The sequence below is a fragment of the Schistocerca americana genome, chromosome 8, assembly GCF_021461395.2.
Source record: "Schistocerca americana isolate TAMUIC-IGC-003095 chromosome 8, iqSchAmer2.1, whole genome shotgun sequence".
NCBI classification, from domain to species: domain Eukaryota; kingdom Metazoa; phylum Arthropoda; class Insecta; order Orthoptera; family Acrididae; genus Schistocerca; species Schistocerca americana.
In genome coordinates, this window is record NC_060126.1 from 72,379,864 (window position 1) to 72,519,327 (window position 139,464).

At 57.4% G+C, this 139,464-nt stretch overlaps 1 protein-coding gene across 1 annotated transcript; it reads left to right on the forward strand.

Moving 5' to 3' along the window:
* The first annotated feature begins 30,730 nt into the window (after positions 1–30,730).
* On the forward strand, positions 30,731–121,358 carry LOC124545536 (titin-like). The gene is made up of 3 exons (XM_047124484.1): positions 30,731–31,737; positions 87,212–88,220; positions 121,353–121,358. Exons 1-3 carry the CDS (start codon positions 30,731–30,733, stop codon positions 121,356–121,358), a joined length of 2,022 nt encoding a protein of 673 aa, XP_046980440.1.
* The last annotated feature ends 18,106 nt before the right edge of the window (positions 121,359–139,464 follow it).

The window sequence follows — 139,464 nt, forward strand, 5'->3', positions numbered from 1 at the left end:
TGCGTGCAGGGGAGCACGCGGCGCTGCGATTGCCTGGCCTCCTTTAGGCCTTCTTCTCGGTCTTCTTTGGCAGCAGGACGGCCTGGATGTTGGGCAGGACACCACCCTGTGCGATGGTGACGCCCGACAGGAGCTTGTTGAGCTCCTCGTCGTTGCGGATGGCAAGCTGCAGGTGGCGCGGGATGATGCGCGTCTTCTTGTTGTCGCGGGCCGCGTTTCCGGCCAGCTCGAGCACCTCAGCCGCGAGGTACTCCATGACGGCGGCGAGGTAGACGGGCGCCCCGGCGCCGACGCGCTCTGCGTAGTTTCCCTTGCGCAGGAGGCGGTGGATTCTGCCGACCGGGAACTGGAGCCCAGCCCTGCTTGAGCGGGACTTTGACTTGCCCTTGACTTTGCCTCCCTTTCCGCGTCCGGACATGGCGATGGGCTAGCGACGGTGCACACGAAACGGAAACGAAAACGACCGGTGCGAGCGGCAGCGAGTCGAGCAGCGGAGTGCGTGCCGGCGCAGCCGGGGTGGGGGTGCTTTATGGGCTCGGGTGCGGCGGCCGGTTGCGCGCGCGCCCCATTGGTCGGCGGCCGCAACAGGGCGAGCTGGTAAAGGTGCGGCGGCGGCTGGCGGCGGGTGCCACTGTGTGGGGAGACGCTGACTAGAGCGGAGCGCTTGCTACTGGTGTTGCTGCTGCCGTACGTTGGTTCGAGATGCCGCCCAAGACTAGCGGGAAGGCCGCCAAGAAGGCTGGCAAGGCGCAGAAGAACATTTCGAAGGGCGACAAGAAGAAGAAGCGCAAGAGGAAGGAGAGCTATGCCATCTACATCTACAAGGTGCTGAAGCAGGTGCACCCTGACACGGGCATCTCGTCGAAGGCGATGAGCATCATGAACAGCTTCGTGAACGACATTTTCGAGCGCATTGCGGCCGAGGCTTCTCGCCTGGCGCACTACAACAAGCGCTCGACCATCACGTCCCGCGAGATCCAGACCGCTGTGCGGCTGTTGCTGCCTGGCGAGCTGGCCAAGCACGCCGTGAGCGAGGGCACGAAGGCGGTGACCAAGTACACGAGCTCCAAGTAAGGAGGTGGCTCTGGAATGGAAGGAAGGATGGAGAAGGCTCCTCCGTTGCGAGAGCGGCAAAACGGCCCTTTTCAGGGCCACCAACTTGCCTTTTGCGGGAAGGGCGGAATTGTTGTTGTTGTTTGTGTGGACGGCTGTGATGTATGTGTGCATTTTGATTGTGGGTGGGGGGGCGCGTCAAAGCGTGTTGCGCGGGGTACGGCCACGAGGTTGGTCGCCGTGGCGTGGAATGGTGGCACGCCTCGTTGGCGTGGTTTTTGACCCATTGGTGTTGTTGGTGTGTGTGTGTGTGTGTGTGTGTGTGTTACCCGTCTGCGAGGGGGGACAGTGTGATCGGCGACTTTTGTGTCACCGTAACGACGGCCGTTTGCGGGTTTGTTTTTTTGCACATCATACATGGCGAGGGTGAAATGTGAAATGTTTTTGTTTGGTTTTTTTTGCCGCCCACTATTCCCTTTGCTGTACGCCGAGTTTGACAATGGTGCGACGTAACTGCAGCGTGGAGGTGTGTGAGTGACGTTGAAATGAACGTGCCATTAAGACGCATTGTTTTGTTGTTGTATTGTACTGTACGTGTACGGCGACACGCACGATGATGTACCATTCGACTCTGATGTTTGATAGCCGTGTCTGACTGATTGCGTACGACGCACGCACACCGATGTCGTCATTCAAGATGCACGCTAGACGACGACGGCGGCGGCGGCGGTCGTTTGTTTGGCGAATGTCTGTACACGTGTTTGTCTGTGTCCATCCGGTATGTATTTGTTTGTTTGAAAGTGTTTTGTGTGTCGGTGACGTGGTCCGATCCGTCGCCCCCTGAGTAACTGTCGATCGGCGCGATAGACCGGCGTCACGCAACTGAACCGAAGTCTTGGGCACACCCGTCATACTGTTGTACACCGTCGCGCTGAGAACGGTAACGAAAGGTTGACTTTGATCGGTCGAATGTCTGGGCAGAACGTGAGGAATGAGGCAAGAGTGCAAGGAGGGGGGGCAAAAGAGAGAGGAAGGGAAAAAGGGGAGGAAACGCATTCGTAGAGCAACGGAACGTTCCCGTGTCGGAGGCGTATTGGAGCCGCACTGAAATGCGTTTAACGGCGGCGCGGCTGCAAGTGTCTGCCGTGGTGAACGTTACCTTTGACGGCTGCATTGGGCTTTGCCTTTGCTTTTGCTTTCGCTTTCGCGTTCGCTTTCCCGGATGTACGTAACGTTTGTTGATATGGTTCTGAGGAAGAGTGTATGACAGTGCCGTGCCGTCCATGTTCGTGTGCCCTCCCATTGTGTGTATGCTATTGTCTGTGTACTTGAATGATGTATGTAGGTGTTAGTGGACATGTTTTACCAGTGGGGGGAAATGGATCGTCGATAGTTGCCGTCACTCTGTCACGGTCGAGATGACGCACCCTCCGTACAGAAAGGTGTCGGGAAAGTGTGTGTGTGCGTCCGTGAATTGGCAGTGTTTGGAGGTGGGCGTGCCCTGCATGTGGCCCGGAAAAGGCTGTTCGTTAGGCGGTAGTGTTGTGTGGACAGGGGAGGGGCATGCGTAACGCTGCTGGCATGGCATTTCGGGAGATGGGAGGGGGCAAACGAGGAAACGAGGAGCGGCGGCCAAAGACGGGACGGGGAGGGGCGCGGTGTGGGTGGCTTGCGCCTGTGCTCGGCGTTGTGGTTTGTGCAAAAGAGGAGGAGAAAAACAATGTGAGTTGCCAGGGAGGGGAGCGGTGTTGTGTTGTGGTTGTCGTGGTGTAGCCGCAGACGCGGCTGTCAGTGAACGTGGCGAGACGGACGGATGCGCGGAGGGGCGGGGGCGGCGCATTTCGCCGGTGCCGTGCCGTGCCGTGCCATGCCTGAAAGCCGCGTGGTCGCTGTGTTGTTGGTGGCGTGGGGGCGAGGAGAGTACCGTACGGGTGTGCTTGTGCGCCGGAAATGGCACACTGCGCCCGCCCGTCTTGGAGGCTGATGGCTGTGGTGTGGAAATGGGGCGCGGTGATGTTGAAGAACAGAAAAGAAACCAAGAAAACGGAAGGCGTGATGCGGCGGTGGTGGTGAGAGCGGGAAAAACAAAACAAAAAAAAAAAAAAACAACAAGAAACAAAAAAGAAAACAAAAAGTCTATCAATATTAAAATGTAAATGGAAATGGAAATGGACCCAGGTATAACCTCCCTGCACAAATAGCAGAGAGTCCGATGATAATAAAAATGTGCCAGAATGTTAACGTCCCTACAAAACAAACCCAACGATAATATTAATGAAAGAGTGAACCGTATGTAACATTGCAACAGACATAATGAAACCTGATAAATTGTATAAGGGCAGCAGCGTTGACCTTTGGCCCTGTATTCAGAATAAAAAGAGCCAAAGATCGTTACCCCAATGAAAAAGACACTGAAACACGTATGTAACATAGTAGCGATGGCGAGACATTGTAGCATCTGTGACCAGAGAGTTTGCGCTGGACTGCGCGAGTGTTGCGAGCGGTTCTCAGTCAGTCAGTCTGTCAGTAGTCGTTGCGAGTCCGTAGCTCTGTGTAGTTGAGGGCTGTACTCTGTCAGTAGTCGTCGCGTGCAGTACGCTAATAGTCGTCATGCAGAGCGGTCGGTCAGTAGTAGCAGCCGAGTGCGGTTGTGTGATGTAGGCGGTCGGCAACACTGGTCAAGATGGTGAATAAGGTATACTGTTAATTAATATAATCATTAGATAATGAAAAATTGTAATTATTCTCCAACAAGTTCCCCAATAATAATCTTTATTTCAAAAGCATTTTTCAAACATTTAATTTTTTATTGAACTAAAGAGTTCGTTGCACTTCACATTTCATTCCACGTCTTTGAAGAAAAATGTCACTAAAATCACAAAAAAAGAGAATATTATTATTTGCAATGCAGTTCCTCCAAGCGCTGCGCAACAACCAGAGCAGAAATGTGACATCCATTTATTCGGAGGTAAGACTTTAATTCTGATTGTTTTGCACAGGGCCAAAGACCGATATTTCGGTTTAATTGAAGTTTCTTGTCACTGAACGGACTTTTGTAAATGTTGTGTGAAGACTTTATATTTGAGTCAGATTGCGAATTTCACATTTTTGTTGCCATTTTCAATACCTCTCATTGTGGGCGAGGTTACAATTAGCGCAATGTCCATTAGCATCCGTAAATAACATTGTCCATTATTTTAAATTTTGCTGGGAGGTTACAACACACACACAAAAAAAAAACAAAAAAATTGCATTTATATCCGCTCCTCAATTGTAGATACCCCTTACACAGCTGTGTGCAATGAATGAGTGCTGGCTGGTAATTAATTGCACTCCTTGGAGGGAAATGCCATAGGAAGTAGTCTTTAAAAAGTGAATGTTTTTCGTTAAGAGACAAAAGTTACTTTAGAAAAAAAGTAATAGTGGGGCTTTTGTTGTTGAACAAAAGAAGTACAATGAACATACGTTATCAGATTTGCGCAATGCAGCGTCACACCACCTTTTTGATTATAACACAATATACTATACATCGTCCCGAACCGTGACCAGAGTCGCGAGACGAGCAGAGCACGCCGCCGACGCCCGCTCAGTACAACCGTCCACCCGCTACTACTGTCGACCGACTACTACCTCTCCCGACTCGCGCTACAATATATATAACAACTGTTCCTGGCGACCCGGTGCGTGCCACTACTGTCGTCTGGCGCGGTCCAAGCGCCGACTAGCAGCGATAAAGAACTCTCTGGTCAGACAGAGATGCTGTCATGCCTCGCCATCGCTCTGGTAATGAATACATACGTGTTGCAGCGTGCGTACCACCGGAACACGCAGTGGCGGAGCCAAAGACTGTGTTGTCGAGGTCGAGTGCGAGTGGGAAGAGAGGCAGCGTCGGCACGGAGATGCAAGCGAGCGCGAGACGCACGGGGGCTGCGGCGTGGCGCGTTTGCGGTCGGCGCCTTTGGTGGCAACGGCCGGGACAAGCAGCGGTGTATGGTGTGGTGCGGGGCGGACAGGGGCGGCGGTGGATGGGGAGGAGGCGGCGCGACGACGGCATGGGGGCGAAAACGGGACGGGGGACGGCGGATGTTGAGAGGCGTCACGCGCGGACAGGACACAGACACAGAGACACACAGATTGGAAAGGGAGGGTGCGCGGTAGTAGTTGGGAATGTGCGTACCGTGCGGGATGGGAGTGGGCGAGGAACACGGTCGTGGCCCCTGTTTTGGGTGCGTGTGATGACGTCGGTGTGTTGTGGGAAGGGAAGGTGCTGTGGCGGCGGCGCGTAATGGGCGTAGGCCGAAAAGAGAAAGGAACGTGGGCAGTGTGTTGGCAAGCGTCGGTTCGACTGCGACGTTGATGGGCAGGGCAGGGCAAGGTTAATGGTGGTAGGAGTAGGCGTGTGGGCGCAAAAAATCTGCCGCTGCAGGCGGTGCCGTAACCGCCATGGCGGGAAGGAGAGAGGGCCAAAGAAAGAAAGAAAGAAAGAAAGAAAGAAGAAAACAAAAAAAAAAAAAAAAAAAAAAAGGAGGGGGGGGGGGCGAAAGTGGAGAGGCGGTGGTGTGAGAAGGGCGGGGGCGGAAGGAAGGCAGGAAGGACAAGAGGCGAGGCGACGGCTTGCTTTGTGTATCGGTCGGTCTCTGGCTATGCTTCGTTTTCTGCAGCAGGGTCGGTGCGCGGCGTGGCTCGCGGCAGTGGGAACGCCTGGTGGCTGGACGGCCAGCAATGCGGTTGGATGGGCGGCCACAGCACCGCACCTGTGCCCGAGGAGGAGACGCTGGCGGCGGGCCCTGAGGTGAGGCCGGCTCGGCTGGGGCTGTGGATGTGTAGGTGTGCGCCGCTGCTGCAACAACGAGTAAAACGCGAGAAGGAGGGATGGCGGTAGAGAGAAAAAAAAAAAAAAAAAAAGGTCGTGTTGTGTTGATGCGCAGGCAGACGCGTACAGAGGGACGAGCCCGGTCTGCAGCAGGGTGTGGCCGTGCCGAGTGCAGAGCAGCGGCGGCTCGGTTCGGTTCGGCCCGGCCCGGCCCGGCGGGCCGCGCTGTTGTCGCGGACGTGAGCGCCCCCTGGCGGGTGGCCGGAGGCGGCGCGGCGTGTTGGACGTGTGGCTGGTGGCAGTGCACAATTTGCGAGTGGCTGGCGGTGTGGTGTGGCGGTTGGCGCGTCGGGCGGCGGAGAGGTATGTGTTGCGGGCGCCCTTTGCTGCGCTGCGTCGTTGCGTGTGCCGTACAGGGCGGGCGCTTGTCGACTGTGTGGGCGGTGTGGCGAATTGGCGTGAAACGGCTGCCGAGAGGTGTGTGGTAGCGAGCCGGTCGGTGGTGTCAGTGCGAAGGGGAATGTGCGTGCGTTTGGCGGTTTCGGTGTGCTTTTTGCGGCGTGAGAGTGGGAATTAGTGGGGCCGGCTGTTGTGTTGGTTCCTTGTGTCTTGTGTCGCGTAGCTTGATGGCAACGTGGAAGGACGCCGGTTTCGTTTCGAGCCTTGCGTGTGGTTGTCGACGTTGACTGGTTGGCGTGTGCCGATGCACGTGCATGTGTGGGTCGCGAGTGCGTTTTTGGCTGGCTGTGTGTGTGTGTGTGTTTTGGGGGGGAAGGGGGAGGCGGTGGTGAAAGTGCAGTCGTTGCCACGGGCGTCGTCGGGTGGGGCTGGGGCTGTGCGTCGTGGCGGAAAGGTGGTAGGTTGCGGGAAGCGAGCCCGTCGTTGACGGTGTCGCGTGAGTTGTGAATCGAGTGGGGCGCGGGGCGCGGGACAGGAGCAGCGTGCCGCTGCGTCGTGGTCGTCAGCAGAGGCTGTGCGTGTGCTTGTCCTTTTTGTGGGCGGTTCGTGCGAGGCGTTTTTGTTTTGTGTTGCCCTAGTTGTTAGTTTATTTTGTTTGTGTTTGTTATTTTGAGACGACGACTGGTTGGTGGCGTGCGCGCGAAGTGGCGGTGTGCGCTTCCCGTGTCGTTTGTGTTGTTTGGTTTTTTTGTTTTTGTGTGTTTTTTTTTTTTTTTTTTTTTTTTGCACTGGGCCCCGGTGGGTGGGTGCGTGTGTGTCGATTGCCGGCTGGCGAAAGGTGCGCCATCGGCGGGGTGGGTCGCCGGCACAAGTAGAGGCGGCGGCGTTGTTGCTGTTGCTGTTGTTGTGTGGTGTTTGTTTTGTTCGGCTGTGTCGGCGAGCTGTGTTGCGGTGCGTGTGAATGGTGGTGCAAAAGTGCTGGCGTTGGGGCTGCGACTGCGACGGCGGCGAGCCGCGGGCGCGCCATTGATAGTGATGTTGTGAACAGCGGCTGTGTACGGTAGTGGTGTTGTTGTAGCACGACGTGCATCCGGGCCGGCGCGGAAAGCGCAGTTGCGGGCGGTTGCCCTTCGGTGCCAGCCATGTCGCGTGAGCGGCGGGTTGCTCTGGTGTCGACACGTGGTGCTCTGGGTTGTTGTGTGGTGCCCTTTGGCCGGTGGGGGTGGTTCGCGTGTGTCTCGTTCGCGCTCGGTGTCTGGTCGTGGTCGTGCTGCTCCCCCGTCTGTCGGCGGTTTCCGACGTCGTCTGTACGTTTTTGTTCGTTTGCGGCGTGCCTGCCGACGTCGTCCCGTCGCGACCTTTCAACCGAAAGTGTGGCGCCCGAAGGTGAACGAACGTAACCCTGACCTCGGCGCTTTACGCTGAGCCGAGCGAACCGAACCGAACCGAACCTAACCTGTGGTGTGGCGAGGTGAGCTCAGCCTGTGAGCCCCTAACGTCTACGTAAGGTAAGCTGTCCGGCTCACGCCTCACGTTTGAACGCTTTTTTAACCTACGTTTGACGCTTCTTAACCTAGCACTGACCCCTTAACCTAACGTGTAACCTAACCTAACCTAACCTAACCTAACCTAACCTAACCTAACCTAACCTAACCTAACCTAACCTAACCCAACCTAACCTAACCTCTGACGCCTGACGTGTTTGAATGCTTAACCTAAGTTTGACGCTTAACCTAACCCAAGTCCCCTTAACCTAACCCACGTCCACCTAACCTAACCTAACGTAGACGTGTAAACGTAATGTGTAACGCGTAACGTGTAAGGTCGGCTGTCGTGTGTGCTTGACGGCAGATTGGGTTGGTCTGTAGATTCGGATTGCGGTTTGCCTCGGTCGAGGGGTTGGGTCGGAAGCGGCGAGGGGCGGCGGCGCCTGTTGCGCAGGCGGCGTCCGTTTGCGGCGGGCAATTGTTGAGAAACGGCTGTGAATGTTGGCGGGCGAGAGGAGGAGGACGGCGCGCGATGTGGCCCGACGGCTGCGGGCCGATCGGGAAACGGCGGGAGGGCGACGGAAGGCGATGGGGCGGCGGAGGCGCGTTTGCACGGCCGTCATCGCCGCACGCCTCGGCTTGTGTGGCTGTGGCGCCGGCCGCGCTGGCCGGGCTGCCGCGGCGACGGTGTGGGAGTTTTGCCGAAGGTTTGGCCATTGTGGCGGGTCGTCGGCTGGGGCTGTGGGGGCGGCATTTGGGCGGGGGCGGCGATTCTCGGCGGGCCGACCCAGGCTGTAGCGCGCGGTAGCTGCAGTTTGGCCGTGGTTTGCGGCGCTGCCGTGGCGACTGGTTGGCGACTGTGGTGTGGCTGTGTGTAGCCCCATCCTCGGTGGTTTGAAAGGCGCGGGCGGTTGTGGCGCAGGTTTGGGGCTGCTCCGCACAGGCTGTCGGACGTTGGGCGGTAGCAAGCGCGGGAGGCGCGGCGCGGCGGCGCGCAGAGTGGCGGCCGCTCTCTCGGCCGTCCGCGCCCGCCCGCGACACTGGCTTAGCCTTGTGATTCTCTGCTCTGCTGCTGTGCTGTGCTTGCGTGCCTGCCGTCCCGCTCGCTCTCGCTGTGTGTTACGCGCGTCGTCGAAATGGCAGATCAGGCGGCTACGAACGAGACTGCTGCGGCACCCGCCGCCACCGGCACTACGAAGAAGGCCAAGTCTGCGTCGTCTGCGAAGAAGCCGCGCGCCAAGCCTGCGCACCCGCGCACCTCTGAGATGGTGACGGCCGCCATCAAGAGTCTGAAGGAGCGCGGCGGGTCGTCGCTGCAGGCGATCAAGAAGTACATAGCCGCGCACTACAAGCTGGACGCGGAGAAGCTGGCGCCGTTTATCAAGAAGTACCTCAAGTCGGCCGTCGTGGCGGGCGAGCTGGTGCAGACGAAGGGGAAGGGCGCGTCCGGCTCGTTCAAGCTTGCCGGCGCCGGCGGCGGGGGGGCGGCCGAGGGCGGCAAGGCTCGTGCCGGCGGTGCCAAGAAGAAGCGCGCCGCTCCGGCCAGCAAGGAGAAGAAGGGCGCCCGTGCGGCCGGCGCAAAGAAGGCTGGTGGCGTGAAGGCGGCGACCGGTCGGAAGGCGGGCGCCGCCAAGAAGGCGTCTGCGGCGTCGGCCGCTCCCGCGGGTGCGAAGAAGGCGGCTGCGGCCAAGCCGGCCAAGGCCAAGTCGCCGTCGAAGGCGAAGAAGGCCGCCAAGGTTCCGACGAAGAAGCCGAAGGCGCCGCGCCCGAAGAAGGCGACGACGCCGTCTAAGGCGAAGGCTTCGCCCAAGAAGAAGAAGTAGAGTAGAGGAGAAAGAGATGGGAAAGGAAGGGTTTGGCGCTTGACTCCGTCGTCCCCACCCCCCGTCGTCGTCTAGTGGCGCGCAAGAGACGCGCGGCCCAAAACGGCCCTTCTCAGGGCCATCAAAGCACGTCGGGGAAGGTTTTGATTGTCGTGTTGCGTTTGGTGTGGGTGTCTGTCTGGCGTTTCTGTATGCCCGTGGGGATGCTGTTTGCGTGCCGTGGTGGTTGGATTGCGGGGGTCGGTGGCGGGTGTGGGCGGCGGTAGCGGTAAGCGGTGTTGTTGTTGTTGTTGTTGTCGTGGTTGATTGTCGCCGTGTTTGTGGCGGCGGCCGACGGTTGGTTTTCTGTCACGTTGTTTTGTTTGAATACGTTGGTTGGCTTGCCTGCGTTCGTTCTTCTCGGATGTCTGTCTTGTCGAGTCGTGTCTGGTCTTTGTTTTGTTTTGTTCCTTTGTGTGTGTGTGTGTGTGTGTGTGTGTGTGTGTGTTATGTTTTGCAACGGGGGGCACGTTGAGATGCGGAAGGAGTCGGCGGGGATTTCGGTGGCGTGTAGAGCGAGCGAGCGCGCCTGCCTGGCCGTTGGCCGTCGGAGTGGAGTGCGGGTTGTTTTGTTTTCGAAACGAAAGCGGCGGCCGGCCAGCCACCCGTGCGGTGTGACGTCGGCCGTTGGGTATTGTGCGCTTTGAGCGCCGGGGAGGGATGATGTGTGATTGTTGCGCGCTGCTAGCAGGCAGGCAGAGTGAGCGGGTGTGGCGGACGGACGGGAAGTGGTGGTTTTTGTTTTTGGGTTGCGGGGCGAGAGGCAGGCGACCGACAAAGTTTGCTCGCGACGGAGAGATGTTAGTGGCCCTGAAAAGGGCCGTTTTTGTTTGTGCGGTGCGGTGCCGCGGCGCGGTTTAGGCGCGCTCGCCGCGGATGCGGCGCGCGAGCTGGATGTCCTTGGGCATGATGGTGACGCGCTTGGCGTGGATTGCGCACAGGTTGGTGTCTTCGAAGAGGCCGACGAGGTAGGCCTCGCTGGCCTCCTGCAGGGCCATGACTGCGGAGCTCTGGAAGCGCAGGTCGGTCTTGAAGTCCTGGGCGATCTCGCGCACTAGGCGCTGGAATGGCAGCTTGCGGATGAGCAGCTCTGTGCTCTTCTGGTAGCGCCTGATTTCTCGCAGGGCGACGGTGCCCGGCCTGTAGCGGTGGGGCTTCTTGACGCCTCCGGTGGCGGGCGCGCTCTTCCTCGCCGCCTTGGTGGCGAGCTGTTTGCGCGGCGCCTTTCCGCCGGTGGACTTGCGGGCCGTTTGCTTTGTGCGGGCCATGGCGGTAGCGGTAGCGGTAGCGGAGCGGCGTGCGTGGAGGTTAGGTGCGGCGCGGCGTCCGGTGCTGCCTTGACAACGGGCCCGCGCGCCTCCGTGCTGCGCTTATATGCCCTCGGTTGCGCGTGGTGGGGGGAGGGCGGGCCAGAGTCTATATAGGGGGGCGGCGGGCGCGCTGGGCGCCTCGCAGCATGGGAAAGAAGGGTGCGCAGAGGAAACCTGCCGCTACGAAGGGTCCTTCGGTTGTGCGACTCTCTGAGTCTGCCGACCGTGCAAGGAACTCCTGTGAAGACGAGTCGCGGCCTGTCCCCCCTTTGTACGTCAAGTGCAAAGGCGGGTGGACAGCGCTGTTCGACACCATGACGAAATGCGCTCGGAACGAGGTGGTCTACGAGTCTGTTGATACAGACTCGCTGATCTGCGTTCGAGCCGCAAACGTGGCCGACCACAGGGCGATCAAGGTCGCAGTGGCCGACCACATCGTCGACGCGCCGCCGGCGCGTGAGAAGGCACCTTCCGTAGGAAGGATGAAGACGACTAAGGCACTCCTCAGGGGGTTGCCTTGGTGCTGTGACGAGGCAGCGGTCCGGGAAGGGCTGCTGCGAGCCGGGTTTGGTAATGCAGCCGCAAGGTTGCACAACCGGACCAACAGGAAGAGGGCGCCGCTCTATGCCGTGACCGTGCAAACGGTCGACGGCGGGAGCGACATCTTCGACTTGCGGAAGTTGCTGGGCTTCCCGGTTACGACGGAAGCTCTCCCGACCGCCATGGATCCTCAGCCCCAGTGCTTCAGGTGCCAGGGCGAGGGCCATGTTGCGAAGTATTGCCGCAACGCGGCGCGGTGCGTCAAGTGCTCAGGTGAGCACGACAGCCGCGCCTGCGACCGCGGCAGCAACGCTCTGCCGACTTGTGTCCGGTGTGGCGGCCCGCACGTCGCCAGCTGGCGCGGTTGCGCGGCTTTCTCTAGCCGCAGCCGTGCCGGGGGCGGCGAAGCGGCCGCGGCCGCACCGACGCAGCAGCAGAAGAGAAGACGACGTCGGAAACGGCGTAGGGCGGAGAACAGCCCGGTGCAGCTGAGGGATGGCGCAGCAGCAGATCCACCTGCCAGGGGCGGGGACGGCCGCTCGGAAACGGGCCGCCAGGACGCAGCTCGCCCTCCCGCGAAGAGATGTGACCTCGAGCTCGGCATCGCCGTGAAGGAGGCCACAGCAGCGCTCAAAGCCGTAATGGCGGTGGAGAGGGCTGCCTTCGCAGCCGCCGTGGCTGCAGAGAAGGAAGAGGCCTTGAGGCAACTGCGTGCAGTCTTCGCCCAAGGCCTCAGTGCAGTCGTACCTGCGAACACTCCTGCGACCTCGCAGAAGGACGTTCGCGCGCCTGTCCCAGCGGTTGCCCCAGCAGCTCCGCAGGTGAAAGGTGCAAAGAAGAAAACCGCCAGGGCAGTCTTCATCGCGCAAGCGTCGCCGCGCTGCCGCGCCGAACTTTTGTGTTACAGGGAGTAAGCCACTGCGGCCGGCCCAGGAGACAACGAGGGAGCCCAGCCGCGGCACCGGACTGACCCAGCGAACGACCACGCAGTACATAGGTAACGTTGCACGATACCTCACGCTAACCCCCCTCACCTTGCATGCTCTGTCGCAGCTAGCAAACCGCTACTGCTCTTACTTCCCGTCCTACTGTCGCAGAGGTTTTTTTCCCTTGGCGCTGGCCTTGGCACTTTTTTTCCTCTGCTCTTACAACCGCTACCCTTCGATCGCTTTCGACCACTACTATCTCCTGATGGACCATGTTAATGAGTAGCCTTACCCAGACGCATGGATAACATCACAGCCTGCATCCTGTGACGCCTTGATTCAAAACTAACATGCATACGGAGGTGACAGTAGAACTTTTGTGTTGGTCACCACGTTGGTGCGGGCGTGGAGGGGCCCCATCCTAATTTTAAAGCGCTGGGCGCAGACCGTAGCCGACTCGCCAGCCGCTGCAGCTGCTGTTTGTGCACGTTTTGCTTTGCCCGAGGAAGGAAGGATGACAGGCCGCGGCAAGGGAGGAAAGGGGCTCGGCAAGGGTGGCGCCAAGCGGCACCGCAAGGTGTTGCGCGACAACATCCAGGGCATCACGAAGCCCGCCATCCGCCGCCTGGCTCGCAGGGGCGGCGTGAAGCGCATCTCTGGTCTGATCTACGAGGAGACCCGCGGGGTGCTGAAGGTGTTCCTGGAGAACGTGATCCGCGACGCGGTGACGTACACTGAGCACGCCAAGCGCAAGACTGTGACGGCCATGGACGTGGTGTACGCCCTGAAGAGGCAGGGGCGCACCCTGTACGGTTTCGGCGGTTAGGCTGCGTCGCAGCGGGCGCTGGCCTTCCCGCGGCCGTGCTTGTGGGTGGGAGAGACTAGAAAACGGCCCTTTTCAGGGCCACCACACTGTTCGGAAGTTGAAAAGTGCGAAAGAGTCTGTGTTGTTGCTGCGTGTGTGCGCTGTGTTGTTTGTTTGTTTGTTTCTTTCTTTCTTTCCGTTTGAGCGACGTGATGTGACTGGGAGGGGAGAAGGAAAGGAAACGTGTCATGTGGCTGGCTGTGTGTGGAGCTGCTTCGTTTGTGTGTTTGTTATTGTGTGTCTTTGTATCGATCGCGACGGAGATGGCGGGCTGTGTGTTGTTGTGCGAGAGGCGGTGATTATTTGCTTGCGTGGTTTGTCTCTGTGTGTTTGTTTGCGGCGGCGTTGGGGTTTCCGAGGCAAGGCGTGTGGGCATAGGCGGCCGGATCAGCTGTTTCGTTCGTGTCGACGGCCGTTGCGCGCGGGAGTGGAGGGCGGTGTGTCGACACGCCTCCCTTTAACAATGGTCATTATTGCTGCCGTTGTCGGTTTGGAAGGCGACTGCGACCGTGCAAAATGTGTGTGTGTGTGTGTGTGTTGGGCCACACGGGCTGTGTGGACGACAAGATGGCGGACGTGCGCCGGCGGCGGCTGTGCTGTGACAGTGCAAAGTTAAAACAAAACAAGGTGCGGCGAGGACGACTGAAATTTTGCTTTGGACGTAGGTGTGTGTGGTGGCCCTGAAAAGGGCCGATTGTTGTGGGCCGAGCCGGCAAAGCGCGTTGCGTGCAGGGGAGCACGCGGCGCTGCGATTGCCTGGCCTCCTTTAGGCCTTCTTCTCGGTCTTCTTTGGCAGCAGGACGGCCTGGATGTTGGGCAGGACACCACCCTGTGCGATGGTGACGCCCGACAGGAGCTTGTTGAGCTCCTCGTCGTTGCGGATGGCAAGCTGCAGGTGGCGCGGGATGATGCGCGTCTTCTTGTTGTCGCGGGCCGCGTTTCCGGCCAGCTCGAGCACCTCAGCCGCGAGGTACTCCATGACGGCGGCGAGGTAGACGGGCGCCCCGGCGCCGACGCGCTCTGCGTAGTTTCCCTTGCGCAGGAGGCGGTGGATTCTGCCGACCGGGAACTGGAGCCCAGCCCTGCTTGAGCGGGACTTTGACTTGCCCTTGACTTTGCCTCCCTTTCCGCGTCCGGACATGGCGATGGGCTAGCGACGGTGCACACGAAACGGAAACGAAAACGACCGGTGCGAGCGGCAGCGAGTCGAGCAGCGGAGTGCGTGCCGGCGCAGCCGCCGCTCGCACATTTTGTACCCTGACTTTGAGGGTGACTAGAGGTGAAGTTTTTGTCCTCGGACATTTACTTCAATTGGGAAATGTGTGGTTGTATTGTTGTGTCTTTACTTTTGTGGTATGTCTTGTATGGTTATGTGCATGTTTGTTACTTTAACTTGTGCTGCCTGATCTGTGGCGATTTGTGGGTGATGATGATGAAGGTGAATTGATGGGGGTGAGAGAGGGTGATGTGATGGAGGGCGATTGTGTGTTCAGTCAAAGAATATTGACCTGGGTGTTTTATGGCGCTTGATGGTGGGGTCGTATTGACCCAGTGAGTTAATGAGGGGGTTTGTTGACCTGCTAGCTGTTTCGTAGAATGCTTTAGCTAGGTCAACAAAACGTTGTTGAAGTCGTACTACATCCGCAGACGCGTGAAGGTCGTCTGTGGGGAATCGGGAGGGGAGGTGTAAGGCACGTTTGAGGGCCCTATTTTGTACCCTTTGGAGTTTGAGTACGTGCGTCTTGGCCGCATAGCCCCATACTGGGCACGCGTATTCCATTATGGGGCGTATGAGGGTGCAGTAGATGCGTACTCCTAGGTCTGCTGTGAGCCCACTACCAGTATTAAGGACCGGGTATAGTACGCTCAAGCGAGCGCTGGCTCGGCGGCGCAGGTCGTCGATGTGCGCCTGCCATGTCAGCCTCTTATCTAGGGTCACCCCTAGATACTTTGCGGTGTTTCGCCAAGGCAGTTCTTGGCCGTTTAATCTTAGATTTAAGGGTGGTCGCCTGCGTGGTCCTCGCGGTCCTAATCGGCGCGTAATCACAATTGCCTGGGTTTTCCCGCTGTTAATTGTGATTCGCCACCTTTTGGACCATTCCTCTGTGGCGTTGAGAACTCTTTGGAGGCGTCTTGTGACCAGATCCCTGTTTGGGTTGCGGGTGAAAAATGCTGTATCATCTGCATATTGTGCAGTGTGCACCAGGGGTGAGGTGGGTGTGTCTGCCGTGTACAGGCTGTACAGGACAGGCCCTAGCACCGATCCCTGGGGCACCCCTGCACGTATGCGTCTTTTTGTTGACAGGGAGTTGTCAACCCTGACGGATAATGTCCTATTCGAGAGATAGCTTTTCAGTAGCTTTACTATCGTCCCGGGGAAGCCTTGTGTGTATAGTTTGTACAATAACCCATTGTGCCATACGGAATCGAAGGCCTTGGCTACATCAAGTAGCACTATCCCACAGTAGCTTCTGCGGTTGAAGGCCTCGGTGGCTGCTTCAACAACTCTCATGATCTGTTGGGGGGCGGAGTGTTTCTGCCTGAATCCAAACTGGAAATCAGGCAGAACTTGCTCTCTGGAGATGTGTTGCTCAATAGGTGTGATTAGGAGGCGCTCGTAGATTTTACTGAGAGTGGGCAGAAGACTAATCGGTCTGTAGTGCTGTGGGAATAATGGGTCCTTACCGGGTTTAGCTATCGCGACCACCTCCGCGTGTTTCCAGCACGCTGGAAACTCGCGGGATCGAGTAATCTCGTTGAAGACGTTCGCGATGTGTGTGATTGCCAGTGGCGGGAGGTTCTTAACTAACTGGTTTGTGAGCCGGTCGTGGCCTGGGGCCTTTTTGTTGGGCAGGGACCTAATGACTTTTGCCACGTCTTCTGGGGCGAAAAGTGGAGTGTGTTCATTCTCGTCGTCTTCAGCTGCAAGGAATACTGCAAGCTGCTGACGGACTATGATCTCGTGGTCCTCGTCCTGCGCCTCTGCTGGTTGAAACTGTTGTTCGAACGAGTCGGCGAGCGCGTTGGCCTTGTCGACAGGGCTGAAGACAAGGCTTCCACGCTCGCCGTGCAGAGGTGGCATACGCGCGCGTGTACGTGTGAATTGCTTGGTAGCTTGCCATAGGCTGTTGTCGTCTACTTTGAGGGCTGATAGGCGGGCAGACCATTGCTGGTTGCGGTGCTCATTGAGTGCTACTTTCAACTCTCTCTGTAGACGGTTGAGCAGCCTCCTAGTTGCCGGATTTCTTGTTATTTTCCATTCTTTTGCGACCCTGTTTTTGTGCCTAATTTGCGCAAGCAGGTGCTCCGGGAGTTGTATTTGAGGAGGAGGGCCTTCTCGTTGCCGGGGTGTGGCCTCCTCAGCAGCCTGCAGGATCGTGTTGGTGAGGTCTTTAAGCGCCTGTTCTGCAGTATCTGCAGTTGGAGGCGGGGCGCGAGCTATTTCAGAAGCGACATTTACCTGAAAGTGCTCCCAGTTCGTGTGCTTATACGACACCTGGTGTTGTGGGAGAGCTACCCTTTCTCCCACGTCGACCTCGATTATAACTGGGTTGTGATCGGAGGACATTCTATTTATTGTTCTCGCAGTCACAAAGCCTGTTATTCTCCTTGTGAGAGCTATGTCGAGGACGTCTGGCCGGCCTCCGTTTTTAGGGAAGTGTGTCGGCTCTTCTGGGCCCCAGACGTCGAACTGGTGGTCTCGCGAGAGTCGTTGCAGCTGACGACCGGCTCTGGTCGTGACTCTAGAATGCCAGTCTGCATGTTTTGCATTGAGGTCTCCTCCTATTAGGAGCTTGCCTCTGATTTGTGCAAGTGCGGGAATGTCGTCCTCATCTAAAGTTGGGGTCGGTTGGCGGTAAGCTGCAACGACTGTGAGGGGGCCTGTAACTGTGGCTATTTCCACAGCTACCGTTTCTAACGAGCGGGTAGCTGGGGGGAATATCTGGTGGTGGGGGATCCCTCTCTTTACGTATATGGCCACCCCGCCTCCTGCGGTTGGCCTGTCACGTCTGTAACTGTTATAGTTTGGGACTGCCGCTTTTACTCCCGGTTTTAGGTGTGTTTCGGACATCATGCAAACGTCGATGTTAAGCTCCTTCATGAGCTCTCGGAACTCCATGACTTGGTTGAAGATGCCGTCTGCGTTAAAGACGCACATTTTCAGACCTTGAATATGGGGGCGTCTATCCATGTTTGGCTGTTGTTGTTACTTGGGAAGTCGCTGAGGGATGCGACTGCTTAACTGCTGCTTGTAGGGCGGCGAGGATCTGCGCATTTTGCTGCTGAATTTCCCGCATCATCTGTGCGAGAAGATTCAGAGTTTGGGACATGACTCCCAGCACAGGATCGTCTGTGGCAGGCGAGGGGGCAGCTTCGCTCAGACTTTGGGTGACAGGATGTCTGCCATCGGTCTGACAGCCCGCGCCCTCCACCCGCCGCAAACTGGTCTTTGGGGCAGGGGTTAGGACTTCCCTAGGGCATTCTCCGTCGTTAGGGATCTGGTCAGGGGGAGGAGTGTCCTGGGTTGTTTCCGGGGAGCGACGGCCGCAAGATTCCGGTCCCACCGCGGCCGCCAGAGGGGCACTACTGCGCGCCTCAGTGTCGGCCGCGATGTTTGCGAACGTCGCGGCGGCCGTCACCTCCCGGGATTTGCTTCTGTAGGCCGGCCTATCTCGTCTTGTGATTTCAGGTCGGTTTGGGGGTTTAGCTTGTGGTTTGTTTGGAGGTGCATTCGTGCCACGGTAGCGTTGGGCGTAGTTCTTATGAACCCTGCATCCCAGGTAGCTGGCGGTGTGCCCTTCGCCGCATAGCGCACACTTTATTCTAGGGTCGTCTATTTTTATTTGACAGGTCCTGGAGTCATGTCCCTCCGCACACTTCCTGCAACGTACAGGCATGTCGCAGTGTGAGGCCACATGTCCCAGTCCCTGACACCTAAAACATTGTTGTGACCGATTTTTCTTTTTCAGTAGCTCGGTCGTTACAGGTATTTGCAGGACACTCCTCATAGGCTTTTTGTTTATCGGTGTGTCTGGCATTACGGCGAGGTATAGGGGCCACTTGGTGTTAGAACCAGGTGGTTTCATTTGTGTGACCGTCTTAACATCGAAATTTTGACGGATCAGGTCTTCTTTTATTGCTGTGGGCGACAGTTTGCGCGGTAGGTCGCGTATTACTATATTTAAGTTCCTGATCCGTTCAGTCGGGAAAGTATAGTGCGGTATTTTCTTATCACTCAGGAGTTGTTTTACCGCCATGTATTCGTCCATGGAGTGGAGGGTGAGCTTTATTTTGTCGCCCCCTGCCGGTTTGGCTTTGAATCTATCACCTACTGAGCTCTTCACTAGATCATAAAGCTCTTTGTAGTCCCTATCAAGTTCAGCGACGATTGGGGGGAGGTATGCTCGTTTCTGCGAGCCCACTGGTTGTTGGGGTGGCGCATCAATGGTCGCGGGTTCGTCGTCTATGGCGGAAAAACGGTTAGATGTTGGTGCCGCCTCCGTGGCCGGCGGGGGTGTGGGTTGGCGGATGGTTTTTCTGGCTAGTTGAAAGCCGTCACCTTCGCCGCTAGTAGCGGTTTCCCTGATCTCGTTTTCCTGCTCCTCCTGCCTGGACTCATCGATAACCAGAGGGTTATCTGATTCGGAATCGTGTTCCTTTTGTTTGTTCTCAGCTTCCGGAGATTGGCTGGAAGCTTTGAGTCGCTTTACGAGGTTTTTACGCCTGCCTCGGTTCTTTTTCTGGGTCCTGGAAAGTTTAACTTTAGGGGAAGGTGGGAGGGTGGATTTGAGGTTGGGGGTGGTTTTCCGGGTTGGTTTGGGTTGGGCTTTGGAGGAGGGTTTCGGAAGAATTTTTACTGGGAGACGATTCCCTTTTTCACGCCTGCGGGAAGCAAGATAAGGGAGGAGGTTGTTCTGTGCGTTTTCTAGTAGTAATCTGTCAACATCTGAATTGGGGGAATTAGTGGCGCTGCTCATACTGACAATGAAGGACGTAGTGCTGGTTTGTTGTTTGACGGCGTTAGGCGCCCTATTGATCTCGTTGGGGGCGGAAGTGGAAGCAAAGTCGAGGGCTGCCTTGGGTATGCCAGACGCCGCCTTCGTTGCCGACACCGTTAGGTTTCCGGCGGCTGTGCTTGGCCCTAACAAACTGGCAGGCGCGGGACACTGGCCAGTGACCAGGCCCTGACCTGCAGAGTCCCTAACACTCGGGGGAGCAGAGCATGGCTCTGCGGCAGCAGAAGTACCCGAACCGCCCGGAAAAGCGGCCCGCGACATCGAGGAGACGACATCGACGCCGCCAGCAGCGAGCTGCTGGGACCCCGAATCGTCACCGCAGATTGAAACCGCACACGACAATTTGCTCATCGTGCAGCCTGACCGTGCTGCGCTTCGACGTGTGCACCCGTCAACGCTTTAATAAAAGCGAAGCCGAAGAAGCACCTGGATTGTCACCCGTGCAAGCGGGGGCCTATGGCTTTGCGTAACAGACGCACGGAGACTAGCTCAACGTTCGACTGCCGCTCGGCGAGTGCCGGCGCAGCCGGGGGTGGGGGTGCTTTATGGGCTCGGGTGCGGCGGCCGGTTGCGCGCGCGCCCCATTGGTCGGCGGCCGCAACAGGGCGAGCTGGTAAAGGTGCGGCGGCGGCTGGCGGCGGGTGCCACTGTGTGGGGAGACGCTGACTAGAGCGGAGCGCTTGCTACTGGTGTTGCTGCTGCCGTACGTTGGTTCGAGATGCCGCCCAAGACTAGCGGGAAGGCCGCCAAGAAGGCTGGCAAGGCGCAGAAGAACATTTCGAAGGGCGACAAGAAGAAGAAGCGCAAGAGGAAGGAGAGCTATGCCATCTACATCTACAAGGTGCTGAAGCAGGTGCACCCTGACACGGGCATCTCGTCGAAGGCGATGAGCATCATGAACAGCTTCGTGAACGACATTTTCGAGCGCATTGCGGCCGAGGCTTCTCGCCTGGCGCACTACAACAAGCGCTCGACCATCACGTCCCGCGAGATCCAGACCGCTGTGCGGCTGTTGCTGCCTGGCGAGCTGGCCAAGCACGCCGTGAGCGAGGGCACGAAGGCGGTGACCAAGTACACGAGCTCCAAGTAAGGAGGTGGCTCTGGAATGGAAGGAAGGATGGAGAAGGCTCCTCCGTTGCGAGAGCGGCAAAACGGCCCTTTTCAGGGCCACCAACTTGCCTTTTGCGGGAAGGGCGGAATTGTTGTTGTTGTTTGTGTGGACGGCTGTGATGTATGTGTGCATTTTGATTGTGGGTGGGGGGGCGCGTCAAAGCGTGTTGCGCGGGGTACGGCCACGAGGTTGGTCGCCGTGGCGTGGAATGGTGGCACGCCTCGTTGGCGTGGTTTTTGACCCATTGGTGTTGTTGGTGTGTGTGTGTGTGTGTGTGTGTGTGTGTGTTACCCGTCTGCGAGGGGGGACAGTGTGATCGGCGACTTTTGTGTCACCGTAACGACGGCCGTTTGCGGGTTTGTTTTTTTGCACATCATACATGGCGAGGGTGAAATGTGAAATGTTTTTGTTTGGTTTTTTTTGCCGCCCACTATTCCCTTTGCTGTACGCCGAGTTTGACAATGGTGCGACGTAACTGCAGCGTGGAGGTGTGTGAGTGACGTTGAAATGAACGTGCCATTAAGACGCATTGTTTTGTTGTTGTATTGTACTGTACGTGTACGGCGACACGCACGATGATGTACCATTCGACTCTGATGTTTGATAGCCGTGTCTGACTGATTGCGTACGACGCACGCACACCGATGTCGTCATTCAAGATGCACGCTAGACGACGACGGCGGCGGCGGCGGTCGTTTGTTTGGCGAATGTCTGTACACGTGTTTGTCTGTGTCCATCCGGTATGTATTTGTTTGTTTGAAAGTGTTTTGTGTGTCGGTGACGTGGTCCGATCCGTCGCCCCCTGAGTAACTGTCGATCGGCGCGATAGACCGGCGTCACGCAACTGAACCGAAGTCTTGGGCACACCCGTCATACTGTTGTACACCGTCGCGCTGAGAACGGTAACGAAAGGTTGACTTTGATCGGTCGAATGTCTGGGCAGAACGTGAGGAATGAGGCAAGAGTGCAAGGAGGGGGGGCAAAAGAGAGAGGAAGGGAAAAAGGGGAGGAAACGCATTCGTAGAGCAACGGAACGTTCCCGTGTCGGAGGCGTATTGGAGCCGCACTGAAATGCGTTTAACGGCGGCGCGGCTGCAAGTGTCTGCCGTGGTGAACGTTACCTTTGACGGCTGCATTGGGCTTTGCCTTTGCTTTTGCTTTCGCTTTCGCGTTCGCTTTCGCTTTCCCGGATGTACGTAACGTTTGTTGATATGGTTCTGAGGAAGAGTGTATGACAGTGCCGTGCCGTCCATGTTCGTGTGCCCTCCCATTGTGTGTATGCTATTGTCTGTGTACTTGAATGATGTATGTAGGTGTTAGTGGACATGTTTTACCAGTGGGGGGAAATGGATCGTCGATAGTTGCCGTCACTCTGTCACGGTCGAGATGACGCACCCTCCGTACAGAAAGGTGTCGGGAAAGTGTGTGTGTGCGTCCGTGAATTGGCAGTGTTTGGAGGTGGGCGTGCCCTGCATGTGGCCCGGAAAAGGCTGTTCGTTAGGCGGTAGTGTTGTGTGGACAGGGGAGGGGCATGCGTAACGCTGCTGGCATGGCATTTCGGGAGATGGGAGGGGGCAAACGAGGAAACGAGGAGCGGCGGCCAAAGACGGGACGGGGAGGGGCGCGGTGTGGGTGGCTTGCGCCTGTGCTCGGCGTTGTGGTTTGTGCAAAAGAGGAGGAGAAAAACAATGTGAGTTGCCAGGGAGGGGAGCGGTGTTGTGTTGTGGTTGTCGTGGTGTAGCCGCAGACGCGGCTGTCAGTGAACGTGGCGAGACGGACGGATGCGCGGAGGGGCGGGGGCGGCGCATTTCGCCGGTGCCGTGCCGTGCCGTGCCATGCCTGAAAGCCGCGTGGTCGCTGTGTTGTTGGTGGCGTGGGGGCGAGGAGAGTACCGTACGGGTGTGCTTGTGCGCCGGAAATGGCACACTGCGCCCGCCCGTCTTGGAGGCTGATGGCTGTGGTGTGGAAATGGGGCGCGGTGATGTTGAAGAACAGAAAAGAAACCAAGAAAACGGAAGGCGTGATGCGGCGGTGGTGGTGAGAGCGGGAAAAACAAAACAAAAAAAAAAAAAAACAACAAGAAACAAAAAAGAAAACAAAAGGTCTATCAATATTAAAATGTAAATGGAAATGGAAATGGACCCAGGTATAACCTCCCTGCACAAATAGCAGAGAGTCCGATGATAATAAAAATGTGCCAGAATGTTAACGTCCCTACAAAACAAACCCAACGATAATATTAATGAAAGAGTGAACCGTATGTAACATTGCAACAGACATAATGAAACCTGATAAATTGTATAAGGGCAGCAGCGTTGACCTTTGGCCCTGTATTCAGAATAAAAAGAGCCAAAGATCGTTACCCCAATGAAAAAGACACTGAAACACGTATGTAACATAGTAGCGATGGCGAGACATTGTAGCATCTGTGACCAGAGAGTTTGCGCTGGACTGCGCGAGTGTTGCGAGCGGTTCTCAGTCAGTCAGTCTGTCAGTAGTCGTTGCGAGTCCGTAGCTCTGTGTAGTTGAGGGCTGTACTCTGTCAGTAGTCGTCGCGTGCAGTACGCTAATAGTCGTCATGCAGAGCGGTCGGTCAGTAGTAGCAGCCGAGTGCGGTTGTGTGATGTAGGCGGTCGGCAACACTGGTCAAGATGGTGAATAAGGTATACTGTTAATTAATATAATCATTAGATAATGAAAAATTGTAATTATTCTCCAACAAGTTCCCCAATAATAATCTTTATTTCAAAAGCATTTTTCAAACATTTAATTTTTTATTGAACTAAAGAGTTCGTTGCACTTCACATTTCATTCCACGTCTTTGAAGAAAAATCTCACTAAAATCACAAAAAAAGAGAATATTATTATTTGCAATGCAGTTCCTCCAAGCGCTGCGCAACAACCAGAGCAGAAATGTGACATCCATTTATTCGGAGGTAAGACTTTAATTCTGATTGTTTTGCACAGGGCCAAAGACCGATATTTCGGTTTAATTGAAGTTTCTTGTCACTGAACGGACTTTTGTAAATGTTGTGTGAAGACTTTATATTTGAGTCAGATTGCGAATTTCACATTTTTGTTGCCATTTTCAATACCTCTCATTGTGGGCGAGGTTACAATTAGCGCAATGTCCATTAGCATCCGTAAATAACATTGTCCATTATTTTAAATTTTGCTGGGAGGTTACAACACACACACAAAAAAAAAACAAAAAAATTGCATTTATATCCGCTCCTCAATTGTAGATACCCCTTACACAGCTGTGTGCAATGAATGAGTGCTGGCTGGTAATTAATTGCACTCCTTGGAGGGAAATGCCATAGGAAGTAGTCTTTAAAAAGTGAATGTTTTTCGTTAAGAGACAAAAGTTACTTTAGAAAAAAAGTAATAGTGGGGCTTTTGTTGTTGAACAAAAGAAGTACAATGAACATACGTTATCAGATTTGCGCAATGCAGCGTCACACCACCTTTTTGATTATAACACAATATACTATACATCGTCCCGAACCGTGACCAGAGTCGCGAGACGAGCAGAGCACGCCGCCGACGCCCGCTCAGTACAACCGTCCACCCGCTACTACTGTCGACCGACTACTACCTCTCCCGACTCGCGCTACAATATATATAACAACTGTTCCTGGCGACCCGGTGCGTGCCACTACTGTCGTCTGGCGCGGTCCAAGCGCCGACTAGCAGCGATAAAGAACTCTCTGGTCAGACAGAGATGCTGTCATGCCTCGCCATCGCTCTGGTAATGAATACATACGTGTTGCAGCGTGCGTACCACCGGAACACGCAGTGGCGGAGCCAAAGACTGTGTTGTCGAGGTCGAGTGCGAGTGGGAAGAGAGGCAGCGTCGGCACGGAGATGCAAGCGAGCGCGAGACGCACGGGGGCTGCGGCGTGGCGCGTTTGCGGTCGGCGCCTTTGGTGGCAACGGCCGGGACAAGCAGCGGTGTATGGTGTGGTGCGGGGCGGACAGGGGCGGCGGTGGACGGGGAGGAGGCGGCGCGACGACGGCATGGGGGCGAAAACGGGACGGGGGACGGCGGATGTTGAGAGGCGTCACGCGCGGACAGGACACAGACACAGAGACACACAGATTGGAAAGGGAGGGTGCGCGGTAGTAGTTGGGAATGTGCGTACCGTGCGGGATGGGAGTGGGCGAGGAACACGGTCGTGGCCCCTGTTTTGGGTGCGTGTGATGACGTCGGTGTGTTGTGGGAAGGGAAGGTGCTGTGGCGGCGGCGCGTAATGGGCGTAGGCCGAAAAGAGAAAGGAACGTGGGCAGTGTGTTGGCAAGCGTCGGTTCGACTGCGACGTTGATGGGCAGGGCAGGGCAAGGTTAATGGTGGTAGGAGTAGGCGTGTGGGCGCAAAAAATCTGCCGCTGCAGGCGGTGCCGTAACCGCCATGGCGGGAAGGAGAGAGGGCCAAAGAAAGAAAGAAAGAAAGAAAGAAAGAAGAAAACAAAAAAAAAAAAAGGAGGGGGGGGGGGCGAAAGTGGAGAGGCGGTGGTGTGAGAAGGGCGGGGGCGGAAGGAAGGCAGGAAGGACAAGAGGCGAGGCGACGGCTTGCTTTGTGTATCGGTCGGTCTCTGGCTATGCTTCGTTTTCTGCAGCAGGGTCGGTGCGCGGCGTGGCTCGCGGCAGTGGGAACGCCTGGTGGCTGGACGGCCAGCAATGCGGTTGGATGGGCGGCCACAGCACCGCACCTGTGCCCGAGGAGGAGACGCTGGCGGCGGGCCCTGAGGTGAGGCCGGCTCGGCTGGGGCTGTGGATGTGTAGGTGTGCGCCGCTGCTGCAACAACGAGTAAAACGCGAGAAGGAGGGATGGCGGTAGAGAGAAAAAAAAAAAAAAAAAAGGTCGTGTTGTGTTGATGCGCAGGCAGACGCGTACAGAGGGACGAGCCCGGTCTGCAGCAGGGTGTGGCCGTGCCGAGTGCAGAGCAGCGGCGGCTCGGTTCGGTTCGGCCCGGCCCGGCCCGGCGGGCCGCGCTGTTGTCGCGGACGTGAGCGCCCCCTGGCGGGTGGCCGGAGGCGGCGCGGCGTGTTGGACGTGTGGCTGGTGGCAGTGCACAATTTGCGAGTGGCTGGCGGTGTGGTGTGGCGGTTGGCGCGTCGGGCGGCGGAGAGGTATGTGTTGCGGGCGCCCTTTGCTGCGCTGCGTCGTTGCGTGTGCCGTACAGGGCGGGCGCTTGTCGACTGTGTGGGCGGTGTGGCGAATTGGCGTGAAACGGCTTCCGAGAGGTGTGTGGTAGCGAGCCGGTCGGTGGTGTCAGTGCGAAGGGGAATGTGCGTGCGTTTGGCGGTTTCGGTGTGCTTTTTGCGGCGTGAGAGTGGGAATTAGTGGGGCTGGCTGTTGTGTTGGTTCCTTGTGTCTTGTGTCGCGTAGCTTGATGGCAACGTGGAAGGACGCCGGTTTCGTTTCGAGCCTTGCGTGTGGTTGTCGACGTTGACTGGTTGGCGTGTGCCGATGCACGTGCATGTGTGGGTCGCGAGTGCGTTTTTGGCTGGCTGTGTGTGTGTGTGTGTTTTGGGGGGGAAGGGGGAGGCGGTGGTGAAAGTGCAGTCGTTGCCACGGGCGTCGTCGGGTGGGGCTGGGGCTGTGCGTCGTGGCGGAAAGGTGGTAGGTTGCGGGAAGCGAGCCCGTCGTTGACGGTGTCGCGTGAGTTGTGAATCGAGTGGGGCGCGGGGCGCGGGACAGGAGCAGCGTGCCGCTGCGTCGTGGTCGTCAGCAGAGGCTGTGCGTGTGCTTGTCCTTTTTGTGGGCGGTTCGTGCGAGGCGTTTTTGTTTTGTGTTGCCCTAGTTGTTAGTTTATTTTGTTTGTGTTTGTTATTTTGAGACGACGACTGGTTGGTGGCGTGCGCGCGAAGTGGCGGTGTGCGCTTCCCGTGTCGTTTGTGTTGTTTGGTTTTTTTGTTTTTGTGTGTTTTTTTTTTTTTTTTTTTTTGCACTGGGCCCCGGTGGGTGGGTGCGTGTGTGTCGATTGCCGGCTGGCGAAAGGTGCGCCATCGGCGGGGTGGGTCGCCGGCACAAGTAGAGGCGGCGGCGTTGTTGCTGTTGCTGTTGTTGTGTGGTGTTTGTTTTGTTCGGCTGTGTCGGCGAGCTGTGTTGCGGTGCGTGTGAATGGTGGTGCAAAAGTGCTGGCGTTGGGGCTGCGACTGCGACGGCGGCGAGCCGCGGGCGCGCCATTGATAGTGATGTTGTGAACAGCGGCTGTGTACGGTAGTGGTGTTGTTGTAGCACGACGTGCATCCGGGCCGGCGCGGAAAGCGCAGTTGCGGGCGGTTGCCCTTCGGTGCCAGCCATGTCGCGTGAGCGGCGGGTTGCTCTGGTGTCGACACGTGGTGCTCTGGGTTGTTGTGTGGTGCCCTTTGGCCGGTGGGGGTGGTTCGCGTGTGTCTCGTTCGCGCTCGGTGTCTGGTCGTGGTCGTGCTGCTCCCCCGTCTGTCGGCGGTTTCCGACGTCGTCTGTACGTTTTTGTTCGTTTGCGGCGTGCCTGCCGACGTCGTCCCGTCGCGACCTTTCAACCGAAAGTGTGGCGCCCGAAGGTGAACGAACGTAACCCTGACCTCGGCGCTTTACGCTGAGCCGAGCGAACCGAACCGAACCGAACCTAACCTGTGGTGTGGCGAGGTGAGCTCAGCCTGTGAGCCCCTAACGTCTACGTAAGGTAAGCTGTCCGGCTCACGCCTCACGTTTGAACGCTTTTTTAACCTACGTTTGACGCTTCTTAACCTAGCACTGACCCCTTAACCTAACGTGTAACCTAACCTAACCTAACCTAACCTAACCTAACCTAACCTAACCTAACCTAACCTAACCTAACCCAACCTAACCTAACCTCTGACGCCTGACGTGTTTGAATGCTTAACCTAAGTTTGACGCTTAACCTAACCCAAGTCCCCTTAACCTAACCCACGTCCACCTAACCTAACCTAACGTAGACGTGTAAACGTAATGTGTAACGCGTAACGTGTAAGGTCGGCTGTCGTGTGTGCTTGACGGCAGATTGGGTTGGTCTGTAGATTCGGATTGCGGTTTGCCTCGGTCGAGGGGTTGGGTCGGAAGCGGCGAGGGGCGGCGGCGCCTGTTGCGCAGGCGGCGTCCTTTTGCGGCGGGCAATTGTTGAGAAACGGCTGTGAATGTTGGCGGGCGAGAGGAGGAGGACGGCGCGCGATGTGGCCCGACGGCTGCGGGCCGATCGGGAAACGGCGGGAGGGCGACGGAAGGCGATGGGGCGGCGGAGGCGCGTTTGCACGGCCGTCATCGCCGCACGCCTCGGCTTGTGTGGCTGTGGCGCCGGCCGCGCTGGCCGGGCTGCCGCGGCGACGGTGTGGGAGTTTTGCCGAAGGTTTGGCCATTGTGGCGGGTCGTCGGCTGGGGCTGTGGGGGCGGCATTTGGGCGGGGGCGGCGATTCTCGGCGGGCCGACCCAGGCTGTAGCGCGCGGTAGCTGCAGTTTGGCCGTGGTTTGCGGCGCTGCCGTGGCGACTGGTTGGCGACTGTGGTGTGGCTGTGTGTAGCCCCATCCTCGGTGGTTTGAAAGGCGCGGGCGGTTGTGGCGCAGGTTTGGGGCTGCTCCGCACAGGCTGTCGGACGTTGGGCGGTAGCAAGCGCGGGAGGCGCGGCGCGGCGGCGCGCAGAGTGGCGGCCGCTCTCTCGGCCGTCCGCGCCCGCCCGCGACACTGGCTGGGCCTTGTGATTCTCTGCTCTGCTGCTGTGCTGTGCTTGCGTGCCTGCCGTCCCGCTCGCTCTCGCTGTGTGTTACGCGCGTCGTCGAAATGGCAGATCAGGCGGCTACGAACGAGACTGCTGCGGCACCCGCCGCCACCGGCACTACGAAGAAGGCCAAGTCTGCGTCGTCTGCGAAGAAGCCGCGCGCCAAGCCTGCGCACCCGCGCACCTCTGAGATGGTGACGGCCGCCATCAAGAGTCTGAAGGAGCGCGGCGGGTCGTCGCTGCAGGCGATCAAGAAGTACATAGCCGCGCACTACAAGCTGGACGCGGAGAAGCTGGCGCCGTTTATCAAGAAGTACCTCAAGTCGGCCGTCGTGGCGGGCGAGCTGGTGCAGACGAAGGGGAAGGGCGCGTCCGGCTCGTTCAAGCTTGCCGGCGCCGGCGGCGGGGGGGCGGCCGAGGGCGGCAAGGCTCGTGCCGGCGGTGCCAAGAAGAAGCGCGCCGCTCCGGCCAGCAAGGAGAAGAAGGGCGCCCGTGCGGCCGGCGCAAAGAAGGCTGGTGGCGTGAAGGCGGCGACCGGTCGGAAGGCGGGCGCCGCCAAGAAGGCGTCTGCGGCGTCGGCCGCTCCCGCGGGTGCGAAGAAGGCGGCTGCGGCCAAGCCGGCCAAGGCCAAGTCGCCGTCGAAGGCGAAGAAGGCCGCCAAGGTTCCGACGAAGAAGCCGAAGGCGCCGCGCCCGAAGAAGGCGACGACGCCGTCTAAGGCGAAGGCTTCGCCCAAGAAGAAGAAGTAGAGTAGAGGAGAAAGAGATGGGAAAGGAAGGGTTTGGCGCTTGACTCCGTCGTCCCCACCCCCCGTCGTCGTCTAGTGGCGCGCAAGAGACGCGCGGCCCAAAACGGCCCTTCTCAGGGCCATCAAAGCACGTCGGGGAAGGTTTTGATTGTCGTGTTGCGTTTGGTGTGGGTGTCTGTCTGGCGTTTCTGTATGCCCGTGGGGATGCTGTTTGCGTGCCGTGGTGGTTGGATTGCGGGGGTCGGTGGCGGGTGTGGGCGGCGGTAGCGGTAAGCGGTGTTGTTGTTGTTGTTGTTGTCGTGGTTGATTGTCGCCGTGTTTGTGGCGGCGGCCGACGGTTGGTTTTCTGTCACGTTGTTTTGTTTGAATACGTTGGTTGGCTTGCCTGCGTTCGTTCTTCTCGGATGTCTGTCTTGTCGAGTCGTGTCTGGTCTTTGTTTTGTTTTGTTCCTTTGTGTGTGTGTGTGTGTGTGTGTGTGTGTGTGTTATGTTTTGCAACGGGGGGCACGTTGAGATGCGGAAGGAGTCGGCGGGGATTTCGGTGGCGTGTAGAGCGAGCGAGCGCGCCTGCCTGGCCGTTGGCCGTCGGAGTGGAGTGCGGGTTGTTTTGTTTTCGAAACGAAAGCGGCGGCCGGCCAGCCACCCGTGCGGTGTGACGTCGGCCGTTGGGTATTGTGCGCTTTGAGCGCCGGGGAGGGATGATGTGTGATTGTTGCGCGCTGCTAGCAGGCAGGCAGAGTGAGCGGGTGTGGCGGACGGACGGGAAGTGGTGGTTTTTGTTTTTGGGTTGCGGGGCGAGAGGCAGGCGACCGACAAAGTTTGCTCGCGACGGAGAGATGTTAGTGGCCCTGAAAAGGGCCGTTTTTGTTTGTGCGGTGCGGTGCCGCGGCGCGGTTTAGGCGCGCTCGCCGCGGATGCGGCGCGCGAGCTGGATGTCCTTGGGCATGATGGTGACGCGCTTGGCGTGGATTGCGCACAGGTTGGTGTCTTCGAAGAGGCCGACGAGGTAGGCCTCGCTGGCCTCCTGCAGGGCCATGACTGCGGAGCTCTGGAAGCGCAGGTCGGTCTTGAAGTCCTGGGCGATCTCGCGCACTAGGCGCTGGAATGGCAGCTTGCGGATGAGCAGCTCTGTGCTCTTCTGGTAGCGCCTGATTTCTCGCAGGGCGACGGTGCCCGGCCTGTAGCGGTGGGGCTTCTTGACGCCTCCGGTGGCGGGCGCGCTCTTCCTCGCCGCCTTGGTGGCGAGCTGTTTGCGCGGCGCCTTTCCGCCGGTGGACTTGCGGGCCGTTTGCTTTGTGCGGGCCATGGCGGTAGCGGTAGCGGTAGCGGAGCGGCGTGCGTGGAGGTTAGGTGCGGCGCGGCGTCCGGTGCTGCCTTGACAACGGGCCCGCGCGCCTCCGTGCTGCGCTTATATGCCCTCGGTTGCGCGTGGTGGGGGGAGGGCGGGCCAGAGTCTATATAGGGGGGCGGCGGGCGCGCTGGGCGCAGAAGACAGAGAAGAGAGAGTGGAGACCGCGCTGAGCCGCCGTAGCGAGAGGACGCTCTGGCTCACCGCAGCTGCTATTGTCTCGCTCGCGCTATTGTTCTCGCGCGTCTTTGTCTGCGCGCCTTTGTTAAGGTGCGTTGGTCAACGGCGTCCGCGTGGCAAAAGCAAAAGCTTGTCTCTCCTGCTGACTACTCGCGCGCGGTTTGGTTAGCGGCAAAATTGTCGTGTTATCTGCTACTGGCTGTGGCACAAATCGATTCAGGAATCGATTTGCGTCACGCCTAGGGAACGTTAGGGCACGCTGTGATCCAGGACCCCCTTCACGTGGGACCAGTCCGCGATCACTAGAGTTAGATATCTACATCTTTTCTTTCTCAATTACAGGTGCCCCATGGACCCAAATAATAGCTGCCTAACCGCCATAGAGGATGTTGTCACGACAGACCGCACTCTGTCGGCGGCAACATCCGCCACACCACCCGCCCACAGCGATACCGCGTCCACGGTCGGCGCTTCTTGCGCCCCCTCAGGCTACCGCCCCATCTCTGCCGTTGAGCTGTATGTGATTATGAATCGCATAGCAAAGCCAGAAACACCCGCAGAAAAAGAGGCCGCGGAAAGGGCGTACGCACATTTCGTGCGCCACGACTTAGCCGTTGCCCGGGCACAACAGCTGCAAACAGAGTCTTCCTTTCCGCTGAGTGAACTGCCGCGCTCGGCCATAGAAGAGGTGATTGTTCCGCCGGGAGCCCTGCTGGGTGTAGCAACTCAAGATGTTGCTGCTCTGGCGGAGGCGGCCCCGAATGGTGTTGCGTCACCAGTCTTGGCTACTCAAGAAGCCAGTGCGCTGCTGATCGCCCCAACGGACAATTCCAGTGAAGAAGCCGCTAGCGCGCCAGTCCTCGCCGCGCAGAGACTGACTGACAGCGACCACCCCAACCCAACACGGCACCCAACAACGCCAGTTCTACTAGAAATTCCTGAAGCCAACCTGGGGACACTTCTATCGGCAGAAATGCCGATGGATGTGCAACAGGCATCACGGAAACGACCAGCCACCTCTGACTCTGAGGAACAAACCGCAGTAACCGCGCCTGAAGGGCGCCAAACAAAAAAGAAGGCTGCTGCTGCAGACGCCCCCACAGCGCCCCCTGCAGCCGAGGAAGACGGTTTTACCGTACCAAACCGGCGGCACACTGCCAAGCCCAAAAGGCTGGAGAAGGTGCTCGCCCCACCGCCAGCCACATCAAATCGGTTCGCAGAGGCAACCGAAGTTGTCATGGAAGCGGAACCCGCCGCCCCAGCACGTAAACACACACGCCCCCCTCCAGTAGTCGTGACGTGGGACGACGAGTTCATGGACCTCCGCCGCATGATTAAAGAAGTGGTGGAAGTAAAGTCATTCAAAGTCCAAGCGAATAACGTCTACAAGATCCTCCCAACATCCATAGACGAGCACAAAAAGCTCATGGATCTCGTTAGGGATCAGGGACTCCATTGCTATACCCACAACACCGAGTCCCTGAAGCTACTAAAGGTGGTTATACGCCACCTGCCAATCAAGATGGACCCTGCCCACCTTAAACAAGAACTCGCGGAGTCGGGTTTTTCCGCGCGCACGGTAGAATTAATGACATCGCCGCGTACGCACAAAAAGATGCCGTTGTTCCTTGTCGTCCTAGTGGACAACGAGGACAACAGGAAAATCTTCCAACTCGACAAAATTGCGGACATCGACGTCTCAGTCGAACTACTCAAGGCCAAAGGCAAGAGGCTTCAGTGTTACTCTTGCCAAGGCTTAGACCATGTTGCACACAACTGCACCATGCCCGCGCGTTGCGTAAAGTGTGCAGGTGCACACCAAAGCCGTGATTGCGTAAAAAAGCGCGACGAACAGCCCAAATGCTGCAACTGCAGTGAGCCGCATGTTGCCAGCTACAGGGGCTGTAACGCATTCAAATCCCGCAAGCGTGGCAAGGCCGCCAAAAAAGTGCAGCCAGGAGTCAGTTTTGCGTCCGTTGCCGGGAGACGGGCTGCTGAACAGCAGGCCCCGCCTCGCGGTGAACGCCGCCTACCCGCCCGCAACCTGCAACCACCTACCAACACACAGCCGGAACCCAGTGCTGCTGGGCTACTCCCACCGCCCCCCCCGACCCGCGCCGAAAATGGACAGGCTGCCCCTGCTGCGCAGACACCCATCGCAAAACAGTGCCAGCCTAGTACAGCCCCAGCGCCACCCGCCCCCGCGGCCTCGAGCGCTATCACAGATGATCTGCAGACGCTACTGCAAACATTAAACAGAATCATGACGCAACTACCCAGTCTAGTCTCCGCAGCTGCGACGGCCCTCCAGGCCATCGCCCAGCCCCCCAGTCATGGATAACGACCATACCCATGGCCTGACTATTTGCGTTTTTAACGCAAACAGTCTTATACCGCAGCAGGGTGAATTTAGGGAATTTCTATACAGCGAGGCAGTAGACATCTGCCTCGTCTGCGAAACATTCCTAAAACCCGGTGTGCATGTCAGGGTCGCAAACTACAGCTGCTACCGCACTGACCGGCCGACCCACGGCGGCGGAACGGCGGCGTATGTTAGGTCGTCCTTGCGGCACTACCCGGTGCAGCTGCCACGACTCGAGCACATTGAAGCCACCGGCGTGACCGTCAACACGTCTGTCGGCAAGATCACCTTCGTGGCGGCATACCGGCCGCCGCGGGGTGTTCTGCAAGAGGCCGATTTTGACACCCTACTGGACATGGAGGGGAGGCTGTTCATCGGGGGGGACTTTAACGCAAAGTCCGCCCACTGGAACTCCCGCCTCACAAATGTCAGCGGGCGCCGACTTGAACGCGCCGCCCTCAGACACGGCGCCATCATTCTAGGGCCCTACGACCCAACCCACATCCCAGTGCGCGGACAACCAGACGTTCTCGACGTTGCTATACTGAGGGGGGTCGATCGGTTTACGACTGCCGAGACGAGGACGGCTCTGTCATCAGATCACTTGCCGGTGATCTTTGACATAGACATCGTCGGCGCGGCGGTGCGGGCCGGTCGTCCATCCTTCAAAAATATCAACGTCGAGCACTTCCAAACCGAGGTACGGGAGTACCTCACAGATGCCCCTGATCCGGAGGAGGTGGGGGCGGAAGCCGCCATCACCTCCCTAAATCAGGCGCTCCTGCGAGCTGCAGAGACTGCCACACCTGGTCGCACACGTCAGCCGCAAGACAGGTCGCGACGCCTCCCGCAAGCAATACGGGAACTTATAGTGGCGAAGAACCATCTTTTCCGTGAGTGGCAAATAACGCGACAGCCGGAAACGAAACGCCGCGTAAACCGCATGCGTCGTGCCATCACTGCGGCCGTCCGCGAACACCGCAACCAAGCATGGGCCGACCTTGTCGAGTCCCTCGACCCAGATGACGGCAGTGCATGGCGAGTCGTGAGAGGTTTTCTGCGTCGCAGGCAGCGCATTCCTCCCCTGAAACTCGGTCAGGACCACTACTGCGAGCCGGACGCCAAGGCAAGTGTCCTAGCGGACACCTTTGAGGCAAACTTCCGACCCGTGGTAGAAGACATCGACGTGGCCCACGTCCGTCTAGTGGAAGAACGTCTCCCAGTCTTCCTCGACGCACGAGAGGAGGGTGACAGCATAGACCCCATCACCGCCGAAGAAGTCGCATTGCAACTCCGATCGCTCAACGCCCGGAGGGCAGGTGGCATCGACGGCATCCCGAACTCACTCCTTAGGAATCTTCCTCAGGAGTACGAGCAATACCTGGCCACAGTCTTTAACGAAATCCTGGCCTCGGGTGTCTACCCCTCGGTGTGGAAACATGCCGAGGTGGTGGCCATCCCGAAGCAGGACAAGGACCCCCGGTCGCCATCCAGCTACAGACCCATCAGCCTCCTCCCATGTCTCTCGAAGGTTTTCGAGAGACTTTACGTGCGGCGACTTCTGCAACACGTGGACCAGGAAGACATACTGCCAGACGAACAGTTTGGTTTTCGTGGAGGTCACTCCACGACCCACCAGCTGCTCCGCCTCGTGGAACCAGCTATGAGGGCGCTGGAGACGAGGGAATACCTTGGGGCGGTATTCCTGGACGTCTCACGCGCCTTCGACTCCGTGTGGCATGACGGCCTCGTCTACAAGTTGTTTGTACTCGGGGTACCGACGTCGCACGGAGTGCTTCTCAGGTCCTACTTATCTGGCAGGACATTCCACGTCCGGGCAGAACAGGGAAGGTCCACAAACAGACCCATACGTGCCGGCGTACCGCAGGGATCGGTACTAGGCCCCATACTCTACTCGCTCTTCACCGCCGACGCTCCGCGAGTGAACGGAGTAGAGTTGGCCCTTTATGCGGACGACACTGCTCTGTTCACCCGGAGCATGAACGCGCATACCATGGGGCGTCGCCTCCAGCAAGGATGTGAAGCGCTTGGTGCTTGGGCCACCATGTGGCGCCTTAAATTTAACGCTGGCAAGAGCCAGGCGGTGGCGTTCACGAAGCGCAGAGTGCCGCCAAACCTAGAAGCCCTACACATCGCGGGAGGCCCCATCCCGTGGTCAAAAACAGCTACCTACCTCGGAGTGAGACTAGACCAGCGGCTCACCTGGGCCCCACACATCCAGTGGATCCGAAACAAGGCGATAGGGCGGCTTCGTGCACTCTATCCCTTGTTAAACCCGGAGTCCACATTGCCCTCCCGTCACGGCATCACGCTGTATCTGACACTGGTACGTCCAGTGCTAGAGTACGCGGCCGTGGTGTGGGGCAATGCCGCCGACTCCTCGATACGATCGCTACAATGCGTGCAAAACAAGGCGCTGAAGCTTGCGCTGGGCCTTCCCAGGTTCTACCCAACCACCTTTCTCCATGAAGACACGGGCATCCTGACGTTGCGGGACCGATTCCGAGTCCTAGCACGCCAGTTTTACCAAAAAGCGGGTCAATCCCGCAATCGGCTCATTCGGGGCTTGGGCCAGCAGCAACACCATCGACCAACTACCCGTTGGCCGGACCTGTTGCGGGAATAACCCTTCCCCCAACAACACCAGGACCCACGAGACAAACACCGAGAGGACCCCAACAACAGTTAGGAAGTCTTTTCAAAAACATCTCTTTCAGGTACTGCAGGAACAGCACACAAGTGCTTACCCTGCACACACACGTGCCTCAGGTAGGCACATGAGTAACGGAGTCGGAGTCGGAGTCGCTGGGCGCAGACCGTAGCCGACTCGCCAGCCGCTGCAGCTGCTGTTTGTGCACGTTTTGCTTTGCCCGAGGAAGGAAGGATGACAGGCCGCGGCAAGGGAGGAAAGGGGCTCGGCAAGGGTGGCGCCAAGCGGCACCGCAAGGTGTTGCGCGACAACATCCAGGGCATCACGAAGCCCGCCATCCGCCGCCTGGCTCGCAGGGGCGGCGTGAAGCGCATCTCTGGTCTGATCTACGAGGAGACCCGCGGGGTGCTGAAGGTGTTCCTGGAGAACGTGATCCGCGACGCGGTGACGTACACTGAGCACGCCAAGCGCAAGACTGTGACGGCCATGGACGTGGTGTACGCCACGGTTTCGGCGGTTAGGCTGCGTCGCAGCGGGCGCTGGCCTTCCCGCGGCCGTGCTTGTGGGTGGGAGAGACTAGAAAACGGCCCTTTTCAGGGCCACCACACTGTTCGGAAGTTGAAAAGTGCGAAAGAGTCTGTGTTGTTGCTGCGTGTGTGCGCTGTGTTGTTTGTTTGTTTGTTTCTTTCTTTCTTTCCGTTTGAGCGACGTGATGTGACTGGGAGGGGAGAAGGAAAGGAAACGTGTCATGTGGCTGGCTGTGTGTGGAGCTGCTTCGTTTGTGTGTTTGTTATTGTGTGTCTTTGTATCGATCGCGACGGAGATGGCGGGCTGTGTGTTGTTGTGCGAGAGGCGGTGATTATTTGCTTGCGTGGTTTGTCTCTGTGTGTTTGTTTGCGGCGGCGTTGGGGTTTCCGAGGCAAGGCGTGTGGGCATAGGCGGCCGGATCAGCTGTTTCGTTCGTGTCGACGGCCGTTGCGCGCGGGAGTGGAGGGCGGTGTGTCGACACGCCTCCCTTTAACAATGGTCATTATTGCTGCCGTTGTCGGTTTGGAAGGCGACTGCGACCGTGCAAAATGTGTGTGTGTGTGTGTGTGTGTGTGTGTGTGTTGGGCCACACGGGCTGTGTGGACGACAAGATGGCGGACGTGCGCCGGCGGCGGCTGTGCTGTGACAGTGCAAAGTTAAAACAAAACAAGGTGCGGCGAGGACGACTGAAATTTTGCTTTGGACGTAGGTGTGTGTGGTGGCCCTGAAAAGGGCCGATTGTTGTGGGCCGAGCCGGCAAAGCGCGTTGCGTGCAGGGGAGCACGCGGCGCTGCGATTGCCTGGCCTCCTTTAGGCCTTCTTCTCGGTCTTCTTTGGCAGCAGGACGGCCTGGATGTTGGGCAGGACACCACCCTGTGCGATGGTGACGCCCGACAGGAGCTTGTTGAGCTCCTCGTCGTTGCGGATGGCAAGCTGCAGGTGGCGCGGGATGATGCGCGTCTTCTTGTTGTCGCGGGCCGCGTTTCCGGCCAGCTCGAGCACCTCAGCCGCGAGGTACTCCATGACGGCGGCGAGGTAGACGGGCGCCCCGGCGCCGACGCGCTCTGCGTAGTTTCCCTTGCGCAGGAGGCGGTGGATTCTGCCGACCGGGAACTGGAGCCCAGCCCTGCTTGAGCGGGACTTTGACTTGCCCTTGACTTTGCCTCCCTTTCCGCGTCCGGACATGGCGATGGGCTAGCGACGGTGCACACGAAACGGAAACGAAAACGACCGGTGCGAGCGGCAGCGAGTCGAGCAGCGGAGTGCGTGCCGGCGCAGCCCCTGCCTGCTGCTCCTTTTCTGACTTCCTCACTGTGAGGAGGTTCAGGTGGAAGTTTGTGGCCTGTTGGCCTTTACTCCCCTGGGATGATTGATGAGTCTTCTTTCTTGACTTGTAGGTTGTTCTGTACTGGCAAGGAGTGCCGATAACCTATTTTCTGTATTTGTCGGTGTGACGACTTTTCTTCTTCTTCTTCTTACTTGAGGGCTCTCCCTCGGTTGGGATAGTGGATACAGTGTATCCAGCTTTCTCATACTCTCCGTGGACGAGAGCGAAGATGACGTAGCGCATTTGCCACTCTGTGAAAATTGGGAAGGAATTGATCAGATCGTAATCCTCCTTGGAAAGACCAACAAGGCCTTCAGGATATTCGATTGGTTGGTGTGGGGGTGAAGGTTTAGAAAGGTTAGGAGGAACGAAGGGATAAGGGTTGTCGTGGTGGGGATATGTACCATCGCGAAGCGATGCAGCTATCTTCTGCGTCACAGCGCTTGCGCTGTACATGTCGGGAAGCGGGAGGAATGGGACTTCTTCCCACCCTTCTTCTTGCGCTTCTGCTTCTGCGTCCGTCTTGGGCAGTGTTGCCTCCCCTTCGGCAGGCACGTCGGTCTGCGTGGCCACCGTCGCGAACTTCTTCTCTCGTGGAGGAGTCGTCTGGCTGGCGGCGTCGACTGCTGTGGCGGAAGCTGCTTTGGCTGAGCGAAGCTCCCGCGTCAGCTCAGCGATCTGACGGCGAGCCTCGCCCAGTTCCGCCAGCATGGCCGCCCTCTCTTCCGCCATGGCGGATTTGAAGGCGGACATGGCTTCCTCCACGGCGCCGTTAAGGCGCCTGGTCACGTCGTCTTCTGTGCAAGTGACCACCTCTTCGTGTGTGGTGGTCACTTGCTTCTGGGTCTTCTTCGCCGGTCCCCGCCAGTTCCTTCTGTAGGCGCAGGAACGGGCATTTGCCGCGTGAGCGCCGCCGCAGTTGGCGCAAGTGCAGGGGGCGTCCTTCGGCTTCTTGCAGTCGCGTGTGTCGTGTGCTTGCGCACACTTCAAGCACGCGACTGCTCCGCTGCATTGCTTGGCAACGTGGCCAAGCTTTTGGCAGCGAAAGCACTGCGGTGTAGACTTCTTCTTCTTCTTCCCGGCAGGTCCTGCTAACGTGAGCAGCAACTCCGCCAAGGCAGCAGCTTTGCGTCCACTTCCGCGTCCCGACATCACGATAAGCAACAGCGACAACGAACTAACGTGTACTCTCCGCGGCGTGAGCGGGAATGCCGGCGCAGCCTGCTGCTGCACTCATCTAATACTTTCCCCTCTTTGGGGAAGTGTGAGGGGGAGTTTATAGCCTTTTGGCTTTTACTCCCCTGTGTACATGTGTGTGTGATTTTTCTGTATATTTTTGATGTCTGTGATATGTGATGAATTGTTGTGTGTATCTGGGACTTGCCTGAGGTAGGCGAGATGATTGGTGATATATGGGAAGGAACTGGATTAGGGATTGGGTATTGGGATTTTTCTCTTCGACTTAATCGTCGAAGATCGTCATAGGGCGCTTGTGTTTATCGCGGGACATGTCATACCGACCAAGGGAGTGGATGAGTGCATTTCCGGATCTGGAAGTACCTTCATAGAAGGCCCTTGCCAGATCCTGGAAACGCTCTCTCAGGAGTGGGATATCGGCTGCGGCGTGCAGGTCGTCTGTGGGGAATCCGAGAGGTAGATGCAGTGCCCTTCTGAGGGCGCGGTTTTGCAGCCTCTGGAGTTTGTCCAGGTGCTGCTTTGCCGCGTATCCCCAGACAGGGCACGCATACTCCATTACTGGCCGGATCAGGGCCTGATAAACGTTTACTGCTACTGGGCAGGGAAGGGAGCTGTTTGGGTTCAGGATAGGGTATAGGATGGACATTCTGGCGCAGACCTTCCTGTGGACCTCGTCTATGTGGGGTTTCCACGTGAGACGAGAGTCCAAGGTTACGCCAAGGTACTTGGCGGTTCTGCGCCAGGGGAGTTGGGTTCCATTTAGGTGGAGGTGGAGGGGGGGACGTTGAGGAGGTTCGCGCCTTCCGAGCCTGCGGGTAATCAGCATTGCCTGCGTCTTCTCCGAGTTGATGGTGATGCGCCAGCGACGGGCCCAGGTTTCTGTGTCATCTAAAACCCTTTGTAGCCTACGAATGACCAGGTCCTTGTTCGCATTTCTCGTGTAAAAGGCTGTGTCATCGGCGTACTGCGCGGTGTGCACCAGGGGGGCCGTTGGAGTGTCCGCAGTGTACAAGCTGTACAATACGGGCCCCAGGACCGATCCCTGTGGCACCCCAGCACGAATGCGCCTTCTGGTGGAGGTGGCAGTTTCTACTTTGACGGAGAAAGTCCTATTCGTGAGGTAGCTCTTGATTAGCTGAACTATGCTCCCTGGAAACCCTTGTGAGTACAACTTGTAGAGTAGCCCTCTATGCCATACTGAATCAAAGGCTTTGGCTACGTCTAGTAGCACTATCCCGCAGTAGCCTCTGTGGTTGAAGCCCTCTGTGGCTGCTTCAACCATTCTCATGACCTGTTGTGGGGCAGAGTGGTTCTGCCGGAATCCAAATTGGAAATCCGGCAGAATTTGCTCTCTGGTAATATGTTCTTGCATGGGTTTTAGCAGGAGGCGCTCATAGATCTTGCTGAGAGTTGGCAAGAGGCTAATCGGCCTGTAGTGCTGCGGGAATAGAGGGTCTTTTCCTGGTTTGTGTATCGCGACCACTTCCGCATGTTTCCAGCAAGCTGGGAACTCACGGGAACGAGTAATCTCGTTGAGGACGTTCGCGAGGTGTGTGATCGCTGTGGGTGGGAGTTTTTTGACTAACTGGTTTGTGACACTGTCGTGCCCTGGCGCCTTTTTTGTAGGGAGGGACCTGATTACTCTTGCCACGTCCTCGGGGGCAAAAAGTATGGGTTCGTCCTCTGGGTCCTCCTCAGCATTGAGGAAGACAGTCAGTTGACGACTGACTACCTCTTCATGCTCTTCATCCTCGGGTTCTGCCGTTTGGAACTGCTTCTCGAAGGAGTCGGCGAGGGCGTTGGCCTTATCAGCATTGCTGTAGACCAATCCCCGCTCGCCGTGCAGTGGCGGCATCCTAGCGCGTCTTTTTGTGAATTGTTTGGTTGCTTGCCAAAGTGTATGATCGTCTACTTTGAGAGCTGTGAGGCGGTTTTGCCATTGCTGGTTTCTGTGCTCATTGAGCGCTACCTTCAGTTCTCTCTGTAGACGATTGAGCAGCCTCCTGGTGGCCTGATTTCTGGTGATCTTCCACTCTTTTGCCACTCTGTTCTTGTGACGGATTTGAGCTAGTAAGTGTTCCGGGAGCTGTATTTGCGGTGGAGAGCCATCCCTTTGTGGTGGGGTGGCCTCTTCCGCTGCCTGCAAGATGGTGCCTGTCAAGTCTAGTAGCGCTTGATCTACTGTTTCGGCAGTAGGTGGCGGAGCGCGAGCGATATCAGAGGCGACAGTTTCTTGGTATCGCTCCCAGTCTGTTCGTTTGTAAGACGTCTGGTACCGTGGGAGTGCTACCCATTCTCCCACATCGACTTCTAGAATCACTGGGTTGTGGTCGGAGGACATTCTGTTGATTGTCCTTGCGGTCACAAATCCTGCGATCCTCCTAGTGAGAGCTATGTCTAACACATCGGGCCTGCTTCCGTTTTTCGGAAAATGTGTGGGCTCGACTGGACCCCATGTTTCGAAGTGGTGGGCGCGCGCTAGTTGTTGCAGCTTGGCGCCTGCTCTGGAGGTTACTCTAGAATTCCAGTCAGGGTGTTTGGCATTGAAGTCTCCCCCTATTACGAGTTTGCCTTCAATTTGCCCTAGAGCAGCTATGTCTCCCTCATCTATCTGGTCATGTGGGGGTCGGTAGACTGCAACAATTGTTAGGGGTCCAGTGGCAGTGGTTACTTCCACCGCCACTGCTTCGATTTTGTTGGTAGCTGGTAAGAATACCTGGTGGTGGGGGATCCCTCTTTTTACATATATGGCCACTCCTCCGCCTTGGGTTGGCCTGTCTTTACGGTAGCTAATGTAGTTGGGAACTGTCGCTTTTACTCCCGGTTTCAGGTGGGTTTCCCCCATCATGCATATGTCGATGGAGAACTCCTTCATGAGTTCTCTGAACTCGACCTCTTGATTAACAATGCCGTCTGCGTTAAAGACGCACATTGTCAGGCCTTGAATATTCGGGCGTCTATTCATGATGGGGTGTTGATACTACTGGGGAAGTCGCAGAGGGGAGCGACTGCTGGACTGTTGCCTGAAGGGCGACGAGGATCTGTGTGTTTTGCTTTTGGGCTTCCCTGAATTCCTTCATCATTTCCATGACGAGGTTCATGGTCTGCACCATCACGCCTAACAACTGATCCATGGGGGGGGAGTGTGTGTGGGGTTCCCTAGAGCTTCCTCCGTTATGGAGGACCTGGTCGTTGTTGCTGTGTGCTTCCCGGTGTTGTTGTTGTGATAGTGTCTGGTGTTGCGATGATTGGGCCACGCTTTCATGGTTTTTCGGAGGAGAAACCACTTCTGCGTAAGTCGCCCTCGGTGTGTCCGGCCTTGGTTTTACCCAGGCCTTGTCTGTGTGTGTTGTCATGTTTTGGTGTCTTGTGTGTCTGGATGGGTTCGTGGTGTTTCCTTTTCGTGTGTGGGGGGCGGCCTTTGCGCCCTTTGCCTGCTGTGTGTGTTTTTTATGGACCTCGCAACCTTGGTAGCCCGCTGTGTGGTTTTTGCCACACAGCGCGCACCTTATTTGCGGGTCCGTGTGTTTTACGTTAGAGGTTCTTGTGTCATGGGCCTCGGCGCATTTTCTGCACCTCACTGCCATGGAGCAGTGTGCCGCAATGTGGTTGAGGCCCTGACATCTGAAGCACTGCACCGTCTTGTTTTTGCGGCGCAGTGGTTCAGTGGTCACAGGGACCGCCAGGATCGTCTTAATGTCCCTTTTGTTCTGTGGGACGTCCGGCAGTGTGACCTGGTACAGGGGCCATTTGCTCCCTATGTTTCCCATTTGATGGACCGCCTTGACAATGTACCCCTGGGCAGTCAGGTCTGTTTTGATCGCCTGGGGGGCCACTCGTCTTGGTAGGTCCCTGATGACTATGTTTTTATTACGTGTTTTTGTTGTGGGGAAAGTGTAGTGGGGTATGTTTTTGCTGTTCAGAAGTGTTTTTATTGTGGTGTAGTGCTCGAGTGTGATTAATGTAATTTTTATTTTGTCACCACCAGCAGGTTTCGCTTTGAAATTGCCTCCCCCGATTGCTGTTTTTAACATTTCGTAGAGTTCCTCGTAGTTCTCAGTGAACTCTGCGACGATCGGAGGGAGGTGGTGGGTGACATGATTTTGTGTTTGTGTTGTAGTGTCTTGTGGTGCCTCTGGCTCATCGGCCACCGCCTGGAACCTGTTCGGGGTGGGTTCCACTCCCCGGGCCGGCGGGAGCCTCGGCTGGCGAAAGGTTTTCCTCGCCAGCACGAAACCATCCGAATCCTGCCCGTTTATGCGGTTCCCTTCCAGTACCGGTGTTTCCTGGTCCCCTCCTAGGACGACGACAGGTGCTGTCGGGGGCGCGGGCTCCTCAGAGGGTGTGGAAGTGGTTGGGATGGGGGTGGAGGATTGCTTTTTCCCCTTGGAGTGCTTCTCCTGCTTGTTCTTCCTTACACGCCTTTGTCGGGATGTGGTGGACTTGAGTGGGGGGGATTTTAGGAACTGGGATCGGGTAGGGGGTTGGGTGGCAGTTGCGGGTTTGGGGAGGATCTTAGTCGGTTGACTGGGCTTCTGCTTGCCATTTAGGCTGCGGATATGCTCAGCAAGGAGGCCACAGCCGTTGGCAAGCAGGAGAGGGCTGAGGAGAGCGGAGGGAGGGGCGGGATCGCAAGTCCTGACGATGTATTTATCTGTCTGCGTTTTATGTAGTTTTGCCATGTCGGTAGCGGAAAGGGGGCTTGCTGCCAGGTTATCGTCAGTTGCCACCTTTGTTGTCACCGTTAGGTTTTCCGGTGGCATTGCTGACCCTACTATTACGATGGCAGACGCGGAATTCTGGACGGGGGCGGCGGAAAACCTCTCTGTGGTTCCGCGGCCCGCTTCCAGGTCCTGGCCTACTTTTTCCCTATTCTTGGGGGGGGCAGAGACTGACTCTGCGGCAGCTGAGGTGCTCGAGATGGCCGGCCGCGCGGCCCGCGGCAACAAGAAAGCGCGCCTCGTGTCGTCGGCGGAAAGAGACCGCCGCGACCCCAAGGCGCCACCCAAGCTCGACATTCCACAACGGCGAGAAGACACGACAACTCTGCCAGGCGACGCCATGCAAAATTTTCTCCAAGTGCCGTCCGTGCTAAGACCTAGGCGCAAGTGCCCGTCAATGTTTTAATAAAAACAGAGCCGGAGAACACTTCTGTTTGTACTCCCGTACTAGCGGGGGCCTATGGCTGACAGTACGCGAGTGAGAGGAGCGGTGCTCAACCCTCGACTGCTACTCAGCGAGTGCCGGCGCAGCCTGCTGCTGCTGCTCACATCTTTTACTTTCCCCTCTTTGGGGAAGTGTGTGTGGGGGAGTTTGTAGCCTTTCGGCTTTTACTCCCCTGTGAACGTGTGTGTGTGATTTTTCTATAGTTTTTTGGTGTCTGTGACTTGTGATGTTTGTTGTGAGTGAGTCTAGTACTTGCCTGAGGTAGGCGAAAAGATTGGTGTTATATGGGAAGGAACTGGATTAGGGATTGGGTTTTGGGATTTTCTCTTCGACTTAGTCGTCGAAGATCGTCATAGGGCGCTTATGCTTGTCGCGGGACATGTCATACCGACCTAGGGAGTGGATGAGCGCGTTTCCGGATCTGGAAGAACCCTCATAGAAGGCCCTTGCCAGATCCTGGAAACGCTCTCTCAGGAGTGGGATTTCGGCTGCGGCGTGCAGGTCGTCTATGGGGAATCCGAGTGGTAGACGCAGTGCCCTTCTGAGGGCGCGGTTCTGCAGCCTCTGGAGTTTGTCCAGGTGCTGCTTTGCCGCGTATCCCCAGACAGGGCACGCATACTCCATAACTGGCCGGATCAGGGCCTGATAAACATTTACTGCTACTGGGAAGGGAAGGGAGCTGTTTGTGTTCAGGATAGGGTATAGAATGGACATTCTGGCGCAGACCTTCCTGTGGACCTCGTCTATGTGGGGTTTCCACGTAAGACGAGAGTCCAAGGTTACGCCAAGGTACTTGGCGGTTCTGCGCCAGGGGAGTTGGATTCCATTTAGGTGAAGGTGGAGGGGGGGACGTTGAGGAGGTTCGCGCCTTCCGAGCCTGCGGGTAATCAGCATTGCCTGCGTCTTCTCGGAGTTGATCGTGATGCGCCAGCGACGGGCCCAAGTTTCTGTGTCATCTAAAACCTTTTGTAGCCTACGGATGACCAGGTCCTTGTTCGCATTTCTCGTGTAGAAGGCTGTGTCGTCAGCGTACTGCGCAGTGTGCACCAGGGGGGCCGTCGGAGTATCCGCAGTGTACAAACTGTACAATACGGGCCCCAGGACCGATCCCTGTGGCACCCCGGCACGAATACGCCTTCTGGTGGAGGTGGCAGTTTCTACTTTGACGGAGAAAGTCCTATTCGTGAGATAGCTCTTAATGAGCTGAACTATGCTCCCGGGAAACCCTTGTGTGTACAACTTGTAGAGTAGCCCTCTATGCCATACTGAATCAAAGGCTTTGGCTACGTCTAGTAGCACTATCCCGCAGTAGCCTCTGTGGTTGAAGCCTTCTGTGGCTGCTTCAACCATTCTCATGACCTGCTGTGGGGCAGAGTGGTTCTGCCGGAACCCAAATTGGAAATCCGGCAGAATTTGCTCTCTGGTAATGTGTTCTTGTATGGGTCTTAGCAGGAGGCGCTCATAGATCTTGCTGAGTGTTGGCAAGAGGCTAATCGGCCTGTAGTGCTGCGGGAATAGAGGGTCTTTCCCTGGTTTGTGTATCGCGACCACTTCCGCATGTTTCCAGCAAGCTGGGAAAACACGGGAACGAGTAATCTCGTTGAGGACGTTCGCGAGGTGTGTGATCGCTGTGGGTGGGAGTTTTTTGACTAACTGGTTTGTGACACTGTCGTGCCCTGGCGCCTTTTTTGTAGGGAGGGACCTGATTACTCTTGCCACGTCCTCGGGGGCAAAAAGTATGGGTTCGTCCTCTGGGTCCTCCTCGGCATTGAGGAAGACGGCCAGTTGACGACTGACTACCTCTTCATGTTCTTCATCCTGAGGTTCTGCCGCTTGGAACTGCTTCTCAAAGGAGTCGGCGAGGGCGTTGGCCTTTCCAGCATGGCTGTAGACCAGTCCCCGCTCGCCATGCAGTGGCGGCATCCTAGCGCGTCGTTTTGTAAACTGTTTGGTCGCTTGCCATAGTGTGTGATCGTCTACTTTGAGAGATGTGAGGCGGTTTTGCCATTGCTGGTTTCTGTGCTCATTGAGCGCTACCTTCAGCTCTCTCTGTAGACGATTGAGCAGCCTCCTGGTGGCCTGATTTCTGGTGATCTTCCACTCTTTTGCCACTCTGTTCTTGTGTCGAATTTGAGCTAGCAAGTGTTCTGGGAGCTGTATTTGCGGCGGTGGGCCCTCCCTTTGTGGAGGGGTGGCTTCTTCCGCTGCCTGCAAGATGGTGCCTGTTAGGTCTTGTAGCGCTTGTTCCACTGTTTCAGCAGTGGGTGGCGGAGCGCGAGCGATATCAGTGGCGACAGTTTCTTGGTATCGCTCCCAGTCTGTACGTTTGTACGACGTCTGGTACCGTGGGAGTGCTACCCATTCTCCCACATCGACCTCCAGAATCACTGGGTTGTGGTCGGAGGACATTCTGTTGATTGTCCTTGCGGCCACGAACCCTGCGATCCTCCTGGTGAGAGCTATGTCTAACACATCGGGCCTGCTTCCGTTTTTCGGAAAATGTGTTGGCTCGACTGGACCCCATGTTTCGAAGTGGTGGGCGCGCGCTAGTTGTTGCAGTTTGGCGCCTGCTCTGGAGGTTACTCTAGAATTCCAATCAGGATGTTTGGCATTGAAGTCTCCCCCTATTATGAGTTTGCCTTCAATTTGCCCTAGAGCAGCTATGTCTCCCTCATCTATCTGGTCGTGTGGGGGTCGGTAGACTGCAACAATTGTTAGGGGTCCAGTGGCAGTGGTTACTTCCACCGCCACTGCTTCGATTTTGTTGGTAGCTGGTAAGAATACCTGGTGGTGGGGGATCCCTCTTTTTACATATATGGCCACTCCTCCGCCTTGGGTTGGCCTGTCTTTACGGTAGCTAATGTAGTTGGGAACTGTCGCTTTTACTCCCGGTTTCAGGTGGGTTTCCCCCATCATGCATATGTCGATGGAGAACTCCTTCATGAGTTCTCGGAATTCGACCTCTTGATTAACAATGCCGTCTGCGTTAAAGACGCACATTGTCAGGCCTTGAATATTTGGTCGTCTATTCATGATGGGGTGTAGATACTACTGAGGAAGTCGCAGAGGGGAGCGACTGCTGGACTGTTGCCTGAAGGGCGACGAGGATCTGTGTGTTCTGCTTCTGGGCTTCCCTGAATTCCTTCATCATTTCCATGACGAGGTTCATGGTCTGCACCATTACGCCTAACAACTGATCCATGGGGGGAGAGTGTGTGTGGGGTTCCCTGGGCCTTCCTCCGTCATGGTGGACCTGGTCGTTGTTGCTGTGTGTTTCCCGGTGTTGTTCTCGTGATAGTGTCTGGTGTTGTGATGGTTGGGCTACGCTTTCATGGTTCCCCGGTGGAGAAACCACTTCCGCATAAGTCGCCCTCGGTGTGTCCGGCCTTGGTTTTACCCAGGCCTTGTCCGTGTGTGTTGCCATGGTTTGTTTTCTTGTGTGTCTCTGTGGGTTTATGGTGTTTTGTTTGTGTGTGTGGGGGGCGGCCTTTGCGCCCTTTGCCTGTTGTGTGTGTCGTTTGTGGACCTCACAACCTTGGTAGCCCGCCGTGTGGTTTTTGCCACACAGCGCGCACCTTATTTGTGGGTCCGTGTGGTGAAGTGTGCATGTTCTCGTGTCGTGGGCCTCGGCGCACTTCCTGCACCTTACTGGCATGGTGCAGTAGGCGGCGATGTGGTTAAGGCCCTGACACCTGAAGCACTGCACCGTCTTGTTCTTACGGCGCAGCGGTTCGGTGGTGACAGGCACTGCCAGAACCATCTTTATCTCCCTTTTGTTCTGGGGGATGTCCGGGAGTGTGGCCTGGTAAAGTGGCCACTTACTGTTTATGTTGCCCATCTGTTGGACCCCCTTGACGACGTACCCCTGGGCAGTCAAATCTGTTTTGATTGCCTGGGGGGACACTCGTCTTGGGAGGTCTCGTATCACGATGTTTCTGTTCCTTGTTTTTGTTGTGGGGAACGTGTAGTGTGGTATGTTTTTATTTGTGAAAAGTGTTTTGACTGTTGTGTAGTGTTCTAGTGTGTGCAGTGTGATTTTTATTTTGTCTCCACCAGCAGGTTTTGCCTGGAAACTGCCTCCCCCGATTTCTGCCTTCAACAGCTCGAAGAGCTCCTCATAGCTGTGGGGAAACTCAGCAACAATCGGGGGGAGGTGGTGGGCGACTTGGTTCTGTGTTTGCGTTGTGGTGGTTTCTGTTGTCTCAGGTTCATCAGCAACCGCCTGAAATCTGTTCGGGGTGGGTTCCAATCCCCGGGCTGGCGGAAGCTTCGGCTGACGAAACGTTTTCTTCGCCAGCACGAAACCATCCGCATCCTGCCCGGTTACGTGGTTCCCTTCCAGTACCAGTGTTTCCTGGTCCCCTCCCAGTGCGACGACAGGTGCTGTCGGGGGCGCTGGCTCCTCAGAGGGTGTGGAAGCGGTTGGGGTGGGGGTGGTGGATACTTTCTTCCCCTTGGAGTGCTTCTCCTTCTTGTCCTTCCTTGCACGCCGCTGGTTGGATGTGGTGGACTTGAGTGGGGGGGATTTAAGGTATTTGGAGCGGGTGGAAGACTGAGACGAGGGGGTGGGTTTGGGGAGGATTTTTGTCGGCAGACGGGGCATCTGCTTGCCATTCTTCATGGACGTGAGGAATTCGGGAAGTGTGCCGGTGGCGTGGGCAAGCAGGAGCGGAGATAGGACGAGGTTAGGAGGGGCAGGATTGCAAGTACTGACAATATATTTTGTTGTCGGCGTACTATGTATGACTGCGTTTGTTTGTGTGTTTCTTGCCATGTCCGGGGCGGAAAGTGGGGCTGCTGCCAGGGGGGTGCCAGTTACAGCCTTCGTTGACACCGTTAGGTATCCCTCCGGCGCAGCCGGGGTGGGGGTGCTTTATGGGCTCGGGTGCGGCGGCCGGTTGCGCGCGCGCCCCATTGGTCGGCGGCCGCAACAGGGCGAGCTGGTAAAGGTGCGGCGGCGGCTGGCGGCGGGTGCCACTGTGTGGGGAGACGCTGACTAGAGCGGAGCGCTTGCTACTGGTGTTGCTGCTGCCGTACGTTGGTTCGAGATGCCGCCCAAGACTAGCGGGAAGGCCGCCAAGAAGGCTGGCAAGGCGCAGAAGAACATTTCGAAGGGCGACAAGAAGAAGAAGCGCAAGAGGAAGGAGAGCTATGCCATCTACATCTACAAGGTGCTGAAGCAGGTGCACCCTGACACGGGCATCTCGTCGAAGGCGATGAGCATCATGAACAGCTTCGTGAACGACATTTTCGAGCGCATTGCGGCCGAGGCTTCTCGCCTGGCGCACTACAACAAGCGCTCGACCATCACGTCCCGCGAGATCCAGACCGCTGTGCGGCTGTTGCTGCCTGGCGAGCTGGCCAAGCACGCCGTGAGCGAGGGCACGAAGGCGGTGACCAAGTACACGAGCTCCAAGTAAGGAGGTGGCTCTGGAATGGAAGGAAGGATGGAGAAGGCTCCTCCGTTGCGAGAGCGGCAAAACGGCCCTTTTCAGGGCCACCAACTTGCCTTTTGCGGGAAGGGCGGAATTGTTGTTGTTGTTTGTGTGGACGGCTGTGATGTATGTGTGCATTTTGATTGTGGGTGGGGGGGCGCGTCAAAGCGTGTTGCGCGGGGTACGGCCACGAGGTTGGTCGCCGTGGCGTGGAATGGTGGCACGCCTCGTTGGCGTGGTTTTTGACCCATTGGTGTTGTTGGTGTGTGTGTGTGTGTGTGTGTGTGTGTGTTACCCGTCTGCGAGGGGGGACAGTGTGATCGGCGACTTTTGTGTCACCGTAACGACGGCCGTTTGCGGGTTTGTTTTTTTGCACATCATACATGGCGAGGGTGAAATGTGAAATGTTTTTGTTTGGTTTTTTTTGCCGCCCACTATTCCCTTTGCTGTACGCCGAGTTTGACAATGGTGCGACGTAACTGCAGCGTGGAGGTGTGTGAGTGACGTTGAAATGAACGTGCCATTAAGACGCATTGTTTTGTTGTTGTATTGTACTGTACGTGTACGGCGACACGCACGATGATGTACCATTCGACTCTGATGTTTGATAGCCGTGTCTGACTGATTGCGTACGACGCACGCACACCGATGTCGTCATTCAAGATGCACGCTAGACGACGACGGCGGCGGCGGCGGTCGTTTGTTTGGCGAATGTCTGTACACGTGTTTGTCTGTGTCCATCCGGTATGTATTTGTTTGTTTGAAAGTGTTTTGTGTGTCGGTGACGTGGTCCGATCCGTCGCCCCCTGAGTAACTGTCGATCGGCGCGATAGACCGGCGTCACGCAACTGAACCGAAGTCTTGGGCACACCCGTCATACCGTTGTACACCGTCGCGCTGAGAACGGTAACGAAAGGTTGACTTTGATCGGTCGAATGTCTGGGCAGAACGTGAGGAATGAGGCAAGAGTGCAAGGAGGGGGGGCAAAAGAGAGAGGAAGGGAAAAAGGGGAGGAAACGCATTCGTAGAGCAACGGAACGTTCCCGTGTCGGAGGCGTATTGGAGCCGCACTGAAATGCGTTTAACGGCGGCGCGGCTGCAAGTGTCTGCCGTGGTGAACGTTACCTTTGACGGCTGCATTGGGCTTTGCCTTTGCTTTTGCTTTCGCTTTCGCGTTCGCTTTCGCTTTCCCGGATGTACGTAACGTTTGTTGATATGGTTCTGAGGAAGAGTGTATGACAGTGCCGTGCCGTCCATGTTCGTGTGCCCTCCCATTGTGTGTATGCTATTGTCTGTGTACTTGAATGATGTATGTAGGTGTTAGTGGACATGTTTTACCAGTGGGGGGAAATGGATCGTCGATAGTTGCCGTCACTCTGTCACGGTCGAGATGACGCACCCTCCGTACAGAAAGGTGTCGGGAAAGTGTGTGTGTGCGTCCGTGAATTGGCAGTGTTTGGAGGTGGGCGTGCCCTGCATGTGGCCCGGAAAAGGCTGTTCGTTAGGCGGTAGTGTTGTGTGGACAGGGGAGGGGCATGCGTAACGCTGCTGGCATGGCATTTCGGGAGATGGGAGGGGGCAAACGAGGAAACGAGGAGCGGCGGCCAAAGACGGGACGGGGAGGGGCGCGGTGTGGGTGGCTTGCGCCTGTGCTCGGCGTTGTGGTTTGTGCAAAAGAGGAGGAGAAAAACAATGTGAGTTGCCAGGGAGGGGAGCGGTGTTGTGTTGTGGTTGTCGTGGTGTAGCCGCAGACGCGGCTGTCAGTGAACGTGGCGAGACGGACGGATGCGCGGAGGGGCGGGGGCGGCGCATTTCGCCGGTGCCGTGCCGTGCCGTGCCATGCCTGAAAGCCGCGTGGTCGCTGTGTTGTTGGTGGCGTGGGGGCGAGGAGAGTACCGTACGGGTGTGCTTGTGCGCCGGAAATGGCACACTGCGCCCGCCCGTCTTGGAGGCTGATGGCTGTGGTGTGGAAATGGGGCGCGGTGATGTTGAAGAACAGAAAAGAAACCAAGAAAACGGAAGGCGTGATGCGGCGGTGGTGGTGAGAGCGGGAAAAACAAAACAAAAAAAAAAAAAAACAACAAGAAACAAAAAAGAAAACAAAAAGTCTATCAATATTAAAATGTAAATGGAAATGGAAATGGACCCAGGTATAACCTCCCTGCACAAATAGCAGAGAGTCCGATGATAATAAAAATGTGCCAGAATGTTAACGTCCCTACAAAACAAACCCAACGATAATATTAATGAAAGAGTGAACCGTATGTAACATTGCAACAGACATAATGAAACCTGATAAATTGTATAAGGGCAGCAGCGTTGACCTTTGGCCCTGTATTCAGAATAAAAAGAGCCAAAGATCGTTACCCCAATGAAAAAGACACTGAAACACGTATGTAACATAGTAGCGATGGCGAGACATTGTAGCATCTGTGACCAGAGAGTTTGCGCTGGACTGCGCGAGTGTTGCGAGCGGTTCTCAGTCAGTCAGTCTGTCAGTAGTCGTTGCGAGTCCGTAGCTCTGTGTAGTTGAGGGCTGTACTCTGTCAGTAGTCGTCGCGTGCAGTACGCTAATAGTCGTCATGCAGAGCGGTCGGTCAGTAGTAGCAGCCGAGTGCGGTTGTGTGATGTAGGCGGTCGGCAACACTGGTCAAGATGGTGAATAAGGTATACTGTTAATTAATATAATCATTAGATAATGAAAAATTGTAATTATTCTCCAACAAGTTCCCCAATAATAATCTTTATTTCAAAAGCATTTTTCAAACATTTAATTTTTTATTGAACTAAAGAGTTCGTTGCACTTCACATTTCATTCCACGTCTTTGAAGAAAAATGTCACTAAAATCACAAAAAAAGAGAATATTATTATTTGCAATGCAGTTCCTCCAAGCGCTGCGCAACAACCAGAGCAGAAATGTGACATCCATTTATTCGGAGGTAAGACTTTAATTCTGATTGTTTTGCACAGGGCCAAAGACCGATATTTCGGTTTAATTGAAGTTTCTTGTCACTGAACGGACTTTTGTAAATGTTGTGTGAAGACTTTATATTTGAGTCAGATTGCGAATTTCACATTTTTGTTGCCATTTTCAATACCTCTCATTGTGGGCGAGGTTACAATTAGCGCAATGTCCATTAGCATCCGTAAATAACATTGTCCATTATTTTAAATTTTGCTGGGAGGTTACAACACACACACAAAAAAAAAACAAAAAAATTGCATTTATATCCGCTCCTCAATTGTAGATACCCCTTACACAGCTGTGTGCAATGAATGAGTGCTGGCTGGTAATTAATTGCACTCCTTGGAGGGAAATGCCATAGGAAGTAGTCTTTAAAAAGTGAATGTTTTTCGTTAAGAGACAAAAGTTACTTTAGAAAAAAAGTAATAGTGGGGCTTTTGTTGTTGAACAAAAGAAGTACAATGAACATACGTTATCAGATTTGCGCAATGCAGCGTCACACCACCTTTTTGATTATAACACAATATACTATACATCGTCCCGAACCGTGACCAGAGTCGCGAGACGAGCAGAGCACGCCGCCGACGCCCGCTCAGTACAACCGTCCACCCGCTACTACTGTCGACCGACTACTACCTCTCCCGACTCGCGCTACAATATATATAACAACTGTTCCTGGCGACCCGGTGCGTGCCACTACTGTCGTCTGGCGCGGTCCAAGCGCCGACTAGCAGCGATAAAGAACTCTCTGGTCAGACAGAGATGCTGTCATGCCTCGCCATCGCTCTGGTAATGAATACATACGTGTTGCAGCGTGCGTACCACCGGAACACGCAGTGGCGGAGCCAAAGACTGTGTTGTCGAGGTCGAGTGCGAGTGGGAAGAGAGGCAGCGTCGGCACGGAGATGCAAGCGAGCGCGAGACGCACGGGGGCTGCGGCGTGGCGCGTTTGCGGTCGGCGCCTTTGGTGGCAACGGCCGGGACAAGCAGCGGTGTATGGTGTGGTGCGGGGCGGACAGGGGCGGCGGTGGACGGGGAGGAGGCGGCGCGACGACGGCATGGGGGCGAAAACGGGACGGGGGACGGCGGATGTTGAGAGGCGTCACGCGCGGACAGGACACAGACACAGAGACACACAGATTGGAAAGGGAGGGTGCGCGGTAGTAGTTGGGAATGTGCGTACCGTGCGGGATGGGAGTGGGCGAGGAACACGGTCGTGGCCCCTGTTTTGGGTGCGTGTGATGACGTCGGTGTGTTGTGGGAAGGGAAGGTGCTGTGGCGGCGGCGCGTAATGGGCGTAGGCCGAAAAGAGAAAGGAACGTGGGCAGTGTGTTGGCAAGCGTCGGTTCGACTGCGACGTTGATGGGCAGGGCAGGGCAAGGTTAATGGTGGTAGGAGTAGGCGTGTGGGCGCAAAAAATCTGCCGCTGCAGGCGGTGCCGTAACCGCCATGGCGGGAAGGAGAGAGGGCCAAAGAAAGAAAGAAAGAAAGAAAGAAAGAAGAAAACAAAAAAAAAAAAAAAAAAAAAAAGGAGGGGGGGGGGCGAAAGTGGAGAGGCGGTGGTGTGAGAAGGGCGGGGGCGGAAGGAAGGCAGGAAGGACAAGAGGCGAGGCGACGGCTTGCTTTGTGTATCGGTCGGTCTCTGGCTATGCTTCGTTTTCTGCAGCAGGGTCGGTGCGCGGCGTGGCTCGCGGCAGTGGGAACGCCTGGTGGCTGGACGGCCAGCAATGCGGTTGGATGGGCGGCCACAGCACCGCACCTGTGCCCGAGGAGGAGACGCTGGCGGCGGGCCCTGAGGTGAGGCCGGCTCGGCTGGGGCTGTGGATGTGTAGGTGTGCGCCGCTGCTGCAACAACGAGTAAAACGCGAGAAGGAGGGATGGCGGTAGAGAGAAAAAAAAAAAAAAAAAAGGTCGTGTTGTGTTGATGCGCAGGCAGACGCGTACAGAGGGACGAGCCCGGTCTGCAGCAGGGTGTGGCCGTGCCGAGTGCAGAGCAGCGGCGGCTCGGTTCGGTTCGGCCCGGCCTGGCCCGGCGGGCCGCGCTGTTGTCGCGGACGTGAGCGCCCCCTGGCGGGTGGCCGGAGGCGGCACGGCGTGTTGGACGTGTGGCTGGTGGCAGTGCACAATTTGCGAGTGGCTGGCGGTGTGGTGTGGCGGTTGGCGCGTCGGGCGGCGGAGAGGTATGTGTTGCGGGCGCCCTTTGCTGCGCTGCGTCGTTGCGTGTGCCGTACAGGGCGGGCGCTTGTCGACTGTGTGGGCGGTGTGGCGAATTGGCGTGAAACGGCTGCCGAGAGGTGTGTGGTAGCGAGCCGGTCGGTGGTGTCAGTGCGAAGGGGAATGTGCGTGCGTTTGGCGGTTTCGGTGTGCTTTTTGCGGCGTGAGAGTGGGAATTAGTGGGGCCGGCTGTTGTGTTGGTTCCTTGTGTCTTGTGTCGCGTAGCTTGATGGCAACGTGGAAGGACGCCGGTTTCGTTTCGAGCCTTGCGTGTGGTTGTCGACGTTGACTGGTTGGCGTGTGCCGATGCACGTGCATGTGTGGGTCGCGAGTGCGTTTTTGGCTGGCTGTGTGTGTGTGTGTGTTTTGGGGGGGAAGGGGGAGGCGGTGGTGAAAGTGCAGTCGTTGCCACGGGCGTCGTCGGGTGGGGCTGGGGCTGTGCGTCGTGGCGGAAAGGTGGTAGGTTGCGGGAAGCGAGCCCGTCGTTGACGGTGTCGCGTGAGTTGTGAATCGAGTGGGGCGCGGGGCGCGGGACAGGAGCAGCGTGCCGCTGCGTCGTGGTCGTCAGCAGAGGCTGTGCGTGTGCTTGTCCTTTTTGTGGGCGGTTCGTGCGAGGCGTTTTTGTTTTGTGTTGCCCTAGTTGTTAGTTTATTTTGTTTGTGTTTGTTATTTTGAGACGACGACTGGTTGGTGGCGTGCGCGCGAAGTGGCGGTGTGCGCTTCCCGTGTCGTTTGTGTTGTTTGGTTTTTTTGTTTTTGTGTGTTTTTTTTTTTTTTTTTTTTTGCACTGGGCCCCGGTGGGTGGGTGCGTGTGTGTCGATTGCCGGCTGGCGAAAGGTGCGCCATCGGCGGGGTGGGTCGCCGGCACAAGTAGAGGCGGCGGCGTTGTTGCTGTTGCTGTTGTTGTGTGGTGTTTGTTTTGTTCGGCTGTGTCGGCGAGCTGTGTTGCGGTGCGTGTGAATGGTGGTGCAAAAGTGCTGGCGTTGGGGCTGCGACTGCGACGGCGGCGAGCCGCGGGCGCGCCATTGATAGTGATGTTGTGAACAGCGGCTGTGTACGGTAGTGGTGTTGTTGTAGCACGACGTGCATCCGGGCCGGCGCGGAAAGCGCAGTTGCGGGCGGTTGCCCTTCGGTGCCAGCCATGTCGCGTGAGCGGCGGGTTGCTCTGGTGTCGACACGTGGTGCTCTGGGTTGTTGTGTGGTGCCCTTTGGCCGGTGGGGGTGGTTCGCGTGTGTCTCGTTCGCGCTCGGTGTCTGGTCGTGGTCGTGCTGCTCCCCCGTCTGTCGGCGGTTTCCGACGTCGTCTGTACGTTTTTGTTCGTTTGCGGCGTGCCTGCCGACGTCGTCCCGTCGCGACCTTTCAACCGAAAGTGTGGCGCCCGAAGGTGAACGAACGTAACCCTGACCTCGGCGCTTTACGCTGAGCCGAGCGAACCGAACCGAACCGAACCTAACCTGTGGTGTGGCGAGGTGAGCTCAGCCTGTGAGCCCCTAACGTCTACGTAAGGTAAGCTGTCCGGCTCACGCCTCACGTTTGAACGCTTTTTTAACCTACGTTTGACGCTTCTTAACCTAGCACTGACCCCTTAACCTAACGTGTAACCTAACCTAACCTAACCTAACCTAACCTAACCTAACCTAACCTAACCTAACCTAACCTAACCCAACCTAACCTAACCTCTGACGCCTGACGTGTTTGAATGCTTAACCTAAGTTTGACGCTTAACCTAACCCAAGTCCCCTTAACCTAACCCACGTCCACCTAACCTAACCTAACGTAGACGTGTAAACGTAATGTGTAACGCGTAACGTGTAAGGTCGGCTGTCGTGTGTGCTTGACGGCAGATTGGGTTGGTCTGTAGATTCGGATTGCGGTTTGCCTCGGTCGAGGGGTTGGGTCGGAAGCGGCGAGGGGCGGCGGCGCCTGTTGCGCAGGCGGCGTCCGTTTGCGGCGGGCAATTGTTGAGAAACGGCTGTGAATGTTGGCGGGCGAGAGGAGGAGGACGGCGCGCGATGTGGCCCGACGGCTGCGGGCCGATCGGGAAACGGCGGGAGGGCGACGGAAGGCGATGGGGCGGCGGAGGCGCGTTTGCACGGCCGTCATCGCCGCACGCCTCGGCTTGTGTGGCTGTGGCGCCGGCCGCGCTGGCCGGGCTGCCGCGGCGACGGTGTGGGAGTTTTGCCGAAGGTTTGGCCATTGTGGCGGGTCGTCGGCTGGGGCTGTGGGGGCGGCATTTGGGCGGGGGCGGCGATTCTCGGCGGGCCGACCCAGGCTGTAGCGCGCGGTAGCTGCAGTTTGGCCGTGGTTTGCGGCGCTGCCGTGGCGACTGGTTGGCGACTGTGGTGTGGCTGTGTGTAGCCCCATCCTCGGTGGTTTGAAAGGCGCGGGCGGTTGTGGCGCAGGTTTGGGGCTGCTCCGCACAGGCTGTCGGACGTTGGGCGGTAGCAAGCGCGGGAGGCGCGGCGCGGCGGCGCGCAGAGTGGCGGCCGCTCTCTCGGCCGTCCGCGCCCGCCCGCGACACTGGCTGGGCCTTGTGATTCTCTGCTCTGCTGCTGTGCTGTGCTTGCGTGCCTGCCGTCCCGCTCGCTCTCGCTGTGTGTTACGCGCGTCGTCGAAATGGCAGATCAGGCGGCTACGAACGAGACTGCTGCGGCACCCGCCGCCACCGGCACTACGAAGAAGGCCAAGTCTGCGTCGTCTGCGAAGAAGCCGCGCGCCAAGCCTGCGCACCCGCGCACCTCTGAGATGGTGACGGCCGCCATCAAGAGTCTGAAGGAGCGCGGCGGGTCGTCGCTGCAGGCGATCAAGAAGTACATAGCCGCGCACTACAAGCTGGACGCGGAGAAGCTGGCGCCGTTTATCAAGAAGTACCTCAAGTCGGCCGTCGTGGCGGGCGAGCTGGTGCAGACGAAGGGGAAGGGCGCGTCCGGCTCGTTCAAGCTTGCCGGCGCCGGCGGCGGGGGGGCGGCCGAGGGCGGCAAGGCTCGTGCCGGCGGTGCCAAGAAGAAGCGCGCCGCTCCGGCCAGCAAGGAGAAGAAGGGCGCCCGTGCGGCCGGCGCAAAGAAGGCTGGTGGCGTGAAGGCGGCGACCGGTCGGAAGGCGGGCGCCGCCAAGAAGGCGTCTGCGGCGTCGGCCGCTCCCGCGGGTGCGAAGAAGGCGGCTGCGGCCAAGCCGGCCAAGGCCAAGTCGCCGTCGAAGGCGAAGAAGGCCGCCAAGGTTCCGACGAAGAAGCCGAAGGCGCCGCGCCCGAAGAAGGCGACGACGCCGTCTAAGGCGAAGGCTTCGCCCAAGAAGAAGAAGTAGAGTAGAGGAGAAAGAGATGGGAAAGGAAGGGTTTGGCGCTTGACTCCGTCGTCCCCACCCCCCGTCGTCGTCTAGTGGCGCGCAAGAGACGCGCGGCCCAAAACGGCCCTTCTCAGGGCCATCAAAGCACGTCGGGGAAGGTTTTGATTGTCGTGTTGCGTTTGGTGTGGGTGTCTGTCTGGCGTTTCTGTATGCCCGTGGGGATGCTGTTTGCGTGCCGTGGTGGTTGGATTGCGGGGGTCGGTGGCGGGTGTGGGCGGCGGTAGCGGTAAGCGGTGTTGTTGTTGTTGTTGTTGTCGTGGTTGATTGTCGCCGTGTTTGTGGCGGCGGCCGACGGTTGGTTTTCTGTCACGTTGTTTTGTTTGAATACGTTGGTTGGCTTGCCTGCGTTCGTTCTTCTCGGATGTCTGTCTTGTCGAGTCGTGTCTGGTCTTTGTTTTGTTTTGTTCCTTTGTGTGTGTGTGTGTGTGTGTGTGTGTGTGTGTGTGTTATGTTTTGCAACGGGGGGCACGTTGAGATGCGGAAGGAGTCGGCGGGGATTTCGGTGGCGTGTAGAGCGAGCGAGCGCGCCTGCCTGGCCGTTGGCCGTCGGAGTGGAGTGCGGGTTGTTTTGTTTTCGAAACGAAAGCGGCGGCCGGCCAGCCACCCGTGCGGTGTGACGTCGGCCGTTGGGTATTGTGCGCTTTGAGCGCCGGGGAGGGATGATGTGTGATTGTTGCGCGCTGCTAGCAGGCAGGCAGAGTGAGCGGGTGTGGCGGACGGACGGGAAGTGGTGGTTTTTGTTTTTGGGTTGCGGGGCGAGAGGCAGGCGACCGACAAAGTTTGCTCGCGACGGAGAGATGTTAGTGGCCCTGAAAAGGGCCGTTTTTGTTTGTGCGGTGCGGTGCCGCGGCGCGGTTTAGGCGCGCTCGCCGCGGATGCGGCGCGCGAGCTGGATGTCCTTGGGCATGATGGTGACGCGCTTGGCGTGGATTGCGCACAGGTTGGTGTCTTCGAAGAGGCCGACGAGGTAGGCCTCGCTGGCCTCCTGCAGGGCCATGACTGCGGAGCTCTGGAAGCGCAGGTCGGTCTTGAAGTCCTGGGCGTTCTCGCGCACTAGGCGCTGGAATGGCAGCTTGCGGATGAGCAGCTCTGTGCTCTTCTGGTAGCGCCTGATTTCTCGCAGGGCGACGGTGCCCGGCCTGTAGCGGTGGGGCTTCTTGACGCCTCCGGTGGCGGGCGCGCTCTTCCTCGCCGCCTTGGTGGCGAGCTGTTTGCGCGGCGCCTTTCCGCCGGTGGACTTGCGGGCCGTTTGCTTTGTGCGGGCCATGGCGGTAGCGGTAGCGGTAGCGGAGCGGCGTGCGTGGAGGTTAGGTGCGGCGCGGCGTCCGGTGCTGCCTTGACAACGGGCCCGCGCGCCTCCGTGCTGCGCTTATATGCCCTCGGTTGCGCGTGGTGGGGGGAGGGCGGGCCAGAGTCTATATAGGGGGGCGGCGGGCGCGCTGGGCGCAGACCGTAGCCGACTCGCCAGCCGCTGCAGCTGCTGTTTGTGCACGTTTTGCTTTGCCCGAGGAAGGAAGGATGACAGGCCGCGGCAAGGGAGGAAAGGGGCTCGGCAAGGGTGGCGCCAAGCGGCACCGCAAGGTGTTGCGCGACAACATCCAGGGCATCACGAAGCCCGCCATCCGCCGCCTGGCTCGCAGGGGCGGCGTGAAGCGCATCTCTGGTCTGATCTACGAGGAGACCCGCGGGGTGCTGAAGGTGTTCCTGGAGAACGTGATCCGCGACGCGGTGACGTACACTGAGCACGCCAAGCGCAAGACTGTGACGGCCATGGACGTGGTGTACGCCCTGAAGAGGCAGGGGCGCACCCTGTACGGTTTCGGCGGTTAGGCTGCGTCGCAGCGGGCGCTGGCCTTCCCGCGGCCGTGCTTGTGGGTGGGAGAGACTAGAAAACGGCCCTTTTCAGGGCCACCACACTGTTCGGAAGTTGAAAAGTGCGAAAGAGTCTGTGTTGTTGCTGCGTGTGTGCGCTGTGTTGTTTGTTTGTTTGTTTCTTTCTTTCTTTCCGTTTGAGCGACGTGATGTGACTGGGAGGGGAGAAGGAAAGGAAACGTGTCATGTGGCTGGCTGTGTGTGGAGCTGCTTCGTTTGTGTGTTTGTTATTGTGTGTCTTTGTATCGATCGCGACGGAGATGGCGGGCTGTGTGTTGTTGTGCGAGAGGCGGTGATTATTTGCTTGCGTGGTTTGTCTCTGTGTGTTTGTTTGCGGCGGCGTTGGGGTTTCCGAGGCAAGGCGTGTGGGCATAGGCGGCCGGATCAGCTGTTTCGTTCGTGTCGACGGCCGTTGCGCGCGGGAGTGGAGGGCGGTGTGTCGACACGCCTCCCTTTAACAATGGTCATTATTGCTGCCGTTGTCGGTTTGGAAGGCGACTGCGACCGTGCAAAATGTGTGTGTGTGTGTGTGTGTGTGTGTGTGTTGGGCCACACGGGCTGTGTGGACGACAAGATGGCGGACGTGCGCCGGCGGCGGCTGTGCTGTGACAGTGCAAAGTTAAAACAAAACAAGGTGCGGCGAGGACGACTGAAATTTTGCTTTGGACGTAGGTGTGTGTGGTGGCCCTGAAAAGGGCCGATTGTTGTGGGCCGAGCCGGCAAAGCGCGTTGCGTGCAGGGGAGCACGCGGCGCTGCGATTGCCTGGCCTCCTTTAGGCCTTCTTCTCGGTCTTCTTTGGCAGCAGGACGGCCTGGATGTTGGGCAGGACACCACCCTGTGCGATGGTGACGCCCGACAGGAGCTTGTTGAGCTCCTCGTCGTTGCGGATGGCAAGCTGCAGGTGGCGCGGGATGATGCGCGTCTTCTTGTTGTCGCGGGCCGCGTTTCCGGCCAGCTCGAGCACCTCAGCCGCGAGGTACTCCATGACGGCGGCGAGGTAGACGGGCGCCCCGGCGCCGACGCGCTCTGCGTAGTTTCCCTTGCGCAGGAGGCGGTGGATTCTGCCGACCGGGAACTGGAGCCCAGCCCTGCTTGAGCGGGACTTTGACTTGCCCTTGACTTTGCCTCCCTTTCCGCGTCCGGACATGGCGATGGGCTAGCGACGGTGCACACGAAACGGAAACGAAAACGACCGGTGCGAGCGGCAGCGAGTCGAGCAGCGGAGTGCGTGCCGGCGCAGCAGCTCACTCTAATTTCTTCCTCTGTCTTCAGAGGTTGTTTTCTGTGAAGGTTGTTGTCCCACTCGGACATTTCCTTCAATTTTTGGTGGAGTATTTGGATGTTCTTGTCTTTTGATTGTTCTATTCTTTAGAGTATTCTGGTTTCTTTTCTGTCACTATTAGTAACGGGTTTGTTTTTATTATTATTATTTTTTTTTTATTATTATGCGAGGAGTATTGCTTTTGGTCTCTTGTATCGGTCTGGTACGTTGTTGTACCGACCAAGTGAGTTTATTAAGTCGTTTGGCGACCTTTCCGCGTTGGCGTAAAACTGCTCCGCCAGGGTACGGAATCGCGTGTTTAGTTTTTCGATGTCTGCCGCTATGTGGAGGTCTTCCGTCGGAAAGCGCGGCGGTGTGTGTAGCGCTCTTCTAAGCGCTCTGTTCTGGATCTTTTGTAACCGTTCTACCGTCGATCTGGCAGCGTAACCCCATACAGGGCACGCATACTCCAGTATCGGTCTAATTAGACTTCGATATACGGCTACTCCTGTGTTCGGGTCAAGGGAACTTTCTCTGTTCAATATTGGATAGAGGATCTGCATCCTGCCTAGGGCCTTTTTGCGAACTTCCTCGATGTGGCACTTCCAAGTCAGGCGCTTGTCTAGTGTCACACCGAGGTACCTCGCAGTGTCTCTCCAGGGGAGGTTTTGGCCCTGCAGGTGCAGCATTTGGTAGGGTCTTCTGGGGGGGCGGCGTTTACCGAGACGTCTAGTCATTAGCATGGCTTGGGTCTTCTCAGAGTTTAGTGAGATTCGCCATTGTTTGGCCCATTCATCTGTTTTATTTAGGGCGGTTTGAAGACGTCTCGTGACCAGGTTCCTGTTTGTTGAGCAGGAGAAGAATGCGGTGTCATCAGCGTACTGTGCTGTTTGTACGTGTTGGGTGGTTGGTATGTCTGCGGTGTAGAGACTGTACAGGGTTGGACCAAGAACCGAACCCTGTGGAACCCCTGCTTGTATTCTTCTCCTGCTTGACAGTGATGTTTCTACTTTTACGGAGAATGTCCTACCGGAGAGATAGCTTTTTATAAGTTTCACAATCTTTCCGGGGAAGCCCTGGGTGTACAATTTATGGAGTAGCCCGGTGTGCCAAACTGAATCAAAGGCTTTTGCCACGTCTAGTAAGACGATCCCGCAGTAGCCTTTGCAGTTGAAGCTTTCTGTGGCTGCTTCTACTACCCTCATTATTTGTTGGGGGGCCGAATGTTGTGGGCGGAACCCAAACTGGAATTTGGGCAGGATTTGCTCTCTTCTGATGTGATCCTGTATCGGTACTAAGAGGAGACGCTCGTATAGTTTACTGAGGGTAGGCAGTAGACTAATCGGTCTATAGTGTTGCGGGAACACCGGGTCTTTTCCAGGTTTTGCGATCGAGACTACTTCAGCGTGTTTCCACTGTGTCGGGAATTTTTGCGATCGCGTAATTTCGTTTAGGATATCTGCTAAGTGTGTTATTGCCATGGGCGGGATGTGTTTTAATAGTTCGTTGGTGAGCTGGTCGTGGCCTGGTGCCTTTCTTGTTGGCAGCGATTTGATGACACTCGTCACGTCTTCGGAACTAAAGAGCGGCGTGTATTCATCGTCGTCGTCTGCCTCTAAAAAGGTGGCCAGTTGTCTGCGGACGATTGCAACGTGTTCTCTGTCCTGTACCTCTGCTGGCGTAAATTGTTTTTCGAACACGTCTGCTAGCGCATTTGCTTTGTCTTCAGTGCTGAATTGCAGTCCACGTTCGCCATGCCGGCGCAGCCGGGGTGGGGGTGCTTTATGGGCTCGGGTGCGGCGGCCGGTTGCGCGCGCGCCCCATTGGTCGGCGGCCGCAACAGGGCGAGCTGGTAAAGGTGCGGCGGCGGCTGGCGGCGGGTGCCACTGTGTGGGGAGACGCTGACTAGAGCGGAGCGCTTGCTACTGGTGTTGCTGCTGCCGTACGTTGGTTCGAGATGCCGCCCAAGACTAGCGGGAAGGCCGCCAAGAAGGCTGGCAAGGCGCAGAAGAACATTTCGAAGGGCGACAAGAAGAAGAAGCGCAAGAGGAAGGAGAGCTATGCCATCTACATCTACAAGGTGCTGAAGCAGGTGCACCCTGACACGGGCATCTCGTCGAAGGCGATGAGCATCATGAACAGCTTCGTGAACGACATTTTCGAGCGCATTGCGGCCGAGGCTTCTCGCCTGGCGCACTACAACAAGCGCTCGACCATCACGTCCCGCGAGATCCAGACCGCTGTGCGGCTGTTGCTGCCTGGCGAGCTGGCCAAGCACGCCGTGAGCGAGGGCACGAAGGCGGTGACCAAGTACACGAGCTCCAAGTAAGGAGGTGGCTCTGGAATGGAAGGAAGGATGGAGAAGGCTCCTCCGTTGCGAGAGCGGCAAAACGGCCCTTTTCAGGGCCACCAACTTGCCTTTTGCGGGAAGGGCGGAATTGTTGTTGTTGTTTGTGTGGACGGCTGTGATGTATGTGTGCATTTTGATTGTGGGTGGGGGGGCGCGTCAAAGCGTGTTGCGCGGGGTACGGCCACGAGGTTGGTCGCCGTGGCGTGGAATGGTGGCACGCCTCGTTGGCGTGGTTTTTGACCCATTGGTGTTGTTGGTGTGTGTGTGTGTGTGTGTGTGTGTGTTACCCGTCTGCGAGGGGGGACAGTGTGATCGGCGACTTTTGTGTCACCGTAACGACGGCCGTTTGCGGGTTTGTTTTTTTGCACATCATACATGGCGAGGGTGAAATGTGAAATGTTTTTGTTTGGTTTTTTTTGCCGCCCACTATTCCCTTTGCTGTACGCCGAGTTTGACAATGGTGCGACGTAACTGCAGCGTGGAGGTGTGTGAGTGACGTTGAAATGAACGTGCCATTAAGACGCATTGTTTTGTTGTTGTATTGTACTGTACGTGTACGGCGACACGCACGATGATGTACCATTCGACTCTGATGTTTGATAGCCGTGTCTGACTGATTGCGTACGACGCACGCACACCGATGTCGTCATTCAAGATGCACGCTAGACGACGACGGCGGCGGCGGCGGTCGTTTGTTTGGCGAATGTCTGTACACGTGTTTGTCTGTGTCCATCCGGTATGTATTTGTTTGTTTGAAAGTGTTTTGTGTGTCGGTGACGTGGTCCGATCCGTCGCCCCCTGAGTAACTGTCGATCGGCGCGATAGACCGGCGTCACGCAACTGAACCGAAGTCTTGGGCACACCCGTCATACTGTTGTACACCGTCGCGCTGAGAACGGTAACGAAAGGTTGACTTTGATCGGTCGAATGTCTGGGCAGAACGTGAGGAATGAGGCAAGAGTGCAAGGAGGGGGGGCAAAAGAGAGAGGAAGGGAAAAAGGGGAGGAAACGCATTCGTAGAGCAACGGAACGTTCCCGTGTCGGAGGCGTATTGGAGCCGCACTGAAATGCGTTTAACGGCGGCGCGGCTGCAAGTGTCTGCCGTGGTGAACGTTACCTTTGACGGCTGCATTGGGCTTTGCCTTTGCTTTTGCTTTCGCTTTCGCGTTCGCTTTCGCTTTCCCGGATGTACGTAACGTTTGTTGATATGGTTCTGAGGAAGAGTGTATGACAGTGCCGTGCCGTCCATGTTCGTGTGCCCTCCCATTGTGTGTATGCTATTGTCTGTGTACTTGAATGATGTATGTAGGTGTTAGTGGACATGTTTTACCAGTGGGGGGAAATGGATCGTCGATAGTTGCCGTCACTCTGTCACGGTCGAGATGACGCACCCTCCGTACAGAAAGGTGTCGGGAAAGTGTGTGTGTGCGTCCGTGAATTGGCAGTGTTTGGAGGTGGGCGTGCCCTGCATGTGGCCCGGAAAAGGCTGTTCGTTAGGCGGTAGTGTTGTGTGGACAGGGGAGGGGCATGCGTAACGCTGCTGGCATGGCATTTCGGGAGATGGGAGGGGGCAAACGAGGAAACGAGGAGCGGCGGCCAAAGACGGGACGGGGAGGGGCGCGGTGTGGGTGGCTTGCGCCTGTGCTCGGCGTTGTGGTTTGTGCAAAAGAGGAGGAGAAAAACAATGTGAGTTGCCAGGGAGGGGAGCGGTGTTGTGTTGTGGTTGTCGTGGTGTAGCCGCAGACGCGGCTGTCAGTGAACGTGGCGAGACGGACGGATGCGCGGAGGGGCGGGGGCGGCGCATTTCGCCGGTGCCGTGCCGTGCCGTGCCATGCCTGAAAGCCGCGTGGTCGCTGTGTTGTTGGTGGCGTGGGGGCGAGGAGAGTACCGTACGGGTGTGCTTGTGCGCCGGAAATGGCACACTGCGCCCGCCCGTCTTGGAGGCTGATGGCTGTGGTGTGGAAATGGGGCGCGGTGATGTTGAAGAACAGAAAAGAAACCAAGAAAACGGAAGGCGTGATGCGGCGGTGGTGGTGAGAGCGGGAAAAACAAAACAAAAAAAAAAAAAAAACAACAAGAAACAAAAAAGAAAACAAAAAGTCTATCAATATTAAAATGTAAATGGAAATGGAAATGGACCCAGGTATAACCTCCCTGCACAAATAGCAGAGAGTCCGATGATAATAAAAATGTGCCAGAATGTTAACGTCCCTACAAAACAAACCCAACGATAATATTAATGAAAGAGTGAACCGTATGTAACATTGCAACAGACATAATGAAACCTGATAAATTGTATAAGGGCAGCAGCGTTGACCTTTGGCCCTGTATTCAGAATAAAAAGAGCCAAAGATCGTTACCCCAATGAAAAAGACACTGAAACACGTATGTAACATAGTAGCGATGGCGAGACATTGTAGCATCTGTGACCAGAGAGTTTGCGCTGGACTGCGCGAGTGTTGCGAGCGGTTCTCAGTCAGTCAGTCTGTCAGTAGTCGTTGCGAGTCCGTAGCTCTGTGTAGTTGAGGGCTGTACTCTGTCAGTAGTCGTCGCGTGCAGTACGCTAATAGTCGTCATGCAGAGCGGTCGGTCAGTAGTAGCAGCCGAGTGCGGTTGTGTGATGTAGGCGGTCGGCAACACTGGTCAAGATGGTGAATAAGGTATACTGTTAATTAATATAATCATTAGATAATGAAAAATTGTAATTATTCTCCAACAAGTTCCCCAATAATAATCTTTATTTCAAAAGCATTTTTCAAACATTTAATTTTTTATTGAACTAAAGAGTTCGTTGCACTTCACATTTCATTCCACGTCTTTGAAGAAAAATGTCACTAAAATCACAAAAAAAGAGAATATTATTATTTGCAATGCAGTTCCTCCAAGCGCTGCGCAACAACCAGAGCAGAAATGTGACATCCATTTATTCGGAGGTAAGACTTTAATTCTGATTGTTTTGCACAGGGCCAAAGACCGATATTTCGGTTTAATTGAAGTTTCTTGTCACTGAACGGACTTTTGTAAATGTTGTGTGAAGACTTTATATTTGAGTCAGATTGCGAATTTCACATTTTTGTTGCCATTTTCAATACCTCTCATTGTGGGCGAGGTTACAATTAGCGCAATGTCCATTAGCATCCGTAAATAACATTGTCCATTATTTTAAATTTTGCTGGGAGGTTACAACACACACACAAAAAAAAAACAAAAAAATTGCATTTATATCCGCTCCTCAATTGTAGATACCCCTTACACAGCTGTGTGCAATGAATGAGTGCTGGCTGGTAATTAATTGCACTCCTTGGAGGGAAATGCCATAGGAAGTAGTCTTTAAAAAGTGAATGTTTTTCGTTAAGAGACAAAAGTTACTTTAGAAAAAAAGTAATAGTGGGGCTTTTGTTGTTGAACAAAAGAAGTACAATGAACATACGTTATCAGATTTGCGCAATGCAGCGTCACACCACCTTTTTGATTATAACACAATATACTATACATCGTCCCGAACCGTGACCAGAGTCGCGAGACGAGCAGAGCACGCCGCCGACGCCCGCTCAGTACAACCGTCCACCCGCTACTACTGTCGACCGACTACTACCTCTCCCGACTCGCGCTACAATATATATAACAACTGTTCCTGGCGACCCGGTGCGTGCCACTACTGTCGTCTGGCGCGGTCCAAGCGCCGACTAGCAGCGATAAAGAACTCTCTGGTCAGACAGAGATGCTGTCATGCCTCGCCATCGCTCTGGTAATGAATACATACGTGTTGCAGCGTGCGTACCACCGGAACACGCAGTGGCGGAGCCAAAGACTGTGTTGTCGAGGTCGAGTGCGAGTGGGAAGAGAGGCAGCGTCGGCACGGAGATGCAAGCGAGCGCGAGACGCACGGGGGCTGCGGCGTGGCGCGTTTGCGGTCGGCGCCTTTGGTGGCAACGGCCGGGACAAGCAGCGGTGTATGGTGTGGTGCGGGGCGGACAGGGGCGGCGGTGGACGGGGAGGAGGCGGCGCGACGACGGCATGGGGGCGAAAACGGGACGGGGGACGGCGGATGTTGAGAGGCGTCACGCGCGGACAGGACACAGACACAGAGACACACAGATTGGAAAGGGAGGGTGCGCGGTAGTAGTTGGGAATGTGCGTACCGTGCGGGATGGGAGTGGGCGAGGAACACGGTCGTGGCCCCTGTTTTGGGTGCGTGTGATGACGTCGGTGTGTTGTGGGAAGGGAAGGTGCTGTGGCGGCGGCGCGTAATGGGCGTAGGCCGAAAAGAGAAAGGAACGTGGGCAGTGTGTTGGCAAGCGTCGGTTCGACTGCGACGTTGATGGGCAGGGCAGGGCAAGGTTAATGGTGGTAGGAGTAGGCGTGTGGGCGCAAAAAATCTGCCGCTGCAGGCGGTGCCGTAACCGCCATGGCGGGAAGGAGAGAGGGCCAAAGAAAGAAAGAAAGAAAGAAAGAAAGAAGAAAACAAAAAAAAAAAAAAAAAAAAAAGGAGGGGGGGGGCGAAAGTGGAGAGGCGGTGGTGTGAGAAGGGCGGGGGCGGAAGGAAGGCAGGAAGGACAAGAGGCGAGGCGACGGCTTGCTTTGTGTATCGGTCGGTCTCTGGCTATGCTTCGTTTTCTGCAGCAGGGTCGGTGCGCGGCGTGGCTCGCGGCAGTGGGAACGCCTGGTGGCTGGACGGCCAGCAATGCGGTTGGATGGGCGGCCACAGCACCGCACCTGTGCCCGAGGAGGAGACGCTGGCGGCGGGCCCTGAGGTGAGGCCGGCTCGGCTGGGGCTGTGGATGTGTAGGTGTGCGCCGCTGCTGCAACAACGAGTAAAACGCGAGAAGGAGGGATGGCGGTAGAGAGAAAAAAAAAAAAAAAGGTCGTGTTGTGTTGATGCGCAGGCAGACGCGTACAGAGGGACGAGCCCGGTCTGCAGCAGGGTGTGGCCGTGCCGAGTGCAGAGCAGCGGCGGCTCGGTTCGGTTCGGCCCGGCCCGGCCCGGCGGGCCGCGCTGTTGTCGCGGACGTGAGCGCCCCCTGGCGGGTGGCCGGAGGCGGCGCGGCGTGTTGGACGTGTGGCTGGTGGCAGTGCACAATTTGCGAGTGGCTGGCGGTGTGGTGTGGCGGTTGGCGCGTCGGGCGGCGGAGAGGTATGTGTTGCGGGCGCCCTTTGCTGCGCTGCGTCGTTGCGTGTGCCGTACAGGGCGGGCGCTTGTCGACTGTGTGGGCGGTGTGGCGAATTGGCGTGAAACGGCTGCCGAGAGGTGTGTGGTAGCGAGCCGGTCGGTGGTGTCAGTGCGAAGGGGAATGTGCGTGCGTTTGGCGGTTTCGGTGTGCTTTTTGCGGCGTGAGAGTGGGAATTAGTGGGGCCGGCTGTTGTGTTGGTTCCTTGTGTCTTGTGTCGCGTAGCTTGATGGCAACGTGGAAGGACGCCGGTTTCGTTTCGAGCCTTGCGTGTGGTTGTCGACGTTGACTGGTTGGCGTGTGCCGATGCACGTGCATGTGTGGGTCGCGAGTGCGTTTTTGGCTGGCTGTGTGTGTGTGTGTGTTTTGGGGGGGAAGGGGGAGGCGGTGGTGAAAGTGCAGTCGTTGCCACGGGCGTCGTCGGGTGGGGCTGGGGCTGTGCGTCGTGGCGGAAAGGTGGTAGGTTGCGGGAAGCGAGCCCGTCGTTGACGGTGTCGCGTGAGTTGTGAATCGAGTGGGGCGCGGGGCGCGGGACAGGAGCAGCGTGCCGCTGCGTCGTGGTCGTCAGCAGAGGCTGTGCGTGTGCTTGTCCTTTTTGTGGGCGGTTCGTGCGAGGCGTTTTTGTTTTGTGTTGCCCTAGTTGTTAGTTTATTTTGTTTGTGTTTGTTATTTTGAGACGACGACTGGTTGGTGGCGTGCGCGCGAAGTGGCGGTGTGCGCTTCCCGTGTCGTTTGTGTTGTTTGGTTTTTTTGTTTTTGTGTGTTTTTTTTTTTTTTTTTTTTTTTGCACTGGGCCCCGGTGGGTGGGTGCGTGTGTGTCGATTGCCGGCTGGCGAAAGGTGCGCCATCGGCGGGGTGGGTCGCCGGCACAAGTAGAGGCGGCGGCGTTGTTGCTGTTGCTGTTGTTGTGTGGTGTTTGTTTTGTTCGGCTGTGTCGGCGAGCTGTGTTGCGGTGCGTGTGAATGGTGGTGCAAAAGTGCTGGCGTTGGGGCTGCGACTGCGACGGCGGCGAGCCGCGGGCGCGCCATTGATAGTGATGTTGTGAACAGCGGCTGTGTACGGTAGTGGTGTTGTTGTAGCACGACGTGCATCCGGGCCGGCGCGGAAAGCGCAGTTGCGGGCGGTTGCCCTTCGGTGCCAGCCATGTCGCGTGAGCGGCGGGTTGCTCTGGTGTCGACACGTGGTGCTCTGGGTTGTTGTGTGGTGCCCTTTGGCCGGTGGGGGTGGTTCGCGTGTGTCTCGTTCGCGCTCGGTGTCTGGTCGTGGTCGTGCTGCTCCCCCGTCTGTCGGCGGTTTCCGACGTCGTCTGTACGTTTTTGTTCGTTTGCGGCGTGCCTGCCGACGTCGTCCCGTCGCGACCTTTCAACCGAAAGTGTGGCGCCCGAAGGTGAACGAACGTAACCCTGACCTCGGCGCTTTACGCTGAGCCGAGCGAACCGAACCGAACCGAACCTAACCTGTGGTGTGGCGAGGTGAGCTCAGCCTGTGAGCCCCTAACGTCTACGTAAGGTAAGCTGTCCGGCTCACGCCTCACGTTTGAACGCTTTTTTAACCTACGTTTGACGCTTCTTAACCTAGCACTGACCCCTTAACCTAACGTGTAACCTAACCTAACCTAACCTAACCTAACCTAACCTAACCTAACCTAACCTAACCTAACCTAACCTAACCCAACCTAACCTAACCTCTGACGCCTGACGTGTTTGAATGCTTAACCTAAGTTTGACGCTTAACCTAACCCAAGTCCCCTTAACCTAACCCACGTCCACCTAACCTAACCTAACGTAGACGTGTAAACGTAATGTGTAACGCGTAACGTGTAAGGTCGGCTGTCGTGTGTGCTTGACGGCAGATTGGGTTGGTCTGTAGATTCGGATTGCGGTTTGCCTCGGTCGAGGGGTTGGGTCGGAAGCGGCGAGGGGCGGCGGCGCCTGTTGCGCAGGCGGCGTCCGTTTGCGGCGGGCAATTGTTGAGAAACGGCTGTGAATGTTGGCGGGCGAGAGGAGGAGGACGGCGCGCGATGTGGCCCGACGGCTGCGGGCCGATCGGGAAACGGCGGGAGGGCGACGGAAGGCGATGGGGCGGCGGAGGCGCGTTTGCACGGCCGTCATCGCCGCACGCCTCGGCTTGTGTGGCTGTGGCGCCGGCCGCGCTGGCCGGGCTGCCGCGGCGACGGTGTGGGAGTTTTGCCGAAGGTTTGGCCATTGTGGCGGGTCGTCGGCTGGGGCTGTGGGGGCGGCATTTGGGCGGGGGCGGCGATTCTCGGCGGGCCGACCCAGGCTGTAGCGCGCGGTAGCTGCAGTTTGGCCGTGGTTTGCGGCGCTGCCGTGGCGACTGGTTGGCGACTGTGGTGTGGCTGTGTGTAGCCCCATCCTCGGTGGTTTGAAAGGCGCGGGCGGTTGTGGCGCAGGTTTGGGGCTGCTCCGCACAGGCTGTCGGACGTTGGGCGGTAGCAAGCGCGGGAGGCGCGGCGCGGCGGCGCGCAGAGTGGCGGCCGCTCTCTCGGCCGTCCGCGCCCGCCCGCGACACTGGCTGGGCCTTGTGATTCTCTGCTCTGCTGCTGTGCTGTGCTTGCGTGCCTGCCGTCCCGCTCGCTCTCGCTGTGTGTTACGCGCGTCGTCGAAATGGCAGATCAGGCGGCTACGAACGAGACTGCTGCGGCACCCGCCGCCACCGGCACTACGAAGAAGGCCAAGTCTGCGTCGTCTGCGAAGAAGCCGCGCGCCAAGCCTGCGCACCCGCGCACCTCTGAGATGGTGACGGCCGCCATCAAGAGTCTGAAGGAGCGCGGCGGGTCGTCGCTGCAGGCGATCAAGAAGTACATAGCCGCGCACTACAAGCTGGACGCGGAGAAGCTGGCGCCGTTTATCAAGAAGTACCTCAAGTCGGCCGTCGTGGCGGGCGAGCTGGTGCAGACGAAGGGGAAGTTCGCGTCCGGCTCGTTCAAGCTTGCCGGCGCCGGCGGCGGGGGGGCGGCCGAGGGCGGCAAGGCTCGTGCCGGCGGTGCCAAGAAGAAGCGCGCCGCTCCGGCCAGCAAGGAGAAGAAGGGCGCCCGTGCGGCCGGCGCAAAGAAGGCTGGTGGCGTGAAGGCGGCGACCGGTCGGAAGGCGGGCGCCGCCAAGAAGGCGTCTGCGGCGTCGGCCGCTCCCGCGGGTGCGAAGAAGGCGGCTGCGGCCAAGCCGGCCAAGGCCAAGTCGCCGTCGAAGGCGAAGAAGGCCGCCAAGGTTCCGACGAAGAAGCCGAAGGCGCCGCGCCCGAAGAAGGCGACGACGCCGTCTAAGGCGAAGGCTTCGCCCAAGAAGAAGAAGTAGAGTAGAGGAGAAAGAGATGGGAAAGGAAGGGTTTGGCGCTTGACTCCGTCGTCCCCACCCCCCGTCGTCGTCTAGTGGCGCGCAAGAGACGCGCGGCCCAAAACGGCCCTTCTCAGGGCCATCAAAGCACGTCGGGGAAGGTTTTGATTGTCGTGTTGCGTTTGGTGTGGGTGTCTGTCTGGCGTTTCTGTATGCCCGTGGGGATGCTGTTTGCGTGCCGTGGTGGTTGGATTGCGGGGGTCGGTGGCGGGTGTGGGCGGCGGTAGCGGTAAGCGGTGTTGTTGTTGTTGTTGTTGTCGTGGTTGATTGTCGCCGTGTTTGTGGCGGCGGCCGACGGTTGGTTTTCTGTCACGTTGTTTTGTTTGAATACGTTGGTTGGCTTGCCTGCGTTCGTTCTTCTCGGATGTCTGTCTTGTCGAGTCGTGTCTGGTCTTTGTTTTGTTTTGTTCCTTTGTGTGTGTGTGTGTGTGTGTGTGTGTGTGTGTGTTATGTTTTGCAACGGGGGGCACGTTGAGATGCGGAAGGAGTCGGCGGGGATTTCGGTGGCGTGTAGAGCGAGCGAGCGCGCCTGCCTGGCCGTTGGCCGTCGGAGTGGAGTGCGGGTTGTTTTGTTTTCGAAACGAAAGCGGCGGCCGGCCAGCCACCCGTGCGGTGTGACGTCGGCCGTTGGGTATTGTGCGCTTTGAGCGCCGGGGAGGGATGATGTGTGATTGTTGCGCGCTGCTAGCAGGCAGGCAGAGTGAGCGGGTGTGGCGGACGGACGGGAAGTGGTGGTTTTTGTTTTTGGGTTGCGGGGCGAGAGGCAGGCGACCGACAAAGTTTGCTCGCGACGGAGAGATGTTAGTGGCCCTGAAAAGGGCCGTTTTTGTTTGTGCGGTGCGGTGCCGCGGCGCGGTTTAGGCGCGCTCGCCGCGGATGCGGCGCGCGAGCTGGATGTCCTTGGGCATGATGGTGACGCGCTTGGCGTGGATTGCGCACAGGTTGGTGTCTTCGAAGAGGCCGACGAGGTAGGCCTCGCTGGCCTCCTGCAGGGCCATGACTGCGGAGCTCTGGAAGCGCAGGTCGGTCTTGAAGTCCTGGGCGATCTCGCGCACTAGGCGCTGGAATGGCAGCTTGCGGATGAGCAGCTCTGTGCTCTTCTGGTAGCGCCTGATTTCTCGCAGGGCGACGGTGCCCGGCCTGTAGCGGTGGGGCTTCTTGACGCCTCCGGTGGCGGGCGCGCTCTTCCTCGCCGCCTTGGTGGCGAGCTGTTTGCGCGGCGCCTTTCCGCCGGTGGACTTGCGGGCCGTTTGCTTTGTGCGGGCCATGGCGGTAGCGGTAGCGGTAGCGGAGCGGCGTGCGTGGATGTTAGGTGCGGCGCGGCGTCCGGTGCTGCCTTGACAACGGGCCCGCGCGCCTCCGTGCTGCGCTTATATGCCCTCGGTTGCGCGTGGTGGGGGGAGGGCGGGCCAGAGTCTATATAGGGGGGCGGCGGGCGCGCTGGGCGCAGACCGTAGCCGACTCGCCAGCCGCTGCAGCTGCTGTTTGTGCACGTTTTGCTTTGCCCGAGGAAGGAAGGATGACAGGCCGCGGCAAGGGAGGAAAGGGGCTCGGCAAGGGTGGCGCCAAGCGGCACCGCAAGGTGTTGCGCGACAACATCCAGGGCATCACGAAGCCCGCCATCCGCCGCCTGGCTCGCAGGGGCGGCGTGAAGCGCATCTCTGGTCTGATCTACGAGGAGACCCGCGGGGTGCTGAAGGTGTTCCTGGAGAACGTGATCCGCGACGCGGTGACGTACACTGAGCACGCCAAGCGCAAGACTGTGACGGCCATGGACGTGGTGTACGCCCTGAAGAGGCAGGGGCGCACCCTGTACGGTTTCGGCGGTTAGGCTGCGTCGCAGCGGGCGCTGGCCTTCCCGCGGCCGTGCTTGTGGGTGGGAGAGACTAGAAAACGGCCCTTTTCAGGGCCACCACACTGTTCGGAAGTTGAAAAGTGCGAAAGAGTCTGTGTTGTTGCTGCGTGTGTGCGCTGTGTTGTTTGTTTGTTTGTTTCTTTCTTTCTTTCCGTTTGAGCGACGTGATGTGACTGGGAGGGGAGAAGGAAAGGAAACGTGTCATGTGGCTGGCTGTGTGTGGAGCTGCTTCGTTTGTGTGTTTGTTATTGTGTGTCTTTGTATCGATCGCGACGGAGATGGCGGGCTGTGTGTTGTTGTGCGAGAGGCGGTGATTATTTGCTTGCGTGGTTTGTCTCTGTGTGTTTGTTTGCGGCGGCGTTGGGGTTTCCGAGGCAAGGCGTGTGGGCATAGGCGGCCGGATCAGCTGTTTCGTTCGTGTCGACGGCCGTTGCGCGCGGGAGTGGAGGGCGGTGTGTCGACACGCCTCCCTTTAACAATGGTCATTATTGCTGCCGTTGTCGGTTTGGAAGGCGACTGCGACCGTGCAAAATGTGTGTGTGTGTGTGTGTGTGTGTGTGTTGGGCCACACGGGCTGTGTGGACGACAAGATGGCGGACGTGCGCCGGCGGCGGCTGTGCTGTGACAGTGCAAAGTTAAAACAAAACAAGGTGCGGCGAGGACGACTGAAATTTTGCTTTGGACGTAGGTGTGTGTGGTGGCCCTGAAAAGGGCCGATTGTTGTGGGCCGAGCCGGCAAAGCGCGTTGCGTGCAGGGGAGCACGCGGCGCTGCGATTGCCTGGCCTCCTTTAGGCCTTCTTCTCGGTCTTCTTTGGCAGCAGGACGGCCTGGATGTTGGGCAGGACACCACCCTGTGCGATGGTGACGCCCGACAGGAGCTTGTTGAGCTCCTCGTCGTTGCGGATGGCAAGCTGCAGGTGGCGCGGGATGATGCGCGTCTTCTTGTTGTCGCGGGCCGCGTTTCCGGCCAGCTCGAGCACCTCAGCCGCGAGGTACTCCATGACGGCGGCGAGGTAGACGGGCGCCCCGGCGCCGACGCGCTCTGCGTAGTTTCCCTTGCGCAGGAGGCGGTGGATTCTGCCGACCGGGAACTGGAGCCCAGCCCTGCTTGAGCGGGACTTTGACTTGCCCTTGACTTTGCCTCCCTTTCCGCGTCCGGACATGGCGATGGGCTAGCGACGGTGCACACGAAACGGAAACGAAAACGACCGGTGCGAGCGGCAGCGAGTCGAGCAGCGGAGTTTTTTTTTTTTTTTTTTTTTTTTTTTTTTTTTTTTTTTTAAATATTTCATTCCACCACCGGAAGGGTGGGGTGGGCTCATATAGGGCTTACTGCCCGTTTGGAGCCTTAGTTTATCTTACGTTATTCTGTGGTGACACAATTTATTTGTTAATTTGGGGAGGGAATCTACAATTTTTTATTTATCTTCTCTTGTTTACTTTTCTTTATTTGTTTGTGATCTTATTTGTTTGTTTGTTTGTTCTGGGGAAAATACACAACTCCGGCATTTGCCTTACGGCTGAGGGAAACCCCTGAAAACCTCAGCTGGAGTCGGGTGAAAGTCCTTAGAGTGTTCTTCTATGTCTTTTATTTATTTATCTTATTCTGTTGTTAGATGTTGGGGCAGATCTTTGCTTTCTGTTATTGCTTTTATGTCTTCATGTTTGTCTGGGTATTCTTGTTCAGTTGCTATTGCTATAATGTGAGGCGGATATGGGTATTTATATGCTGGTGCATTTAAATGGTAAGGTATTGTCGTGATTAGCGTCTTGATGTCTTGATTAGTTGTTAATCTGTTATTTCCGTATGTTGCCATTTGCTTTATGATTCTGTCTTTTATCGAGTCTATTTCGAGTCTATTGTGAAGTGTTGCTGTTGGTTCATATTGTATTTGCGCTAGTTTCCTTAATATTCTTCTGTCTGTGGCCTTTATTCTGTTGCATTGTGTGGTTGTGCCGCCCCATACTACTGCTCCGTACTCCATTATTGGTCTTACGTACATTTTGTATAGGTGCAAGACTGTTCTTGTGCTTGCTCCTCCGTTCCTGTGTTTGAGTAGTTGTATTCTGTTTGCTTTGGCGTTGGCTATGCTTATTTTCTTGGTTGTATTTTTCTCCCAGTTCAGTAGGCTGTCGAAGTCCAATCCTAGGTATTTGGCGGTAGGACTTGGTTTTATCGTTTGTCCCCATAACGATATTTTCACATCGTCTGGGTTTTGGGGCCTGTGTCTGGTTAGGTGTCTGTGTTTTATTACCAGTACTTGCGTTTTTGTGGGATTTGGGCGGATCCTCCATGTTGCTAGCCATTTTTCTAATATCTGGACATATCTGTTTGTTTTTATTGTTATCATTTCGGTGGTTGCTGCTTGGCACCAGAACGCTGTATCGTCGGCATACAGGGCTATTTGTTCGTTGATTCCGGTCGGTTTTGGGATGTCGGCTGTATAAAGATTGTAAAGTAGAGGTGAGATGATAGCCCCTTGTGGTACACCTGCTTTGGGTTTTAGTGTGTCAGAGTAGGTGTCTCCGACTTTTACTACGATCTGTCGTTCTGTAATCATGTTGTTTATTAGTTGCACTATTTCTTTCGGTATGCTATGTTGTAATAGTTTCTTTAATAGCCCTGTATGCCACACTTTATCAAAAGCCCGTTCTATGTCGAGCATCAGTACTGTTGAGACCATACCCGTGTTTATTGCTTCGACACTGTTACTAACTAATCTTAATATTGCGTGCCGGCGCACAGTCTCGCACAGTCTTCGAGATCACGGACTTCCTCGGTCCGGTGGTGACGGAGGCTAAGCAGCGATGCTGCTGTTCCTCCTTAAACTGCTCAGGTGTTGTCAGGATGGCCTCTCGAGCAGCCGGGGTGGGGGTGCTTTATGGGCTCGGGTGCGGCGGCCGGTTGCGCGCGCGCCCCATTGGTCGGCGGCCGCAACAGGGCGAGCTGGTAAAGGTGCGGCGGCGGCTGGCGGCGGGTGCCACTGTGTGGGGAGACGCTGACTAGAGCGGAGCGCTTGCTACTGGTGTTGCTGCTGCCGTACGTTGGTTCGAGATGCCGCCCAAGACTAGCGGGAAGGCCGCCAAGAAGGCTGGCAAGGCGCAGAAGAACATTTCGAAGGGCGACAAGAAGAAGAAGCGCAAGAGGAAGGAGAGCTATGCCATCTACATCTACAAGGTGCTGAAGCAGGTGCACCCTGACACGGGCATCTCGTCGAAGGCGATGAGCATCATGAACAGCTTCGTGAACGACATTTTCGAGCGCATTGCGGCCGAGGCTTCTCGCCTGGCGCACTACAACAAGCGCTCGACCATCACGTCCCGCGAGATCCAGACCGCTGTGCGGCTGTTGCTGCCTGGCGAGCTGGCCAAGCACGCCGTGAGCGAGGGCACGAAGGCGGTGACCAAGTACACGAGCTCCAAGTAAGGAGGTGGCTCTGGAATGGAAGGAAGGATGGAGAAGGCTCCTCCGTTGCGAGAGCGGCAAAACGGCCCTTTTCAGGGCCACCAACTTGCCTTTTGCGGGAAGGGCGGAATTGTTGTTGTTGTTTGTGTGGACGGCTGTGATGTATGTGTGCATTTTGATTGTGGGTGGGGGGGCGCGTCAAAGCGTGTTGCGCGGGGTACGGCCACGAGGTTGGTCGCCGTGGCGTGGAATGGTGGCACGCCTCGTTGGCGTGGTTTTTGACCCATTGGTGTTGTTGGTGTGTGTGTGTGTGTGTGTGTGTGTGTTACCCGTCTGCGAGGGGGGACAGTGTGATCGGCGACTTTTGTGTCACCGTAACGACGGCCGTTTGCGGGTTTGTTTTTTTGCACATCATACATGGCGAGGGTGAAATGTGAAATGTTTTTGTTTGGTTTTTTTTGCCGCCCACTATTCCCTTTGCTGTACGCCGAGTTTGACAATGGTGCGACGTAACTGCAGCGTGGAGGTGTGTGAGTGACGTTGAAATGAACGTGCCATTAAGACGCATTGTTTTGTTGTTGTATTGTACTGTACGTGTACGGCGACACGCACGATGATGTACCATTCGACTCTGATGTTTGATAGCCGTGTCTGACTGATTGCGTACGACGCACGCACACCGATGTCGTCATTCAAGATGCACGCTAGACGACGACGGCGGCGGCGGCGGTCGTTTGTTTGGCGAATGTCTGTACACGTGTTTGTCTGTGTCCATCCGGTATGTATTTGTTTGTTTGAAAGTGTTTTGTGTGTCGGTGACGTGGTCCGATCCGTCGCCCCCTGAGTAACTGTCGATCGGCGCGATAGACCGGCGTCACGCAACTGAACCGAAGTCTTGGGCACACCCGTCATACTGTTGTACACCGTCGCGCTGAGAACGGTAACGAAAGGTTGACTTTGATCGGTCGAATGTCTGGGCAGAACGTGAGGAATGAGGCAAGAGTGCAAGGAGGGGGGGCAAAAGAGAGAGGAAGGGAAAAAGGGGAGGAAACGCATTCGTAGAGCAACGGAACGTTCCCGTGTCGGAGGCGTATTGGAGCCGCACTGAAATGCGTTTAACGGCGGCGCGGCTGCAAGTGTCTGCCGTGGTGAACGTTACCTTTGACGGCTGCATTGGGCTTTGCCTTTGCTTTTGCTTTCGCTTTCGCGTTCGCTTTCGCTTTCCCGGATGTACGTAACGTTTGTTGATATGGTTCTGAGGAAGAGTGTATGACAGTGCCGTGCCGTCCATGTTCGTGTGCCCTCCCATTGTGTGTATGCTATTGTCTGTGTACTTGAATGATGTATGTAGGTGTTAGTGGACATGTTTTACCAGTGGGGGGAAATGGATCGTCGATAGTTGCCGTCACTCTGTCACGGTCGAGATGACGCACCCTCCGTACAGAAAGGTGTCGGGAAAGTGTGTGTGTGCGTCCGTGAATTGGCAGTGTTTGGAGGTGGGCGTGCCCTGCATGTGGCCCGGAAAAGGCTGTTCGTTAGGCGGTAGTGTTGTGTGGACAGGGGAGGGGCATGCGTAACGCTGCTGGCATGGCATTTCGGGAGATGGGAGGGGGCAAACGAGGAAACGAGGAGCGGCGGCCAAAGACGGGACGGGGAGGGGCGCGGTGTGGGTGGCTTGCGCCTGTGCTCGGCGTTGTGGTTTGTGCAAAAGAGGAGGAGAAAAACAATGTGAGTTGCCAGGGAGGGGAGCGGTGTTGTGTTGTGGTTGTCGTGGTGTAGCCGCAGACGCGGCTGTCAGTGAACGTGGCGAGACGGACGGATGCGCGGAGGGGCGGGGGCGGCGCATTTCGCCGGTGCCGTGCCGTGCCGTGCCATGCCTGAAAGCCGCGTGGTCGCTGTGTTGTTGGTGGCGTGGGGGCGAGGAGAGTACCGTACGGGTGTGCTTGTGCGCCGGAAATGGCACACTGCGCCCGCCCGTCTTGGAGGCTGATGGCTGTGGTGTGGAAATGGGGCGCGGTGATGTTGAAGAACAGAAAAGAAACCAAGAAAACGGAAGGCGTGATGCGGCGGTGGTGGTGAGAGCGGGAAAAACAAAACAAAAAAAAAAAAAACAACAAGAAACAAAAAAGAAAACAAAAAGTCTATCAATATTAAAATGTAAATGGAAATGGAAATGGACCCAGGTATAACCTCCCTGCACAAATAGCAGAGAGTCCGATGATAATAAAAATGTGCCAGAATGTTAACGTCCCTACAAAACAAACCCAACGATAATATTAATGAAAGAGTGAACCGTATGTAACATTGCAACAGACATAATGAAACCTGATAAATTGTATAAGGGCAGCAGCGTTGACCTTTGGCCCTGTATTCAGAATAAAAAGAGCCAAAGATCGTTACCCCAATGAAAAAGACACTGAAACACGTATGTAACATAGTAGCGATGGCGAGACATTGTAGCATCTGTGACCAGAGAGTTTGCGCTGGACTGCGCGAGTGTTGCGAGCGGTTCTCAGTCAGTCAGTCTGTCAGTAGTCGTTGCGAGTCCGTAGCTCTGTGTAGTTGAGGGCTGTACTCTGTCAGTAGTCGTCGCGTGCAGTACGCTAATAGTCGTCATGCAGAGCGGTCGGTCAGTAGTAGCAGCCGAGTGCGGTTGTGTGATGTAGGCGGTCGGCAACACTGGTCAAGATGGTGAATAAGGTATACTGTTAATTAATATAATCATTAGATAATGAAAAATTGTAATTATTCTCCAACAAGTTCCCCAATAATAATCTTTATTTCAAAAGCATTTTTCAAACATTTAATTTTTTATTGAACTAAAGAGTTCGTTGCACTTCACATTTCATTCCACGTCTTTGAAGAAAAATGTCACTAAAATCACAAAAAAAGAGAATATTATTATTTGCAATGCAGTTCCTCCAAGCGCTGCGCAACAACCAGAGCAGAAATGTGACATCCATTTATTCGGAGGTAAGACTTTAATTCTGATTGTTTTGCACAGGGCCAAAGACCGATATTTCGGTTTAATTGAAGTTTCTTGTCACTGAACGGACTTTTGTAAATGTTGTGTGAAGACTTTATATTTGAGTCAGATTGCGAATTTCACATTTTTGTTGCCATTTTCAATACCTCTCATTGTGGGCGAGGTTACAATTAGCGCAATGTCCATTAGCATCCGTAAATAACATTGTCCATTATTTTAAATTTTGCTGGGAGGTTACAACACACACACAAAAAAAAAACAAAAAAATTGCATTTATATCCGCTCCTCAATTGTAGATACCCCTTACACAGCTGTGTGCAATGAATGAGTGCTGGCTGGTAATTAATTGCACTCCTTGGAGGGAAATGCCATAGGAAGTAGTCTTTAAAAAGTGAATGTTTTTCGTTAAGAGACAAAAGTTACTTTAGAAAAAAAGTAATAGTGGGGCTTTTGTTGTTGAACAAAAGAAGTACAATGAACATACGTTATCAGATTTGCGCAATGCAGCGTCACACCACCTTTTTGATTATAACACAATATACTATACATCGTCCCGAACCGTGACCAGAGTCGCGAGACGAGCAGAGCACGCCGCCGACGCCCGCTCAGTACAACCGTCCACCCGCTACTACTGTCGACCGACTACTACCTCTCCCGACTCGCGCTACAATATATATAACAACTGTTCCTGGCGACCCGGTGCGTGCCACTACTGTCGTCTGGCGCGGTCCAAGCGCCGACTAGCAGCGATAAAGAACTCTCTGGTCAGACAGAGATGCTGTCATGCCTCGCCATCGCTCTGGTAATGAATACATACGTGTTGCAGCGTGCGTACCACCGGAACACGCAGTGGCGGAGCCAAAGACTGTGTTGTCGAGGTCGAGTGCGAGTGGGAAGAGAGGCAGCGTCGGCACGGAGATGCAAGCGAGCGCGAGACGCACGGGGGCTGCGGCGTGGCGCGTTTGCGGTCGGCGCCTTTGGTGGCAACGGCCGGGACAAGCAGCGGTGTATGGTGTGGTGCGGGGCGGACAGGGGCGGCGGTGGACGGGGAGGAGGCGGCGCGACGACGGCATGGGGGCGAAAACGGGACGGGGGACGGCGGATGTTGAGAGGCGTCACGCGCGGACAGGACACAGACACAGAGACACACAGATTGGAAAGGGAGGGTGCGCGGTAGTAGTTGGGAATGTGCGTACCGTGCGGGATGGGAGTGGGCGAGGAACACGGTCGTGGCCCCTGTTTTGGGTGCGTGTGATGACGTCGGTGTGTTGTGGGAAGGGAAGGTGCTGTGGCGGCGGCGCGTAATGGGCGTAGGCCGAAAAGAGAAAGGAACGTGGGCAGTGTGTTGGCAAGCGTCGGTTCGACTGCGACGTTGATGGGCAGGGCAGGGCAAGGTTAATGGTGGTAGGAGTAGGCGTGTGGGCGCAAAAAATCTGCCGCTGCAGGCGGTGCCGTAACCGCCATGGCGGGAAGGAGAGAGGGCCAAAGAAAGAAAGAAAGAAAGAAAGAAAGAAGAAAACAAAAAAAAAAAAAAAAAAAAAAAAAGGAGGGGGGGGGGGGCGAAAGTGGAGAGGCGGTGGTGTGAGAAGGGCGGGGGCGGAAGGAAGGCAGGAAGGACAAGAGGCGAGGCGACGGCTTGCTTTGTGTATCGGTCGGTCTCTGGCTATGCTTCGTTTTCTGCAGCAGGGTCGGTGCGCGGCGTGGCTCGCGGCAGTGGGAACGCCTGGTGGCTGGACGGCCAGCAATGCGGTTGGATGGGCGGCCACAGCACCGCACCTGTGCCCGAGGAGGAGACGCTGGCGGCGGGCCCTGAGGTGAGGCCGGCTCGGCTGGGGCTGTGGATGTGTAGGTGTGCGCCGCTGCTGCAACAACGAGTAAAACGCGAGAAGGAGGGATGGCGGTAGAGAGAAAAAAAAAAAAAAAAAAGGTCGTGTTGTGTTGATGCGCAGGCAGACGCGTACAGAGGGACGAGCCCGGTCTGCAGCAGGGTGTGGCCGTGCCGAGTGCAGAGCAGCGGCGGCTCGGTTCGGTTCGGCCCGGCCCGGCCCGGCGGGCCGCGCTGTTGTCGCGGACGTGAGCGCCCCCTGGCGGGTGGCCGGAGGCGGCGCGGCGTGTTGGACGTGTGGCTGGTGGCAGTGCACAATTTGCGAGTGGCTGGCGGTGTGGTGTGGCGGTTGGCGCGTCGGGCGGCGGAGAGGTATGTGTTGCGGGCGCCCTTTGCTGCGCTGCGTCGTTGCGTGTGCCGTACAGGGCGGGCGCTTGTCGACTGTGTGGGCGGTGTGGCGAATTGGCGTGAAACGGCTGCCGAGAGGTGTGTGGTAGCGAGCCGGTCGGTGGTGTCAGTGCGAAGGGGAATGTGCGTGCGTTTGGCGGTTTCGGTGTGCTTTTTGCGGCGTGAGAGTGGGAATTAGTGGGGCCGGCTGTTGTGTTGGTTCCTTGTGTCTTGTGTCGCGTAGCTTGATGGCAACGTGGAAGGACGCCGGTTTCGTTTCGAGCCTTGCGTGTGGTTGTCGACGTTGACTGGTTGGCGTGTGCCGATGCACGTGCATGTGTGGGTCGCGAGTGCGTTTTTGGCTGGCTGTGTGTGTGTGTGTGTTTTGGGGGGGAAGGGGGAGGCGGTGGTGAAAGTGCAGTCGTTGCCACGGGCGTCGTCGGGTGGGGCTGGGGCTGTGCGTCGTGGCGGAAAGGTGGTAGGTTGCGGGAAGCGAGCCCGTCGTTGACGGTGTCGCGTGAGTTGTGAATCGAGTGGGGCGCGGGGCGCGGGACAGGAGCAGCGTGCCGCTGCGTCGTGGTCGTCAGCAGAGGCTGTGCGTGTGCTTGTCCTTTTTGTGGGCGGTTCGTGCGAGGCGTTTTTGTTTTGTGTTGCCCTAGTTGTTAGTTTATTTTGTTTGTGTTTGTTATTTTGAGACGACGACTGGTTGGTGGCGTGCGCGCGAAGTGGCGGTGTGCGCTTCCCGTGTCGTTTGTGTTGTTTGGTTTTTTTGTTTTTGTGTGTTTTTTTTTTTTTTTTTTTTTTTTGCACTGGGCCCCGGTGGGTGGGTGCGTGTGTGTCGATTGCCGGCTGGCGAAAGGTGCGCCATCGGCGGGGTGGGTCGCCGGCACAAGTAGAGGCGGCGGCGTTGTTGCTGTTGCTGTTGTTGTGTGGTGTTTGTTTTGTTCGGCTGTGTCGGCGAGCTGTGTTGCGGTGCGTGTGAATGGTGGTGCAAAAGTGCTGGCGTTGGGGCTGCGACTGCGACGGCGGCGAGCCGCGGGCGCGCCATTGATAGTGATGTTGTGAACAGCGGCTGTGTACGGTAGTGGTGTTGTTGTAGCACGACGTGCATCCGGGCCGGCGCGGAAAGCGCAGTTGCGGGCGGTTGCCCTTCGGTGCCAGCCATGTCGCGTGAGCGGCGGGTTGCTCTGGTGTCGACACGTGGTGCTCTGGGTTGTTGTGTGGTGCCCTTTGGCCGGTGGGGGTGGTTCGCGTGTGTCTCGTTCGCGCTCGGTGTCTGGTCGTGGTCGTGCTGCTCCCCCGTCTGTCGGCGGTTTCCGACGTCGTCTGTACGTTTTTGTTCGTTTGCGGCGTGCCTGCCGACGTCGTCCCGTCGCGACCTTTCAACCGAAAGTGTGGCGCCCGAAGGTGAACGAACGTAACCCTGACCTCGGCGCTTTACGCTGAGCCGAGCGAACCGAACCGAACCGAACCTAACCTGTGGTGTGGCGAGGTGAGCTCAGCCTGTGAGCCCCTAACGTCTACGTAAGGTAAGCTGTCCGGCTCACGCCTCACGTTTGAACGCTTTTTTAACCTACGTTTGACGCTTCTTAACCTAGCACTGACCCCTTAACCTAACGTGTAACCTAACCTAACCTAACCTAACCTAACCTAACCTAACCTAACCCAACCTAACCTAACCTCTGACGCCTGACGTGTTTGAATGCTTAACCTAAGTTTGACGCTTAACCTAACCCAAGTCCCCTTAACCTAACCCACGTCCACCTAACCTAACCTAACGTAGACGTGTAAACGTAATGTGTAACGCGTAACGTGTAAGGTCGGCTGTCGTGTGTGCTTGACGGCAGATTGGGTTGGTCTGTAGATTCGGATTGCGGTTTGCCTCGGTCGAGGGGTTGGGTCGGAAGCGGCGAGGGGCGGCGGCGCCTGTTGCGCAGGCGGCGTCCGTTTGCGGCGGGCAATTGTTGAGAAACGGCTGTGAATGTTGGCGGGCGAGAGGAGGAGGACGGCGCGCGATGTGGCCCGACGGCTGCGGGCCGATCGGGAAACGGCGGGAGGGCGACGGAAGGCGATGGGGCGGCGGAGGCGCGTTTGCACGGCCGTCATCGCCGCACGCCTCGGCTTGTGTGGCTGTGGCGCCGGCCGCGCTGGCCGGGCTGCCGCGGCGACGGTGTGGGAGTTTTGCCGAAGGTTTGGCCATTGTGGCGGGTCGTCGGCTGGGGCTGTGGGGGCGGCATTTGGGCGGGGGCGGCGATTCTCGGCGGGCCGACCCAGGCTGTAGCGCGCGGTAGCTGCAGTTTGGCCGTGGTTTGCGGCGCTGCCGTGGCGACTGGTTGGCGACTGTGGTGTGGCTGTGTGTAGCCCCATCCTCGGTGGTTTGAAAGGCGCGGGCGGTTGTGGCGCAGGTTTGGGGCTGCTCCGCACAGGCTGTCGGACGTTGGGCGGTAGCAAGCGCGGGAGGCGCGGCGCGGCGGCGCGCAGAGTGGCGGCCGCTCTCTCGGCCGTCCGCGCCCGCCCGCGACACTGGCTGGGCCTTGTGATTCTCTGCTCTGCTGCTGTGCTGTGCTTGCGTGCCTGCCGTCCCGCTCGCTCTCGCTGTGTGTTACGCGCGTCGTCGAAATGGCAGATCAGGCGGCTACGAACGAGACTGCTGCGGCACCCGCCGCCACCGGCACTACGAAGAAGGCCAAGTCTGCGTCGTCTGCGAAGAAGCCGCGCGCCAAGCCTGCGCACCCGCGCACCTCTGAGATGGTGACGGCCGCCATCAAGAGTCTGAAGGAGCGCGGCGGGTCGTCGCTGCAGGCGATCAAGAAGTACATAGCCGCGCACTACAAGCTGGACGCGGAGAAGCTGGCGCCGTTTATCAAGAAGTACCTCAAGTCGGCCGTCGTGGCGGGCGAGCTGGTGCAGACGAAGGGGAAGGGCGCGTCCGGCTCGTTCAAGCTTGCCGGCGCCGGCGGCGGGGGGGCGGCCGAGGGCGGCAAGGCTCGTGCCGGCGGTGCCAAGAAGAAGCGCGCCGCTCCGGCCAGCAAGGAGAAGAAGGGCGCCCGTGCGGCCGGCGCAAAGAAGGCTGGTGGCGTGAAGGCGGCGACCGGTCGGAAGGCGGGCGCCGCCAAGAAGGCGTCTGCGGCGTCGGCCGCTCCCGCGGGTGCGAAGAAGGCGGCTGCGGCCAAGCCGGCCAAGGCCAAGTCGCCGTCGAAGGCGAAGAAGGCCGCCAAGGTTCCGACGAAGAAGCCGAAGGCGCCGCGCCCGAAGAAGGCGACGACGCCGTCTAAGGCGAAGGCTTCGCCCAAGAAGAAGAAGTAGAGTAGAGGAGAAAGAGATGGGAAAGGAAGGGTTTGGCGCTTGACTCCGTCGTCCCCACCCCCCGTCGTCGTCTAGTGGCGCGCAAGAGACGCGCGGCCCAAAACGGCCCTTCTCAGGGCCATCAAAGCACGTCGGGGAAGGTTTTGAGTGTCGTGTTGCGTTTGGTGTGGGTGTCTGTCTGGCGTTTCTGTATGCCCGTGGGGATGCTGTTTGCGTGCCGTGGTGGTTGGATTGCGGGGGTCGGTGGCGGGTGTGGGCGGCGGTAGCGGTAAGCGGTGTTGTTGTTGTTGTTGTTGTCGTGGTTGATTGTCGCCGTGTTTGTGGCGGCGGCCGACGGTTGGTTTTCTGTCACGTTGTTTTGTTTGAATACGTTGGTTGGCTTGCCTGCGTTCGTTCTTCTCGGATGTCTGTCTTGTCGAGTCGTGTCTGGTCTTTGTTTTGTTTTGTTCCTTTGTGTGTGTGTGTGTGTTATGTTTTGCAACGGGGGGCACGTTGAGATGCGGAAGGAGTCGGCGGGGATTTCGGTGGCGTGTAGAGCGAGCGAGCGCGCCTGCCTGGCCGTTGGCCGTCGGAGTGGAGTGCGGGTTGTTTTGTTTTCGAAACGAAAGCGGCGGCCGGCCAGCCACCCGTGCGGTGTGACGTCGGCCGTTGGGTATTGTGCGCTTTGAGCGCCGGGGAGGGATGATGTGTGATTGTTGCGCGCTGCTAGCAGGCAGGCAGAGTGAGCGGGTGTGGCGGACGGACGGGAAGTGGTGGTTTTTGTTTTTGGGTTGCGGGGCGAGAGGCAGGCGACCGACAAAGTTTGCTCGCGACGGAGAGATGTTAGTGGCCCTGAAAAGGGCCGTTTTTGTTTGTGCGGTGCGGTGCCGCGGCGCGGTTTAGGCGCGCTCGCCGCGGATGCGGCGCGCGAGCTGGATGTCCTTGGGCATGATGGTGACGCGCTTGGCGTGGATTGCGCACAGGTTGGTGTCTTCGAAGAGGCCGACGAGGTAGGCCTCGCTGGCCTCCTGCAGGGCCATGACTGCGGAGCTCTGGAAGCGCAGGTCGGTCTTGAAGTCCTGGGCGATCTCGCGCACTAGGCGCTGGAATGGCAGCTTGCGGATGAGCAGCTCTGTGCTCTTCTGGTAGCGCCTGATTTCTCGCAGGGCGACGGTGCCCGGCCTGTAGCGGTGGGGCTTCTTGACGCCTCCGGTGGCGGGCGCGCTCTTCCTCGCCGCCTTGGTGGCGAGCTGTTTGCGCGGCGCCTTTCCGCCGGTGGACTTGCGGGCCGTTTGCTTTGTGCGGGCCATGGCGGTAGCGGTAGCGGAGCGGCGTGCGTGGAGGTTAGCTGCGGCGCGGCGTCCGGTGCTGCCTTGACAACGGGCCCGCGCGCCTCCGTGCTGCGCTTATATGCCCTCGGTTGCGCGTGGTGGGGGGAGGGCGGGCCAGAGTCTATATAGGGGGGCGGCGGGCGCGCTGGGCGCAGAGACCCGTCCCGGCAGAGCAGCGAAGACCGCGCTGAGCCGCCGTAGCGAGAGGACGCTCTGGCTCACCGCAGCTGCTATTGTCTCGCTCGCGCTATTGTTCTCGCGCGTCTTTGTCTGCGCGCCTTTGTTAAGGTGCGTTGGTCAACGGCGTCCGCGTGGCAAAAGCAAAAGCTTGTCTCTCCTGCTGACTACTCGCGCGCGGGTTGGTTAGCGGCAAAATTGTCGTGTTATTTGCTACTGGCTGTGGCACAAATCGATTCAGGAATCGATTTGCGTCACGCCTAGGGAACGTTAGGGCACGCTGTGATCCAGGACCCCCTTCACGTGGGACCAGTCCGCGATCACTAGAGTTAGATATCTACATCTTTTCTTTCTCAATTACAGGTGCCCCATGGACCCAAATAATAGCTGCCTAACCGCCATAGAGGATGTTGTCACGACAGACCGCACTCTGTCGGCGGCAACATCCGCCACACCACCCGCCCACAGCGATACCGCGTCCACGGTCGGCGCTTCCTGCGCCCCCTCAGGCTACCGCCCCATCTCTGCTGTTGAGCTGTATGTGATTATGAATCGCATAGCAAAGCCAGAAACACCCGCAGAAAAAGAGGCCGCGGAAAGGGCGTACGCACATTTCGTGCGCCACGACTTAGCCGCCGCCCGGGCACAACAGCCGCAAACAGAGTCTTCCTTTCCGCTGAGTGAACTGCCGCGCTCGGCCATAGAAGAGGTGATTGTTCCGCCGGGAGCCCTGCTGGGTGTAGCAACTCAAGATGTTGCTGCTCTGGCGGAGGCGGCCCCGAATGGTGTTGCGTCACCAGTCTTGGCTACTCAAGAAGCCAGTGCGCTGCTGATCGCCCCAACGGACAATTCCAGTGAAGAAGCCGCTAGCGCGCCAGTCCTCGCCGCGCAGAGACTGACTGACAGCGACCACCCCAACCCAACACGGCACCCAACAACGCCAGTTCTACTAGAAATTCCTGAAGCCAACCTGGGGACACTTCTATCGGCAGAAATGCCGATGGATGTGCAACAGGCATCACGGAAACGACCAGCCACCTCTGACTCTGAGGAACAAACCGCAGTAACCGCGCCTGAAGGGCGCCAAACAAAAAAGAAGGCTGCTGCTGCAGACGCCCCCACAGCGCCCCCTGCAGCCGAGGAAGACGGTTTTACCGTACCAAACCGGCGGCACACTGCCAAGCCCAAAAGGCTGGAGAAGGTGCTCGCCCCACCGCCAGCCACATCAAATCGGTTCGCAGAGGCAACCGAAGTTGTCATGGAAGCGGAACCCGCCGCCCCAGCACGTAAACACACACGCCCCCCTCCAGTAGTCGTGACGTGGGACGACGAGTTCATGGACCTCCGCCGCATGATTAAAGAAGTGGTGGAAGTAAAGTCATTCAAAGTCCAAGCGAATAACGTCTACAAGATCCTCCCAACATCCATAGACGAGCACAAAAAGCTCATGGATCTTGTTAGGGATCAGGGACTCCATTGCTATACCCACAACACCGAGTCCCTGAAGCTACTAAAGGTGGTTATACGCCACCTGCCAATCAAGATGGACCCCACCCACCTTAAACAAGAACTCGCGGAGTCGGGTTTTTCCGCGCGCACGGTAGAATTAATGACATCGCCGCGTACGCACAAAAAGATGCCGTTGTTCCTTGTCGTCCTAGTGGACAACGAGGACAACAGGAAAATCTTCCAACTCGACAAAATTGCGGACATCGACGTCTCAGTTGAACTACTCAAGGCCAAAGGCAAGAGGCTTCAGTGTTACTCTTGCCAAGGCTTAGACCATGTTGCACACAACTGCACCATGCCCGCGCGTTGCGTAAAGTGTGCAGGTGCACACCAAAGCCGTGACTGCGCAAAAAAGCGCGACGAACAGCCCAAATGCTGCAACTGCAGTGAGCCGCATGTTGCTAGCTACAGGGGCTGTAACGCATTCAAATCCCGCAAGCGTGGCAAGGCTGCCAAAAAAGTGCAGCCAGGAGTCAGTTTTGCGTCCGTTGCCGGGAGACGGGCTGCTGAACAGCAGGCCCCGCCTCGCGGTGAACGCCGCCTACCCGCCCGCAACCTGCAACCACCTACCAACACACAGCCGGAACCCAGTGCTGCTGGGCTACTCCCACCGCCCCCCCCCCGACCCGCGCCGAAAATGGACAGGCTGCCCCTGCTGCGCAGACACCCGTCGCAAAACAGTGCCAGCCTAGTACAGCCCCAGCGCCACCCGCCCCCGCGGCCGCGAGCGCTATCAGTGATGACCTGCAGACGCTACTGCAAACATTAAACAGAATCATGACACAACTACCCAGTCTAGTCTCCGCAGCTGCGACGGCCCTCCAGGCCATCGCCAAGCCCCCCAGTCATGGATAACGACCATACCCATGGCCTGACTATTTGCGTTTTTAACGCAAACAGTCTTATACCGCAGCAGGGTGAATTTAGGGAATTTCTATACAGCGAGGCAGTAGACATCTGCCTCGTCTGTGAAACATTCCTAAAACCCGGTGTGCACGTCAGGGTCGCAAACTACAGCTGCTACCGCACCGACCGGCCGACCCACGGCGGCGGAACGGCGGCGTATGTTAGGTCGTCCTTGCGGCACTACCCGGTGCAACTGCCACAACTCGAGCACGTTGAAGCCACCGGCGTGACCGTCAACACGTCTGTCGGCAAGATCACCTTCGTGGCGGCATACCGGCCGCCGCGGGGTGTTCTGCAAGAGGCCGATTTCGACACCCTACTGGACATGGAGGGGAGGCTGTTCATCGGGGGGGACTTTAACGCAAAGTCCGCCCACTGGAACTCCCGCCTCACAAATGTCAGCGGGCGCCGACTTGAACGCGCCGCCCTCAGACACGGCGCCATCATTCTAGGGCCCTACGACCCAACCCACATCCCAGTGCGCGGACAACCTGACGTTCTCGACGTTGCTATACTGAGGGGGGTCGATCGGTTTACGACTGCCGAGACGAGGACGGCTTTGTCATCAGATCACCTGCCGGTGATCTTCGACATAGACGTCGTCGGCGCGGCGGTGCGGGCCGGTCGTCCATCCTTCAAAAATATCAACGTCGAGCACTTCCAAACCGAGGTAAGGGAGTACCTCACAGATGCCCCTGATCCGGAGGAGGTGGGGGCGGAAGCCGCCATCACCTCCCTAAATCAGGCGCTCCTGCGAGCGGCAGAGACTGCCACACCTGGTCGCACTCATCGACCGCAAGACAGGTCGCGACGCCTCCCGCAAGCAATACGGGAGCTCATAGTTGCGAAAAACCATCTCTTCCGTGAGTGGCAAATAACGCGACAGCCGGTAACGAAACGCCGCGTAAACCGCATGCGTCGTGCCATCACTGCGGCCGTCCGCGAACACCGCAACCAAGCATGGGCCGACCTTGTCGAGTCCCTCGACCCAGATGACGGCAGTGCATGGCGAGTCGTGAGAGGTTTTCTGCGCCGCAGGCAGCGCATACCTCCCCTGCAACTCGGTCAGGACCACTACTGCGAGCCGGACGCCAAGGCAAGTGTCCTAGCGGACACCTTTGAGGCAAACTTCCGACCCGTGGTAGAAGACATCGACGTGGTCCACGTCCGTCTAGTGGAAGAACGTCTCCCAGTCTTCCTCGACGCACGAGAGGAGGGTGACAGCATAGACCCCATCACCGCCGAAGAAGTCGCATTGCAACTCCGATCGCTCAACGCCCGGAGGGCAGGTGGCATCGACGGCATCCCGAACTCACTCCTTAGAAATCTTCCTCAGGAGTACGAGCAATACCTGGCCACAGTCTTTAACAAAATCCTGGCCACTGGTGTCTACCCCTCGGTGTGGAAACATGCCGAGGTGGTGGCCATCCCGAAGCAAGACAAGGACCCCCGGTCGCCATCCAGCTACAGACCCATCAGCCTCCTCCCAAGTCTCTCGAAGGTTTTCGAGAGACTTTACGTGCGGCGACTTCTGCAACACGTGGACCAGGAAGACATACTGCCAGACGAACAGTTTGGTTTTCGTGGAGGTCACTCCACGACCCACCAGCTGCTCCGCCTCGTGGAACCAGCTATGAGGGCGCTGGAGACGAGGGAATACCTTGGGGCGGTATTCCTGGACGTCTCACGCGCCTTCGACTCCGTGTGGCATGACGGCCTCGTCTACAAGTTGTTTGTACTCGGGGTACCGACGTCGCACGGAGTGCTTCTCAGGTCCTACTTATCTGGCAGGACTTTCCACGTCAGGGCAGAACAGGGAAGGTCCACAAACAGACCCATACGTGCCGGCGTACCGCAGGGATCGGTACTAGGCCCCATACTCTACTCGCTCTTCACCGCCGACGCTCCGCGAGTGAACGGAGTAGAGTTGGCCCTCTATGCGGACGACACTGCTCTGTTCACCCGGAGCATGAACGCGCATACCATGGGGCGTCGCCTCCAGCAAGGATGTGAAGCGCTCGGTGCTTGGGCCACCATGTGGCGCCTTAAATTTAACGCTGGCAAGAGCCAGGCGGTGGCGTTCACGAAGCGCAGAGTGCCGCCAAACCTAGAAGCCCTACACATCGCGGGAGGCCCCATCCCGTGGTCAAAAACAGCTACCTACCTCGGAGTGAGACTAGACCAGCGGATCACCTGGGCCCCACACATCCAGTGGATCCGAAACAAGGCGATAGGGCGGCTTCGCGCACTCTATCCCTTGTTAAACCCGGAGTCCACATTGCCCTCCCGTCACGGCATCACGCTGTATCTGACACTGGTACGTCCAGTGCTAGAGTACGCGGCCGTGGTGTGGGGCAATGCCGCCGACTCCTCGATACGATCGCTACAATGCGTCCAAAACAAGGCGCTGAAGCTTGCGCTGGGCCTTCCCAGGTTCTACCCAACCACCTTTCTCCATGAAGACATGGGTATCCTGACGTTGCGGGACCGATTCCGAGTCCTAGCACGTCAGTTTTACCAAAAAGCGGGTCAATCCCGCAATCGGCTCATTCGGGGCTTGGGCCAGCAGCAACACCATCGACCAACTACCCGTTGGCCGGACCTGTTGCGGGAATAACCCTTCCCCCAACAACACCAGGACCCACGAGACAAACACCGAGAGGACCCCAACAACAGTTAGGAAGTCTTTTCAAAAACATCTCTTTCAGGTCCTGCAGGAACAGCACGCAAGTGCTTACCCTGCTCACACACGTGCCTCAGGTAGGCACATGAGTAACGGAGTCGGAGTCGCTGGGCGCAGACCGTAGCCGACTCGCCAGCCGCTGCAGCTGCTGTTTGTGCACGTTTTGCTTTGCCCGAGGAAGGAAGGATGACAGGCCGCGGCAAGGGAGGAAAGGGGCTCGGCAAGGGTGGCGCCAAGCGGCACCGCAAGGTGTTGCGCGACAACATCCAGGGCATCACGAAGCCCGCCATCCGCCGCCTGGCTCGCAGGGGCGGCGTGAAGCGCATCTCTGGTCTGATCTACGAGGAGACCCGCGGGGTGCTGAAGGTGTTCCTGGAGAACGTGATCCGCGACGCGGTGACGTACACTGAGCACGCCAAGCGCAAGACTGTGACGGCCATGGACGTGGTGTACGCCCTGAAGAGGCAGGGGCGCACCCTGTACGGTTTCGGCGGTTAGGCTGCGTCGCAGCGGGCGCTGGCCTTCCCGCGGCCGTGCTTGTGGGTGGGAGAGACTAGAAAACGGCCCTTTTCAGGGCCACCACACTGTTCGGAAGTTGAAAAGTGCGAAAGAGTCTGTGTTGTTGCTGCGTGTGTGCGCTGTGTTGTTTGTTTGTTTGTTTCTTTCTTTCTTTCCGTTTGAGCGACGTGATGTGACTGGGAGGGGAGAAGGAAACGGGCCGCCAGGACGCAGCTCGCCCTCCCGCGAAGAGATGTGACCTCGAGCTCGGCATCGCCGTGAAGGAGGCCACAGCAGCCCTCAAAGCCGTAATGGCGGTGGAGAGGGCTGCCTTCGCAGCCGCCGTGGCTGCAGAGAAGGAAGAGGCCTTGAGGCAACTGCGTGCAGTCTTCGCCCAAGGCCTCAGTGCAGTCGTACCTGCGAACACTCCTGCGACCTCGCAGAAGGACGTTCGCGCGCCTGTCCCAGCGGTTGCCCCAGCAGCACCGCAGGTGAAAGGTGCAAAGAAGAAAACCGCCAGGGCAGTCTTCATCGCGCAAGCGTCGCCGCGCTGCCGCGCCGAACTTTTGTGTTACAGGGAGTAAGCCACTGCGGCCGGCCCAGGAGACAACGAGGGAGCCCAGCCGCGGCACCGGACTGACCCAGCGAACGACCACGCAGTACATAGGTAACGTTGCACGATACCTCACGCTAACCCCCCTCACCTTGCATGCTCTGTCGCAGCTAGCAAACCGCTACTGCTCTTACTTCCCGTCCTACTGTCGCAGAGGTTTTTTTCCCTTGGCGCTGGCCTTGGCACTTTTTTTCCTCTGCTCTTACAACCGCTACCCTTCGATCGCTTTCGACCACTACTATCTCCTGATGGACCATGTTAATGAGTAGCCTTACCCAGACGCATGGATAACATCACAGCCTGCATCCTGTGACGCCTTGATTCAAAACTAACATGCATACGGAGGTGACAGTAGAACTTTTGTGTTGGTCACCACGTTGGTGCGGGCGTGGAGGGGCCCCATCCTTATATGCGCTGGGCGCAGACCGTAGCCGACTCGCCAGCCGCTGCAGCTGCTGTTTGTGCACGTTTTGCTTTGCCCGAGGAAGGAAGGATGACAGGCCGCGGCAAGGGAGGAAAGGGGCTCGGCAAGGGTGGCGCCAAGCGGCACCGCAAGGTGTTGCGCGACAACATCCAGGGCATCACGAAGCCCGCCATCCGCCGCCTGGCTCGCAGGGGCGGCGTGAAGCGCATCTCTGGTCTGATCTACGAGGAGACCCGCGGGGTGCTGAAGGTGTTCCTGGAGAACGTGATCCGCGACGCGGTGACGTACACTGAGCACGCCAAGCGCAAGACTGTGACGGCCATGGACGTGGTGTACGCCCTGAAGAGGCAGGGGCGCACCCTGTACGGTTTCGGCGGTTAGGCTGCGTCGCAGCGGGCGCTGGCCTTCCCGCGGCCGTGCTTGTGGGTGGGAGAGACTAGAAAACGGCCCTTTTCAGGGCCACCACACTGTTCGGAAGTTGAAAAGTGCGAAAGAGTCTGTGTTGTTGCTGCGTGTGTGCGCTGTGTTGTTTGTTTGTTTGTTTCTTTCTTTCTTTCCGTTTGAGCGACGTGATGTGACTGGGAGGGGAGAAGGAAAGGAAACGTGTCATGTGGCTGGCTGTGTGTGGAGCTGCTTCGTTTGTGTGTTTGTTATTGTGTGTCTTTGTATCGATCGCGACGGAGATGGCGGGCTGTGTGTTGTTGTGCGAGAGGCGGTGATTATTTGCTTGCGTGGTTTGTCTCTGTGTGTTTGTTTGCGGCGGCGTTGGGGTTTCCGAGGCAAGGCGTGTGGGCATAGGCGGCCGGATCAGCTGTTTCGTTCGTGTCGACGGCCGTTGCGCGCGGGAGTGGAGGGCGGTGTGTCGACACGCCTCCCTTTAACAATGGTCATTATTGCTGCCGTTGTCGGTTTGGAAGGCGACTGCGACCGTGCAAAATGTGTGTGTGTGTGTGTGTGTGTGTGTGTTGGGCCACACGGGCTGTGTGGACGACAAGATGGCGGACGTGCGCCGGCGGCGGCTGTGCTGTGACAGTGCAAAGTTAAAACAAAACAAGGTGCGGCGAGGACGACTGAAATTTTGCTTTGGACGTAGGTGTGTGTGGTGGCCCTGAAAAGGGCCGATTGTTGTGGGCCGAGCCGGCAAAGCGCGTTGCGTGCAGGGGAGCACGCGGCGCTGCGATTGCCTGGCCTCCTTTAGGCCTTCTTCTCGGTCTTCTTTGGCAGCAGGACGGCCTGGATGTTGGGCAGGACACCACCCTGTGCGATGGTGACGCCCGACAGGAGCTTGTTGAGCTCCTCGTCGTTGCGGATGGCAAGCTGCAGGTGGCGCGGGATGATGCGCGTCTTCTTGTTGTCGCGGGCCGCGTTTCCGGCCAGCTCGAGCACCTCAGCCGCGAGGTACTCCATGACGGCGGCGAGGTAGACGGGCGCCCCGGCGCCGACGCGCTCTGCGTAGTTTCCCTTGCGCAGGAGGCGGTGGATTCTGCCGACCGGGAACTGGAGCCCAGCCCTGCTTGAGCGGGACTTTGACTTGCCCTTGACTTTGCCTCCCTTTCCGCGTCCGGACATGGCGATGGGCTAGCGACGGTGCACACGAAACGGAAACGAAAACGACCGGTGCGAGCGGCAGCGAGTCGAGCAGCGGAGTGCGTGCCGGCGCAGCCGGGGTGGGGGTGCTTTATGGGCTCGGGTGCGGCGGCCGGTTGCGCGCGCGCCCCATTGGTCGGCGGCCGCAACAGGGCGAGCTGGTAAAGGTGCGGCGGCGGCTGGCGGCGGGTGCCACTGTGTGGGGAGACGCTGACTAGAGCGGAGCGCTTGCTACTGGTGTTGCTGCTGCCGTACGTTGGTTCGAGATGCCGCCCAAGACTAGCGGGAAGGCCGCCAAGAAGGCTGGCAAGGCGCAGAAGAACATTTCGAAGGGCGACAAGAAGAAGAAGCGCAAGAGGAAGGAGAGCTATGCCATCTACATCTACAAGGTGCTGAAGCAGGTGCACCCTGACACGGGCATCTCGTCGAAGGCGATGAGCATCATGAACAGCTTCGTGAACGACATTTTCGAGCGCATTGCGGCCGAGGCTTCTCGCCTGGCGCACTACAACAAGCGCTCGACCATCACGTCCCGCGAGATCCAGACCGCTGTGCGGCTGTTGCTGCCTGGCGAGCTGGCCAAGCACGCCGTGAGCGAGGGCACGAAGGCGGTGACCAAGTACACGAGCTCCAAGTAAGGAGGTGGCTCTGGAATGGAAGGAAGGATGGAGAAGGCTCCTCCGTTGCGAGAGCGGCAAAACGGCCCTTTTCAGGGCCACCAACTTGCCTTTTGCGGGAAGGGCGGAATTGTTGTTGTTGTTTGTGTGGACGGCTGTGATGTATGTGTGCATTTTGATTGTGGGTGGGGGGGCGCGTCAAAGCGTGTTGCGCGGGGTACGGCCACGAGGTTGGTCGCCGTGGCGTGGAATGGTGGCACGCCTCGTTGGCGTGGTTTTTGACCCATTGGTGTTGTTGGTGTGTGTGTGTGTGTGTGTGTGTGTGTGTTACCCGTCTGCGAGGGGGGACAGTGTGATCGGCGACTTTTGTGTCACCGTAACGACGGCCGTTTGCGGGTTTGTTTTTTTGCACATCATACATGGCGAGGGTGAAATATGAAATGTTTTTGTTTGGTTTTTTTTGCCGCCCACTATTCCCTTTGCTGTACGCCGAGTTTGACAATGGTGCGACGTAACTGCAGCGTGGAGGTGTGTGAGTGACGTTGAAATGAACGTGCCATTAAGACGCATTGTTTTGTTGTTGTATTGTACTGTACGTGTACGGCGACACGCACGATGATGTACCATTCGACTCTGATGTTTGATAGCCGTGTCTGACTGATTGCGTACGACGCACGCACACCGATGTCGTCATTCAAGATGCACGCTAGACGACGACGGCGGCGGCGGCGGTCGTTTGTTTGGCGAATGTCTGTACACGTGTTTGTCTGTGTCCATCCGGTATGTATTTGTTTGTTTGAAAGTGTTTTGTGTGTCGGTGACGTGGTCCGATCCGTCGCCCCCTGAGTAACTGTCGATCGGCGCGATAGACCGGCGTCACGCAACTGAACCGAAGTCTTGGGCACACCCGTCATACTGTTGTACACCGTCGCGCTGAGAACGGTAACGAAAGGTTGACTTTGATCGGTCGAATGTCTGGGCAGAACGTGAGGAATGAGGCAAGAGTGCAAGGAGGGGGGGCAAAAGAGAGAGGAAGGGAAAAAGGGGAGGAAACGCATTCGTAGAGCAACGGAACGTTCCCGTGTCGGAGGCGTATTGGAGCCGCACTGAAATGCGTTTAACGGCGGCGCGGCTGCAAGTGTCTGCCGTGGTGAACGTTACCTTTGACGGCTGCATTGGGCTTTGCCTTTGCTTTTGCTTTCGCTTTCGCGTTCGCTTTCGCTTTCCCGGATGTACGTAACGTTTGTTGATATGGTTCTGAGGAAGAGTGTATGACAGTGCCGTGCCGTCCATGTTCGTGTGCCCTCCCATTGTGTGTATGCTATTGTCTGTGTACTTGAATGATGTATGTAGGTGTTAGTGGACATGTTTTACCAGTGGGGGGAAATGGATCGTCGATAGTTGCCGTCACTCTGTCACGGTCGAGATGACGCACCCTCCGTACAGAAAGGTGTCGGGAAAGTGTGTGTGTGCGTCCGTGAATTGGCAGTGTTTGGAGGTGGGCGTGCCCTGCATGTGGCCCGGAAAAGGCTGTTCGTTAGGCGGTAGTGTTGTGTGGACAGGGGAGGGGCATGCGTAACGCTGCTGGCATGGCATTTCGGGAGATGGGAGGGGGCAAACGAGGAAACGAGGAGCGGCGGCCAAAGACGGGACGGGGAGGGGCGCGGTGTGGGTGGCTTGCGCCTGTGCTCGGCGTTGTGGTTTGTGCAAAAGAGGAGGAGAAAAACAATGTGAGTTGCCAGGGAGGGGAGCGGTGTTGTGTTGTGGTTGTCGTGGTGTAGCCGCAGACGCGGCTGTCAGTGAACGTGGCGAGACGGACGGATGCGCGGAGGGGCGGGGGCGGCGCATTTCGCCGGTGCCGTGCCGTGCCGTGCCATGCCTGAAAGCCGCGTGGTCGCTGTGTTGTTGGTGGCGTGGGGGCGAGGAGAGTACCGTACGGGTGTGCTTGTGCGCCGGAAATGGCACACTGCGCCCGCCCGTCTTGGAGGCTGATGGCTGTGGTGTGGAAATGGGGCGCGGTGATGTTGAAGAACAGAAAAGAAACCAAGAAAACGGAAGGCGTGATGCGGCGGTGGTGGTGAGAGCGGGAAAAACAAAACAAAAAAAAAAAAAACAACAAGAAACAAAAAAGAAAACAAAAAGTCTATCAATATTAAAATGTAAATGGAAATGGAAATGGACCCAGGTATAACCTCCCTGCACAAATAGCAGAGAGTCCGATGATAATAAAAATGTGCCAGAATGTTAACGTCCCTACAAAACAAACCCAACGATAATATTAATGAAAGAGTGAACCGTATGTAACATTGCAACAGACATAATGAAACCTGATAAATTGTATAAGGGCAGCAGCGTTGACCTTTGGCCCTGTATTCAGAATAAAAAGAGCCAAAGATCGTTACCCCAATGAAAAAGACACTGAAACACGTATGTAACATAGTAGCGATGGCGAGACATTGTAGCATCTGTGACCAGAGAGTTTGCGCTGGACTGCGCGAGTGTTGCGAGCGGTTCTCAGTCAGTCAGTCTGTCAGTAGTCGTTGCGAGTCCGTAGCTCTGTGTAGTTGAGGGCTGTACTCTGTCAGTAGTCGTCGCGTGCAGTACGCTAATAGTCGTCATGCAGAGCGGTCGGTCAGTAGTAGCAGCCGAGTGCGGTTGTGTGATGTAGGCGGTCGGCAACACTGGTCAAGATGGTGAATAAGGTATACTGTTAATTAATATAATCATTAGATAATGAAAAATTGTAATTATTCTCCAACAAGTTCCCCAATAATAATCTTTATTTCAAAAGCATTTTTCAAACATTTAATTTTTTATTGAACTAAAGAGTTCGTTGCACTTCACATTTCATTCCACGTCTTTGAAGAAAAATGTCACTAAAATCACAAAAAAAGAGAATATTATTATTTGCAATGCAGTTCCTCCAAGCGCTGCGCAACAACCAGAGCAGAAATGTGACATCCATTTATTCGGAGGTAAGACTTTAATTCTGATTGTTTTGCACAGGGCCAAAGACCGATATTTCGGTTTAATTGAAGTTTCTTGTCACTGAACGGACTTTTGTAAATGTTGTGTGAAGACTTTATATTTGAGTCAGATTGCGAATTTCACATTTTTGTTGCCATTTTCAATACCTCTCATTGTGGGCGAGGTTACAATTAGCGCAATGTCCATTAGCATCCGTAAATAACATTGTCCATTATTTTAAATTTTGCTGGGAGGTTACAACACACACACAAAAAAAAAACAAAAAAATTGCATTTATATCCGCTCCTCAATTGTAGATACCCCTTACACAGCTGTGTGCAATGAATGAGTGCTGGCTGGTAATTAATTGCACTCCTTGGAGGGAAATGCCATAGGAAGTAGTCTTTAAAAAGTGAATGTTTTTCGTTAAGAGACAAAAGTTACTTTAGAAAAAAAGTAATAGTGGGGCTTTTGTTGTTGAACAAAAGAAGTACAATGAACATACGTTATCAGATTTGCGCAATGCAGCGTCACACCACCTTTTTGATTATAACACAATATACTATACATCGTCCCGAACCGTGACCAGAGTCGCGAGACGAGCAGAGCACGCCGCCGACGCCCGCTCAGTACAACCGTCCACCCGCTACTACTGTCGACCGACTACTACCTCTCCCGACTCGCGCTACAATATATATAACAACTGTTCCTGGCGACCCGGTGCGTGCCACTACTGTCGTCTGGCGCGGTCCAAGCGCCGACTAGCAGCGATAAAGAACTCTCTGGTCAGACAGAGATGCTGTCATGCCTCGCCATCGCTCTGGTAATGAATACATACGTGTTGCAGCGTGCGTACCACCGGAACACGCAGTGGCGGAGCCAAAGACTGTGTTGTCGAGGTCGAGTGCGAGTGGGAAGAGAGGCAGCGTCGGCACGGAGATGCAAGCGAGCGCGAGACGCACGGGGGCTGCGGCGTGGCGCGTTTGCGGTCGGCGCCTTTGGTGGCAACGGCCGGGACAAGCAGCGGTGTATGGTGTGGTGCGGGGCGGACAGGGGCGGCGGTGGACGGGGAGGAGGCGGCGCGACGACGGCATGGGGGCGAAAACGGGACGGGGGACGGCGGATGTTGAGAGGCGTCACGCGCGGACAGGACACAGACACAGAGACACACAGATTGGAAAGGGAGGGTGCGCGGTAGTAGTTGGGAATGTGCGTACCGTGCGGGATGGGAGTGGGCGAGGAACACGGTCGTGGCCCCTGTTTTGGGTGCGTGTGATGACGTCGGTGTGTTGTGGGAAGGGAAGGTGCTGTGGCGGCGGCGCGTAATGGGCGTAGGCCGAAAAGAGAAAGGAACGTGGGCAGTGTGTTGGCAAGCGTCGGTTCGACTGCGACGTTGATGGGCAGGGCAGGGCAAGGTTAATGGTGGTAGGAGTAGGCGTGTGGGCGCAAAAAATCTGCCGCTGCAGGCGGTGCCGTAACCGCCATGGCGGGAAGGAGAGAGGGCCAAAGAAAGAAAGAAAGAAAGAAAGAAAGAAGAAAACAAAAAAAAAAAAAAAAAAAAAAAGGAGGGGGGGGGCGAAAGTGGAGAGGCGGTGGTGTGAGAAGGGCGGGGGCGGAAGGAAGGCAGGAAGGACAAGAGGCGAGGCGACGGCTTGCTTTGTGTATCGGTCGGTCTCTGGCTATGCTTCGTTTTCTGCAGCAGGGTCGGTGCGCGGCGTGGCTCGCGGCAGTGGGAACGCCTGGTGGCTGGACGGCCAGCAATGCGGTTGGATGGGCGGCCACAGCACCGCACCTGTGCCCGAGGAGGAGACGCTGGCGGCGGGCCCTGAGGTGAGGCCGGCTCGGCTGGGGCTGTGGATGTGTAGGTGTGCGCCGCTGCTGCAACAACGAGTAAAACGCGAGAAGGAGGGATGGCGGTAGAGAGAAAAAAAAAAAAAAAAGGTCGTGTTGTGTTGATGCGCAGGCAGACGCGTACAGAGGGACGAGCCCGGTCTGCAGCAGGGTGTGGCCGTGCCGAGTGCAGAGCAGCGGCGGCTCGGTTCGGTTCGGCCCGGCCCGGCCCGGCGGGCCGCGCTGTTGTCGCGGACGTGAGCGCCCCCTGGCGGGTGGCCGGAGGCGGCGCGGCGTGTTGGACGTGTGGCTGGTGGCAGTGCACAATTTGCGAGTGGCTGGCGGTGTGGTGTGGCGGTTGGCGCGTCGGGCGGCGGAGAGGTATGTGTTGCGGGCGCCCTTTGCTGCGCTGCGTCGTTGCGTGTGCCGTACAGGGCGGGCGCTTGTCGACTGTGTGGGCGGTGTGGCGAATTGGCGTGAAACGGCTGCCGAGAGGTGTGTGGTAGCGAGCCGGTCGGTGGTGTCAGTGCGAAGGGGAATGTGCGTGCGTTTGGCGGTTTCGGTGTGCTTTTTGCGGCGTGAGAGTGGGAATTAGTGGGGCCGGCTGTTGTGTTGGTTCCTTGTGTCTTGTGTCGCGTAGCTTGATGGCAACGTGGAAGGACGCCGGTTTCGTTTCGAGCCTTGCGTGTGGTTGTCGACGTTGACTGGTTGGCGTGTGCCGATGCACGTGCATGTGTGGGTCGCGAGTGCGTTTTTGGCTGGCTGTGTGTGTGTGTGTGTTTTGGGGGGGAAGGGGGAGGCGGTGGTGAAAGTGCAGTCGTTGCCACGGGCGTCGTCGGGTGGGGCTGGGGCTGTGCGTCGTGGCGGAAAGGTGGTAGGTTGCGGGAAGCGAGCCCGTCGTTGACGGTGTCGCGTGAGTTGTGAATCGAGTGGGGCGCGGGGCGCGGGACAGGAGCAGCGTGCCGCTGCGTCGTGGTCGTCAGCAGAGGCTGTGCGTGTGCTTGTCCTTTTTGTGGGCGGTTCGTGCGAGGCGTTTTTGTTTTGTGTTGCCCTAGTTGTTAGTTTATTTTGTTTGTGTTTGTTATTTTGAGACGACGACTGGTTGGTGGCGTGCGCGCGAAGTGGCGGTGTGCGCTTCCCGTGTCGTTTGTGTTGTTTGGTTTTTTTGTTTTTGTGTGTTTTTTTTTTTTTTTTTTTTTTTGCACTGGGCCCCGGTGGGTGGGTGCGTGTGTGTCGATTGCCGGCTGGCGAAAGGTGCGCCATCGGCGGGGTGGGTCGCCGGCACAAGTAGAGGCGGCGGCGTTGTTGCTGTTGCTGTTGTTGTGTGGTGTTTGTTTTGTTCGGCTGTGTCGGCGAGCTGTGTTGCGGTGCGTGTGAATGGTGGTGCAAAAGTGCTGGCGTTGGGGCTGCGACTGCGACGGCGGCGAGCCGCGGGCGCGCCATTGATAGTGATGTTGTGAACAGCGGCTGTGTACGGTAGTGGTGTTGTTGTAGCACGACGTGCATCCGGGCCGGCGCGGAAAGCGCAGTTGCGGGCGGTTGCCCTTCGGTGCCAGCCATGTCGCGTGAGCGGCGGGTTGCTCTGGTGTCGACACGTGGTGCTCTGGGTTGTTGTGTGGTGCCCTTTGGCCGGTGGGGGTGGTTCGCGTGTGTCTCGTTCGCGCTCGGTGTCTGGTCGTGGTCGTGCTGCTCCCCCGTCTGTCGGCGGTTTCCGACGTCGTCTGTACGTTTTTGTTCGTTTGCGGCGTGCCTGCCGACGTCGTCCCGTCGCGACCTTTCAACCGAAAGTGTGGCGCCCGAAGGTGAACGAACGTAACCCTGACCTCGGCGCTTTACGCTGAGCCGAGCGAACCGAACCGAACCGAACCTAACCTGTGGTGTGGCGAGGTGAGCTCAGCCTGTGAGCCCCTAACGTCTACGTAAGGTAAGCTGTCCGGCTCACGCCTCACGTTTGAACGCTTTTTTAACCTACGTTTGACGCTTCTTAACCTAGCACTGACCCCTTAACCTAACGTGTAACCTAACCTAACCTAACCTAACCTAACCTAACCTAACCTAACCTAACCTAACCTAACCTAACCTAACCCAACCTAACCTAACCTCTGACGCCTGACGTGTTTGAATGCTTAACCTAAGTTTGACGCTTAACCTAACCCAAGTCCCCTTAACCTAACCCACGTCCACCTAACCTAACCTAACGTAGACGTGTAAACGTAATGTGTAACGCGTAACGTGTAAGGTCGGCTGTCGTGTGTGCTTGACGGCAGATTGGGTTGGTCTGTAGATTCGGATTGCGGTTTGCCTCGGTCGAGGGGTTGGGTCGGAAGCGGCGAGGGGCGGCGGCGCCTGTTGCGCAGGCGGCGTCCGTTTGCGGCGGGCAATTGTTGAGAAACGGCTGTGAATGTTGGCGGGCGAGAGGAGGAGGACGGCGCGCGATGTGGCCCGACGGCTGCGGGCCGATCGGGAAACGGCGGGAGGGCGACGGAAGGCGATGGGGCGGCGGAGGCGCGTTTGCACGGCCGTCATCGCCGCACGCCTCGGCTTGTGTGGCTGTGGCGCCGGCCGCGCTGGCCGGGCTGCCGCGGCGACGGTGTGGGAGTTTTGCCGAAGGTTTGGCCATTGTGGCGGGTCGTCGGCTGGGGCTGTGGGGGCGGCATTTGGGCGGGGGCGGCGATTCTCGGCGGGCCGACCCAGGCTGTAGCGCGCGGTAGCTGCAGTTTGGCCGTGGTTTGCGGCGCTGCCGTGGCGACTGGTTGGCGACTGTGGTGTGGCTGTGTGTAGCCCCATCCTCGGTGGTTTGAAAGGCGCGGGCGGTTGTGGCGCAGGTTTGGGGCTGCTCCGCACAGGCTGTCGGACGTTGGGCGGTAGCAAGCGCGGGAGGCGCGGCGCGGCGGCGCGCAGAGTGGCGGCCGCTCTCTCGGCCGTCCGCGCCCGCCCGCGACACTGGCTGGGCCTTGTGATTCTCTGCTCTGCTGCTGTGCTGTGCTTGCGTGCCTGCCGTCCCGCTCGCTCTCGCTGTGTGTTACGCGCGTCGTCGAAATGGCAGATCAGGCGGCTACGAACGAGACTGCTGCGGCACCCGCCGCCACCGGCACTACGAAGAAGGCCAAGTCTGCGTCGTCTGCGAAGAAGCCGCGCGCCAAGCCTGCGCACCCGCGCACCTCTGAGATGGTGACGGCCGCCATCAAGAGTCTGAAGGAGCGCGGCGGGTCGTCGCTGCAGGCGATCAAGAAGTACATAGCCGCGCACTACAAGCTGGACGCGGAGAAGCTGGCGCCGTTTATCAAGAAGTACCTCAAGTCGGCCGTCGTGGCGGGCGAGCTGGTGCAGACGAAGGGGAAGTTCGCGTCCGGCTCGTTCAAGCTTGCCGGCGCCGGCGGCGGGGGGGCGGCCGAGGGCGGCAAGGCTCGTGCCGGCGGTGCCAAGAAGAAGCGCGCCGCTCCGGCCAGCAAGGAGAAGAAGGGCGCCCGTGCGGCCGGCGCAAAGAAGGCTGGTGGCGTGAAGGCGGCGACCGGTCGGAAGGCGGGCGCCGCCAAGAAGGCGTCTGCGGCGTCGGCCGCTCCCGCGGGTGCGAAGAAGGCGGCTGCGGCCAAGCCGGCCAAGGCCAAGTCGCCGTCGAAGGCGAAGAAGGCCGCCAAGGTTCCGACGAAGAAGCCGAAGGCGCCGCGCCCGAAGAAGGCGACGACGCCGTCTAAGGCGAAGGCTTCGCCCAAGAAGAAGAAGTAGAGTAGAGGAGAAAGAGATGGGAAAGGAAGGGTTTGGCGCTTGACTCCGTCGTCCCCACCCCCCGTCGTCGTCTAGTGGCGCGCAAGAGACGCGCGGCCCAAAACGGCCCTTCTCAGGGCCATCAAAGCACGTCGGGGAAGGTTTTGATTGTCGTGTTGCGTTTGGTGTGGGTGTCTGTCTGGCGTTTCTGTATGCCCGTGGGGATGCTGTTTGCGTGCCGTGGTGGTTGGATTGCGGGGGTCGGTGGCGGGTGTGGGCGGCGGTAGCGGTAAGCGGTGTTGTTGTTGTTGTTGTTGTCGTGGTTGATTGTCGCCGTGTTTGTGGCGGCGGCCGACGGTTGGTTTTCTGTCACGTTGTTTTGTTTGAATACGTTGGTTGGCTTGCCTGCGTTCGTTCTTCTCGGATGTCTGTCTTGTCGAGTCGTGTCTGGTCTTTGTTTTGTTTTGTTCCTTTGTGTGTGTGTGTGTGTGTGTGTGTGTGTGTGTGTTATGTTTTGCAACGGGGGGCACGTTGAGATGCGGAAGGAGTCGGCGGGGATTTCGGTGGCGTGTAGAGCGAGCGAGCGCGCCTGCCTGGCCGTTGGCCGTCGGAGTGGAGTGCGGGTTGTTTTGTTTTCGAAACGAAAGCGGCGGCCGGCCAGCCACCCGTGCGGTGTGACGTCGGCCGTTGGGTATTGTGCGCTTTGAGCGCCGGGGAGGGATGATGTGTGATTGTTGCGCGCTGCTAGCAGGCAGGCAGAGTGAGCGGGTGTGGCGGACGGACGGGAAGTGGTGGTTTTTGTTTTTGGGTTGCGGGGCGAGAGGCAGGCGACCGACAAAGTTTGCTCGCGACGGAGAGATGTTAGTGGCCCTGAAAAGGGCCGTTTTTGTTTGTGCGGTGCGGTGCCGCGGCGCGGTTTAGGCGCGCTCGCCGCGGATGCGGCGCGCGAGCTGGATGTCCTTGGGCATGATGGTGACGCGCTTGGCGTGGATTGCGCACAGGTTGGTGTCTTCGAAGAGGCCGACGAGGTAGGCCTCGCTGGCCTCCTGCAGGGCCATGACTGCGGAGCTCTGGAAGCGCAGGTCGGTCTTGAAGTCCTGGGCGATCTCGCGCACTAGGCGCTGGAATGGCAGCTTGCGGATGAGCAGCTCTGTGCTCTTCTGGTAGCGCCTGATTTCTCGCAGGGCGACGGTGCCCGGCCTGTAGCGGTGGGGCTTCTTGACGCCTCCGGTGGCGGGCGCGCTCTTCCTCGCCGCCTTGGTGGCGAGCTGTTTGCGCGGCGCCTTTCCGCCGGTGGACTTGCGGGCCGTTTGCTTTGTGCGGGCCATGGCGGTAGCGGTAGCGGTAGCGGAGCGGCGTGCGTGGATGTTAGGTGCGGCGCGGCGTCCGGTGCTGCCTTGACAACGGGCCCGCGCGCCTCCGTGCTGCGCTTATATGCCCTCGGTTGCGCGTGGTGGGGGGAGGGCGGGCCAGAGTCTATATAGGGGGGCGGCGGGCGCGCTGGGCGCAGACCGTAGCCGACTCGCCAGCCGCTGCAGCTGCTGTTTGTGCACGTTTTGCTTTGCCCGAGGAAGGAAGGATGACAGGCCGCGGCAAGGGAGGAAAGGGGCTCGGCAAGGGTGGCGCCAAGCGGCACCGCAAGGTGTTGCGCGACAACATCCAGGGCATCACGAAGCCCGCCATCCGCCGCCTGGCTCGCAGGGGCGGCGTGAAGCGCATCTCTGGTCTGATCTACGAGGAGACCCGCGGGGTGCTGAAGGTGTTCCTGGAGAACGTGATCCGCGACGCGGTGACGTACACTGAGCACGCCAAGCGCAAGACTGTGACGGCCATGGACGTGGTGTACGCCCTGAAGAGGCAGGGGCGCACCCTGTACGGTTTCGGCGGTTAGGCTGCGTCGCAGCGGGCGCTGGCCTTCCCGCGGCCGTGCTTGTGGGTGGGAGAGACTAGAAAACGGCCCTTTTCAGGGCCACCACACTGTTCGGAAGTTGAAAAGTGCGAAAGAGTCTGTGTTGTTGCTGCGTGTGTGCGCTGTGTTGTTTGTTTGTTTGTTTCTTTCTTTCTTTCCGTTTGAGCGACGTGATGTGACTGGGAGGGGAGAAGGAAAGGAAACGTGTCATGTGGCTGGCTGTGTGTGGAGCTGCTTCGTTTGTGTGTTTGTTATTGTGTGTCTTTGTATCGATCGCGACGGAGATGGCGGGCTGTGTGTTGTTGTGCGAGAGGCGGTGATTATTTGCTTGCGTGGTTTGTCTCTGTGTGTTTGTTTGCGGCGGCGTTGGGGTTTCCGAGGCAAGGCGTGTGGGCATAGGCGGCCGGATCAGCTGTTTCGTTCGTGTCGACGGCCGTTGCGCGCGGGAGTGGAGGGCGGTGTGTCGACACGCCTCCCTTTAACAATGGTCATTATTGCTGCCGTTGTCGGTTTGGAAGGCGACTGCGACCGTGCAAAATGTGTGTGTGTGTGTGTGTGTGTGTGTGTTGGGCCACACGGGCTGTGTGGACGACAAGATGGCGGACGTGCGCCGGCGGCGGCTGTGCTGTGACAGTGCAAAGTTAAAACAAAACAAGGTGCGGCGAGGACGACTGAAATTTTGCTTTGGACGTAGGTGTGTGTGGTGGCCCTGAAAAGGGCCGATTGTTGTGGGCCGAGCCGGCAAAGCGCGTTGCGTGCAGGGGAGCACGCGGCGCTGCGATTGCCTGGCCTCCTTTAGGCCTTCTTCTCGGTCTTCTTTGGCAGCAGGACGGCCTGGATGTTGGGCAGGACACCACCCTGTGCGATGGTGACGCCCGACAGGAGCTTGTTGAGCTCCTCGTCGTTGCGGATGGCAAGCTGCAGGTGGCGCGGGATGATGCGCGTCTTCTTGTTGTCGCGGGCCGCGTTTCCGGCCAGCTCGAGCACCTCAGCCGCGAGGTACTCCATGACGGCGGCGAGGTAGACGGGCGCCCCGGCGCCGACGCGCTCTGCGTAGTTTCCCTTGCGCAGGAGGCGGTGGATTCTGCCGACCGGGAACTGGAGCCCAGCCCTGCTTGAGCGGGACTTTGACTTGCCCTTGACTTTGCCTCCCTTTCCGCGTCCGGACATGGCGATGGGCTAGCGACGGTGCACACGAAACGGAAACGAAAACGACCGGTGCGAGCGGCAGCGAGTCGAGCAGCGGAGTTTTTTTTTTTTTTTTTTTTTTTTTTTTTTTTTTTTTTTTAAATATTTCATTCCACCACCGGAAGGGTGGGGTGGGCTCATATAGGGCTTACTGCCCGTTTGGAGCCTTAGTTTATCTTACGTTATTCTGTGGTGACACAATTTATTTGTTAATTTGGGGAGGGAATCTACAATTTTTTATTTATCTTCTCTTGTTTACTTTTCTTTATTTGTTTGTGATCTTATTTGTTTGTTTGTTTGTTCTGGGGAAAATACACAACTCCGGCATTTGCCTTACGGCTGAGGGAAACCCCTGAAAACCTCAGCTGGAGTCGGGTGAAAGTCCTTAGAGTGTTCTTCTATGTCTTTTATTTATTTATCTTATTCTGTTGTTAGATGTTGGGGCAGATCTTTGCTTTCTGTTATTGCTTTTATGTCTTCATGTTTGTCTGGGTATTCTTGTTCAGTTGCTATTGCTATAATGTGAGGCGGATATGGGTATTTATATGCTGGTGCATTTAAATGGTAAGGTATTGTCGTGATTAGCGTCTTGATGTCTTGATTAGTTGTTAATCTGTTATTTCCGTATGTTGCCATTTGCTTTATGATTCTGTCTTTTATCGAGTCTATTTCGAGTCTATTGTGAAGTGTTGCTGTTGGTTCATATTGTATTTGCGCTAGTTTCCTTAATATTCTTCTGTCTGTGGCCTTTATTCTGTTGCATTGTGTGGTTGTGCCGCCCCATACTACTGCTCCGTACTCCATTATTGGTCTTACGTACATTTTGTATAGGTGCAAGACTGTTCTTGTGCTTGCTCCTCCGTTCCTGTGTTTGAGTAGTTGTATTCTGTTTGCTTTGGCGTTGGCTATGCTTATTTTCTTGGTTGTATTTTTCTCCCAGTTCAGTAGGCTGTCGAAGTCCAATCCTAGGTATTTGGCGGTAGGACTTGGTTTTATCGTTTGTCCCCATAACGATATTTTCACATCGTCTGGGTTTTGGGGCCTGTGTCTGGTTAGGTGTCTGTGTTTTATTACCAGTACTTGCGTTTTTGTGGGATTTGGGCGGATCCTCCATGTTGCTAGCCATTTTTCTAATATCTGGACATATCTGTTTGTTTTTATTGTTATCATTTCGGTGGTTGCTGCTTGGCACCAGAACGCTGTATCGTCGGCATACAGGGCTATTTGTTCGTTGATTCCGGTCGGTTTTGGGATGTCGGCTGTATAAAGATTGTAAAGTAGAGGTGAGATGATAGCCCCTTGTGGTACACCTGCTTTGGGTTTTAGTGTGTCAGAGTAGGTGTCTCCGACTTTTACTACGATCTGTCGTTCTGTAATCATGTTGTTTATTAGTTGCACTATTTCTTTCGGTATGCTATGTTGTAATAGTTTCTTTAATAGCCCTGTATGCCACACTTTATCAAAAGCCCGTTCTATGTCGAGCATCAGTACTGTTGAGACCATACCCGTGTTTATTGCTTCGACACTGTTACTAACTAATCTTAATATTGCGTGCCGGCGCACAGTCTCGCACAGTCTTCGAGATCACGGACTTCCTCGGTCCGGTGGTGACGGAGGCTAAGCAGCGATGCTGCTGTTCCTCCTTAAACTGCTCAGGTGTTGTCAGGATGGCCTCTCGAGCAGCCGGGGTGGGGGTGCTTTATGGGCTCGGGTGCGGCGGCCGGTTGCGCGCGCGCCCCATTGGTCGGCGGCCGCAACAGGGCGAGCTGGTAAAGGTGCGGCGGCGGCTGGCGGCGGGTGCCACTGTGTGGGGAGACGCTGACTAGAGCGGAGCGCTTGCTACTGGTGTTGCTGCTGCCGTACGTTGGTTCGAGATGCCGCCCAAGACTAGCGGGAAGGCCGCCAAGAAGGCTGGCAAGGCGCAGAAGAACATTTCGAAGGGCGACAAGAAGAAGAAGCGCAAGAGGAAGGAGAGCTATGCCATCTACATCTACAAGGTGCTGAAGCAGGTGCACCCTGACACGGGCATCTCGTCGAAGGCGATGAGCATCATGAACAGCTTCGTGAACGACATTTTCGAGCGCATTGCGGCCGAGGCTTCTCGCCTGGCGCACTACAACAAGCGCTCGACCATCACGTCCCGCGAGATCCAGACCGCTGTGCGGCTGTTGCTGCCTGGCGAGCTGGCCAAGCACGCCGTGAGCGAGGGCACGAAGGCGGTGACCAAGTACACGAGCTCCAAGTAAGGAGGTGGCTCTGGAATGGAAGGAAGGATGGAGAAGGCTCCTCCGTTGCGAGAGCGGCAAAACGGCCCTTTTCAGGGCCACCAACTTGCCTTTTGCGGGAAGGGCGGAATTGTTGTTGTTGTTTGTGTGGACGGCTGTGATGTATGTGTGCATTTTGATTGTGGGTGGGGGGGCGCGTCAAAGCGTGTTGCGCGGGGTACGGCCACGAGGTTGGTCGCCGTGGCGTGGAATGGTGGCACGCCTCGTTGGCGTGGTTTTTGACCCATTGGTGTTGTTGGTGTGTGTGTGTGTGTGTGTGTGTGTGTTACCCGTCTGCGAGGGGGGACAGTGTGATCGGCGACTTTTGTGTCACCGTAACGACGGCCGTTTGCGGGTTTGTTTTTTTGCACATCATACATGGCGAGGGTGAAATGTGAAATGTTTTTGTTTGGTTTTTTTTGCCGCCCACTATTCCCTTTGCTGTACGCCGAGTTTGACAATGGTGCGACGTAACTGCAGCGTGGAGGTGTGTGAGTGACGTTGAAATGAACGTGCCATTAAGACGCATTGTTTTGTTGTTGTATTGTACTGTACGTGTACGGCGACACGCACGATGATGTACCATTCGACTCTGATGTTTGATAGCCGTGTCTGACTGATTGCGTACGACGCACGCACACCGATGTCGTCATTCAAGATGCACGCTAGACGACGACGGCGGCGGCGGCGGTCGTTTGTTTGGCGAATGTCTGTACACGTGTTTGTCTGTGTCCATCCGGTATGTATTTGTTTGTTTGAAAGTGTTTTGTGTGTCGGTGACGTGGTCCGATCCGTCGCCCCCTGAGTAACTGTCGATCGGCGCGATAGACCGGCGTCACGCAACTGAACCGAAGTCTTGGGCACACCCGTCATACTGTTGTACACCGTCGCGCTGAGAACGGTAACGAAAGGTTGACTTTGATCGGTCGAATGTCTGGGCAGAACGTGAGGAATGAGGCAAGAGTGCAAGGAGGGGGGGCAAAAGAGAGAGGAAGGGAAAAAGGGGAGGAAACGCATTCGTAGAGCAACGGAACGTTCCCGTGTCGGAGGCGTATTGGAGCCGCACTGAAATGCGTTTAACGGCGGCGCGGCTGCAAGTGTCTGCCGTGGTGAACGTTACCTTTGACGGCTGCATTGGGCTTTGCCTTTGCTTTTGCTTTCGCTTTCGCGTTCGCTTTCGCTTTCCCGGATGTACGTAACGTTTGTTGATATGGTTCTGAGGAAGAGTGTATGACAGTGCCGTGCCGTCCATGTTCGTGTGCCCTCCCATTGTGTGTATGCTATTGTCTGTGTACTTGAATGATGTATGTAGGTGTTAGTGGACATGTTTTACCAGTGGGGGGAAATGGATCGTCGATAGTTGCCGTCACTCTGTCACGGTCGAGATGACGCACCCTCCGTACAGAAAGGTGTCGGGAAAGTGTGTGTGTGCGTCCGTGAATTGGCAGTGTTTGGAGGTGGGCGTGCCCTGCATGTGGCCCGGAAAAGGCTGTTCGTTAGGCGGTAGTGTTGTGTGGACAGGGGAGGGGCATGCGTAACGCTGCTGGCATGGCATTTCGGGAGATGGGAGGGGGCAAACGAGGAAACGAGGAGCGGCGGCCAAAGACGGGACGGGGAGGGGCGCGGTGTGGGTGGCTTGCGCCTGTGCTCGGCGTTGTGGTTTGTGCAAAAGAGGAGGAGAAAAACAATGTGAGTTGCCAGGGAGGGGAGCGGTGTTGTGTTGTGGTTGTCGTGGTGTAGCCGCAGACGCGGCTGTCAGTGAACGTGGCGAGACGGACGGATGCGCGGAGGGGCGGGGGCGGCGCATTTCGCCGGTGCCGTGCCGTGCCGTGCCATGCCTGAAAGCCGCGTGGTCGCTGTGTTGTTGGTGGCGTGGGGGCGAGGAGAGTACCGTACGGGTGTGCTTGTGCGCCGGAAATGGCACACTGCGCCCGCCCGTCTTGGAGGCTGATGGCTGTGGTGTGGAAATGGGGCGCGGTGATGTTGAAGAACAGAAAAGAAACCAAGAAAACGGAAGGCGTGATGCGGCGGTGGTGGTGAGAGCGGGAAAAACAAAACAAAAAAAAAAAAAACAACAAGAAACAAAAAAGAAAACAAAAAGTCTATCAATATTAAAATGTAAATGGAAATGGAAATGGACCCAGGTATAACCTCCCTGCACAAATAGCAGAGAGTCCGATGATAATAAAAATGTGCCAGAATGTTAACGTCCCTACAAAACAAACCCAACGATAATATTAATGAAAGAGTGAACCGTATGTAACATTGCAACAGACATAATGAAACCTGATAAATTGTATAAGGGCAGCAGCGTTGACCTTTGGCCCTGTATTCAGAATAAAAAGAGCCAAAGATCGTTACCCCAATGAAAAAGACACTGAAACACGTATGTAACATAGTAGCGATGGCGAGACATTGTAGCATCTGTGACCAGAGAGTTTGCGCTGGACTGCGCGAGTGTTGCGAGCGGTTCTCAGTCAGTCAGTCTGTCAGTAGTCGTTGCGAGTCCGTAGCTCTGTGTAGTTGAGGGCTGTACTCTGTCAGTAGTCGTCGCGTGCAGTACGCTAATAGTCGTCATGCAGAGCGGTCGGTCAGTAGTAGCAGCCGAGTGCGGTTGTGTGATGTAGGCGGTCGGCAACACTGGTCAAGATGGTGAATAAGGTATACTGTTAATTAATATAATCATTAGATAATGAAAAATTGTAATTATTCTCCAACAAGTTCCCCAATAATAATCTTTATTTCAAAAGCATTTTTCAAACATTTAATTTTTTATTGAACTAAAGAGTTCGTTGCACTTCACATTTCATTCCACGTCTTTGAAGAAAAATGTCACTAAAATCACAAAAAAAGAGAATATTATTATTTGCAATGCAGTTCCTCCAAGCGCTGCGCAACAACCAGAGCAGAAATGTGACATCCATTTATTCGGAGGTAAGACTTTAATTCTGATTGTTTTGCACAGGGCCAAAGACCGATATTTCGGTTTAATTGAAGTTTCTTGTCACTGAACGGACTTTTGTAAATGTTGTGTGAAGACTTTATATTTGAGTCAGATTGCGAATTTCACATTTTTGTTGCCATTTTCAATACCTCTCATTGTGGGCGAGGTTACAATTAGCGCAATGTCCATTAGCATCCGTAAATAACATTGTCCATTATTTTAAATTTTGCTGGGAGGTTACAACACACACACAAAAAAAAAACAAAAAAATTGCATTTATATCCGCTCCTCAATTGTAGATACCCCTTACACAGCTGTGTGCAATGAATGAGTGCTGGCTGGTAATTAATTGCACTCCTTGGAGGGAAATGCCATAGGAAGTAGTCTTTAAAAAGTGAATGTTTTTCGTTAAGAGACAAAAGTTACTTTAGAAAAAAAGTAATAGTGGGGCTTTTGTTGTTGAACAAAAGAAGTACAATGAACATACGTTATCAGATTTGCGCAATGCAGCGTCACACCACCTTTTTGATTATAACACAATATACTATACATCGTCCCGAACCGTGACCAGAGTCGCGAGACGAGCAGAGCACGCCGCCGACGCCCGCTCAGTACAACCGTCCACCCGCTACTACTGTCGACCGACTACTACCTCTCCCGACTCGCGCTACAATATATATAACAACTGTTCCTGGCGACCCGGTGCGTGCCACTACTGTCGTCTGGCGCGGTCCAAGCGCCGACTAGCAGCGATAAAGAACTCTCTGGTCAGACAGAGATGCTGTCATGCCTCGCCATCGCTCTGGTAATGAATACATACGTGTTGCAGCGTGCGTACCACCGGAACACGCAGTGGCGGAGCCAAAGACTGTGTTGTCGAGGTCGAGTGCGAGTGGGAAGAGAGGCAGCGTCGGCACGGAGATGCAAGCGAGCGCGAGACGCACGGGGGCTGCGGCGTGGCGCGTTTGCGGTCGGCGCCTTTGGTGGCAACGGCCGGGACAAGCAGCGGTGTATGGTGTGGTGCGGGGCGGACAGGGGCGGCGGTGGACGGGGAGGAGGCGGCGCGACGACGGCATGGGGGCGAAAACGGGACGGGGGACGGCGGATGTTGAGAGGCGTCACGCGCGGACAGGACACAGACACAGAGACACACAGATTGGAAAGGGAGGGTGCGCGGTAGTAGTTGGGAATGTGCGTACCGTGCGGGATGGGAGTGGGCGAGGAACACGGTCGTGGCCCCTGTTTTGGGTGCGTGTGATGACGTCGGTGTGTTGTGGGAAGGGAAGGTGCTGTGGCGGCGGCGCGTAATGGGCGTAGGCCGAAAAGAGAAAGGAACGTGGGCAGTGTGTTGGCAAGCGTCGGTTCGACTGCGACGTTGATGGGCAGGGCAGGGCAAGGTTAATGGTGGTAGGAGTAGGCGTGTGGGCGCAAAAAATCTGCCGCTGCAGGCGGTGCCGTAACCGCCATGGCGGGAAGGAGAGAGGGCCAAAGAAAGAAAGAAAGAAAGAAAGAAAGAAGAAAACAAAAAAAAAAAAAAAAAAAAAAGGAGGGGGGGGGGGGGCGAAAGTGGAGAGGCGGTGGTGTGAGAAGGGCGGGGGCGGAAGGAAGGCAGGAAGGACAAGAGGCGAGGCGACGGCTTGCTTTGTGTATCGGTCGGTCTCTGGCTATGCTTCGTTTTCTGCAGCAGGGTCGGTGCGCGGCGTGGCTCGCGGCAGTGGGAACGCCTGGTGGCTGGACGGCCAGCAATGCGGTTGGATGGGCGGCCACAGCACCGCACCTGTGCCCGAGGAGGAGACGCTGGCGGCGGGCCCTGAGGTGAGGCCGGCTCGGCTGGGGCTGTGGATGTGTAGGTGTGCGCCGCTGCTGCAACAACGAGTAAAACGCGAGAAGGAGGGATGGCGGTAGAGAGAAAAAAAAAAAAAAAAAAGGTCGTGTTGTGTTGATGCGCAGGCAGACGCGTACAGAGGGACGAGCCCGGTCTGCAGCAGGGTGTGGCCGTGCCGAGTGCAGAGCAGCGGCGGCTCGGTTCGGTTCGGCCCGGCCCGGCCCGGCGGGCCGCGCTGTTGTCGCGGACGTGAGCGCCCCCTGGCGGGTGGCCGGAGGCGGCGCGGCGTGTTGGACGTGTGGCTGGTGGCAGTGCACAATTTGCGAGTGGCTGGCGGTGTGGTGTGGCGGTTGGCGCGTCGGGCGGCGGAGAGGTATGTGTTGCGGGCGCCCTTTGCTGCGCTGCGTCGTTGCGTGTGCCGTACAGGGCGGGCGCTTGTCGACTGTGTGGGCGGTGTGGCGAATTGGCGTGAAACGGCTGCCGAGAGGTGTGTGGTAGCGAGCCGGTCGGTGGTGTCAGTGCGAAGGGGAATGTGCGTGCGTTTGGCGGTTTCGGTGTGCTTTTTGCGGCGTGAGAGTGGGAATTAGTGGGGCCGGCTGTTGTGTTGGTTCCTTGTGTCTTGTGTCGCGTAGCTTGATGGCAACGTGGAAGGACGCCGGTTTCGTTTCGAGCCTTGCGTGTGGTTGTCGACGTTGACTGGTTGGCGTGTGCCGATGCACGTGCATGTGTGGGTCGCGAGTGCGTTTTTGGCTGGCTGTGTGTGTGTGTGTGTTTTGGGGGGGAAGGGGGAGGCGGTGGTGAAAGTGCAGTCGTTGCCACGGGCGTCGTCGGGTGGGGCTGGGGCTGTGCGTCGTGGCGGAAAGGTGGTAGGTTGCGGGAAGCGAGCCCGTCGTTGACGGTGTCGCGTGAGTTGTGAATCGAGTGGGGCGCGGGGCGCGGGACAGGAGCAGCGTGCCGCTGCGTCGTGGTCGTCAGCAGAGGCTGTGCGTGTGCTTGTCCTTTTTGTGGGCGGTTCGTGCGAGGCGTTTTTGTTTTGTGTTGCCCTAGTTGTTAGTTTATTTTGTTTGTGTTTGTTATTTTGAGACGACGACTGGTTGGTGGCGTGCGCGCGAAGTGGCGGTGTGCGCTTCCCGTGTCGTTTGTGTTGTTTGGTTTTTTTGTTTTTGTGTGTTTTTTTTTTTTTTTTTTTTTTGCACTGGGCCCCGGTGGGTGGGTGCGTGTGTGTCGATTGCCGGCTGGCGAAAGGTGCGCCATCGGCGGGGTGGGTCGCCGGCACAAGTAGAGGCGGCGGCGTTGTTGCTGTTGCTGTTGTTGTGTGGTGTTTGTTTTGTTCGGCTGTGTCGGCGAGCTGTGTTGCGGTGCGTGTGAATGGTGGTGCAAAAGTGCTGGCGTTGGGGCTGCGACTGCGACGGCGGCGAGCCGCGGGCGCGCCATTGATAGTGATGTTGTGAACAGCGGCTGTGTACGGTAGTGGTGTTGTTGTAGCACGACGTGCATCCGGGCCGGCGCGGAAAGCGCAGTTGCGGGCGGTTGCCCTTCGGTGCCAGCCATGTCGCGTGAGCGGCGGGTTGCTCTGGTGTCGACACGTGGTGCTCTGGGTTGTTGTGTGGTGCCCTTTGGCCGGTGGGGGTGGTTCGCGTGTGTCTCGTTCGCGCTCGGTGTCTGGTCGTGGTCGTGCTGCTCCCCCGTCTGTCGGCGGTTTCCGACGTCGTCTGTACGTTTTTGTTCGTTTGCGGCGTGCCTGCCGACGTCGTCCCGTCGCGACCTTTCAACCGAAAGTGTGGCGCCCGAAGGTGAACGAACGTAACCCTGACCTCGGCGCTTTACGCTGAGCCGAGCGAACCGAACCGAACCGAACCTAACCTGTGGTGTGGCGAGGTGAGCTCAGCCTGTGAGCCCCTAACGTCTACGTAAGGTAAGCTGTCCGGCTCACGCCTCACGTTTGAACGCTTTTTTAACCTACGTTTGACGCCTCTTAACCTAGCACTGACCCCTTAACCTAACGTGTAACCTAACCTAACCTAACCTAACCTAACCTAACCTAACCTAACCTAACCTAACCTAACCTAACCTAACCCAACCTAACCTAACCTCTGACGCCTGACGTGTTTGAATGCTTAACCTAAGTTTGACGCTTAACCTAACCCAAGTCCCCTTAACCTAACCCACGTCCACCTAACCTAACCTAACGTAGACGTGTAAACGTAATGTGTAACGCGTAACGTGTAAGGTCGGCTGTCGTGTGTGCTTGACGGCAGATTGGGTTGGTCTGTAGATTCGGATTGCGGTTTGCCTCGGTCGAGGGGTTGGGTCGGAAGCGGCGAGGGGCGGCGGCGCCTGTTGCGCAGGCGGCGTCCGTTTGCGGCGGGCAATTGTTGAGAAACGGCTGTGAATGTTGGCGGGCGAGAGGAGGAGGACGGCGCGCGATGTGGCCCGACGGCTGCGGGCCGATCGGGAAACGGCGGGAGGGCGACGGAAGGCGATGGGGCGGCGGAGGCGCGTTTGCACGGCCGTCATCGCCGCACGCCTCGGCTTGTGTGGCTGTGGCGCCGGCCGCGCTGGCCGGGCTGCCGCGGCGACGGTGTGGGAGTTTTGCCGAAGGTTTGGCCATTGTGGCGGGTCGTCGGCTGGGGCTGTGGGGGCGGCATTTGGGCGGGGGCGGCGATTCTCGGCGGGCCGACCCAGGCTGTAGCGCGCGGTAGCTGCAGTTTGGCCGTGGTTTGCGGCGCTGCCGTGGCGACTGGTTGGCGACTGTGGTGTGGCTGTGTGTAGCCCCATCCTCGGTGGTTTGAAAGGCGCGGGCGGTTGTGGCGCAGGTTTGGGGCTGCTCCGCACAGGCTGTCGGACGTTGGGCGGTAGCAAGCGCGGGAGGCGCGGCGCGGCGGCGCGCAGAGTGGCGGCCGCTCTCTCGGCCGTCCGCGCCCGCCCGCGACACTGGCTGGGCCTTGTGATTCTCTGCTCTGCTGCTGTGCTGTGCTTGCGTGCCTGCCGTCCCGCTCGCTCTCGCTGTGTGTTACGCGCGTCGTCGAAATGGCAGATCAGGCGGCTACGAACGAGACTGCTGCGGCACCCGCCGCCACCGGCACTACGAAGAAGGCCAAGTCTGCGTCGTCTGCGAAGAAGCCGCGCGCCAAGCCTGCGCACCCGCGCACCTCTGAGATGGTGACGGCCGCCATCAAGAGTCTGAAGGAGCGCGGCGGGTCGTCGCTGCAGGCGATCAAGAAGTACATAGCCGCGCACTACAAGCTGGACGCGGAGAAGCTGGCGCCGTTTATCAAGAAGTACCTCAAGTCGGCCGTCGTGGCGGGCGAGCTGGTGCAGACGAAGGGGAAGGGCGCGTCCGGCTCGTTCAAGCTTGCCGGCGCCGGCGGCGGGGGGGCGGCCGAGGGCGGCAAGGCTCGTGCCGGCGGTGCCAAGAAGAAGCGCGCCGCTCCGGCCAGCAAGGAGAAGAAGGGCGCCCGTGCGGCCGGCGCAAAGAAGGCTGGTGGCGTGAAGGCGGCGACCGGTCGGAAGGCGGGCGCCGCCAAGAAGGCGTCTGCGGCGTCGGCCGCTCCCGCGGGTGCGAAGAAGGCGGCTGCGGCCAAGCCGGCCAAGGCCAAGTCGCCGTCGAAGGCGAAGAAGGCCGCCAAGGTTCCGACGAAGAAGCCGAAGGCGCCGCGCCCGAAGAAGGCGACGACGCCGTCTAAGGCGAAGGCTTCGCCCAAGAAGAAGAAGTAGAGTAGAGGAGAAAGAGATGGGAAAGGAAGGGTTTGGCGCTTGACTCCGTCGTCCCCACCCCCCGTCGTCGTCTAGTGGCGCGCAAGAGACGCGCGGCCCAAAACGGCCCTTCTCAGGGCCATCAAAGCACGTCGGGGAAGGTTTTGATTGTCGTGTTGCGTTTGGTGTGGGTGTCTGTCTGGCGTTTCTGTATGCCCGTGGGGATGCTGTTTGCGTGCCGTGGTGGTTGGATTGCGGGGGTCGGTGGCGGGTGTGGGCGGCGGTAGCGGTAAGCGGTGTTGTTGTTGTTGTTGTTGTCGTGGTTGATTGTCGCCGTGTTTGTGGCGGCGGCCGACGGTTGGTTTTCTGTCACGTTGTTTTGTTTGAATACGTTGGTTGGCTTGCCTGCGTTCGTTCTTCTCGGATGTCTGTCTTGTCGAGTCGTGTCTGGTCTTTGTTTTGTTTTGTTCCTTTGTGTGTGTGTGTGTGTGTGTGTGTGTGTGTGTTATGTTTTGCAACGGGGGGCACGTTGAGATGCGGAAGGAGTCGGCGGGGATTTCGGTGGCGTGTAGAGCGAGCGAGCGCGCCTGCCTGGCCGTTGGCCGTCGGAGTGGAGTGCGGGTTGTTTTGTTTTCGAAACGAAAGCGGCGGCCGGCCAGCCACCCGTGCGGTGTGACGTCGGCCGTTGGGTATTGTGCGCTTTGAGCGCCGGGGAGGGATGATGTGTGATTGTTGCGCGCTGCTAGCAGGCAGGCAGAGTGAGCGGGTGTGGCGGACGGACGGGAAGTGGTGGTTTTTGTTTTTGGGTTGCGGGGCGAGAGGCAGGCGACCGACAAAGTTTGCTCGCGACGGAGAGATGTTAGTGGCCCTGAAAAGGGCCGTTTTTGTTTGTGCGGTGCGGTGCCGCGGCGCGGTTTAGGCGCGCTCGCCGCGGATGCGGCGCGCGAGCTGGATGTCCTTGGGCATGATGGTGACGCGCTTGGCGTGGATTGCGCACAGGTTGGTGTCTTCGAAGAGGCCGACGAGGTAGGCCTCGCTGGCCTCCTGCAGGGCCATGACTGCGGAGCTCTGGAAGCGCAGGTCGGTCTTGAAGTCCTGGGCGATCTCGCGCACTAGGCGCTGGAATGGCAGCTTGCGGATGAGCAGCTCTGTGCTCTTCTGGTAGCGCCTGATTTCTCGCAGGGCGACGGTGCCCGGCCTGTAGCGGTGGGGCTTCTTGACGCCTCCGGTGGCGGGCGCGCTCTTCCTCGCCGCCTTGGTGGCGAGCTGTTTGCGCGGCGCCTTTCCGCCGGTGGACTTGCGGGCCGTTTGCTTTGTGCGGGCCATGGCGGTAGCGGTAGCGGTAGCGGAGCGGCGTGCGTGGAGGTTAGGTGCGGCGCGGCGTCCGGTGCTGCCTTGACAACGGGCCCGCGCGCCTCCGTGCTGCGCTTATATGCCCTCGGTTGCGCGTGGTGGGGGGAGGGCGGGCCAGAGTCTATATAGGGGGGCGGCGGGCGCGCTGGGCGCAGACCGTAGCCGACTCGCCAGCCGCTGCAGCTGCTGTTTGTGCACGTTTTGCTTTGCCCGAGGAAGGAAGGATGACAGGCCGCGGCAAGGGAGGAAAGGGGCTCGGCAAGGGTGGCGCCAAGCGGCACCGCAAGGTGTTGCGCGACAACATCCAGGGCATCACGAAGCCCGCCATCCGCCGCCTGGCTCGCAGGGGCGGCGTGAAGCGCATCTCTGGTCTGATCTACGAGGAGACCCGCGGGGTGCTGAAGGTGTTCCTGGAGAACGTGATCCGCGACGCGGTGACGTACACTGAGCACGCCAAGCGCAAGACTGTGACGGCCATGGACGTGGTGTACGCCCTGAAGAGGCAGGGGCGCACCCTGTACGGTTTCGGCGGTTAGGCTGCGTCGCAGCGGGCGCTGGCCTTCCCGCGGCCGTGCTTGTGGGTGGGAGAGACTAGAAAACGGCCCTTTTCAGGGCCACCACACTGTTCGGAAGTTGAAAAGTGCGAAAGAGTCTGTGTTGTTGCTGCGTGTGTGCGCTGTGTTGTTTGTTTGTTTGTTTCTTTCTTTCTTTCCGTTTGAGCGACGTGATGTGACTGGGAGGGGAGAAGGAAAGGAAACGTGTCATGTGGCTGGCTGTGTGTGGAGCTGCTTCGTTTGTGTGTTTGTTATTGTGTGTCTTTGTATCGATCGCGACGGAGATGGCGGGCTGTGTGTTGTTGTGCGAGAGGCGGTGATTATTTGCTTGCGTGGTTTGTCTCTGTGTGTTTGTTTGCGGCGGCGTTGGGGTTTCCGAGGCAAGGCGTGTGGGCATAGGCGGCCGGATCAGCTGTTTCGTTCGTGTCGACGGCCGTTGCGCGCGGGAGTGGAGGGCGGTGTGTCGACACGCCTCCCTTTAACAATGGTCATTATTGCTGCCGTTGTCGGTTTGGAAGGCGACTGCGACCGTGCAAAATGTGTGTGTGTGTGTGTGTGTGTGTGTGTGTTGGGCCACACGGGCTGTGTGGACGACAAGATGGCGGACGTGCGCCGGCGGCGGCTGTGCTGTGACAGTGCAAAGTTAAAACAAAACAAGGTGCGGCGAGGACGACTGAAATTTTGCTTTGGACGTAGGTGTGTGTGGTGGCCCTGAAAAGGGCCGATTGTTGTGGGCCGAGCCGGCAAAGCGCGTTGCGTGCAGGGGAGCACGCGGCGCTGCGATTGCCTGGCCTCCTTTAGGCCTTCTTCTCGGTCTTCTTTGGCAGCAGGACGGCCTGGATGTTGGGCAGGACACCACCCTGTGCGATGGTGACGCCCGACAGGAGCTTGTTGAGCTCCTCGTCGTTGCGGATGGCAAGCTGCAGGTGGCGCGGGATGATGCGCGTCTTCTTGTTGTCGCGGGCCGCGTTTCCGGCCAGCTCGAGCACCTCAGCCGCGAGGTACTCCATGACGGCGGCGAGGTAGACGGGCGCCCCGGCGCCGACGCGCTCTGCGTAGTTTCCCTTGCGCAGGAGGCGGTGGATTCTGCCGACCGGGAACTGGAGCCCAGCCCTGCTTGAGCGGGACTTTGACTTGCCCTTGACTTTGCCTCCCTTTCCGCGTCCGGACATGGCGATGGGCTAGCGACGGTGCACACGAAACGGAAACGAAAACGACCGGTGCGAGCGGCAGCGAGTCGAGCAGCGGAGTGCGTGCCGGCGCAGCAGCTTCTCTCTTTTATTCCTCTACCTTTAGAGGGTGTGCTGGTGGAGGTTGTTGTCACATTAGGACATTTCCTCCTCTTTTCTTTTGTGTTGTTTTTGTTTCTTTGCTTTTGTTGGTTGCTGTTCGTTGAGAGTTTTCTTTAGTTGTTCTTTTTCTGCTACTGCAGGAGTAGCGACTTGGGTCTGTTATATCTCTGCCTATGGGGTTCGTATTGCCCAAGGGTGTTGATTAATTCGTTTTCTGACTTCCGCGCCGTGGCGTAGAACACTTCTGCCAGGGCGCGGAATCTTGTGGTGATTGGCTCTATGTCTGCGGCTTCGTGCAAATCTGCCGTGGGGAAGCGCGTGGGGACGTGTAGGGCTCGTCTTAACGCTCTGTTTTGAGTCTTTTGTAAGCGATCTATCGTCGATCTGGCTGCGTAGCCCCATACAGGGCACGCATATTCCAGTATCGGTCGAATTAGACTTCGATAGATCGCTACTCCTGTTGCGGGGTCGAGGGAACTGGTGCTGTTCAAGACAGGGTACAGAATCTGCATCCTGGCGTGAGCCTTTCTGCGAAGCTCCTCTATGTGGCACTTCCATGTCAGGCGTCTGTCAAGTGTGACACCGAGGTACTTCGCAGAATTTCTCCATGGCAAATTCTGCCCCTGCAATCTCAGCAGTTGGTATGGTCTTCTTGGGGGTCGGCGTTTCCCATAGCGTCTGGTGAGCAGCATGGCTTGTGTTTTCTCAGAGTTAATTGAGATGCGCCACTGCTTTGCCCAGTTTTCCGTCCTGTTTAGGGCGGTTTGCAGACGCCTTGTAACCAGGTTCCTGTTTGTCGAGCAGGAGAAGAATGCAGTGTCGTCTGCGTACTGTGCAGTGTTTACATGCTGAGTCGTAGGGATGTCAGCAGTGTAGACACTGTAGAGGACGGGTCCCAGGACTGAGCCCTGGGGCACGCCTGCACTGATTCTTCTCCTGGTCGACAGGGATCCATCGATCTTGACTGAGAAAGTCCTACCGGAGAGATAGTTTTTAACGATTTTGACTATCTTTCCGGGGAAGCCTAGGGTGTACATCTTGTGTAATATCCCGGTGTGCCAGACTGAGTCGAAGGCTTTTGCTACGTCTAACAAGACAAGCCCGCAGTAGCCCTTTCGGTTGAAGCTGTCTGTGGCTGCTTCAACCACCCTCATGATTTGCTGGGGGGCGGAGTGTCTTTGCCTAAATCCGAATTGGAATTTCGGCAGAATCTGCTCTCTTGTGATATAGTCCTGTATGGGGGTTAGTAGGAGGCGCTCGTAAAGTTTACTGAGGGTAGGCAGTAGACTAATTGGTCTATAGTGTTGCGGGAACACCGGGTCTTTTCCTGGTTTCGCGATCGCAATAACTTCTGCGTGCTTCCACTGCGCCGGGAATTTTTGTGATCGCGTCAGTTCATTAACTATATCGGTCAGGTGGGTGATTGCCAGAGGCGGGAGGAGTTTCAGCAATTCATTTGTGACCTGGTCGTGACCCGGGGTTTTCCTGGTGGGCAGGGACTTGATGCAGCGCGCCACATCTTCAGTATTGAAGAGTGGCGTGTAGTCATCTTCGTCGTCTGCTTCCAGGAACACGGCCAGTTCTCTGCGGACTGTTGCGACGTGTTCTCTGTCCTGTACTTCTGCTGGTCTGAACTGTTTTTCGAACACGTCAGCTAGTGCGTTAGCTTTGTCGATGGGGCTGAACTGCAGTCCGCGTTCGCCATGCAGTGGTGGCATTTTCGCGCGTCTTCTCGTGTACTGTTTGGTGGCTTGCCATAAACTATTGTCTTCTAGTTTGAGAGCTGAAAGCCTTGCCGACCATTGTTGGTTGCGGTACTCATTGAGATCTGCTTTCAGCTCTCTCTGTAGCCTATTGAGTAGCCTCCGTGTATTCTTATTTCTGGTGAGCTTCCACTCTTTGGAGATCCTGTTTTTGTGCCGTATTTGCACAAGCAAGTGCGGGGGGAGTTGCCTGAAGCGGGGGGGCCCCGCAGGAGGCGGTGTGGCTCCCTCAGCAGCTTGTAGGATCGCTCTTGTGAGGTCGTCTAGTGCCTGTTCTGCTGTCTCTGCAGTTGGAGGCGGGGTCTGGGCAAGCTCAGCTGCTACTGCGTTGCTGAATTGCTCCTTATTGATGCGCTTGTATGTCGCATGCCGTTGTGGGATAGAGAGCCATTCTCCCATATCGACCTCAAAAATCACGGGATTGTGGTCCGACGACATTCTGTTTACCGATGTCGCGGATACAAAGCCCACCAGATTCTTTGTGATGGCTATGTCGAGGACGTCCGGTCTTCCTCCGTTCTTTGGGAAGTGTGTCGGTTCCTCTGGGCCCCATACTTGTAACTGGTGTGTGCGCGCAAGTCGTTGCCGATCTGAGGTCGGCGGGGAGCTGCGTCAATGTTGCTAGAATGCCCACTAGCTGGGTCATCTGTGCCTGTAGCAGTCGGATGGACGACGCGAGTTGCTGGATTGCAGCAGACTCGACTGCTTCTCGCGGACTGGTTTGTGGATTTCGTGGTGGACTGACTTCCCTAGGGCTTCCATCAGCTTGAGGAACCTGTTTACTGGTGTGTGGTGGTGGTGGTAGGTGGTTCGGCGGGTCGGGTGGGTCACCGGTAAGTGCACGGGAATATTTGGTAGATGCGAAGACCTGTGTTCTTACTGTGTCCTGGTTTCTTCTCTGGGGTGGTGGGGGGGGTGGCCTGGGTGCTGGCATGCTCCTATTGTGATTCGGGGTTTTATTGATAGCTTTGCCCCTCTGCCTGTCCCTTGCAGCTCTGTACTCAGGACATCCTAAGTAGCTGGCTGGGTGCGCTCCCCTGCAATTGGCGCACTTTTCTTTTCCCTCCCCCCTTGGCAGTTTGCACTGCTCTTAAGTGTGGTGTTCAGTGCATCTGACGCACACCACTGGCATCGTGCAGTCTCGCGCGATGTGTCCTAGGGCCTGGCAGTTATAGCAGCGGCCTGGTCCCGATCTCTTTTTGAGCTTCTCGGGAGTGACCGTTAGCGCCAGTATCCTTTTGACCTCCCAGATCTTTCGGTTTTGGGCAGAGTCTGGGAGGGTGACCGTATGAAGGGGCCAGGGTCGGTTCGGTCGCGTCAACACCACCGAACTAACCTCGAAACCTTCCTCCTGAAGGAACTGTTTGATGTCCGCAGTGTCGGTGGTATGTGGTACACCGCGGAACACCAGTCTAATCGGCCTTCTCGCTGCTAGTGGGAAGGTGTAGAAATGAAGTTTCCGCTCCTCTAGCACCTTCCTCACTGCCTTGTAGTCGTCGACGTTTCTAAGAGTGATCTTAACTTTGTCACCGCCAGTTGTTTTGGCGGTGAATCTGTCTTGCCCTACCGTGTTCGTGATGACATCGTACAGAGCTTTATAGTCATTTTCGAATTGCACGACTATGGGCGGGATTCTGAGGGATTTGTGTTGTTCGTTTCCCTCAGTGTCATCTGCTTCTGGCGGTGCATTTTGCGCAGATTCTCCCACCGCGTCGAATCTGTTGGCGGTGTGTATTGGGGCTGGTGTGTCTAAGACGGGGGATCGTCTGGCGGTTTTACGTGCCAGCTGGAATCCCTCGTCGTCAATTTCCTGCGTGGCGATCTCTGCGCTGCTTCCGCATCGCTCGCTCCCCTCAGCGCACACCCCAGCAACGCTCCGAGGTTCCTCCGCTCCGGCATTCCCCCGCGGTGGCGAGCCCGCGCCGGCGGTATCGGTTTCCTTCCGCCGCCCGCGCGCACCCGCCTCCGCGCCTTCGTGCTTTTGCGCATTCACCTCGGGGCGCAGCCGCCCGGCCGCCTCGGGGGGCGCGCTAGCCGTCACAGCGCAGGCGCTTTGTTCCGCTGCTACCTGGCCCTGCTGGCCGCCGCTGCACGTGGCCCGGTCGGCCTTTGTGTTGGCAGGCGCGGTCGGCTCAGGCGCGGCCGACCCGGCCGCGTCCGCCACTTCCGGCCGCCGCGCAGCGACGGTTTTACGCGAGGTGGTCTTTCGCTTCTTTACCGGTGACCCTGGTTTGACTTTGTTGCGTTTCGGTGACTTCTTTGACTTCGCCTTGATTAGACGGGCACTTGGTGGTGTTCTGTCACCCTTGGGCAATATCGGTGGTTCTTTCCACGCTCTTTCGAGCTTCTTCTCATATTTACGTCTGTCCCTACCGGTGAGACCCGCGATTGCGTTGAGCAACAGCAATCGCGAGCTCGGGCTCATCCCGCCCTGGCTGCCCGTTAGGTCCGTCCTGTTGACCTCGTAGCAGCCAGGGGAATTTTCTTTCTCTATAATCGTGAGTTTCACTGGGGTGTCCATGTCCAGACTCGGAAGGATGGCTGCCAGGGGGTGTCGGTGTCTGCTTTCGGTTGGCACCGTTAGGTATCAGGCAGAACAGTCCGACCCTAACAGTTCTAACACGCGCGGGTATCTGGCCGTTGACCAGGCCCTGACGTGCAATTTCCCTACTCTTGGGGGGGAGCAGAGCTAGTCTCTGCGGCAGCAGGAGTACCTGTCGCAGCCGAAGTGCTCGAACCGGCCGAAAAAGCGAACCGCGGCAGCAAGAAGACGCGCACCAAGACGCGCCAACCCACAGCTCACAACCCGCAGCGACAATTTGCTCAACAGCTGCCGACAATTCAGCTGCTCGCCCCGCAATCTTCTTGCAACTCCGCTCCCGATTTGAAAAAATCAGGAGCTCGGAAGCCTTAGTGCCGAACCGTCCAGCTACAGCGCTAGGACAATCAGCGACTAATCCCGCAAGCGGGTTCCTATGGCTGAGTAGCAACGAAGAGGGAGAGTACTAGCGCAGCCCCGCACACGCGTCCGCACTCTCCAGAAGCTACTCAGCGAATGCCGGCGCAGCCGGGGTGGGGGTGCTTTATGGGCTCGGGTGCGGCGGCCGGTTGCGCGCGCGCCCCATTGGTCGGCGGCCGCAACAGGGCGAGCTGGTAAAGGTGCGGCGGCGGCTGGCGGCGGGTGCCACTGTGTGGGGAGACGCTGACTAGAGCGGAGCGCTTGCTACTGGTGTTGCTGCTGCCGTACGTTGGTTCGAGATGCCGCCCAAGACTAGCGGGAAGGCCGCCAAGAAGGCTGGCAAGGCGCAGAAGAACATTTCGAAGGGCGACAAGAAGAAGAAGCGCAAGAGGAAGGAGAGCTATGCCATCTACATCTACAAGGTGCTGAAGCAGGTGCACCCTGACACGGGCATCTCGTCGAAGGCGATGAGCATCATGAACAGCTTCGTGAACGACATTTTCGAGCGCATTGCGGCCGAGGCTTCTCGCCTGGCGCACTACAACAAGCGCTCGACCATCACGTCCCGCGAGATCCAGACCGCTGTGCGGCTGTTGCTGCCTGGCGAGCTGGCCAAGCACGCCGTGAGCGAGGGCACGAAGGCGGTGACCAAGTACACGAGCTCCAAGTAAGGAGGTGGCTCTGGAATGGAAGGAAGGATGGAGAAGGCTCCTCCGTTGCGAGAGCGGCAAAACGGCCCTTTTCAGGGCCACCAACTTGCCTTTTGCGGGAAGGGCGGAATTGTTGTTGTTGTTTGTGTGGACGGCTGTGATGTATGTGTGCATTTTGATTGTGGGTGGGGGGGCGCGTCAAAGCGTGTTGCGCGGGGTACGGCCACGAGGTTGGTCGCCGTGGCGTGGAATGGTGGCACGCCTCGTTGGCGTGGTTTTTGACCCATTGGTGTTGTTGGTGTGTGTGTGTGTGTGTGTGTGTGTGTTACCCGTCTGCGAGGGGGGACAGTGTGATCGGCGACTTTTGTGTCACCGTAACGACGGCCGTTTGCGGGTTTGTTTTTTTGCACATCATACATGGCGAGGGTGAAATGTGAAATGTTTTTGTTTGGTTTTTTTTGCCGCCCACTATTCCCTTTGCTGTACGCCGAGTTTGACAATGGTGCGACGTAACTGCAGCGTGGAGGTGTGTGAGTGACGTTGAAATGAACGTGCCATTAAGACGCATTGTTTTGTTGTTGTATTGTACTGTACGTGTACGGCGACACGCACGATGATGTACCATTCGACTCTGATGTTTGATAGCCGTGTCTGACTGATTGCGTACGACGCACGCACACCGATGTCGTCATTCAAGATGCACGCTAGACGACGACGGCGGCGGCGGCGGTCGTTTGTTTGGCGAATGTCTGTACACGTGTTTGTCTGTGTCCATCCGGTATGTATTTGTTTGTTTGAAAGTGTTTTGTGTGTCGGTGACGTGGTCCGATCCGTCGCCCCCTGAGTAACTGTCGATCGGCGCGATAGACCGGCGTCACGCAACTGAACCGAAGTCTTGGGCACACCCGTCATACTGTTGTACACCGTCGCGCTGAGAACGGTAACGAAAGGTTGACTTTGATCGGTCGAATGTCTGGGCAGAACGTGAGGAATGAGGCAAGAGTGCAAGGAGGGGGGGCAAAAGAGAGAGGAAGGGAAAAAGGGGAGGAAACGCATTCGTAGAGCAACGGAACGTTCCCGTGTCGGAGGCGTATTGGAGCCGCACTGAAATGCGTTTAACGGCGGCGCGGCTGCAAGTGTCTGCCGTGGTGAACGTTACCTTTGACGGCTGCATTGGGCTTTGCCTTTGCTTTTGCTTTCGCTTTCGCGTTCGCTTTCGCTTTCCCGGATGTACGTAACGTTTGTTGATATGGTTCTGAGGAAGAGTGTATGACAGTGCCGTGCCGTCCATGTTCGTGTGCCCTCCCATTGTGTGTATGCTATTGTCTGTGTACTTGAATGATGTATGTAGGTGTTAGTGGACATGTTTTACCAGTGGGGGGAAATGGATCGTCGATAGTTGCCGTCACTCTGTCACGGTCGAGATGACGCACCCTCCGTACAGAAAGGTGTCGGGAAAGTGTGTGTGTGCGTCCGTGAATTGGCAGTGTTTGGAGGTGGGCGTGCCCTGCATGTGGCCCGGAAAAGGCTGTTCGTTAGGCGGTAGTGTTGTGTGGACAGGGGAGGGGCATGCGTAACGCTGCTGGCATGGCATTTCGGGAGATGGGAGGGGGCAAACGAGGAAACGAGGAGCGGCGGCCAAAGACGGGACGGGGAGGGGCGCGGTGTGGGTGGCTTGCGCCTGTGCTCGGCGTTGTGGTTTGTGCAAAAGAGGAGGAGAAAAACAATGTGAGTTGCCAGGGAGGGGAGCGGTGTTGTGTTGTGGTTGTCGTGGTGTAGCCGCAGACGCGGCTGTCAGTGAACGTGGCGAGACGGACGGATGCGCGGAGGGGCGGGGGCGGCGCATTTCGCCGGTGCCGTGCCGTGCCGTGCCATGCCTGAAAGCCGCGTGGTCGCTGTGTTGTTGGTGGCGTGGGGGCGAGGAGAGTACCGTACGGGTGTGCTTGTGCGCCGGAAATGGCACACTGCGCCCGCCCGTCTTGGAGGCTGATGGCTGTGGTGTGGAAATGGGGCGCGGTGATGTTGAAGAACAGAAAAGAAACCAAGAAAACGGAAGGCGTGATGCGGCGGTGGTGGTGAGAGCGGGAAAAACAAAACAAAAAAAAAAAAAAAAACAACAAGAAACAAAAAAGAAAACAAAAAGTCTATCAATATTAAAATGTAAATGGAAATGGAAATGGACCCAGGTATAACCTCCCTGCACAAATAGCAGAGAGTCCGATGATAATAAAAATGTGCCAGAATGTTAACGTCCCTACAAAACAAACCCAACGATAATATTAATGAAAGAGTGAACCGTATGTAACATTGCAACAGACATAATGAAACCTGATAAATTGTATAAGGGCAGCAGCGTTGACCTTTGGCCCTGTATTCAGAATAAAAAGAGCCAAAGATCGTTACCCCAATGAAAAAGACACTGAAACACGTATGTAACATAGTAGCGATGGCGAGACATTGTAGCATCTGTGACCAGAGAGTTTGCGCTGGACTGCGCGAGTGTTGCGAGCGGTTCTCAGTCAGTCAGTCTGTCAGTAGTCGTTGCGAGTCCGTAGCTCTGTGTAGTTGAGGGCTGTACTCTGTCAGTAGTCGTCGCGTGCAGTACGCTAATAGTCGTCATGCAGAGCGGTCGGTCAGTAGTAGCAGCCGAGTGCGGTTGTGTGATGTAGGCGGTCGGCAACACTGGTCAAGATGGTGAATAAGGTATACTGTTAATTAATATAATCATTAGATAATGAAAAATTGTAATTATTCTCCAACAAGTTCCCCAATAATAATCTTTATTTCAAAAGCATTTTTCAAACATTTAATTTTTTATTGAACTAAAGAGTTCGTTGCACTTCACATTTCATTCCACGTCTTTGAAGAAAAATGTCACTAAAATCACAAAAAAAGAGAATATTATTATTTGCAATGCAGTTCCTCCAAGCGCTGCGCAACAACCAGAGCAGAAATGTGACATCCATTTATTCGGAGGTAAGACTTTAATTCTGATTGTTTTGCACAGGGCCAAAGACCGATATTTCGGTTTAATTGAAGTTTCTTGTCACTGAACGGACTTTTGTAAATGTTGTGTGAAGACTTTATATTTGAGTCAGATTGCGAATTTCACATTTTTGTTGCCATTTTCAATACCTCTCATTGTGGGCGAGGTTACAATTAGCGCAATGTCCATTAGCATCCGTAAATAACATTGTCCATTATTTTAAATTTTGCTGGGAGGTTACAACACACACACAAAAAAAAAACAAAAAAATTGCATTTATATCCGCTCCTCAATTGTAGATACCCCTTACACAGCTGTGTGCAATGAATGAGTGCTGGCTGGTAATTAATTGCACTCCTTGGAGGGAAATGCCATAGGAAGTAGTCTTTAAAAAGTGAATGTTTTTCGTTAAGAGACAAAAGTTACTTTAGAAAAAAAGTAATAGTGGGGCTTTTGTTGTTGAACAAAAGAAGTACAATGAACATACGTTATCAGATTTGCGCAATGCAGCGTCACACCACCTTTTTGATTATAACACAATATACTATACATCGTCCCGAACCGTGACCAGAGTCGCGAGACGAGCAGAGCACGCCGCCGACGCCCGCTCAGTACAACCGTCCACCCGCTACTACTGTCGACCGACTACTACCTCTCCCGACTCGCGCTACAATATATATAACAACTGTTCCTGGCGACCCGGTGCGTGCCACTACTGTCGTCTGGCGCGGTCCAAGCGCCGACTAGCAGCGATAAAGAACTCTCTGGTCAGACAGAGATGCTGTCATGCCTCGCCATCGCTCTGGTAATGAATACATACGTGTTGCAGCGTGCGTACCACCGGAACACGCAGTGGCGGAGCCAAAGACTGTGTTGTCGAGGTCGAGTGCGAGTGGGAAGAGAGGCAGCGTCGGCACGGAGATGCAAGCGAGCGCGAGACGCACGGGGGCTGCGGCGTGGCGCGTTTGCGGTCGGCGCCTTTGGTGGCAACGGCCGGGACAAGCAGCGGTGTATGGTGTGGTGCGGGGCGGACAGGGGCGGCGGTGGACGGGGAGGAGGCGGCGCGACGACGGCATGGGGGCGAAAACGGGACGGGGGACGGCGGATGTTGAGAGGCGTCACGCGCGGACAGGACACAGACACAGAGACACACAGATTGGAAAGGGAGGGTGCGCGGTAGTAGTTGGGAATGTGCGTACCGTGCGGGATGGGAGTGGGCGAGGAACACGGTCGTGGCCCCTGTTTTGGGTGCGTGTGATGACGTCGGTGTGTTGTGGGAAGGGAAGGTGCTGTGGCGGCGGCGCGTAATGGGCGTAGGCCGAAAAGAGAAAGGAACGTGGGCAGTGTGTTGGCAAGCGTCGGTTCGACTGCGACGTTGATGGGCAGGGCAGGGCAAGGTTAATGGTGGTAGGAGTAGGCGTGTGGGCGCAAAAAATCTGCCGCTGCAGGCGGTGCCGTAACCGCCATGGCGGGAAGGAGAGAGGGCCAAAGAAAGAAAGAAAGAAAGAAAGAAAGAAGAAAACAAAAAAAAAAAACAAAAAAAAAAAAAGGAGGGGGGGGGGGCGAAAGTGGAGAGGCGGTGGTGTGAGAAGGGCGGGGGCGGAAGGAAGGCAGGAAGGACAAGAGGCGAGGCGACGGCTTGCTTTGTGTATCGGTCGGTCTCTGGCTATGCTTCGTTTTCTGCAGCAGGGTCGGTGCGCGGCGTGGCTCGCGGCAGTGGGAACGCCTGGTGGCTGGACGGCCAGCAATGCGGTTGGATGGGCGGCCACAGCACCGCACCTGTGCCCGAGGAGGAGACGCTGGCGGCGGGCCCTGAGGTGAGGCCGGCTCGGCTGGGGCTGTGGATGTGTAGGTGTGCGCCGCTGCTGCAACAACGAGTAAAACGCGAGAAGGAGGGATGGCGGTAGAGAAAAAAAAAAAAAAAAAAAAGGTCGTGTTGTGTTGATGCGCAGGCAGACGCGTACAGAGGGACGAGCCCGGTCTGCAGCAGGGTGTGGCCGTGCCGAGTGCAGAGCAGCGGCGGCTCGGTTCGGTTCGGCCCGGCCCGGCCCGGCGGGCCGCGCTGTTGTCGCGGACGTGAGCGCCCCCTGGCGGGTGGCCGGAGGCGGCGCGGCGTGTTGGACGTGTGGCTGGTGGCAGTGCACAATTTGCGAGTGGCTGGCGGTGTGGTGTGGCGGTTGGCGCGTCGGGCGGCGGAGAGGTATGTGTTGCGGGCGCCCTTTGCTGCGCTGCGTCGTTGCGTGTGCCGTACAGGGCGGGCGCTTGTCGACTGTGTGGGCGGTGTGGCGAATTGGCGTGAAACGGCTGCCGAGAGGTGTGTGGTAGCGAGCCGGTCGGTGGTGTCAGTGCGAAGGGGAATGTGCGTGCGTTTGGCGGTTTCGGTGTGCTTTTTGCGGCGTGAGAGTGGGAATTAGTGGGGCCGGCTGTTGTGTTGGTTCCTTGTGTCTTGTGTCGCGTAGCTTGATGGCAACGTGGAAGGACGCCGGTTTCGTTTCGAGCCTTGCGTGTGGTTGTCGACGTTGACTGGTTGGCGTGTGCCGATGCACGTGCATGTGTGGGTCGCGAGTGCGTTTTTGGCTGGCTGTGTGTGTGTGTGTGTTTTGGGGGGGAAGGGGGAGGCGGTGGTGAAAGTGCAGTCGTTGCCACGGGCGTCGTCGGGTGGGGCTGGGGCTGTGCGTCGTGGCGGAAAGGTGGTAGGTTGCGGGAAGCGAGCCCGTCGTTGACGGTGTCGCGTGAGTTGTGAATCGAGTGGGGCGCGGGGCGCGGGACAGGAGCAGCGTGCCGCTGCGTCGTGGTCGTCAGCAGAGGCTGTGCGTGTGCTTGTCCTTTTTGTGGGCGGTTCGTGCGAGGCGTTTTTGTTTTGTGTTGCCCTAGTTGTTAGTTTATTTTGTTTGTGTTTGTTATTTTGAGACGACGACTGGTTGGTGGCGTGCGCGCGAAGTGGCGGTGTGCGCTTCCCGTGTCGTTTGTGTTGTTTGGTTTTTTTGTTTTTGTGTGTTTTTTTTTTTTTTTTTTTTTTGCACTGGGCCCCGGTGGGTGGGTGCGTGTGTGTCGATTGCCGGCTGGCGAAAGGTGCGCCATCGGCGGGGTGGGTCGCCGGCACAAGTAGAGGCGGCGGCGTTGTTGCTGTTGCTGTTGTTGTGTGGTGTTTGTTTTGTTCGGCTGTGTCGGCGAGCTGTGTTGCGGTGCGTGTGAATGGTGGTGCAAAAGTGCTGGCGTTGGGGCTGCGACTGCGACGGCGGCGAGCCGCGGGCGCGCCATTGATAGTGATGTTGTGAACAGCGGCTGTGTACGGTAGTGGTGTTGTTGTAGCACGACGTGCATCCGGGCCGGCGCGGAAAGCGCAGTTGCGGGCGGTTGCCCTTCGGTGCCAGCCATGTCGCGTGAGCGGCGGGTTGCTCTGGTGTCGACACGTGGTGCTCTGGGTTGTTGTGTGGTGCCCTTTGGCCGGTGGGGGTGGTTCGCGTGTGTCTCGTTCGCGCTCGGTGTCTGGTCGTGGTCGTGCTGCTCCCCCGTCTGTCGGCGGTTTCCGACGTCGTCTGTACGTTTTTGTTCGTTTGCGGCGTGCCTGCCGACGTCGTCCCGTCGCGACCTTTCAACCGAAAGTGTGGCGCCCGAAGGTGAACGAACGTAACCCTGACCTCGGCGCTTTACGCTGAGCCGAGCGAACCGAACCGAACCGAACCTAACCTGTGGTGTGGCGAGGTGAGCTCAGCCTGTGAGCCCCTAACGTCTACGTAAGGTAAGCTGTCCGGCTCACGCCTCACGTTTGAACGCTTTTTTAACCTACGTTTGACGCTTCTTAACCTAGCACTGACCCCTTAACCTAACGTGTAACCTAACCTAACCTAACCTAACCTAACCTAACCTAACCTAACCTAACCTAACCCAACCTAACCTAACCTCTGACGCCTGACGTGTTTGAATGCTTAACCTAAGTTTGACGCTTAACCTAACCCAAGTCCCCTTAACCTAACCCACGTCCACCTAACCTAACCTAACGTAGACGTGTAAACGTAATGTGTAACGCGTAACGTGTAAGGTCGGCTGTCGTGTGTGCTTGACGGCAGATTGGGTTGGTCTGTAGATTCGGATTGCGGTTTGCCTCGGTCGAGGGGTTGGGTCGGAAGCGGCGAGGGGCGGCGGCGCCTGTTGCGCAGGCGGCGTCCGTTTGCGGCGGGCAATTGTTGAGAAACGGCTGTGAATGTTGGCGGGCGAGAGGAGGAGGACGGCGCGCGATGTGGCCCGACGGCTGCGGGCCGATCGGGAAACGGCGGGAGGGCGACGGAAGGCGATGGGGCGGCGGAGGCGCGTTTGCACGGCCGTCATCGCCGCACGCCTCGGCTTGTGTGGCTGTGGCGCCGGCCGCGCTGGCCGGGCTGCCGCGGCGACGGTGTGGGAGTTTTGCCGAAGGTTTGGCCATTGTGGCGGGTCGTCGGCTGGGGCTGTGGGGGCGGCATTTGGGCGGGGGCGGCGATTCTCGGCGGGCCGACCCAGGCTGTAGCGCGCGGTAGCTGCAGTTTGGCCGTGGTTTGCGGCGCTGCCGTGGCGACTGGTTGGCGACTGTGGTGTGGCTGTGTGTAGCCCCATCCTCGGTGGTTTGAAAGGCGCGGGCGGTTGTGGCGCAGGTTTGGGGCTGCTCCGCACAGGCTGTCGGACGTTGGGCGGTAGCAAGCGCTCCATCCGCTTACTTAAGGCTAACTGAAGTTAGCTACTCGGTGCAGAGTTTACCGGGTGGCATTGTCTGCGTCTGCTGAGGTGTCATGTGGGTATGGTGTCATCGCGATGTAGTGTGTAAGATCAGTGGATGCGGGACGTCGTGTGGACATCAGGGGTAGGGCTTCCTTTGGGCGTCAGGTTACGATGAGGGATGGCAGTGCTTTCCTGCGTCGAGTCGTCAACGATCGAGCATGGCCACAGGTCGTCGGTAGCGGTCCCTGGGATTAGCGGGGGCTCCCAGCGCGCTGATGAGGGGGTTTGTAGAACTCCTCGTACGGGTACAGAACCGTCTGGCACACTTCTTGTGCCTTTCCAGCACGGCGTCTTCATTGGCTGCCTCGTGGAGGTATCCATGGGGGAACTGAGAGTGCACATGGAAGACCCGCCGCAAGATCTTATTTTGCAGACACTGGAGGCGTTGAAGATGTGTCCTCGCTGCGCAACCCCAGACCTCGCACGCATAATCAAACAGCGGGCGGAGATAGAGGCGGAAGACGAGCAGGCCATTTGCCGGCGACAGCTCCGAGCGTTCATTGAGGAAGGGGTAGAGAGCGCCCATCCGTTGAATGACCTTGAGCCGCACGTCGTCAATGTGAGGCTTCCAGGTCAACCGCTTGTCCAGGAGGACCCCCAGGTAACGGACGGTATCACTCCACGGAATGTCGACGTCGTAGAGGCGGAGTCGCCGTTCCGGGGCAGTCCTCTTCCTCGTGAAGACAATGGCCTGCGTCTTCGCCGGGTTAAAGGCAATGCGCCATTGCGCAGCCCAAGCTTGCAAGGCGTGGCAAGCTGCCTGAAGGCGAGGGATCAGCACCTCGCGCCAGCGACTTCGAGAGAACAACATCGTGTCGTCCGCGTACACAGCTTTTTCGACCCGTGGAGGCGTTGGCAGGTCCGACGTAAACAGGCAGTAGAGGACCGGTCCGAGTACGGAGCCTTGAGGGACGCCAGCTCTGATAGGGCGGGCGCCGGAGAGGCGATCGTCGACTCGTACAGCGAAGGTGCGGTGTTCCAAGTAGGACGCAATCAGACGGATGTAGGCCTTCGGGAAGTGCAGACGGTGCAGCTTCCATAAGAGTCCCTGGTGCCACACGCTATCAAACGCCTTCTTGACATCGAAGAGGACGGCCCCACAATAGTCGCGCTGGTTGAACGTCTGGGCGATGTATTCAACAGCCCGAAGGATCTGCATCGTGGTGGAGTGGCCACTGCGAAAGCCGAACTGTTCGGGCGGCATGAGTTCCTCAGCATCGATGTGGGCTTGTAACCGGCGAAGCAAGAGCCTCTCGAACAGCTTGCTGAGATGGGGTAGCAAGCTGATCGGCCTATAGCTAGAGGGGTGGCGGCGGTCTTTCCCAGGCTTAGGTACTGCCACCACGATGGAATGCTTCCAGGCGCGTGGATAATTCGCAGTTCTCAGGATCCACGAAAAGATGGCTGCCAGAAACACAATCGCCGTCCAGGGCAGCTGCTTCAGGACCAAGCCCGGGATGGCATCGACACCAGGGGCCTTGTTCGCAGGCAGCATCCGCAAGCCCTCTTGAACTTCCTGAGGCGTGACTGGCGGGATAGGGTCGGCCCCCTCCTCCACGTCTCGGAGCAGCGCCTCCACGTCGCGTTCAATGCGGGCAACCCGTTGGGGGTCGACACCCTCGTCGAGCGGGCGAAAGTTGGCTTCGAATGCATCGGCCAACGCATTTGCCTTATCGTCGGGCCGGAAGACATCACCAGCAGCTGTTACAAGCGGCGGAATCCGGGTGCGACGGTGCGTAAAGAAGCGGATTGACTGAAAATTCATCGGGTCAGGCGTGAATGATCGAAGTTTCTCAGCCCATCGCTGATTCTTATGGGCGATGAGCCGGGCCTTAATGTCCCGCCGGAGGAGGTTGATGCGCCGCTTGAGGTCGCGATTCCTGGTAATCCTCCACTCACGACACAGCCGATTGCGCAGCCGGATCGAGGCTAAGATGTCTGGAGGCAGCCCCGGAGCGGGGACGGCAGTAGGTTTCGGCGGAGGCGTAGCATGGACGAGCGCATCCGTGACGTCAGCAACGAAGTGGTCGATGGAATCACAGTTGATGTCTTCAGCAGCACGCACGGTGTCAATGGAGTGGGTAAGCCGATCCCTGAAGCTGGTCCAGTTCGTTCTGCGGAAGTTGAGGCAGCCGGCGGAAAGGTCCGGGGCAACTTGGAGGGCAAAGAGCACCGGGAGGTGGTTCGAATTCAGTGCATGGACCACCTCAGCTGTCAGATGCTGCGGAAGACCCTTGGTGATGGCCACGTCAAGCACGTCGGGGCGGCCGGTGGACGGGTAACAAGTGGGCTCTTCCGGGCCACAAACATAGGATTGTGCTTCCTCGGTTGCACGGAGAAGAACGCGACCACTCCAGTTGGTGGCCTGAGAATTCCAAGCAGCATGCTTGGAATTCAGGTCACCAGCGATGAAAAGACGGCCAGGCATGCGGAGCAGTGCTCGAGCATCGTCGAGGGCCAGCACTCGTCTCGGGCTGCGATAGACCGCAACAAAGGTGACGGGTCCCGTGGTCGTTTCCACAACGACTGCCGTAGTCTCGATGAGTCCCGTTGCCGGCGGTTGGATCTCATGATGCCGGATAGATCTGCGTATGAAGATGGCCGTCCCGCCTCCTCTCGTCAGCCGGTCCGTCCGGTAGCAACAGTAGTTAGGGATGTTGCTACGAATCCCAGGCTTCAAGAACGTTTCACAGACCATACATATGTCGACGTTGTAGTCCAACAAGAATTGTTGCAATTCAAGCACATCATGGGTGAGACCATCGGCATTATATGCCACAATCCGCAAGTCAGCAAGCCGTCTAATCCTGGCCATGAGTGACGGCGGGAGGTGCTGCTGTTGCTGCCGGGAAGGCCCTGGTGAGTGTCGCCTCAACTGTGGCGGCAATGGTGGCTGGCAGTTGAGCCAGCGTGGAGGTGATGCTGGCGAGCGAGGTGGCAATCTGAGTCAGCAAGGCCAGGAGATCGTCTGTACCTGGCTGGTGCTGAGGGTGGATTGCCGGAGACGGCTGGTGACGTTGTCCTGGTGGGGCCACAGGCGGTGCCGGAGCAGCTGTTGATTCTGATGGCTGCAGCGAGCGCCGAAGGGCGTCTGCCACAGTGAGGTCATCGCGGATCTTCGCTGCACGGCGGTCCATCAATGTGGGCCAGGCGCGGGCGTCAGAAGTCTGCGGCGGAGGCAGCTGCCTGGGTCTGCGGCGACCAGCGGGCGCCGTCTGCTTGAGGGTAGGCGGGAGACCGCGCATTCGTCGACTGGCCTCTTTATGTTTACTGCACGAACGGAAGTTCGCCGGATGAGCGCCCCCGCAAAGGCCACAGGTCGCTGGCTGATCTCTGCTTCTTGTGCACGTCCTGCTGTCATGATTGGCGCCGCACTTGACGCAAATCCAGGGCATGGTGCACCACCTGGCAACATGGCCGAACCCTTGGCAACGATAACACTGCGTCGGGCCACGGGTCTTTCGGAGCTTTTCCACCTTGACTTCCAAGCCGTAGAAGCGTTCCAATTGGAAAATATCACGATGCTCTGCTGTATCCGGGAGGATAACCACCCGATGACCAGTTTGCTGGTTGGTTCCCGGCATCCGATGGTGCTCAATCAGAGAGGCCACGAAACCAAGCTCCTCCAGTTCCTCTTTGACATCAGCATGCGCCAACGTGATAGGGATGCCCTTGATGAGCGCCTTGATCGTCGGCGGCCGAACTGCCGGAAAAGTGAACATCGGGATGCCTTTCTGCCCAAGCATGCCGTGGACCAAGATGTAGTCTTCAGTAGACGCGAGCATAAGCTTCAGGTTGCCATCCCCGGACAGTTTGACCGTAAATCCGTGGCGGCAGTGTGTTTTAAGCCAGTCATGTAAATCCTTGTACGAGTCCTTGTATTGGATAAAGATCGGCGGGATCTTGCGTCGTGGCGCGGTCGGCGCGGGGGCAGACTGTGCATCCATGGGCATCCCGCCCTCATGCTGCGGCGGCTGTGCCGCGCCATCAGCACGCTGCTGCATCGCACGACGTTGCTGCTGTTCTGCCAGGGAAGAGGCGGCATCTTCTAGCGTGGCCCCTTCGCCCTGCAGCGGCTGGAAGGAGTTTGAGACCTCCAATTCTCTCGCGACGACGAGTTGCCGTGGCCGAGCCTGCTTCTTCAACGGTGGCTGTCGGAAACCGTCATCCCGTGGTTCGTTCCGCGTAAGCCGTCCCGACGTAGAGCGGCCATCCGCGCTGCTTCCGCGCCGCAACTCCGATCTTCGTCGGCTGATGACCTCCTGCACGGTGATATCAGCATCGGCATCCGAATAGCTGTCCATATCGGCATCCAAAGACTGCTCTGCCGCAAGGGTACTATTATTTCCCCCCGCGACAGGTCCGGTCGTCGTAGGTGCGCCGGCGGATGGCGAGGCGGCCGGTGGGACAAGCCCCACCGGACCGCGGCCGGCCGACGCGGGCGCAGCCGGAGCACGTGCTCCGGCCGCGCGAGCGCAGAGTGACACGTCCGTCCCGTCTGACATCGCTCACTCAACTGGTAGCAAGCGCGGGAGGCGCGGCGCGGCGGCGCGCAGAGTGGCGGCCGCTCTCTCGGCCGTCCGCGCCCGCCCGCGACACTGGCTGGGCCTTGTGATTCTCTGCTCTGCTGCTGTGCTGTGCTTGCGTGCCTGCCGTCCCGCTCGCTCTCGCTGTGTGTTACGCGCGTCGTCGAAATGGCAGATCAGGCGGCTACGAACGAGACTGCTGCGGCACCCGCCGCCACCGGCACTACGAAGAAGGCCAAGTCTGCGTCGTCTGCGAAGAAGCCGCGCGCCAAGCCTGCGCACCCGCGCACCTCTGAGATGGTGACGGCCGCCATCAAGAGTCTGAAGGAGCGCGGCGGGTCGTCGCTGCAGGCGATCAAGAAGTACATAGCCGCGCACTACAAGCTGGACGCGGAGAAGCTGGCGCCGTTTATCAAGAAGTACCTCAAGTCGGCCGTCGTGGCGGGCGAGCTGGTGCAGACGAAGGGGAAGGGCGCGTCCGGCTCGTTCAAGCTTGCCGGCGCCGGCGGCGGGGGGGCGGCCGAGGGCGGCAAGGCTCGTGCCGGCGGTGCCAAGAAGAAGCGCGCCGCTCCGGCCAGCAAGGAGAAGAAGGGCGCCCGTGCGGCCGGCGCAAAGA

What these genes read in the sequence shown, in the direction of transcription:
- LOC124545536 (XM_047124484.1), top strand. Translation starts at nt 30,731, where the DNA reads ATGGACCCAAATAATAGCTGCCTAACCGCCATAGAGGATGTTGTCACG. An exon ending in AAAGAAGTGGTGGAAGTAAA is followed by an intron (nt 31,738 to 87,211) that starts GTCATTCAAAGT and finishes TCTCAATTACAG; the next exon opens with GTGCCCCATGGACCCAAATA.